We start from the raw sequence: 144,179 nt of genomic DNA, 5'->3' as shown, positions 1-144,179 counted from the left end.
TAGGCCACTAATGGGATCTCTTTTTGACCTCGCTAAAATAGAAACATTATGAACAACCCCTCATGACAAATACGAAACTAGTGAGAGGAACTGAGCTCGACACCATGATGGCTGCAAGACAGCTCGACTCCGCCGCCCACCCCACCCAAAATAACAACAAACACTATGCAAATATTATAAATATATACAACACACCAGCAAAGTAACAGGCTAAAACGTTTTATTAAATAACTATTTACATGGCAGCCTGCTGCAACATCGATCCAAACAAGCCTTTGTATTTTGGGCTCAAAATAAACCATCAATAGTAAGATTTTCATAGGTGAGTGTAGGTTCATGGTTTTCCATCCACAGACTAAAAGCCTGGAGTGGGAGTGAAAGAACAATAACTAGGTAAGAAGGAAGGCAGAGGTTGTGGGAAGGACTCTGGATATGGTATGTTGCTTGGTCCCTGAGATGCTTCGATGTCACTGCCTTGCACAAATGGCATAAGTCCTGGATGTTGGGTGCAATAGTTAAGGGTTCCGAGCAACGCTTATAACACTGTCTGAAGCTTATTTGCACCTGCTGCAGCTTCACTATTCTCAAAGTAAATGGGGGATGTTTGTGGACCTGACTGCATTAGAAAACAATGTGATGCGGTGCCTCCCTGAACCACTTGGCCACGACGTAGCCACGAGATGGTGGTGTTCTCATGTTGACGCCAGCTTCAGTCTGAAACATCCAGAAACACTGTAGACTACCAATTCGATCAGTTCCGGTGGAGCCCCAACATGACCCGGTAGATAAGAACTTGCCCTCCCCTCTTTGACTGATGGTTCTTGTTGCCTGTCCCTTCTCTTGTCATTTAACAGAACTTTTTGGACTGCTGAAAGGGGTTGTGTTCCAACCGCTGGTTGGTGGAGACATTTTGACTATATTCTGGACCTGCGTTGTCGCGTAATGCGTCATATGACGCGCCGCGTTAGCGCACCCGGAAGTGCTCCGGTGCGCGAGGCGCAGCTTCCCGGAAACTATCCAGAGCGCGGCGCGCAGCGCGTAACGTAAGCATAACAGGTCATGTGACTTGTTAATAAAACTTTTCATTGGTTCATTTTACTTTTGTTATTCTAATGATGAAAGGCTTGGTCATATGACCTAAAAATAACGCTTTTCATTGCTTTTGAATATTTTCTTTTCCTAAATGATGAAAGACCCACCTTTTTTTTTCTCGCTCTGACTTGTAAAGCAAAGGACCCAGATGCATTTACAGTTTATCACTAACAATGTTCCAGGCTAATGTATTTTCCCGGGAAATTTACAACTGTCCTGCAAGTAAAATATTCCTATTTCGAGAAAAAGGGCGTTTCTTCGTCCCATGAGGGAGTCGTTGAGCAAAAGAGGCTCGGCCTGCTGTCTTAGTCGCTGATAGGCATGAATATCGGATTCTTATCGATCACTTTATGTTGCAGGAGTGGAAAACACAACAGCCCTTGACCATTTATCTTTACTGCGTTCCTGCGTATTATACCTTTCAATCGTCATGTAATCGGGCTGCTTTATTTCACTTGCCTTTTACTCATTCGAAAACAGTGGCTATTATTCAAAACTATACCAAAAAAGGTACTACTACCATGTTTTGTTTTAAAAACCTTTATTGTGAAAATGTCAGTATACAAATACGGGCCTATAACCACGTGGGCCGGCCACGGAGCAAACTGGAATCGTATATGATGAGGGGACATTTACACTGTAGAAGAACGTAACGAGCGGGCCATTAGGTTGCAAGAACTAAGGTGTCTAACAGTTGCGGAATCGGGGAACGTACATTTTATAATTAAAGTACGACAGGGCCAGTTACAATAAAATTATCTAGATATACATTTGCGGGCAAGTACCATGAGTGATGTTAATTCGAACTTTCAATAGTACAGTAATCAATAACACATCAGAACTTAATATCAATGGAGATGTCCAAATATTCAATCAATTCTCGTCCCCGCCCGCCATGTGCTTCAAAACTGCATACGTATCTCGTGATATCAAGGTTGGGCAACCAGTACACAACAAGGAGTTACGAGTCCCATTTATACCGGCGCCATTTTGTGCGAGGCCGGGCAGGTCCAGGATATAGTCAAAATGTCTCCACCAACCAGCGGTCGGACCGAACACCTTTCGGCAGTCCAAAAAGGTTCCGTTAAATGACAACAGAAGAAATAGGCAACAAGAACAATCAGTCAAAAGAGGGGACGCTTTCGTGAATGGGGCCCATGCCCTAGCAGGCAAGCGTCCGAGTTCCAAGGTGTCCCAGGGCCATTTTAGTGGACCAGGCCCAAATCCAAAGAGCCGGCCGCCGGCGGGTGAGTCACTGTACCGCAAGAGCGGGCGGAACTCAACTGGATGGGGGGTGAGGCACTGTGCCGCAAGAGAGGGCAGAACTCAGCTGGAAGGCGAGTGAAACGCTAAGAGGCGCCCCACTGCAGATGAGGTGCCTCCACCTGGGGAGGCGGGAGAGGACCGTTTGCGCCGCCTCCCACCCCCCCGGGCACCCCACGCCGTCTTTCGGCGCAGCATTGTAGGATAGCCACACCAGTGCGGCAACTTGCTGGACACCACCTCGGTGCCATCCGGATCTCAGCGCGTTTGAGTCGCCGTACCACAAGAGTGGGAGGAAAACAGCTGGATGGCGGGTGAGTCACTGTACCGCAAGTGCGGCCGCAACTCTGCTGAACGGCGAGTGAAACGGCAAAGGGCGCCGCACTGCACATGAGGTGCCTCCACCTGGGGAGGCGGGAGAGGGCCGTTTGCGCCGCCTCCCCTCCCCCCCCGGGCACCCCACGCCGTATTTCGGCGCAGCATTGTAGGATAGCCACACCAGTGCGGCAACTTGCTGGACACCACCTCGGTGCCATCCGGATCTCGACGCGTTGTGCTGCCTTCGGCCTATTCGCACATCGGTCCGCTACTGACGCCGCCTCACAGGCCAACGGATTTTGTTGGCTTTTTATAGCCCAAAGCCGCATAACAGGTCATGTGACTTGTTTATAAAACTTTTCATTGGTTCATTTTACTTTTGGTTTCCTAATGATGAAATGCTTGATCATATGACCTAAAAATAACACTTTTCATTGGATTGAATTTTTTTTTTCCTAAACGATGAAAGCCCCACCTTTTTTTTTTCTCACTCGGCAATCCAAAAAGGTTCCGTTAGATGACAACAGAGGGGACAGGCAACAAGAACCATCAGTCAAAAGAGGGGAGGGCAAGTTCTTCCCTACCGGGTCACGTTGAGGCTCCACCGGAAGTCATCAAATTGATAGTCTACAGTGTTTCTGGATGTTTCAGACTGAAGCTGGCGCCAGCATGAGAGCACCATCCTCTTGTAGCTCCGTCGTGGCCATTCCACAAGCAATCATGGCAGCCGCTCCCCACCGGAAGCCTGCGGGAGTCGGGGGCTCCCAAGACTTTTGTAGAATCTTCAAGGCTGAGGGGACGCTTTCGTGAATGGGGCCCAAGCCCTAGCAGACAAGCATCCGAGTTCCAAGGTGTCCCAGGGCCATTTTAGTGGACCAGGCCCAAATACGAAGAGCCGGCCGCCATTTTAAGAGACATGTGGCAGCCGCCTATCGCTGCACCGCAAGAGTGGGCGCAATTCAACTAGATGGTGAGCGAGACGCTGTAGCCGCAAGAGCGGGCGGTAAACAGCTGAATGGTGGATGAGGCACAGTGCAGCAAAAGCGGGCGGAAAACTGCTGATTGGTGACTGAAACGGTAAAAGGGCGCCCCCACTACAGCAGACAAGCCTCCACCTGGGGAGGCCCGTTCACTCCGCCTCCCCCCGCGGCCCCCCACGCCGTTTTTCGGTACAGCATTGTAGGATGCCAAAACCAGTGCGGCAAGTAAAGGACATCACCTGGGTGCCGCCCAGATCTCGGCGCGTTGTGCTGCCTTCGGACTATTCGCACAACAGACCGCTACTGACGAGACACAGTGCAGCAAAAGCAGGCGAAAACCGCTGAATGGCAAGGGGGTGCCGTCCAGATCGTTGTGCTGCCTTCGGACTATTCGCACAACAGACTGCTACTGACCATTGTTGCTGTGTTTAATTTTTTAGTTTTTTAACGTGTTTACTGTTTTTGGTGCTTTGCATATATTTATAAGTTATTAAAGTGTTATAATCCTACTACTTTGTTGGAGTGCTATATATTTTTAATGTGACACATAATTGTGAAGACTTTGATGTACAAAAAGGCATCCCTGGAATCTTCCGCTTCAGGCTCGGTCCCACACACCCTCACAGTGAGAATCCCCTCCCCAATCACAATACAGGATCGTTATCAGATAGTAGGAACGCATGTGGTGTGACGGATATCATGGGGTGGGGGCCTTGATCTACTGTAACTCCTTTAAAGAGGGGTGATTCTTTACAGTTGAGGCCATAAACTACATCCGCAGGGCTAGGTGATAGCCTGGGACCGGCCTGGACAATCAGACACAAAGGAAGAGGAGTGTCAGAGGGTGCGGTAGTGAATAGGGTGGAAGGGAGGTGTCGGGCGGGCACAGGGTGTGATTCTCAGGGAAGAGCAGCGCAGATGGGGGGAGGTTTATGGCCCATGCATAAGAGAGAGAGCGGGGGTGACCAATGCATGGGGGAGATGCTTGCGAGGGTGGGGAGCCATGCTGAGGATCGGCGGCGTGCAGAGAGTGGGTCTGGTCAAGGCATCTAAAATGGCTGCCATGCACGACAAAAGTGTGGCATTGGAAAAAAGCAAGATGGCGCAGACAATGTTTATCAATACGGATTAATTTATAACAATTATTTTTAACAATATATTTACTCGCAGTGTCAAAATGGCGGTCAACACTTCCTGATTTCCTTCGAATCGAACGTTAACAGACGTCACGATCGGCGTCGTGCAGAGAGTGGGTCTGGTCAAGGCATCTAAAATGGCTGCCGTGCACGACAAAAGTGTGGCATTGGAAAAAAAGCAAGATGGCGCAGACAATGTTTATCAATACGGATTAATTTATAACAATTATTTTTAACAATATATTTACTCGCAGTGTCAAAATGGCGGTCAACACTTCCTGATTTCCTTCGAATCGAACGTTAACAGACGTCACGCAGCAACAAAAAAAAAAAAAAAACGCTCACGCGCAGCCGCTGGAAGACAAGTATCAACATATATGAGCATCCTCAGCCACCCTCAGAAAACATAGGGGGTCAGGATACGTCTCCCGTACCCCCTTATACCCATTTCTCACATTGTTTTTCCTCCATCTTGTAATTTAATTAAAACGAAACACAAAATGGCGAATTCCCGTTTCGCGTCCCGATTCGCTACCTGGTTCGCGAACCGGAAAGCGCTTCTACCGCAAAAAATCAAATTTTTTTTATTTGCCCCACGGGACCCTTTAATAACCCCAACATCATTCCTAGGGGGTCAAGAAGGGTCTACCTTGCCCCCTTTCATTAAATTCCCCCTTCGTTTTTCTCCTCTTCTTGTCTCTCGATCCTACCAAGAGACAAGATGGCGGCCGCTCCGGACTGTTTAGAATGTTGACAGACACCGGAGAGCCAATCAGCTTCGCTTCGCAAAGCTCCGTTACGCGAAAAGTTCGCGAACCGGAGCGCTACCCGGGACGCTGTCACAGATATATCTGTTTTTTAAAATGTTAATTTCTCAAAATCCACTGGAGCACATATATTGAGACCCAGCAAAGGCACATCGGGCTAACAGTCCCTACAATTTTGCCAAGTTTCGTGCAAATCCATTCAGCCGTTCGAGCTAAAAGTGAGGCCAAACGCCCTATGGAAAACTCAATGTTAAAAACGCGTTTTGGGACCCCCCTTTTTTCTCGGCCCTCCCTTGACAAAACCCCCCCAAATTTTCAGGGGCTGCTCAGAAACAAAATGTGCCATTTTCCTGAAAATTCCAGCCAATTCCGTCCACAAATGCCAAAGTTATTAGACATAGAATTTTCAAAAGTCCCATAGAGAAAAAATCTTAACTATATATACCTACTGGCGACCGCCAGTAGGTAATATATATACACATATATATACACATATATATATATATATGATCACTGAAAAAAACAAAAAAACATAGGTTTCAGGCACGTTAAAGTTAAAATTAGCATTTTAAAAACCTTAGAAATTCACTGAAAAAACCATAAGTTTTAGGGAAAGGTATAGTTAGTTGGACATTTCACTCATACAAAACCAGAGAAATTCCCCTGTTATAGTTAGTTCAGCTAACTATAACTCGTGCCCCTGCAATGCACTGCTGATGACGTCACATACTACATCACTCATGACATGGTCAGTGACATCACTGAAGACATCACTGATGACATCTCAAATGACATCACTGATGACATCATTGATGACATCATCCATGTGATAATTTGATGCATCTTTGCACACCCTAATATAACCTTTGATACACCCACTCTAAATTACATACTGACATTCTCAAAACCATAGACACTCCAACAGCAATAAAAGCATACACCCTCACTGATTCTTAAATTTACACACACATCTACTCACTCACTCGTACAGTCACTCATATCTAAGGTCACTCAGTACAGGATTTTCATATGCATTCATATACCTATATAGACACTCACACACCGCCACTCATCCATAGAGGTACTCACACACCTAGTCAGTCATGCAAATAATTAATCACACTGCCATGTACGCACCTATACTGTTATACACACACCAGCTCAATCACTCATACAAATACTAGCACATTCTTACGCTCTTATACAATCACTGATACAAGCACACACTCATCCATACAGCCACTTTCACAATCACACAGTCTCACTTATAGCCATTTATATACTCCAACACAGTTACTCACACATGTACCACTGAGATATACATTCACTCACTAACACACCCATACACACACTCACCCACCCATACAGTCCATCACAGATGCACTCTTGAAACCTTGCACCCAGTGAATCACCCACTCACACATTTTATTTATTTTTATTTTGACGGTTTGGTATAGCGCGAACAAGACCCTTGCGGGTATCAGAGCGCTTTACAGGGCAAATATAGGATGACAAATACATATAAAACATAGAATTATGCGAGTACAGTACTGATAATTATTAAAAATTAGCATAATTCTACAGGAATGTACAATTAACAGCTCAAGTGAATTTAGACATGAGTATCGATTTAACTTCTTTTTTAAAAGGCTGTGGATGGAATTAGTCTTGTTTCTGGAGGTAAAGTGTTCCAGATCCTGGGAGCCATTCCTGAGAAGGTACGATTATGTGTTTTCTTCTTGGAAAAACGTTGTGGTTTAAGTGAAAGATTATCCAAACTCTTGGTAGATCTGTTACCACCGATAGTACTAGTTTCTCCGCTAGGTACCTCAGGGTTTTTTGATGCAATGCCTTATGAGTCATGCAGGCGATTTTTAGGTGGATTCTGGCCTCAAAAGGAAGCCAATTGAGGGCCTGCAGGTCAGGTGAAATGTGGCAGTTTCTTTTTTTGCCTGTGACTAGTCTAGCAACTGTATTAACTGCAGCTCTTAGCGGAGCGGTCGTTGATTTAGGAAGGATGCAGAGAGTGACACTTCCATAATCAATTCTGGGAATTACTAGAGTTTGGACTGCCTGTATAAAGTGATTTGCGGGTATGAAGGGTTTCAGTTTTCTCAGGGTATTTATCTGAAAATGTGCTCTTTTGGTTGTAGCGCTGATATGCTTCCGCATATTTAGATTACTGTCAAGTGTTATACCTAGAGATTTGGCGGAATCGAGGATGAGAGGTTGACCATCGAGTGCAGTTAGGTGTTTCATCCAATCGCGGATGGTTGTTGTTTGGTTGGGGGAGCGATTAAGAGGAATTCTGTCTTTAGAGTGTTTAGTTTTAAGTGGTTGCCAGCTAGCTAGGTTTGTGTCTTTTGGAGCGCAGAGTTAAGGGACTTGGGGCCCGATGTAGGTAAACGCGATTTTCCGATTTCAAAATATCGAGGCGGGCCGAATCGGTATTCTGAAATCGGAAAACGAGATGTAGGGAAAAAAAAGCGAATGAATACCGAATCGGTCGGCATCGGTAATGAGAATCGGTACGTTCCGAATCGGCTCGGTCCGAATTGGAAAGTACCGAATCGGCTAACAACGAATCGGAAATTACCGATTCGGCTACCACCGAATCGGATAGTCCCGAATCGGCGAATACCGATTCGGTAAAAGCCGATTCGGTAAAATCCGATTCGGCAATCATAGATTCATAGCCATGAAAACACACCCATGGCGAAAAAGCCCGTAGGAATGCATTGAAGGAACCGATTCGGCTTTTACCGAATCGGATAATACCGAATCGGATTTTACCGAATCGGATATTACCGAATCGGTAAAAGCCGATTCGGCAAAAGCCGATTCAGCCAATCAGGTGGCTCCCCCTCCCCCACCCAAACAGGGAGTGGCAACACTGGCAGGTGCAGCTAATTAAGAAGTTTCTGGAGAGCCAGCCTGAGCTCAACACTCACAGTTAGCAGCAGTGGGAGTAGGAGGTTGCCAACTGAACTGGAGAACATGGCAGAGCAGTCAGAAAGCCAGAAGTCCTCCCAGAAGAGGAAGCCGAAGTTCACCACCACCGAACTTCAGGTGCTGGTCGAGGAGGTGGTGAGGGTGCACCGCCAGCTGTTTGGCAAGCTGTCCCTCAACGTGCCAGACAGCACCAAGAGGAGAATCTGGGCCGACATCGCCCAGAAGGTGAATGCTGCGGGTGTCACCCCCAGGTCTGTAGAAGAACTGAAAAAGAGATTCTATGACATCCGCAGCCTCACTAAGAGGAAGATGGCTGAGATACAGAGGCAGGCTGGACTCACTGGAGGAGGCACGAACCCGGCGCCACCCCTCACCGAGCTGGAGGACCTGGTCTCCAGCACCATTGAGAGGGAGAGTGTCAGTAGAATCGGGACCCTGGACAGCTCTGCGAGAGCTAAAGCTACAGGTAAGAAGCATGCGCATCATGACACACCCTACCAGACACCTCCCCATTAGACACAATGCATAGGCAAACCCCAGCACAGTACTGTCACCAACATACAAGAGACAAGCATCATGGTACATGTAGTCAGCAGAAGTTAGCTAAATATGGCAGTGCAGAATCACAAGACAGGAAACAGTGTGACACAGTGTAAGGAGATGCAAGGACATGTGGAATGCTATAATTGTACTGACTGTAATACATCGGCACTCAGTTTACAAATGCTTCTTTGTACCTAGGGGCCCCATCAGGCGGAACAACAGTCACATCAGAGGGAGCAGCACCGTCCGACACTGCAGTCGCAGGGCCGAGCACCAGCCAGGCTGGCCAGGAGGAGGAGGAGGAAGGAGACACCCCAGGGCTAGGTATGGAGGGAGTCCTGGTCATTGACTTCGATGCACTGCACTCCCCAGTAATGGCCAGCACACCCCCCTTGCAGTTCTCCCCAGAGAACTCCCCTACAAGGGACACCATTCCGCCTACACCAGCTCCTGCCACAACCGTGGCCTTGCCACCTGTTCAACCTGTCCTGGGAGCAGGGGCTCAGGGACCGGCCAGCTTCACACCCCCACCAGTGGCACCCCAGCCCACTCAGCAGGCCGGAAGCAGCAGTGCCCGGCGCCGTACCATCACCACCACTGCTGCACCAGCACGGGAGGGCAGTGTATTCCTGGGCCTGGAGGGACAGATGGTGAAAATTCAGAGGCAACAGGCAAGATCCACAATGGCCTGCCAACGCCAGCTCCTGCAGCACAACATGCAGATGGGAGAGTTGGTCAAGGGATTCCAGGCCGTCGTGGAATCGAACAAGGAGGTGGCAGCAGGGTTAGGCAGGCTAACAACTGCCATCACCCACTCATCTACCAGACAGGAGGAGCATGAGCTGGTGCGCAGGCGGGATGCCCGGGTGCTGAACCGCGCCATGGGCCGCCTTGCAGCGGCGACGGCACAACTGTGCCATCGCAGCGCCAACCAGGAATCTGTCCTTAGTCAGCATACGGCTGAGCTCACTAGGGGGATGGCCAGGATCACCACTGCTATGGAGGCCATGATAATTTCAAATACCGCCTCCAATCCGGCCCTGGACCTGGGTGATGCTGGGGACAGCAGCAGCCGCAGCAGCCCGGCCAGCGCTGCGTCTGAGCCACGGAGGAGCACCAGGCGCTCCGCTGATGCTGCTGGGCATTCAGAGGGGGCTGAGGGACACCCCAGTGGGTCTGGCAAGCGGGCAAAGAAATAGCCTGGCAAGGGCGGGTGAGGCAACCAGAACCTTGGACTTTATTTTATTTACCATACTCCATTTTTTGTTGCACATCAGTGCTGTAACTGTGGTGCAACACTATTAAAATTTGTTTTTTCCAAGCAACATTTAGCTGTCTTTGCATCTGTACTCAGTCAGAAATAGTTCTCAGTGATCTCCTCACGTCTCTATCTGCCATCACTTGGCGTACACACCCCAGCTGGCTGTGTCAGTGGCACAGCTTCGTCGTCGTCATGGTCCTCGTAGTCAGACAACTCCACCTCAGTGCCCTTCTTCACCGCAAGGTTGTGTAACATTGCACATACAGCTTTGATCTTGCAGCAGGTGATGGGGGTATACTGCCTTGCACCTCCACTCTTGTGCAGGCATCTGAATCTACTTTTCCAGATGCCAAAGGTCCGTTCGACAACATTCCTTGTGCGTATGTGGGCCCGGTTATACCTCCTTTGGCTGGGTGTGGAGGGGTTGAGGTAGGGGGTGAGTATGAATGAGCGGAGGGCATATGCACTGTCGCCTGGAAGAGAAAGGGGTCACATTAGACACATGCATACATGTATTCCACCTACCTACTATGTGTTATGGGGGTCTGATGATGTGTCTCACCAAGGAGGTATCCTTCTCCAAATTCGCCAGCCATCAGCCGTGCATATATGCCGCTCTGTTCGAAAATATAGGAGTCATGGGTACTCCCTGGAAATTTTGCTACCAGGTCTGTGATGGTGCACTTTGCATTGCAGATCACCTGCACGTTGATGGTGTGTGTAGACTTGCGATTGCGGTATATGTATTCAGTGTCCGCTGGTGGGCAAATCGGAATGTGCGTGCCATCTATGCAACCGATGATTTGGGGAAATTGTGCCATCTGGTAGAAGTCAGCTTTGGTTTGTAGCAGTTCTGCGTGGGTTGCAGGGAAAGAGATGTATTGGTCCATCCTGTGTATCATGGCGTCAAGGAATGTGTGGAAGAACCTTGACAGGCTGCTCTGGCTCACCCCTCCTGCTGCTGCTACACCACTTTGATAGCTGCCAGACGCTAGCATGTGTAGGCTGCATAGCACCTGGATGTGCGCAGGGATGGGGTGGGCCCTTGGGGTGTGGTGGCCCAAGAATGGCTTGAGATCCCTGATGAGCTCAAGTATGGTGTCAGAGTCCAGCCTGTATCTCTGTAGTATCTCTGCCTCTGTGAGCATGAACAGGGTTATCCTCTGTCTGTAGACCTGTTCATTTCTTAGCCATTCCCTCTGTCCTTCCTGCTGTAGCCGTAGCCGCCTCGCAATGACATAGAAAGCTGCCATCCTGCAAGTTGCAATGCATTTTGGGACTGTTTATATGGGTTGGAGTTGGTTACCACCTGATTGCAATCCATGGTAAATACCGAGTGAATTCTACCGATTTTGAGACGATTTCGGTGTTTCTGTGCCTCCCTACATCTCCCCAACTGTCGGAATCGGGGAATTTCCCGATCGGCGATTCATACGAATCGGCATGTTTTCCGATTCGGCTCATGCCCGAATCGGTCTTTCTACCGATTCGGTACATGGACCGATTCGGTGAATTTCCGATTCGGTGTCACTAACGAATCGGTCAATGGACCGAATCGGTGATTTTCCGAATCGGTGTCACTAACGATTCGGTACATGGACCGAATCGGTGATTTTCCGATTCGGTGTCACTAACGATTCGGTCAATGGACCGAATCGGTGATTTTCCGATTCGGTGTCACTAACGATTCGGTACATGGACCGAATCGGTCTTTGCATCCGAATCGGTGTTTTTCCGATTCGTTACATATCCGATTTTCGGTATGTACGTATCGGATTATTTCCCATTCGTTACTCATTCCGAATCGGTTTTCACTCCGATTCTTTATGTTTTTCGTTCCCTACATCTCGATGGCTGTTTACCGATCGGTAAGGGCCAAAAATCGGTATTTTCGGCCGTTACCGATCGGTAACGCCCTACCTACATCGGGCCCTTGATGTCTTCGAGAGAGTGGACCTTAATGTAGAGCTGTGTGTCGTCGGCGTACATGTGGTAATTGATATTTGCGGAGTTGAGAAGCTCAGTGAGTGGTTCCATGAATAAATTGAAGAGTGTTGGGGAGAGGGAAGATCCCTGGGGTACTCCCAAGGTGACTGGGGTGGGGTTCGATAAGGATTGGTTAATCTTGAATCTTTGTGTTCTATTTTGGAGGAAGGAGGTGAACCAATTTAACACCGGACCGGATAGTCCCATTTCTTTGCTTCAAGAGGTCCAGCAGGTTGTCGTGTTTGTCTGTATCGAAGGCTGAGGATAAGTCCAGTAAGATTAGCAAACAGGCTTTGTTTTGATACAGTATTCATCTATTATGTGGGTCATGGCTGATTCGGTACTGTGCCCGGCGCGAAAGCCTGATTGGAATTGATCAAGAAGGTTAAAATGGTCTGTGTGGTTGCTAAGCTGCATGTGCACACATTTTTTGAGCAGTTTGGCGAGGGTTGAGATGTTCGATATTAAGCGATAGTTGTTCAAGTCTGAAGGGTCTGCTGTTACTTTCTTTAGGATGGGGGAAACCTGACCGGCTTTGAGGAGGTCTGGGATGGTTCCTTGGAGAAGAGAGGTATTTATAATCGTATTCCATAGGGGCACTATCAGTAGAATTAAGGTCCTTAAGTGGGATGCTGGGAGAGGGTCAGTGAAATGATTGGAGGGATTCAAAGTAGTGAGCGTGTTTAGGATAGTTTCTTCTCTATAGTAGTTGAAGGTGGTCCAGGAGGCGTTGTTCTTGAGGTCGAGCCTTATAGAGCAGTTCAGCGGTGTCCCAGGAGTGGACAGCAAAGAGATTGAGTGTGGGTCAGTCATGGATAATAGGTCGTTCATAAGGTCAGTCTTTAATTTTTAAGTTTTTGTTGTAAAAAAGGAGGCAAAATCTTTGCAGTTGGGGAGTGTATCGGGATTGGTTTGGGGGGAGTGTGAGACATCCTTAGATTGTGCTTTGATTATTTCAAATAGTTTTTTGGTGTGTTTTTTTGCTTGGTCTAATTGTTTGCATATAACATCAGCTTTTGCGCGTCTAATCCTTCTGTAGTAGGCATTTCTGGTGCTTCTTAGTATTTTAAGGTGGGTAGCGGATGGAGCGGCTCTCCATTGCCTTTCAATAGCTCTCAGAGATATTCTGTCATCATTTAGTCTACCATCATACCAGGGATTTGAGATTTTGGTGGTGACTCTTTTTAGTTGCATGGGAACTAAGGTGTCAAGTATCCTGTTCATAGAGTTAAAGTAGTAAGTGGTTATGTCCTGTACATCCTTGGAACCATCGGGTAAGGGGGTTGAGGATGTGACTGGCAGAAGCGAGATCGGCAGGATCAATGTTTTCTAGGTTCCTCTTCCAGATTTTTGTCCTTGATGGTTGAACAGAGAGAAGTTTAACTACTTCTCTGATATGGACAGTGATTATGTAATAATTGGACCAATCGCAAGGGAAATCGATTCCAGCTGGATTGAGTCTGCTTTAGAAATTACTAGGTCAAAGATTGAGCCTTTTTTGTGTGTGGGGATATTACAGAATTGGGATAGGTTAAGGTCGGACAGGAACGTTTTGAGGCTATTGACCTCTGGGTCATCAGGGTCGTTCCAGTGGAGGTTGAAATCCCCCAGGAAGATCTGCGTATTCTGTTCTCCTGCCTATGTGGCTAGGATATCCATCATGTGTTCGATGAAGGTAAGGTTGTTACTGGGAGGATGGTAGAAAGAGTGTAGTGAGCATATTGGCTTATTATTGCTGTTGATGTGTAGGCCAAGGTATTCACAGGAGGAGTACAGTGTGGTGTTGGAGCGGTTTACAGAGAGGTTGTTCCTATGGATGCAGGCAATACCACCACCCAACCTATCTGGTCTATCCAGTCTGGTGATGTGATAGTTTGGGGGAACTAGTATTTCAAAGATGGGTGTGGATGACTCACTTAGCCAAGTTTCCGTTAAGATTATAAGGCTGGGTTCATTGGTTATAATGAGGTCCGCTTTATCAGCGGCATGACGTGCTGCTGATCTACAATTTAGAAGGATACATTTTATTTGGGTGTTGGTTGGGGTGGTGTTCTGGTCTTGGGAGATTGGAACTCTTTTGAGGTTATTTTCGACAATACCTCTGGGGGTGTGTCTTGTAATTTCGGGTGCGATAGAGTGGATGGGTTGGATTGAGGACAGTATCTGCGTATTTTCGATACACGTACATTTAGGTGGTAGGGAAGGGGGTTTCGAAGGACTAAAGTAGGGCAGTAAGGTCATTTGGTGATAGGGTTTTTTTCCCTTACTGGACGGGTTAAAGCATTGGGGTAAGGTACTGTATTCCATCTGGGGAGTAATTTAGACAGGGGGCTAGTACATGAGTGCTGAATGGGTTTCACTTGTGGTTTGGGTTGTTGTCGGATCAGGGCATGGAGAGAATGGATGCTGTCTTTGATTTGTTGTAAAGATAGTAGTTTCTCATCTAATCTTGGGTCATGTGTAGATGTTATCAAAGTAGTATCTTGGCCTGTGCTTAATTGAGATGGGGTTGTGACTTGTGTGGTGTCTCGGGGGTAGGGAGAGCTGGATTGAGAGGTGGTGGTATTTCAGTGTGGTAGTCCGTGGTGACGAGCGAGGTGGACGGGGGGCGGAAGGGGTATTTATGTGTGCTTTGGGGGTGTTTGATTTGTTATGCTGCATCGATATAGAGCGGTAGTCACTGGAAGGGGGGGTACAGAGAGGACTTGAGGAGGTATTGGTGTGAGTTGTGTAAGGGGGCACAGTGAGGGTCATGGTATAGGGAGGGGGAGAAAGTGGGCCTACCAACTTATCGGTTGTTGTTCTGTAAGGGGAGATTGGATTGATATCAGAAATTATATTAATGGGGAGGTGGGGAGGGATGAGCTGTCTGAAAAGGAGCTGAGGACTTGGTTATGGGAATGGGGAATAGGATCGGGGGTGAAGAGACGTGTGGGTGCGCAGTGATGCGAGTATGATGCGAGGTGGCTGTCGTCAAAATTGTAGACATAGTGGTGGTGCTGGGGGGGAGTAGGGATAATGGAGATGTATGTAATTTAGTGGTGTATCAGTTAGGCCTGGGGTGGGTATAGTTGAGCTATGGGATACCTCGGGAGTCTGTCTGGATGGGGAGTCAGGTAAGGAGTCAGTCAGAGGGTTAGGAGAGCAGTCTGTTAGCGTGGTGAGCGAGGCTCTTGCTACCTTTCCTTTAATGATCGGGAAAATGTGGTCCAGTATATTCAGGTTATGGTCGGATGTCTGCATGAGGATGATCCCATTATGATAATGGAAATAGTGGCAAACGCTTTGTCGAACGGAGAGGGAATAATAGATAGTGTAAGACCATGAACTGTTTTTTTAGTGGATGCAATTGCGAATAGGGAGAGGAAGGCTTTCCACCATTGTGCTCTCCTTCTAGTGTAGAAGATAATGTCATTTGATATGTGACCTGTGTTATTTGAGAAGTAAGGGTGAGAGATTGGGGTTTCTGGGTGTGATTTAAGTAATCTATGTTTGAAGCCTTTGGCTGCCTTTTTTGAGAGGCTAGTGGGGTATTTGAGCTCCATGATGTGTGTGTTGCTTGTTAGGGGAGTGGGGTGAGAAGGTCACAATTCTGGGAGAGGTAGAGTTGGAGGAGATCTAATTGGAGAGTATAACTAGTAATAGGTCGCTGCTTGTTACAGATGCTGGCGTCTTGGGGTAAGTCCAAAAAAAACTGTGGTGCCAGGGCGCTGCACTCCTGGGGTCCTCTTACTCTTATATTTGATGGTATTCCTGGTGGTAGGAGGTTCTTGTTATTCTTTAAAAACCTGTGGTGCCAGGTGTGTTACAGATGCTGGCACCTTGGGGTAGGTCCTCTTACTCTTATATTTGGTGATATTCCTGGTGGTAGGCGGTTCTTGTTATTCTTTAAAAACCTGTGGTGCCAGGGTGCTGCACTACTAGGGGTCAGATGAGATCGGGCACAGTCTGCTATTTAGTAGCCAGCATAGGAGTCATTCCAATATGGCTGCTTGATTATCAGGAGATCAGGGGGTAGTCCTATCTTGTTTTCCATGCAGTGAGCCTTATCTGGGGTGAGTTCTCTCTCCCTCTCTACGAGGAACCTTTGCAGAAGTCGGTCCTTTGTTTCTTTTAGTTCTAAGTAAGGAGAGTGTAGGGATCTGGTCCTATGTTTATTTTGGTGAATTAGCGAGGAGTGGGCCTTTAACACTTATAGCAGCCATTTTGGAGGGTAGGGCTGCTGGTGTATTCAGTGAGATCCCAAAATGTGGCTTTGCATTGCCCACCAAGACCTCGAGAGTGCCGATTGAACCGGGTGGCATAGAACATAGAAAGTATGTAGGGACCGCCTAGCACAAGGAGCATAGAAAACACTGGCATCAGAGAGACCAGGGTCTGGCTCCCCGAGAGTAGCTCAGCACTCCAGTGTTCAGTGACTTCGAGTGCTTGGGGAAGTTTACAGTTTGTTTAAATTCAAATTTGTTAATGCCTGCGCCAGCTCCCGCATCAGTCTCCGTGGTAACAAGGCACCCGGAGATGGAGCAGTCTGGGCTGAGGGCAGGATGAGTAAAATGCCCTCTTTAGTCGGGTGCTCGCGTCTAGGGGAGGAGGGTCAGGCTGTTCATTGTGTGCCGAACAGATGCAATGCCTTCTATCGTCGGTGGGTACTCGCTTCTAGGGGAGGAGGGTTAGGCTGTCCCTTGCGGCATGCTGCTCACCTCTGTATGCTGCTCTCATTGGTTGTTGCCTATGGAGCTCACTCCGGTCCACTGCATGCCACTATCCTGGGCCGTCGTCGCCGAATCTCTGGACCCGAGGCAATGTCCGTGGCGCTGTGGAGCAGAGACACAGAGCAGCCGTTCACCCTACGACTCTGCTCCTGCCTGGATCCAGTCCTGGTGCGGGATGCGATATGTGAACTGGCCAGTGAGCAGACCATCCATACGTAAGCCCCGAGTTCTGCAGCTGCGCTTCAAACGCTGTCTCGCTTGAGGGGCACGATTGCCTTGTGCTCCCTCGGTCCAGTTCCTGCAGCGGCGCTCGGGCGGATCCTGGGTCGTCGTCCTCTTCCTGGATCTCTGCAGCGGTCAGCCCCTGTGATCCGTCTCCGAAATCAAAGGTGAGTTCTCCGATGGGGATAAAATCTTCTTCCTGATGATTTCTTGGCACCCATACTGTTACTCAGACGACTAATCAATAACCCTTATAGACACTCATGGAGCTATTCGCAAACCCATGTAGCCACTTACACACCAACAGACAGATGTATACAGACATTCACACAGTTTAGTCACTAACCCATGCAATCAGTAAGATACATTTAACCACTGACTTATAGAGTCAGTCACGTACCTACTAAATCATCCATTTAGACACTTATGCACCCACTCATTCTTTAATACGCCTTTCCCTATATATATTAAACATATTTAAACTTTACAGAAACACACAGTCACTGGATGATGCCATCAGTGATGTCATTTGAGATATCATCAGTGATGTAATCATTGATGTCACTGACCATGTCATGAGTGATATAATATGTGACGCCATCAGCAGTGCATTGCGGGGGCGCGAGTTATAGTTTGCTGAACTAACTATAACAGGGGAATTTCTCTGGTTTTGTATGAGTAAAATGCCCAACTAACTATAACCCTCCCTAAAACCTATGGTATTTTCAGTGAATATCTCATGGTTTTTAAATGTTAATTTTAACTATAACTTGCCTGAAACCTATGTTTTTGTCGTTGAATTTCAAAGGTTTTTTAAATGCCAACTTCTAACTTTAACATGCCTGAAACCTATGTTTTTTTCAGTGAATTTTAAAGGTTTTTCAAATGCTAATTTCTAACTATGCCTACAGAGGTAGGACATGTAAAGAAAGAAGAAGAAATAACGCACAGAAAGAAGTGAAAGAAATGCAGAAAGAAGCAACAGAACTCTACAAAAACGAAGAAAAGGGCAGGAAAAGCAAGACATGTGCAAAAAGAACCAACAGAGGAGCAGAAAGAGGCCTTGTTGCAAAATCATCCTGTGCCCACAACTTTTTCAGATGGGTACTGGTGGTAGCTAAATCTGACTAACCAGGCCTAGAGCCAGAGCTATGCTAAAAGACACTTAGAATGTCTGGAGACCTGGTTCTCTCCCTCTACAGCAGCTCTGCTGACCTGGTTCTCTCCCTCTAAAGCAGCTCTGCTGACCTAGTTCTTAGGCTCTACAGCAGCTCTGCTGACCTGGTTCTCTCGCTCTAAAGCAGCTCTGCTGACCTGGTTCTCAGGCTCTAAAGCAGCTCTGCCGACCCTGTTCTATGGCTCTAAAGCAGTTCTGTTGACATGGATCTCTGACTCTAGAGCAGCTCTTCTGACCTGGTTCTCTCAATCTAGAGCAGTTCTGCTGACCTGGTTCTCTCCCTCTAAAGCAGCTCGACTGACCTGTTTATTTTGGCTCTACAGCAGGGCTGCTAACCTGGTTCTCTGGCTCTAGAGCAGCTCTGCTGACCTGGTTTGTAGGTTCTAGAGCAGCTCTGCTGACCTGGTTCTCTGGCTCTGAAGCAGCTCTGCAGACCTGGTTCTATGGCTTTAAAGCAGCTCTGCTGACTTGGTTCTCTGGCTCTAGAGCAGCTCTGCTGACCTGGTTCTCTGGCTTAAAGCAGCTCTGCTGACCTGGTTCCCTGGCTCTAGAGCAGCTCGACTGACCTGGTTCTATGTCTCTAAAGCAGTTCTGCTGACATGGATTTCTGACTCTAGAGCAGCTCTGCTGACCTGGTTCTCTGGTTCTAAAGCTGCTCTGCTGACCTGGTTCTCATCCTGTAAAGCAGCTCTGCTGACCTAGTTCTTAAGCTCTACAGCAGCTCTGCTGACCTGGCTCTCTGGCTTTAAAGTTGTTCTGCTGACCCAGTTCTATGGCTCTAAAGCAGTTCTGCTGACCTGGTTTTCTGGCTCTAGAGCAGCTCTGCTGACCTGGTCCATTGGCTCTAAAGCTGCTCTGATGACCTGGTTCTCTCTTTCTAAAGCAGCTCTGCTGACCTGGTTCTCTCGCTCTAAAGCAGCTTTACTGACCTGGTTTCTCTGGCTCTACAGCCGCTCTGCTGACCAGGTTCTCGGCTCTTGAGCAGCTCTGCTGACTTGGCTCTTAGGCTCTAGAGCAGCTATGCTGACCTGGTTCTTAGGCTCTAAAGCAGCTCTGCTGACATGGATCTCTGACTCTAGAGCAGCTCTGCTGACCTCGTTCTCTCACTCTAGAGCAGCTCTGCTGACCTGGTTCTCTCCCTCTAAAGCAGCTCGACTGACCTGGTTTCTCTGGCTCTACAGCAGCTCTGCTAACCTGGTTCTCTGGCTCTAGAGCAGCTCTGCTGACCTGGTTCATAGGTTCTAGAGCAGCTCTGCTGACCTGGTTCTCTGGCTCTAAAGCAGCTCTGCTGACCTAGTTCTCTGGCTCTAAAGCAGCTCTGCTGACCTAGTTCTCTGGCTCTAAACCAGCTCTGCTGACCTGGTTCTCTGGCTCTAAAGCAGCTTGACTGACCTGGTTCTATTGCTCTAAAGCAGTTCTGCTGACACGGATCTCTGACTCTAGAGCAGCTCTGCTTACCTGGCTCTCTCACTCTAGAGTAGCTCTGCTGACCTGGTGCTCTGGCTCTAAAGCAGCTCTGCTGACCTGGTTCTATGGCTCTAAAGCAGCTCTGCTGGCTTGGTTCTCTGGCTCTAGAGCATCTCTGCTGACCTGGTTCTAAAGCAGCTCTGCTGACCTGGTTCTCTGGCTCTAAAGCAGGTCTGCAGACCTGGTTCTCTCCCTCTACAGCAGCTCTGCTGACCTGGTTCTCTCCCTCTAAAGCAGCTCTGCTGACCTAGTTCTTAGGCTCTACAGGAGCTCTGCTGACCTGGTTCTCTCGCTCTAAAGCAGCTCTGCTGACTTGGTTCTCCGGCTCTTGAGCAGCTCTGCTGACCTGGTTCTAAAGCAGTTCTGCTGACCTGGTTCTCTCGCTCTAAAGCAGCTCTACTGACCTGGTTTCTCTGGCTCTACAAAAATTCTGCTGATCTGGTTCTCTGGCTCTAGAGCAGCTCTGCTGACCTGGTTCTTAGGCTCTAGAGCAGCTATGCTGACCTAGTTCTTAGGCTCTAAAGCAGCTCTGCTGACCTGGTTCTCTCCCTTTAAATCATCTCTGCTGATCTGGTTCTCTGCCTCTAGAGCAGCTCTGCTGACCAGGTTCTATGGCTCTAATGCAGCTCTGCTGGCCTGGTTCTCTGGCTCTAAAACAGCTCTGCTGACCTGGTTCTCTCCCTCTAAAGCAGCTCTGCTGACCTAGTTCTTAGGCTCTACAGCAGCTCTGCTGACCTGGTTCTCTTCCTTTACAACAGCTCTGCTGACCTGGTTCTCTGGCTCTAAAGTTGCTCTGCTGACCCAGTTCTATGGCTCTAAAGCTGTTCTGCTGACCTGGTTCTTTGGCTCTAGAGCAGCTCTGCTGACCTGGTCCCTTGGCTCTAAAGCTGCTATGCTGACCTGGTTCTCTCTCTCTAAAGAAGCTCTGCTGACCTGGTTCTCTCGCTTTAAAGCAGCTCTACTGGCCTGGTTACTCTGGCTCTACAAAAATTCTGCTGATCTGGTTCTCTGGCTCTAGAGCAGCTCTGCTGACCTGGTCCTTAGGCTCTAAGCAGCTATGGTGACCTGGTTCTTAGGCTCTAAAGCAGCTCTGCTGACCTGGTTCTCTCCCTCTAAATCATCTCTGCTGACCTGGTTCTCTGCCTCTAGAGCAGCTCTGCTGACCAGGTTCTATGGCTCTAAAGCAGCTCTGCTGACCTGGTTCACTGGCTCTAGAGCAGATTTGCTAACCTGGTTCTCTGGCTCTAAGACAGCTCTGCTGACCTGGTTCTCTCCCTCTAAAGTAGCTCTGCTAACCTGGTTTCTCTGGCTCGAGAGCAGCTCTGGTGACCTGGTTCTCTGGATCTAAAGCACCTCTGCTGACCTGGTTCTATGGCTCTAAAGCAGCTCGGCTGACCTGGTTCTCGGCCTCTAGAGCAGCTCTGCTGACCTGGGACTCTGGCTATAGAGCAGCTCTGCAGACCTGGGTCTCTGGTTCTAGAGCATCTTTGCTGACCTGCTTCTTAGGCTCTAGAGCAGCTCTACTGACCTGGTTCTCTGCCTCTACAATGGCTCTGCTGACCTGGTTCTCTGGCTCTAAAGCAGCTCTGCTGACCTGGTTTCTCTGGCTTTACAGCAGCTCTGCTGACCTGGGTCTCTGGCTCTACAACGGTTCTGCTGACCTGGTTCTCTGGCTCTAAAGCAGCTCTGCTGACCTGTTCTATGGCTCTAAAGCAGCTCTGTCCACTCCTACAGTAATCCTGACAGAAGCATGCCCTTATCTAATCACTTGTATCCTGCAGTCAACTACTAGCACTCTAGGAACCCAGTCACTGTCTATGCACTTGCAGAATGACTCGGGCATTGAGACAAGCAGTGGTAGAGTCAAATGTGCACAATATATGCTGTCCCTTTACCCCTTGCAGACTACTGAGTCAGTCCTGAAAAGTCCAGGTTATAGTCATGCTACCTGGAAACCAGTGACTCATCGTGGGGGCTGAGTGGTGTTCTCTTAAACTAAGACTGGAATTTTTGCGCCTAGATCGGACCCATTGGCAAAATTCGATATTCCCCCACGAGCACTAGAGCACTAGAGCATTTCTGCAATACTTGGTCAACTACAGTTACCCCACACGCTTGACAATTGCAGACCACTTTTTGAATTTACTTTAACATTGATGATCCTGAGTATTTTGCTTTGACTGCATTAGCCCCGCCATGTTTAAATTATCACCGGCTATGCGATTACCCTGACCAAATTTGTGCTCAACAGCCCTAAAAAAGTTGCGGAACAATCCTTCTTAATGCGACGAAACACGTGTTTGCTGGCTTGTTCACTATTCATTGAATCTGGCAAGGAATTAAAAGACTGAACTTTACACTAACATCATTTCAAGACTGTTTCGTCCATTTGGAGAATACCTTTTGTTTCTTTGTACACCAGTGTTTACATTGACCTGATTTTCTCTTATGTGTCCCTAGGTGTTTGGTTTTTGCACTTGCAGAATGGCTCAGGCATTGAGACAAGCAGTGTTACAGTCAAATGTGCATAATGTATGTGGTCCCTTAACCCCTTGCAGACTACTGAGTCAGTCCAGTAAAAGTCCAGGTAATAGTCATGCTTGTCTGAAATCACACTGTGAATCTGTGTCCACTCTTAAACTCATCCCGACAGAAGCATGTTCTTATCTAATCACTCTGCTGAAAAATAAGCGCTTATACACTTATTTTGCTGTCAACTACTAGCACTCTAGGAACCCAGTCACTGTCTATGCACTTGCAGAATGACTCAGGCATTGAGACAAGCAGTGGTACAGTGAAATATGCACAATGTACGCGCTCCCTTAACCCCTTGCAGACTACTGAGTCAGTCCTGCAAAAGTCCAGGTAATAGTCATGCTTGTCTGGAATCACACTGTGAGTCTGTGTCCACCCCTACAATCATCCTGACAGAAGCATGTCCTTATCTAATCACTCTGCTGAAACATAAGCGCTTAAAAACTTATCCTGTTGTCAACTACTAGCACTCTACGAACCCAGTCACTGTCTATGCACTTGCTCAATGGCCCTGGCATTGAGACAAGCAGTGGAAAGTCAAATGTGCACAATGTATGTGGTACCGTAACCCCTTGCAGACTACTGAGTCAGTCCTGCAAAAGTCCAGGTAATAGTCATTCACACTTGTCTAGAATCACACTAAGTCTGTTTCCACTCCTACAATCATCGTGACAGAAGTATGTCCTTATCTAATCACTCAGCTGAAACATAAGTGCTGATAAACTTATCCCGCTGTCAACTACTAGCACTCTAGGAACCCAGTCACTGTCTATGCACTTGCAGAATGACTCAGGCAGTGAGACAATATCTAAGCACTTATAAATAAACTGAGAACTCTGTTTGCAGCACTGTCATCATTCTAGTTACTAGTGATGTTCTTATAGAATGATCTCGGGACCAACACAAGTACACGTACAATATTCTGTGCACAATCCCTACAAACCTCTAAGCAGATACATACTATTGGTACACTCCACTAAATACTGAAGTAGTACTCATGCAGCCTAGGAAACCTCCTGTCAGTCTCATGCAGTTCGTCAATCAGCCATCCAGCACAATGTTCTTGTTGTATCACTCTGCCAATACCTAAGCACTTATGGGGCATATTTACAAGCTCCCAGTGTCACCAGTACGTCACTTTTTGTAAGGTAGTGTTGGCGCTGGAGACTCCTCCATATTTACAAGGAGAGGAAAAGCCACCCTGCGTGGCTTTTCCTCTCCTTGAAAATACGACCCATTCAAACGCAGCACTTTGCCTTGAAGGGGCGTTCCATGGGTTTTGCTGTGTCTGTTCCCACACAACACCCATGGAATAACACATCTCAAGACTTACAAGAAAGTCTGTAGATACATGTGAATGGTGCGCCACCCTAGAGGTGGTGTAGCGTGGCACAACAAGGAGAACTGTTTTCATTTCTTCTCGTTTTTTTCTCTTTCAATGCATGCTGCATTCCACAGCACACATTGAAGAAGGAAAATGACTTTAGTGATTGTTTTTGTGCAGGAAGTAGTCCCTTCCTGCCAAAAACAATCTCCCCACAACACAGATATCCTTGCACCATGGTGCAAGGGTGCCTGCGTCACTGCATGGCTGCAGTTTGTGTGCTAGTACCGAGGGAGCATAGAATTGTGACATGTTCATGTAAATATGTCACATCCCTGTGCTTCAGAATTGCCACAGCGCGGTACAGTTAAAGGGCTTGCAGTGTCACGCTGCAGCACTTCCTCATAGATCTGCCCCTATAAATTCACCATACAGTACTAATGCATTCTTTCAGTCAATCATGCTCTACACATACATTCAACCAAACTTTCAGACATTACCATGCAATTATAGTTCTTTTTTTAAACCAGATAAGGTAGTTCTGAACTTTTTTTTTCTTCTGTTTTTTGTTTTCTATTTTGTTTTGTAGTTTAACAATTTTGTACTTTTTTTGGTGTTTTTTAAAAATTGAACAAAAAAGGAACTAAGTAAACAGTTTGCTTTTGGAATTCAACATCATTCCAAAAACAATTTTTTTTTTAAAATGTGCATTTGTCATTCGGTTGAGCTGCACAAATAGCGTCCACTGACTGTTCACCATAACAGATGATGGTTTTGCACTTATTGCAGTGCCGCTGCAGAAAAGCAAATTCTGCGCGAATGTCTACTGGTGGTGCTGAAGTGGACGTTCCGAAGGTGCTAGCAATGCCTGGTGGTGGATTTTTTGCAGCACACCTCATTTCTTCTCGTGCCAGATTCTTCGGGTGAATTGTCCGCAGATTTTTATACATTCTCGCTGTTCCACAGGAAAACCAGAGAAATTTGCCTATTATAGTTAGTTAAGCTAACTAACTCGTGCGCCCGCAATGCACTGCTGAGGACGTCACATATTACATCACTCATGACATGGTCAGTGACATCACTCATGACACTACAGATGAAACTCAAATTACATCACTGATGACATCACTCATGACACCATCCAGCACTGTGTGAATTTATGTATAGGTGCATGAGTGGATATAATACTGATGTAATGATGAGTGACTGTATCAGTGTATGTCTGGCTCTCAATATATAGATAGGAATCAGTGTAGGAGTATCTAGTATCTGGTATTAGTGTGTCTATGGTTTCGAAAAAGGTAGTCTGGATTTTAGCGTGCATGTATCAAAGGTTATATTAGCGTGTGAGAAGGTTTGTCACACTTTCACTTGGATGATGTCATTAGTGATGTCATCAGTGATGCCATTTGAGATGTCACACATCCAGTATATAACAGAATGGATCTTACTTCTATCAGTTCTCAATTCTTGAAATAAAGTATAAAGTGCCAAACATAATCTTTTTTCCTGACTTACCATTATTTCACCATAAACATCTTCAAGATAAAATATAACGTTTAGAATAACATTACCATAGCAGTTGACACCAGAAGCATTTTCTAATTGGTATCCAACAACATCATCACTTGTATGTATTTTCTGCTTCTTTAAATTTTTTCTTTTCTCTTGATTTTCTTTCTGCTTTTCAACCATAGTTGATTCTTCAACATGTTTGTGTTTTGAACACACAACACGTAAACTTGGAGCATAAAGCCTTCTCAAACGATTATAGTCCCTTACACAATTAACATCAGCACTAACCTTGTTCTCATCAAAATAGATAAAATATAAACCAGACAACGTTCTAACACGAGATATTGCAACATATGCCATTCCCTCTTTAAACACAGTTCTTCCCACATTTACCAAAGCATTACCTACACTTAAACCTTGAGATTTATGAATAGTTATTGCATATGCTAAACAGAAGGGAAACGGTTTTCTACAAACATACAAGTCTTTTACAAGCAAAAAACGTGCAACAGAATGCAGAATCTGTCTTACCTCTGTAATCTGATCAAATTTAACTTTCAAGAATTCAATTCCATTTCTATTTTGATATTTCACAAAATCAACAACTTTCCCCATTGCTCCATTCACTAAACCTTCTACTAAATTCAGATTACGCTCCAAAATGACTCGACAGTTTTAACATACATCTACATTTTTTTCTAAGCCAGCTGTTTTTGATACATACTTTTTAAAGAATCCAATTTAGTATGTAGTTTTTCTGAAAGAACAATTGTTATTCCTTGATACTGGATTTCATCAACAGCTTCAAAGTAAACTATTTCTTGATTTTCCAATGTCATAAGCTCTCTATTAAATGTATAACACTCTTCCACTGTAGGCATTAAGCAAACTATAGACTTCTTTTCTTTCATTTTCTTGTACATTACTTCAACTGGTGTGTTTTCATTTGTAAACAAGTTCTTTAGTAGACGACTTTGAAAAGCTTGTTTACCATGTTTGCTTAGAACACCAATCCTTACATCATTTAGAATAGTTGCATAATCTTCATCTCTTGCTTGTCGCATATTCTGAGTGAGTGCTTTATATTCAAAGTGTAACCACAGATTCACATTTCCAATACTTCTCAAAGATTTCTTGGTGTCTTCATGTAGAAGAGTTTTAAACACTGGTTCTCCTTTTATAAGGGTTGGTTGTAGCAGATCTCCAAATACAATTAAATATTTTTCTCCAAAGAGAACGTCGTAATCTGTTTTTAATACTTGTTGCATTCTTAAGTGTACAAAAGCTCGCATTAAGTTTGAGACCATGCTCACCTCATCAATATTTAAAAGTTTCATTTTCTTCAGCACTCTTGACACTTCATAAGAAGCTTCTCCAGACAACTTCTCATATTCTAATTTATTATCATGCTCAACTGGTAACATCAACAATCTATGCAAAGTAACTCCTTTAACAATGTGTGCAGCTAATCCAGTTGGAGCTGTTACCACACAATATTAATGCGAACAAGTAGTTTTTTTTAAGATAAGTGGCCAAAACTTTAATTAAGAAACTTTTACCTGTCCCAGCTTGACCACTGATGTATATCAGGAGAGGTTTAAAAGATGAACACACACATTCTTTTTTTTATGCAACAAATTATGTTCTATCCGTTCTCTCACTTGCACATACATTTCTTTCTGTTCAACATTTACTTGTTCTAAGTTTTCTAAAGTAATATTCTCCTTGTGTGCTTTTTGCATTGCAATTTCGACTTCAGGCATAGCAATCGCTGCTTCATTTTCCATCATTGGTTGTCCAAGAGGATTTTGACTACATGGACCACTACTTTGAATATCTTGATAACTTTCATTAGCTATTTCAGCTGTAATATTCTTTTCCTGTTCAACTTCATCATACACAATTTTTAAATATGTAGGGAAAATTGTATATATAATGCTATCTTTACCTGCATTAAAAGAATCTTCGTAGCATTCAAAGTCACCAAGTAATTCACTTTCGCTACACCATGGTTTAAACAGTTGCAGAAGTGCTAAATAGTAAAATTCTCGCTTAGCTGGAGTTTCACAACTAAGTTTCTTGTGGTTTATAAGATTACCCTTTGCATGTTTTACTAAACAATCATGACATCTAACTACTAAACATTTTCCTTCTTTTAAATTCTGTTTAACATTTCTTTTGAAGCTGTAATGTTGAAGTACTTCATACAGACATAGCTGTTCCAGCTGTCGACTCCTTTTTGGATACTATGTGTCCATCATATTAATTTTAAGAATGTCTGTACTGTCTGGTTAATTTGCTGCTAATTGTTCAATTTCTTCCAATGAATTAAACACACTATTTAATTTGCAGTCAAGACCTAAACTTACTCAAATGATTGCTCGTGACTTTGAATATAAACTTGAAGAGCATAAGTGATCTGAACATTCATAGGATTCAATTTCTCGGTGGGAAAGCATTTTCAAAGTAAAGCTGTACAATATTCTGCTAAGGATTTTCTCTTGTGCAATTTCTTCCCACATTTGTTTCATCTCAGTTTTTTCTGATTTTGTTATGTACGATGTAACATAACGTGCAACAGCAATTGAGTTGTCTGCAACATACTTGATGTCCATGTTCAAATTCCATATTTTTAAAATAACTGGATTGTAGTCATTGATATACTTTGACACTTCTGTTCTTTTTAAGTTGTAGGTAATCTTTGGAGATTTCCGAGTTATTGTGTATCTGACAGAAGAAAAAAAAGAATTTACTCGTCCTTTTGAAATGACGGGATGGGGAAAACTAAATCCATAGAAGCGTATGTATATGAGGTGCACCTCTTACCTGATACTCCTTTCTCCAAAGAAATCATTAACTTCTCCAGGAGGTGGATTCTTTTTATTGCATATAAAAGACATCATAGCTTGAAACCTATGATTAAAATATCTGCACAAATTTACAGGATCCAATGAACACAGTTCATCAGGAGTCTTTATTTCAACATTTTTTTATATTGGAATTTGCTTCTTTCAGAAACTCAAGCAAATCTTCCCATGCATACTCTGCACAGCTAAGTGTGACAAACCATGTTGGTGTACCTAAGTTCCGTAACATACACTTGAGTTCTCCATGACGACAATACTCATTTGTTCCATGTTGACATGCCATCAAATTGATTAACTGTGCTTCAAAATTTTCATCTGTTTCTTGAACTTTCTCCACAAATTCTTTCGCAGAAAGAAGTGAATGATGAACTCCAGTTTTAAGTATTAGGTTCACTGCATACGACAGAGAAGACAGATCACTTTCAAACAAAAAGTGAAATATGTATGAAATGCACTGTTGAAATCTAGGATCTTCAGAATATATTCTTGTTGACTGATATTCTGAAGCTGGAATCCGTTTAGGTCGGTCATCATATTATCCACCTTCTCCAGTAGGAAACAGCTGTGGAAAACAACGAGCTTCCAAGCTTTTCTCCCATACACTCATTCGATTTCCCTGTGCTTTTTTCACTTGAAATAACTCAATGCTGCTTTTTATTACTTCTTTTGAATGTAATGTTCATAAATCTCTTTAGTCCATGACGTGTCCACTTTCTCTATTTGACCACTTAAAATTTCAGATTCATCTTCTAAACTTAGCACATGTTCACCCACATTTACATAGTTGTGTAATAAATATTGTTCTCTATAAGATGAGGTAGCCTTTTTCAACTTTATTAACATCCACAAATTCTTGGCATATTTTCCGACTCTTTGCTGGTACACCATTTACTAAAATAACACCTGCCTCATTTTCCTCTTTCTCTCCAGGAATAGTTTCAATATTTTTCTTAAAATCCAAAGGTAAGGACACCACTCTTCCTTTCAGCCCTCTTTGCAAGTCTGTTGGTGGTAGTTTACCTGTTTTAGGCTACATCCGAATTATAGTTTGGAAAGGATGAACAGATTGAATTAGAACCGACCTGTATGTATTCAATTTGGCCAGTTCCTCTGGAATAGCTACTAATTCTACGTTATTATGTACTGTTCTAGCAGGCATTTTGTTCTCTTCTAATTTGTTGTAACACTAGTTACATATACATTGATCACTACCTAACTCAAATTGACCTTCCACAAACAAGTAAGTTGCAAATTCTTCCCACTTACCATTGTTCTCCATTTCACTTTTCAAATACAAATCAACATTCCTACTTTGACTTTTATAATGAGTACGTCGAAGACAAACACAAGCATATTTTGGTATTTCAGAGCACACTACATTAAACTTTCCAATTTCTTCTTCGAGCTGATCAGTACTAATCACTTTCCCATCTCCTCCAACATCTGTAATTGTCAAACTTTCACTTTCAATGGACTGCTCTTCTGAACCAAAATATCGCATTTCAATATCATCACACTTTTTTTGAACATCTGATAAAGAACCACATAAAAGACATGTATTCAGTTCACTTAATCATAATGTAGGACTTTTTACATAGTACAGTTTCTATATAAACTTCCGCATTTCTGAATGGTGTACTGCTAACATCCTCAAGTGATGAAAAACACTTTCACAAACTTTTCTTGAAAGACAAGCCAGAGAATGCCCATACTTACCAGTGTATTTTTTTACATTATATGGATCTAGTCCTTGTAACAATTTAATCTTCTGTTTAATACTTTTCTGTGTATATTCTCGTAGCAAATTTCGCATTATATCGATAGATTTCTGTTGAACACTACAAATACTACTACAACCCCACTTATACACAGGAGCTTGTGGACGTTTCCCTTGCACTTCTTCAGCTATTAATTCTTCTGCACTTTTACCAACCATTTCCTCCTTTGGAAAAGGTTAACCATCCTGAACTTAGCAAAGACCTCCAGTATCAACTGCAAATGGTAAACAATTTTTCTGGAAGTAACTTTCCTCATTAAAAAAAGGCTCCTTAGTAGAAGTATGTTTCCAATGTCCACTAAAGATTTTGCAAAAGTTGGTTCTGTTCACAACTCTCGAACAGTTTGCTTCTCTTCGAAATCAGAATAAATAACTTCTGTTTTAAATTGAAAGCAGTATCCACTATACTTTCAATATGCTGCTTCTCTTTGAATTGCAACACTTTCCTTTTATATTTGCAGCATGTTTTCATTAAATTCTGAATCACTCTAGATCGAAAAAATCTCTCATGAATTTCTTGACATTGCTTTGGTCTCTGAGTAACAGAAACTGTTTCTTTATCACGTTTCCTTTTCCTGGTATTTGAAATTGAAATCTGCTTCACCTTACTTGAAAAATTCTTGTTTTTGCTTTGTGTGATTTTTTTTCATTAAATGTTGGTAATATTATTTTCAAAAATTGTCTAGTGCTTTTACTAGAACAAACTGTTTCTCTACTACTCGCATTTTTCTCTAATTGAAGATCTTTCCTTTTAGTCAAATATATATTTTTCTTCTCTTTTCTTTTTTTAAATTTTTTACTTCTTCTAGGTATTTGCAATTGGAATACAAACAAAATAATTTTCTGAAAATCAAACAATAGATTCAATTATTTTTTACATCTGTTCACTATGTTGAAAAAAATAAAATACAATTACAAAACATCTACTAACGACTTCCAGACCCAGTGCTGCAATATGATAGAGTACGACAGGGGATCAATAGGATGACAAGTAGTGCCGTAGAACATACAGCAAGTAATTATTTAATTTTTTACATACTCCTTTACAATTTATATATAACTGCACTACCTTGTACTTTTTACCTCTCTGCCGCATCCCACCACCCCACAGCACTCTCTCTGCAACCTACCGCAGACAACTTTATAGATAGTATTTTTAAAAATTGTAATCTATGTACTTAGGATGATATTATCAACCAAACGGCACACACAATAATTACCATTATTAGCCTAACAATTCTATCTACAACTTCGCAAACATAACACTGCTCCCAGGTCTTTAAGTGGGGGGGGGGTGTCTGTGGGGTCTGAGCACCAGCACTTTTTATTTTTGAGGGCCTGAAACTGGTCTTTATGGAGCTCTATTTTCGGGCCTTGCAAAGGTAGTCTGTTTTTTTTTATTGCACTGCAGTGAGACTGTGAGAGCATGCACATTGCTCATGCCAGGTGAGTAGCATTGTAGGAGAAGGGAAATCCTTTAAAGAGAGCCATTTTCTCTCAGGATTTCCCTTCTCTTTTTGCAACGCCGGAGCAACATCATCGTGGGGTGATTAGCAGACAGACCACCAGGCGCGCATGCCCATTGCCCCGGACTCTCTGATACAGCTTCCCAGGCACACACATAGAGCCACACCGAGTACTTCACAGGTCTTCAAAAGAGAATTTTTTGGTAAATGAGACTGTTCTTTTTCACCCCTTTTTACAGCCCCTACATCCCCATTGTGCCTCTTGCTGAAAGGCTCCCCAAAATGTTGCTCTGGTTGCGCCTCTGCAGACAACCACAAGCAGGCAACTCCAGCACGACCTTGCTCTGACCTTACACAGTGTCTTGTTTTAGTGCTATGAAAACACACGCTTTGCCTGGCTCCCTTAGTTCTCACACCCACTCTTTAATATGAAGATAAAAGCTTTGCAATTACTTTTATATTCCTATACTATGCTTCACATGGAAATATAGAACTGCAGGTTCTCACCACCCCAAATTAGCTCTCTGGTATACTCTCCACCCCAAATTAGTACTCTGGTATACTCTCTCAAATGTAAGAAGTACAGGTATTCAGTATCTGTGAGTCACGACCACTTTAAAGCAGTGTTCCTATATGCAACTGAACAAAACGTTAGGTTTCTAAATTATGTCTTACACTGAAAAGCTCCTTTACATTTCTTTAGCTAGATGAACCTTTGTTTAAAACACCACCAGAGAAGGGTGGTGAACTATGCTCCACAAAGAGCAACTCAAAGCTTTGTTGTTCTTTATAAGAAACATCTGCCTGTCAATGCTTATAGCAGCCTTTTCGACCCCTTAAGAGGCTGGGTGGATGAGTATAATACACTGTATTTAGGATCGGGTAGAGGGTGCACGGAAATAAGGATGGATAGTTGAATAAATGGTGAGTGGATGCATGGCCAGATGGATGAATGGATAGGTAGATGGATGGATGTATCAATGTATGGATGGAAGGGTAACTGAATGCATGGACCAGTACTTAGAATAGACGGGTGGGCTGGTAGATGCTTAGGATTGGTTCTGGGACAGATGTATCTATGAATATATAGGTGTATGGCTGCATGGATGGCACAGTGCTTACAATAGGCGAGTGGGCTGATAGATGCTTAATATAAGTGCAGGAACAGATATATGTATGTATATAAGTAGGAATGTATGCATTTATTAAAACATGGTTGGATGGCGCAGTGCTTAGGATGGATGGATGCTGGGCTTTAATTGGGCCAAGTCTGAGGACCAGCAGTTATTTTTAGGGAGCCTCCAAACTGGTCTCTATCGGGTTCTATTTTCGGCCCTCCATAAGATAGTGAAGTTTTTTATTGCACTGCCGTGACAACATGCACATTGATGTGTGCATGCTCATTTTGTTCACTACTGAGAACTGGAGACATCATGCTAGGTGAGGAAGGGAAATCCTTTAAAGAATGTTTTTCCGAATGTAGGATAATTGGAGGGGATTTTCCAAAGCACAAAATGCTACTTATCTTGATTTAGGCCACACCCCTACTTGCATAGCCCACACTCCTTTAAGAGATTTGCCCTCCTTTTAGAGCACCCCCAGTTTATTTTTTCCCACTTAAAACCCTGACTACACCATAGTAGCAAAGAAATAGTCTAAGCTTCCATTGAAATCTACAATGGCACCAAGTTTCATATATTGCCATCCCCACTAGCAGCCTTCTACCACAGTGCAAGAGTGTCTGTCAGCATGAAGATTTGTTATCCACAGGAATGTTGCATGATTTGTGTAGCTGTCTGCTGGAACACCCATCCCCAAAAGGTATTAAAACATGGGAATTGGCTAGAAAAACATATACCATTCCATAAAGTGATTCATAAATGGGCCCACTGCCACTACACCCCCCTCTACCCATCCTTCCTTACCGTTAAAAAATCAAAGAACGAGCCCCTGTAAACCTAGTAGAACCACTATAGCAATACAGGAACTTAAAAATTCAACAACTGTCTGCCGGAAAGCTCATCAGCAAAGCGTATTAAAACAGGCACATTTGAGGGTAACACATATACCATGCCATAGGGTGCTTATAATTGCTCCCCATGGTACTACATCACCTTTAGTACCTCGACATCTGCATGCTACTAAATTCTATTTAATCACCAACATACCCACCTCCCCTACACCCTCCCCCACCCTTGCTTAACTGTACAAAATCAAACAGAACCCCCCACCATTCCTAGTAGCGCCACTATACCCATACACTGGGTTAATTTTAACAGCTGTCTGCCAGAACACTTATCAGAAAAAAGTAATCACACATGCAAATTGGCGGGTAAAACATATACCATGCCATAGCATGGTTTATAAATGGGCCCAGTGGCACTACATTATCTTTACTAGCTACACATGTCCACTTTACAAATGTCCGTGATATAATCAGCCACATACCCACCTCCCCCACAAATCAAACAACGAGCCCCAGCACTCCTGTTACTGCCACTATAGCCATACATAGACTTAATGCCAACAAGTGTCTGCAGGAACATTCATCAGCAAAAGCTATTAAAACCTGCAATTTTGCAACTAAAACATATACCATACCATAAGACGGTTTATAAATAGCCGCAGTACCACTACACCACCTCCAAGTCTGCCCTTGCTTAACTTTACGCAATAAAAGAAAGAGCCCCAGCAAAAGTAGAAGCACCACTATAGCCATACAGAGACTTAATTTCAGCAGATGTCTCCTGAAGCACTCATCAGCAAAACGTATTAAAACATGCACATTTGCGGTTAAAACATATACCGTGCCATAGTGCACTTTATAAATCGACCCAGTGGCACTATATCACCTTTACTAGTTACACATGTGCACGTTACAAATGTCCGTCTTATAATCAGCAACATACCCACCTCCCCCTCCCCCACTCCTGCCCTTGCTTAACCTTACGAAATCAAACAATGAGCCCCAGCCCTCCAGTTACCGCCACTATAGCCATACATAGACTTAATGTCAACAGGTGCCTGCCGGAACGCTCATCAGCAAAAGCTATTAAAACCTGCAATTTTGCAACTAAAACATACACCATACCATAAGACAGTTTATACATACTCTCAGTACCACTACACCACCTCCACACTGCCCTTGATTAACTTTACGCAATAAAAGAAAGAGCCCCAGCAAACGTAGAACCGCCACTATAGCCATACAGAGGTTTAATTTCAACAAATGTCTCCGGAAACGCCCATCAGCAAAACGTATTAAACCATGCAAATTTGCAGATAAAACATATACCATGCCACAGGGCGCTTTATAAATGCTCCCAGTGGTACTACATCACCTTTAGCAGCTCGACATCTGCACGTTACTAAATTCTGTGTTTTAATCACCAACATAAACACCTCTCCCACACCCAACCCCGCCCTTGCTTAACCGTACAAAATCAAACAGAAACACCCACCATTCCCAATAGCGCCACTATACCCATAGACGGGGTTAATTTTAACAGGTTTCTGCTGGAACATTTATCAGCAAAAAGTATTCAAACATGCAAATTGACGGGTAAAACATAAACCATCCCATAGCATGGTTTATAAATGGGCCCAGTGGAACTACACCAGCTTTACTAGCTAGACATCAATATGTTACTAAAGTCGTTTAAACACACTGTAGAGTGTACAGCAGGGGATAGGGAGAGTAAACAAAGTTGTAATTCCCAAACTTTTGATATACCATCCCTTTACTGTATCTATATTAAAAACATTAAATGGAATGAAAAAATTGACGAGTGTCTCAAAAGGTATAGTGAAGCTGAGCACCAGTAAAACCCGGACCACTTCAACACCTATGTATATCCAGCACAGGGATACAGCCTGACAAATAGTATCACTTATAATCACATGTACTTTACAAATGTCAACAAAGTCATACGCAAAATATACTGCACATTTTTATTTCTTTTTTATCTCTCACACATTTATAAAACATCTCTTCTGAACAAGCACTCCCCAACCACTTCTATTTCATAAGAACAATCATTAATACGTTTACTACCATACATTTTAGTATTTTTACCTTTTTATTATTTACTAGTCAGAAACTACTAAAACTATTAACTTTACCCAAATGCAAATCAGAAACCATGCTCATATTATATCTCAACCTATGATCAGATGATTCAAACTATGCGTACATATAAAAGGAACATATCACTTTTACTATCTCCATCTCCTCTCCATCTAATCTCCAAATACTGTGGACGGCCTCACAGTACAACCTACCTCGACTTACATTTAAATCTACCTCCCAGTGTCAAAAACTAGACCACAACCTTCCCACATAACATTTCTGTTTTTTGTTTTATTGCTTATTTCCACAAAAAGTATAATTTGCAAACGTGGGACATTTTGTTTATCTCATCTGAATACATTAGCAAACCCAAATTAACGCTGTATCTCATTTTCAGTTGGTAGTTATAGTTAGGACCTACTTTCCATAGGAAATCTACAACATTCTATTTGGAATAACTTTGCCGCCGGTGGACAAATCTTCGTGAATTTCTCCAAGAAAATGACCTGCTCGGTTCCACTCCTTCCCTGAGAGTTTGGGGGTGATTCGTCAAGTAGGGGCCGAGAAAAAAGGGGGTCCCAAAACGTGTTTTCCCCATGCAATTTTCCATAGGGACCTTTAGCCAGTGCTACAGCCCGAATGGCTGAAGGGAATTACACCATATTTGGCAGAGAGGTAGAGTACGGTCCGCAGATTGTGCTTTTTGTTGAATGGTGTAGATCCATTCAGTAGTTTCTGAGAAAATTACAAGTAAAATCATAGCGATATCTGGAGACAGAGTTCTACACGCGGACGGAGATCCGTTCAACTACAAGCGCGAGCTGTATGCTGATTGGCTGTCAACTGTCAATACTCGAAACCAGGAAGTGTTGGCGGCCATCTTGTGCCTCGGTAGAACCGAGTCACAAGAAAACACTAAAACAAAGTTGAGAAATAAGGAAAGGGGGCAGGCTAGAAGCATTGTGATCGTATAGGCTTGCTCAGGGGGTCGTACATGGATGTTTAGGCTCTATTTTTCTTTTTTTTAAGAAAAATTGCGGGGTACGTGTACGGAAATCCGTACAATTACGAGCACAAGCTGCATGCTGATTGGCTGTCAACACTCCAGACCAGAAAGTGTTGGCAGCCATCTTGTTTGTCGTGAGTCACAAGAAAACAGTAAAACAAAGTTGAGAAATAAGGAAAGGGGGCAGGGTAGAAATATTTTGACCCTACAGGCTTTCTCAGCGGGTGGTAAATGGATCATTAGGGTCAATTTATTATTTTTTTAAATGAAAAATTGCGGGATACTCGTACGCGGTGGAAAAGGTGAAAAAAAACTAGAAGTCCGTTTTATTCATTAGGTCCTGGGGAGAAAATTACGGGGGCAATTTTTTTCCATAATGGGGGGCTTGTAAGGTGCCCGAGCACTGGGGCGCGCCACTCGTCTGGTTTTATTTTGAAGTATGCGGGGGGGGTTACGGTCCTACTCCTCGCAGTCTCGGGGAGCGGCACCCCTCGGGGCTTTTTAAAAAAAAATATGCTTTGAACTCTCCCTCCCTCTTTCCCCGTACACATCGCGGGGAACGCCACCTTTCTGGGCAGTAATATGTAAAATGACCTTCCAGCTTCGGGTACCTGCACTGTCTGGGGTTTTTTATTAATGTTGGCAGGGCGTCCTGGGGAGCACCATTTCTCAGGGCCGGCTCTTGCCCGGGACACTGCTGTTGGTATGGTAGGGCGGTACCGTCGCCGCTCCGACTTTACTATAGCAAACCGCTTTTCTATTTGAAAGAGAGAGCAAGTTAATCTTCTCTCTTTCAAGTAAGAAAGGAGATTGGTAGGACGTGGGGAGCCGTCTGGGATCATGGGGGCATTGGGGCTAAAAGAAAAAAAAAAAAGAGTTCTTTTTGAGAACTAGGGGGCATAATATCAAGGACCGGTGATAAAATTATCGCCGTTTTATCGGCATGAAACTACCGATATTACGGCGATAATGGGCTTGATAATACGTCCATGGCTATGTAATATGTGACGTCATCAGCAGTGCATTGCAGGCGCGCAATTTATAGTGAGTCCAACTAACTATGACATGGGAATTTCAATGGTTTTATGTCAGTAAAATTTACAGCTAACTATAACTGGTGTCAAACCTATGGTTTTTTCAGTGAATTTAATAGGTTTTTTAAATGCTAATTCCTAACTATAACTGGTGTGAAACCTATGGTTTTTTCAGTGAATTTCATAGGTTTTTTAAATGCTAATTCCTAACTATTGAAGGCCTGAAACCTATGTTATTTTCAGTGAATTTCAAAGGTTTTTTTAATGCTAATACCTAACTATATAAGACCTGAAAGCCCACCAGGAATCTCCAGTGTGCGCCAGGGGACTGCATTGCAGAGAGGTGTAATGAAGCCACACCCCTTTTTACACCTCTCTGCAACGCAGCCCCCATGCATGTTTGAAGAGGGGGAACTAATTCCCCTTGCATACTGGGGGCCCCTGGGGGCCAACTAGCCCACCTGGAACCTCCAGTATGCGCCAGGGGGCTGCATTGCAGAGGTGTAATGAGGCTATGCCCCTTGTTACACCTCTCTGCAACGCAGCCCCCTGCCACGTTTGCAGAGGGGGAACTAATTCCCCTTTCATACTGGGGGTCCCTGGGGGCCAACTAGCCCACCAGGAGCCTCCAGTATGCGCCAGGGGGCTGCATTGCAGAGAGGTGTAATGAGGCCACACCCTTTTTTACACCTCTCTGCAACGCAGCCCCCATGCATGTTTGAAGAGGGGGAACCATCATCATCATCATCAAATAACTTTATTTCGATTCCATATAGAAATCATAAAAGTATACATAAAATAAACATTCCAATTAATCCATCATAAAATCACAATACATGTTTTAAAACAATAATATCACAGTGCAGGGGTTTTCTTAGAGCTAATTTCCATCAAGACTCAGTATCTATTTCTAGCTTGCCTTAGGGACGGGTAGGGTCGGGGGCCGGGATAAAAATCGTACAAGTCCCAAATGCGAATGGGACCATCTCCCTCTTTGGGTTGGGAGAATTGCAAATAGGGGACAATGTTCGTAGTTTTGAATTTAATTAAAATAAGGTCGCCCAGGATGTCTTTGGGCGAGGTACCAAGCCACCCCACCATCCTGACCCTCAATATGCCCCCATCTAAGGCAGGTGGCAAGGGTCTATGGTGTTTTAGCCAGGAGATGGTTTTATTTAACAAGTCCTGATAGGATTCAAATTTGCCCTGAGTAGGTGCAGGGACCCCAGAAAGAATAGTCACAAAAGGGGCAGCTTCTGGAGGTAGATTGATCCAATTCCTGCTTTCGTGTGCAAGCCTGGGTAGTCTATGGGGTGCAGATACGGAGTTAGAATTAGAGATAATGTTCCGCCCTCTTGGATTGGGTGGAGAGATGAGGGGTTCGAGAATTTGAGCTTTCATAGGTGTTATGGATTTGAAATTTTCTTTGATGCAGGGGAGAATAGGGTGAATGGGTGCAGCAGTTGGTTCCGTTGAGATGGGGTTCCTTGATAATTTGTTTTCAATACTGGTCAGCCTGTCTCCCAGCTCATTGATTTTAATAATCAGGGGTGATAGAGCAGTTTTTAACAATTGTTCGATCTGTGCCAGTAGGGTCAATTGAAGGGGTGAAACTGGGTCGGGTGTTTTGTTCACCGCCTCAGTAGGCGATATTATTGGCGGGTTGGAGGGTTGTAGTGAGGGACTAGTGCACATTATATCGGTATTCTCAGTATCAATGTCGTTTACCTCGTCTCCATCTCTACTCACTATAGGGGGGTAGATACATTGAGGTCATAGTTCGTCCCACACAGGGCATTCAGCTCCTCCCAGATGGACATGATATTAAAACAGTGCAATGTCAGGATCGGTGTAAATAGATAAAGTACCTCCAAGTTTGTAGCAGCCAAATAGGGTGGCCCGTCCCGGCCCCCTCGTGCCTCTGAGGGCCACAGAGGGCCCGCCCTTTGCCCGGGCTTAGCCCCGGGCGCTCCCGCGCGCGCGTCCCGCGACGCGGGGTCTCTGGCTAGACTTATGAGCACCTCCGGGGGCGGGACAGGGCGTGCGCGACTTCCGGTCGCGTAGGGCGGTGGGAAATGTAGTCCGGATGCTTGTCTTCCCCCCACAAACAGCACAGGAAGGCTGCGGCGCTCAAAGGACCCTCCGGGACTCCTGGGTCAGTTCTGTGTGCCCCCCGCTCCCCCGGGGCTCTGGCAGGACTTATGAGCACCTCTGGGGGCGGGACAGGGCGTGCGCGACTTCCGGTCGCGTAGGGCGGTGGGAAATGTAGTCCGGATGCTTGTCTTCCCCCCACAAACAGCACAGGAAGGCTGCGGCGCTCAAAGGACCCTCCGGGACTCCTGGGTCAGTTCTGTGTGCCCCCCGCTCCCCCGGGGCTCTGGCTGGACTTATGAGTACCTCCGGGGGCGGGACAGGGCGTGCGCGACTTCCGGTCGCGTAGGGCGGTGGGAAATGTAGTCCGGATGCTTGTCTTCCCCCCACAAACAGCACAGGAAGGCTGCGGCGCTCAAAGGACCCTCCGGGACTCCTGGGTCAGTTCTGTGTGCCCCCCGCTCCCCCAGGGCTCTGGCTGGACTTATGAGCACCTCCGGGGGCGGGACAGGGCGTGCGCGACTTCCGGTCGCGTAGGGCGGTGGGAAATGTAGTCCGGATGCTTGTCTTCCCCCCACAAACAGCACAGGAAGGCTGCGGCACTCAAAGGACCCTCCGGGACTCCTGGGTCAGTTCTGTGTGCCCCCCGCTCCCCTGGGGCTCTGGCTGGACTTATGAGCACCTCCGGGGGCAGGACAGGGCGTGCGCGACTTCCGGTCGCGTAGGGCGGTGGGAAATGTAGTCCGGATGCTTGTCTTCCCCCCACAAACAGCACAGGAATGCTACGGCGCTCAAAGGACCCTCCGGGACTCCTGGGTCAGTTCTGTGTGCCCCCCGCTCCCCCGGGGCTCTGGCTGGACGTATGAGCACCTCCGGGGGCGGGACAGGGCGTGCGCGACTTCCGGTCGCGTAGGGCGGTAGGAAATGTAGTCCGGATGCTTGTCTTCCCCCCACAAACTGCACAGGAAGGCTGCGGCGCTCAAAGGACCCTCCGGGACTCCTGGGTCAGTTCTGTGTGCCCCCGCTCCCCCGGGGCTCTGGCTGGACTTATGAGCACCTCCGGGGGCGGGACAGGGCGTGCGCGACTTCCGGTCGCGTAGGGCGGTGGGAAATGTAGTCCGGATGCTTGTCTTCCCCCCACAAACAGCACAGGAAGGCTGCGGCGCTCAAAGGACCCTCCGGGACTCCTGGGTCAGTTCTGTGTGTGAACTAATTCCCCTTGCATACTAGGGGTCCCTGGGGGCCAACTAGCACCTGGAACCTCCAGTATGCGCCAGGGGGCTGCATTGCACAGAGGTGTAATGAGGCTATGCCCCTTTTTACACCTCTCTGCAACGCAGGCCACTGGCGCGTTTGCAGAGGGGGGACTAGTTCCCCTTGCATACTGGGGGTCCCTTGGTCATATCTGCCCAAACACCGATATTCCGAATGATTGAAAATGACTTTTCTCGAGAAACATTTGGATTTGGATTATCATGTCCTATACTTTGGAATTTTTGAAAGACTGACTTTGAGGATGCTATAAATTACTCAAGTCTGCCCGAATTGTGTGGGTAAAATTGATACCTAGTCACTTTGAATAAGAATGTACTTACGTCTCGTCTAACATTTGGAAGAAATATCTAGTTATATGACAACAGGATACCGACATAACTTGAAGGAAATAAGAACGCCCTGAAGAAGTTCTGTTGTACAGAACAAAACGTTTTGGCTGGCTGTGGTACATAAACTTAAGGAAAATAAAAGCATTTCAATATACACCAAGATTCAGCGCTTCAATAAGGACTCTAAGTGATATGATTTGATTGGACTTATTGTGCAAGTGGTGCTGTGCCAAACTTTGGAATATTCTCTACTACTCTCTACTACTTACTCTCCTACTCCACTACTCTCAAATACTGACTCTCTACTACTCATTCTCTACTACTCTCTAATACTCACTCTCTACTACTCTCTCTCTACTACTCTCTCTTTACTTCTCACTCTCTTCTACTCTCTACTACTCACTCTCTACTTCTCACTCTCTACTACTCTCTACTACTCACTCTCTACTTCTCACTCTCTACTACTCTCTACTACTCACTCTCTACTACTCTCTCTCTACTACTTACTCTCTACTACTCACTCTACTACTCACTCTCTACTACTCTCTACTACTCACTCTCTACTACTCTCGCTCTACCAGTCTCTACTACTCACTCTACTACTCACTCTCTACTACTCTCTACTATTCTCACTCTGCTACTCACTCTCTACTACTCTCTACTACTCACTCTTTACTACTCTCTACTACTCACTCTCTACTGCTCTCTACTACTCACTCTACTACTTACTCTCTACTACTCACTCTCTACTACTCTCTACTACTCACTCTACAATTCACTCTACTACTCTCTACTACTCACTCTCTGCTACTCTCTCTACTGCTCTTTACTACTCTCTACTACTCACTCTCTACTCTCTATTACTCACTCTCTACTCTCTACCTCTCTACCTCTCTCTACTAGTCTCTACCTCGCTACCGCTACTTCTCTACCTCTACCTCTCTACCTCTACACTGCTACCGCTCTACCTCTCTCTACACGCACACATACATGCATATATATGCATATGCATGTATATATATGTATATATATATATATATATATATATACATACATATATAAACATATATAATCTGTATATCTATATAAATACAAATATAAATGCATGCATACATATACATATATGCATACAGATGCATGTTATTTACATGAAAGTTTAAAAAACACTAATAAAAGCAACGCTAAAAAGCCACCTCATTACAAACAGAATGGCTTTAACTTAAACGAGGGCGAGAACTATTGCATTTTCAATGCTTGTTTACTTTGGTTCCATCAAGAAGGCATTCAGATGTGTCGCACATTTGCCATAAATTCTGAATATTAGCATTCTAATTGCTCATTAGATCACTGTAGTAAAGCTACTGCTCACCAGGGAAGTCTGCTGCTGGTATTCAAAGTGCATGTTTCAGTCTGCATGTCAGATTTTTTTTAATGAAATAGAAGAGGATTTGAGAAGTCACTCGAAATGATCCCTAATTTTTCTTTCTGAAGCACTAATCATACTTTCTATGGCAAAATGAACCCCCTCATTTTGTTACTTTTTAAATTAAATATTTTCAGACTTACCACTTCATTCCAATCAAGATGGCTTCTGGTGTGCCATACTTTTGTCATAAGTAAGACTGTTAGCGCTCTAGTTGTTCTTTAGAACACTCTGGAACATTCTGTCATTGGGCTATACTTGGGCTACATCTGGGTGATATTTTGGCTACATTTAGGCTCTTTTGTCTCTGGTGGCCATCTTGGGAGACTGTATGTCAGATTTTTTTTATGAAATTGAAGAGGATTCGAGAAGTCACTCAAAATGTGCCCTAATTTTTCTTTCTGCAGCACTAATAATACTTTCTATGGCATAATATACCCCCTCATTTTGTTCCTTTTTAAATTAAATGTTTTAAGAGTTACCACTTTATTCCCATCACGATGGCTTCAGGTGTGCTATACCTTTGTAATAAGTAGGACTGTTAGCGCTCTAGTTGTTCTTTAGAACACTCTATGAGGCTGCAGTAGAACACAAAGGAATCAACTGACAGTCTCTGTCCTTGTTGGATGTACATGTTTTACTGAGAATGTCAGACTTCATTCTCACATGACTGAGAAAGATAATGTGAATTTACAGAAAACATGCTTTCAGTTTAGCTTATAGATCCCCTTCCAAACCACTGTGGGAAAATCATGAGATATTAGTTTTCTTTCAAACATGATTCATGATATCACAGCAGAAGGCTTTCACATGGTAAAATCACCTTAGAACTTACCACAGTTCCTAAAATGAGTATGGTACCATCAACAAATGATTTATAATGTAACTAAAGCCCTAAAACCCTCTATTAACTACAATGCTTTTTAATGAGGTGCTATCATGTATATTGGTTCCAAGATGGCTGCCAACACTTCTTGGATGAAGTGCTGACAGCCAATCAGATCAGATGTGTTGCTAGGCTCCGCCCAGATATATATATATTTTTTTTAACCTAAATTACTCAAAATCCACTGGAGCACATATCTTGAGACATAGCAAAGGCACATCAGGCTACCAGTCCCTACATTTTTGACAAGTTTTGTGGAAATCCATTCAGCCGTTCGGGCTAAAAGTGAGTCCAACCACCCTATGGAAATTAACATGGGGAAAACATGTTTTGGGAACCCCTTTTATCTCGGCCCCCGCTTGACAAATCCCCCCCAAACTTTCAGGGAAGGAGCAGTGCGCAGCAAGGCAAATTTAAGGAAAATTACAGGCAGATTCCCTAACCGGCGCCAAAGTTATTCCCAATAGAATGTTGCGGATTTCCTATAGAAAACAATCCTAACTATAACTACCTACTGGCGACCGCTTGCTCATCATCAGAGGCTCGACTGTCCTTGGCGCTTAACAACTCCCACTATTTATTTAAATGCATCTAAAATTAGTTTGAACGCTGCATTGAGGGATATTTAGTAAGTGTTAATTACCTGAATGGGGCCAAGGACAGTCGAGCCTCTGATGATGAGCAAACGACTCAGAAACGTGTCAGGCTAAGAACGACTAAGAGCTGAAGTCCCCTTAAATCCTGAGTGTCCCTGGGGCAAACTAGCCCACCAGGTACTTCCAGTATGCACCAGGGAGCAGCGTTGCAGAGAGGTGTTGAGAGGCCATGCCGCTTTTTACACCTCTCTGCAACGCAGCTCTGTGGCGCTTACCGGAGATAGCTGGTGGGCTAGTTGGCCCCCAGGGACCCTCAGGACTCAAGGGGATTTAATCCCTTAATTTATTAATGCTCCAGAGAGCATGTTAGCACAGTGGTGCAGTGGTGCAAACTTTATCTTCTAGCTTCTAGCATTTGCCATCAGTAGTTGCTATCTGGTATTAGCGCCGTGATATCCCTCGGGATGAATGTTGCGCTCTATAAAAACCGCAAATAAATAAAATAAAATAAATGGGACGTGGCCTGATGTGACAAGTATGCAAACATGTGGCGCTTTTTAAGTTGGGGGATTAGGTCCCCTTGAATCCTGAGCGTCCCTGGGGGCCAACTAGCCCACCAGGTACCTCCAGTAAGCGCCAGGGAGCTGTGTTGCAGAGAGGTGTTCAGAGGCCACGCCCCTTTTTACACCTCTCTGCAACGCAGCTCTGTGGCACTTGCCTGGTGGGTTAGTTGGCTCCCAGGGACCATCAGGAGTCAAGGGGAATTAATCCCCAACTTAAAACATACCAGGGGGTGCATTTGCACAATGTTGAAGGGAGGGGGCGGGCCTGACATAGCAAGTATGCAAACACACCTCCTGGCACGTTGTAAATTGGGGGACTAAACCCCCTTCAATCCTGAGGGTCCCTGGGGATGAACTAGCCCACCAGGTACTTCCTGTATGCGCCAGGGAGCTGCGTTGGAGAGAGGTGTTGGGAGGCCACGCCCCTTTTTGCACCTCTCTGCAACACTGCTCTGTGGGGCTTACTGGAGATAGCTGGTGGGCTAGTTCACCCATAGGGACCCTCAGGACTCAGGGATATTTAATCCCCCAATTTACAATGCTCCAGGTGGCTCATTTTAAGTTGGGGGATTTACTCCCCATGAATCCTGAGGGTCTCTGGGGGCCAACTAGCCCACCAGGTACCTCCAGTAAGCGCCAGGAAGCGGAGTTGCAGAGAGGTGGTACAAGGCCATTCCCCCTTTTTACACCACTTTGCAACGTAGCTCTGTGGCGCTTACTTGAGGTAACTGGTGGGCAAGTTGGCCCCCAGGGACCCTCAGGATTCAAGGGACTTAATCCACCAATTTACAACGCACCAAGGGATGCGTTTTCACAGTGGTGCAGGGTGGGGGTGTGGTCTGTGACAAGTGTGCAAACGCGCCATGTGGCGTGTTTTAGGTTGGGGTAGTAAGACTCCTTGTGTCAGAACTCCAAGTTCCTCAGGAGTAGTACCCTCAAAAGGCCCACCTTCTGGCAGCCCCGACTCTGCATTTATATTTCCAGAGGTTCAGGATGGCCAGATGAGGGTTGGGAAAGGGAGGGTACTGCGGGGAGGGAGATCTCTAATGACACACACACACAGGATGAGGTGAGTACACAATCTGTAGTTTGACAATTGGACACTCAGATAAATCATAATTTGACAATTTCCAGAAATTACCTGTGAAATAAAAATAAACTTGTTGCTGTGAATAATAGCCTTTGGTTACTTTGTTAAGTCTGCCATGTAAATTAGTTCTGGAACATTCCTCTTTATATGTTATAATTCCACTCTTGACAAACTTGAATATATTTACATTGTGGATCCAACAAGCCTTCGGTTATGTTTCACCAGAGACTAAGCAACGTGCATCATTCAGAGAAAACCAGTGGAATAGCAATAGTTTGAGATTCCTGGCATTGAAAGTCTCTCTGAAGGTCACCAAATATCCATTCAAAGAAAGAACTGAAATCTCCACTTCGAAATAAAGCGATCTCCAAGGTTTCCTAAAATCAACAGTTAAACATCCAGGATCGCCTTTCAATAGTTCCAAAAATCACTGTCATTAATTATCAAATAAACGTCGAAAAGCGTTCTTGTAAAGTACTATTAATTTCTTGTTTTCATGCTTTGGAGCATAATTCAAAAGGTGAGGAATGCGGGCTTCCAAAGAACAAAGTCGCCCGACTTCAGTTTAAGCAATACAAAGATTCTTACCTGCACTTCCGCGAATGCAACTTCTAATGGATAGAGATCGCAGCAACACCCACTGCAGAATCGCAGACAGAGAACGGCAAAGGCACCACTCCCTGCACGAGCCCAGAATAATCCGCACCGAGCGGATGGGTGTGGTCCTTTTAAAGGCACAGGAAACTTCCTACGGGAGCCGCGGTAGCACACAATATCTGCGTGTGTTTTTACCGAGTTTATATGAAAAAGGTTACGGGACAGAACGAGGTCAGTAAACAGTATCTAGGCATGAAAGCAACATTTATAACACTGTTTATTCTACAAGAATATTACAAGAACACTGGCTTGACACAGATTTAAGCACACATGACTTTTTTTAAGGAAACAATGACTGTGCATCACCTGCATTATTGACACTGAACAATTGAATGGTGCAATGGTTCATTTGGCCTTATAAATGATTAAACATGACACAAGGCATTACAACTTGAACGGCATAACAATACATATAAGTGGGACAGCCCAAGCTTCGAATCCTGACACCTTGAATCCTGAGGGTCCCTGGGGCCCAACTAGCCCACCAGGTACCTCCAAGATGCACCAGGGAGCTGCGTTGCAGAGAAGTGTTCAGAGGCCATGCCCCTTTGTACACCTCTCTGCAACGCATCTCTGTGGTGCTTACTGGAGGTGGCTGGTGGGCTAGTTGGCCCCCAGGGACCCTCAGGACTCAAGGGGATTTAAGCCCCCAATTTACAGTGCTACAGGGGGCGCGTTTGCACAGTAGTGCAGGGAGGGGGCGTGGCCTGATGTGACAAGTGTGCAAACCCGCCCTTTGGTGCGTTTTAAATTGGGGGATTAAGTCCCCTTGAATCATGAGGGTCCATGGGGGCCAACTAGCCCACCAGGTATATCCAGTAAGCACCACAGAGTTGCGTTGCAGAGAGGTGTAAAAAGTGGCATGGCCTCGGACCACCTCTCTGCAACGCAGCTCTCTGGTGCTTACTGGAGGTACCTGGTGGGCTAGTTGGCCCCGAGGGAACCTCAGGATTCAAAGGGAATTAATCACCCAAATTAAAACCCACCAGGGGTGCTTTTGCAGATTTGTGAAGGGAGGGGGCGGGGCCTGATATGACATGTGTGTACTTATGCAATCACTCTGCCAAAACCCAAACACTTATAAACCCACCATGCACTCTCCTTGCAAAACTCTAATCATCCAGGCACTACTCATGCACTCATGCAATGACGCATGCACTAACTCATGCACTGCTACAATAACCTTAGTACTACCCATGCAGTCCAACCATCGCCCTGTCACTACCAATACAGTCCAGCCATCGCCCTGTCACTACCAATGCACTCCTCCTATCACCCAGTGAGCACCATGTACTTATCTAATCACTCCGCCAAAACCCAGGCACTTATAAATTTACCATGCACTGTCCTTGCAGTACTCTAATCATCCAATCAGTACCCATGTACTTATGCAAAGACCCAGGCACTAACACATGCACTGCTACAATCCCCTGTGCACTACCCATGCAGACCTCTAACCAACTACACAGTAGTGATTCACTCCACCAATTATCCAAGTTGTACCCATGCACTCCAGGAATCCCTCTGTCACTACCCATGCACTCCTCAAATCAGCCATCCAGCTTCATGTAATTATCCAATCACTCTGCCAAAACCCAAGCAGTTATAAAATCTCCATGCACTTCCCTTGCAGCACGTTAATCAACCAGTCACTACCCATGTACTCATGCAGTAACTCAGGCACTAACTCAAGGCAAATACAGAGGAGGTCATGCTAATCACAGGGGCGCATAGTGTTCCCTAGTGTATGTAGGTGTTTTCACTGTATTCTAAGTGTTTTTTAGCATAGCACTGGCTCCGGTCCTGGTTAGTCAGAGTCAGTTACCACCAGTACACGTCAGTAAAAAGTTGGGGGCACAGAAGGACTTTTTGCTCCTCTGTTGGTTCTTTCTGCACATCTCTTGATTCTTCCTGCACTTTCTTTCGTTCATCTTTCTGGACTTCTGTTGACTCTTTAAGCATTTGTCTTGCTACTTTCTGTTCTTTTCCTCCTCTTGCGTCACATGTCCTACTTTGTAGGCACAGTTAGAAATTAGCATTTAAAAAAAACATTTCAATTCACTGAAAAATACAATAGGTTTTAGGCATGTTATAGTTACAAATTAGCATTTAAAAAACCTTTGAAATTCACTGAAGAAACCATAGGTTTCAGGGACGTTATAGTTAGTTGGACATTTCACTCGTACAAAACCATAGAAATTTGGCTGTTATAGTTAGTTTAGCTAACTATAACTCACGCCCCCCCAATGCACTACTGATGATGTCACATATTACATCATTCATGACTTGGTCAGTGACATCACTGATGACATCTCAATAGCTCAAATGGTGTGGTTATACGATTCTGAGCATTTTGATTCCTCTCGCTTCCGCAGGTGCCGTATTGGTGTATAATTTTTTGGGAAAAGTACTTCAATGATTTGCATGAATGCATAAGAATGATATGTTACATATGTTACATATGCATCGCGCTACGCGTGTAGAGTCAATTCTACACATAAATAAGATGCCAAGCCCTGATGCTATTTCAGTCATGAGGAGGTGACATATATGTGGTCATCTTCACCAAATAACATCATTATATTTTAAAGTGATGTTATGTGCAACTAAGTTTAACCCCTTCGCTGCTCATGACGAGCTCAGCTCGTCATGCAGTACACTGATCATGTGCTTATGACGAGCTGAGCTCGTCATGAAACAATGGTATTCATATAAGCTCAGCACCCAGCGGGAATTGCCTTAGCAGTCAAGGTGTTAACACATAGGAAAAAGTTGCTAAACCTAAGAATGGTATACAATATAATTAAAATGATGCAACACATGATGAGGATAGACCTATTGGTGGCTACACATAACCCATAAAGGAAAGTTGAAATGCCTAAGAATGATATACGATATAGTTAGGCTAATATAACTCAATATGGGGATGGACCTAAGGGTGGCTACATGACATCACTGTGATCTAAAATAATACTAATTGCAACTTAGTTTGCCACTAAAAATAAGTTAGATATGTCAGAGAGTGACAACCGTCATGACCAAACTGATACAACTCATTGTAAGTATGGGTCTACATATGGCTGCTCTCATTTCTGGGTGACATTCCATACTATTTCCTCATTTAATCCCATTTTCAGTGTGCCAAGGGTAAAAATCCAGAAAGTTTCCCTTTGCTTGCGTGTGTGTTCCATTGACATTACAGCCTTGGATTTTATTTTCTCTAAAATGACCCATCTTAGGTCTTGGTCTAAGTGATTTTTTTCCAGACAATGATGTACCATGGGGGCTGCCATCTTACCCGTATGAATGGAGGATTTATATTTGCTATAATGTACACAAAATTCGGTACTGGTCTCCCCAATGTATGCCAATGGACAGGGACACAATAGCATATAGGCAATGTTTTGACTTCTGCAATTGGTTTGATCTTTCAATTTTCCTTCTTTGCTGTTATACTGCCAGCAATCAGTGGCCACAGCAGATACATATGCGTGGCAGGAGCCACTTTTGTGGTTGCCCAAAATGTCTGGTAATCCTGTGATAGTACTTTGGTCATTCTTGTTCTCAGTCTTATTCCTGGTGTGCACAAGTACATCTCTCAGGTATGGTTTCTTCTGTATGCCACCAATGGGAGTTTCATCTGTGCTTCATCCTCATGCACATTAAGAATCTTCCAGTGTTTATTCACAACATTGTTGATTTTATAATTCAATTGTGAATGATTGATTACACAGACAATTTGATCTTTAGATTCCCTGGTTGTACCCTGTAGTAACGCATCATTTAGCCCATTTTTAAAGCCAGTCTTGACAGTCTATGTGGATAGCTGCGGTCAAGGAAACATTTCTTTAAAAGCTCACCATGTTTGGTGAAATCTTTTATGTTGGTGCAATGTCTGTGGACACGCAGAAACTCCCCAAAAGGAATAGAATCTTTCTGACTAGACGGATGAAAGCTCTGATTTTGCAGGATGGTATTATTAGCCATAGGTTTTCTAAAGAAGCTAACCTCTAGAGTGCTTGAGCATCCAGATATAAGAATATTTAGAAATTCTTCTCTGCGCTGCAAAATGTTGCAGTGAGCTTCCAATTGGTGTCACTAGAGTTAAGCCAAGCAACATATTCTTGGAGTGTAATGATGTCACCACTCCAGATGAAAAAAACGCTTCCACGTTTTGACATTCTCAAAAAAGGGCACTGCCTCATTAAATATATGCTTCAGCTCCCACTCGCCCATATAGATATTCGCTATGCTGGGCACACAAGAAGCCCCCATGCTCGTGCCTTTCATCTGCTGGTATATGAGGCCATTGAAGTAAAAAAAGTTGTTGTGGAGAACTAATTGTAGACACTCCAGAATAAAGGTACCAGATCTTTCACCCGGGGTTCTTGCCAACAGAGCAGTGACTGATTTTAACGCTTGACATTGAGGAATGTTGGTATATTACAAATCAATGTCAAGCATTACTAGTATCTCTTGATCCAGGTTGAAGGGCATGCTCTCAATCTTGTCAATAATGTTGCCCATGTGTCTAATATAGGATTCATAGCGCTTTGTAAGAGGTCACAAATACGTGTCCACATATTTAGACAACGGCTCAGTGCTGGCTCCTATTGTGGGAATAATAGGGCATAATGGGGGATTCCCAGCGGTTTTGGGGGTTTTGGGGACCCCATATAGGGCTGGTACTACCAAGCATGATTTGTTCAAGAAAGTATATTCTTGTTGGCAGATCTGTCAACCAATCAGAGCATTCCTGCTGGTGCGTACATTCTCAAGTAATCACAAAACCACCATGAAATATCCACGCCTGAGATATCGCTATAATGTTTTGCTTAAATGTTATGAAAAATATTGAACAGATACACCAAATAGGCAAAAGGCACTTCCTTGAACCAACATCTACCTCCCAGCCAAATTTGGTGTGAGTCCATTCAGCTGTAGGTGTGGCTAAAGGTCCCTATGGAAATTACCATTCCAAACACACCCTTATTTTGTGCCCCAAATTCTCGTAACCCACTGCACAGATCACCCCCAAATTTTTCAAGACCACCAGAATCTACCTTAATACTTTTTGGGGAAAATTTAATGAAGATTGGTCATACTACGCCGAAGTTATAGGTAAGTCAAAAAATGATTTTCTGAAGGAAACATGGTCCTAACTATAACTACCTACTAGCAACCGCCAGTAGGTAATACTTTATAATGTTGATCATTTTGGTTTATGACTTAAATATTATTACTTGCTATGATCTTTTTGTATTAACATATTGATGATTTGATTTCATTTAATGTACAATTGCCACAATCCTTACCTTTTGCAGTGGCTCTCCCATATCATGCATTAGAATTATTATTGGTATATTACCAATTCTGAATTTCTTTCAATACAGTTATCTGGTTGAAGGTGAAGGCCATGTGACTTAGCAACTTCTTTCCTTTCTGGGATGTTATATATTTAGCTCTTGCTGTCATTGTACCTTTTTTGGGGGAGGGGAGTTTTATATAGCACAAACTTGACCTGAAGGTATCAGAGCACTTTACATGGGCACCAGTTGCGTTACAGATGAACACATTCATTTTGTTAAGCACAAGGAGATTATGGGCCTGATTTCGATGTTGGTCGGAGTTGCCTCCGACCGATACCGTTTCAGTGCGTGAATCGCCCAACCGTAGGTCGGCACTTCCACACACCTCATTACAATGCGATTGCAGCAAACTCTCATTTCTCGATGGGAGCTTGTGTGGCAGGTAGAGGTTGCCCGCAGCACAAGCTCCCACTGAGAAAAAGGAGTTTGTGAAAATCCCTGCACCTTGCGGGATTTTCAGGGGGACCCCATAGGTGCCCCCAAGGGCTACATACAGAGGGCCAGGGCGGAAGAGGGCCCTGTTAGGGCCCTTAAAGTAACTTTCTGACAGCCTTTCATGTCAGAAAAACTGTCGGAAACCGACATCATAATCCGGATGACGGATATGCCCTCTTTAAGGGTTAATGAGGCCATTCCGACTGACCCCGAAGTGAGTCGGATTCCCCGGCCAGTTTAAACTTCGACCGCCGTCATTGTAATATGGCGGTTGGAGTTTAAACCTACAATGTCGGTCAGAGACTTTCCGACTGACATTGTAACCAGGCCCCAGGTGATTTGCCCAGAATCCCAGGATGTTGAGCGTCCCTGTCAAGACTCGAGCCCAGTTCACCAGCTTCGAGGTTGACCGCTCTAGCCGGTAGGCCACATCCTCTGAAAGTAAAGTAAAAGTATTCAGGAATAATGTTTTTAAGTTTATATGTTTGTTATTTATTATTAAAATGATGCAACTACTTCTATTTTTTATGCTTATTTATATGTTCTCTGTAGATGTTTCACACAGTTTTGCAGCTTTTCCATTGGGGATGTTGTACTGTGGAGCAGGGGCTTTCTTTCATTTGGAATAACAAAAGTATCAGTTTAATTTTTAATGTTTATTTGTTAGTAGATTTTTAAAAGTTTTTAGGTTTACGTTTACTCACTATTGTGGTGGGTTTATATATTTTTAAATAATTTATGCATACTTACTTTTGTAAAATTTTTGCTGGTTTGTGATAGGTGTTTTTTTCTGGCAGGTTATCACTTTTTGAAGTCTAGTGTTTTCTTTTAGGAAATACATGTAAAGAGATAGAAGTTGGAGATTGTTTTGTTAATTATTTGCTATTTTACATTTAAATTTTATTTACTGGCTTGTTTTAAATTAAATATAAGTTTTACTTACTTGGTTAGGTAATTGTCGAGATGTATATGTTTCTTCTTTAAGGGTTTGGTCGGAGAATCTGGCAAAGTTTCCTCATCTTGCAGCGCTTTTCGTTTTGGACATATTTATTTGATAAAATTACTGTACCTTTTATAGTGTTGATTTAATTGTTTGTCAGATTTTATTGGTTAAGTTTGTTTATAGTTAGATTTTTTTGGTTAGTTTAGTTCGACTTTAAATATTGTTTTATTAGTTGCACCCTTTTATGGTAGCCACTAATTTAGGTTTTACTTATAATGTTCGAGATATAGTTTGAATATATATTTTTTAATATTTATATTTATTAATATTGAGGGCCTTATTATGACTTTGAAGGACTTGGAGCGGGGTCTGCCGCAATGCAGCCCATCACCAAGTCAGTCAAATCCATAAGAAACCTCCTGCCAGGTTATGACTTTTTTTGTGCCTAGTGGGCAGTTCTTTGGAGTTTTCACTGCAGTGACAATGAGAAAAGGAACCGCAATCGGAGAATGAAAGGCAGTTCCTGCAGGGCATGGACTGTCAAGCCCATGCCCTGCAGGAACTTATGGTGCATGCATACAGTGGGCGAACCATGTGCCCCCCCCTGCATGCATACCCTAGCGCAGAGGCAACAGGAAGCCCTGTAGGGCTCCCTTTGTTTCCTCACCTCAACACTTTTCATGGCATTCTCACCGCCATGAAAACTGTGGCATGAGAAAACTCCTGCTATGCTTGGCGGTGCCACAGCTGCACCACCAGCATATTAGGGGCCTCAGACTACTGCAAGACCTCCAGGGATTGTGGTTCTCTGGTGGCAGCAGCGACCCCATGGTGGTCCTTACTTGTAATAGAGAGGCTTCACCACCGGTTTGGCAGTAGCTGCACCACTACCGTGGGTTTGGCGGTCCAAAAAAGGCCCTTAACTTGTATAAATGTTTGTAGGTAATGCAAATAGTATTTTGGTTATAGTGTTCTGAATGTAGTTATATATTTTATTGGGGTAAATAAAAAAACTAATTGTGATGTACTGTATTTATTTTACTTCAATCATGTGTATACAATGTTTTATGCTTATTTTAAATAACTTTTTGATGTAAAAGGTGTTTTTTTATATTTATTAATGATAATTTAGTTAGTTTGGTGATATTATGGTAGTCGATATTGTGAGAATCAATATTTTTGGCATAATATATGTCTCTTTAAAGGTGGCAAAATTTTGGTTGGTATGAGTAAAAAATTTTGCTAACATTATTTGTGTTTTCGACATTTGTGGTTTAATTAGTTAAATATAGGAAGGCAATATTTTTGTTAACAATATTTATTTACTGATATTGTTGTGTTTCGATATTGTATGCATTGATTATGTGTCAGTAATCTCATTGAAGATATCATGTGACTAGCCAATTGTGCACATTATTTCACAGTCTTTTTATGTTTGAGGGAGATTCTTGTGTTACCTGAAGGATTTTTCGTTTTCTATCATGCATATGCTTGTGGACACTGAGCTTACGATGATGGTTTGGTAAGGCCAAGCATATAAGGTGGCATTTAAGTTTCACAAGAGTGCTTCTATCAATGGCCAGAATCCAAAAAACAATCTACACTCTCCTAGGTTTTTCTTTAGACAAAGTGGCTTTAGAGAGTAATAGCATACATTGTGGGAAAAAAGGTTTTTCCTTTTGAGTCTTTTTCTTGATTATGTTGGTAGAAATGATACAAGGTGATCTGTAATTCAGTTGACGTAGACAGTGCCCCCACAATTCCTCACAACCCTCTGGTTACCAGGTTATGCTACTGTCTAGGCAATTTTCGCTCCCTAAATTAGCACCATTGTTCACTCAGGGAAGAACACAAGCTTACAGACACGGGTGCTGAACATGATGGAGAGTGCGTCTTCTATCTTGCAATTCCACAGGATCCAATACCCATGCTACCAGTTTCTCTTTGAACAATCCCACTACAAGTCTCCGGACAAATGAAACATCTTATTGTATCTTACGCGGATATCTCTAGCATTGCTAGATACTTAAAAATTTGCAAACATTCGTGACAAGAATTTTCAATTCTATTAAGGACACGGAGGCGAGGATTATGCTTTCTCGATTTCTTTACTACAAACAGCAGCCAATAGGAACACAGTAAAGAAAAAGTAGACTGCAAATCCCATGAGCACTTAGGCAACCATAGAGACTACATCCCTATATAAACAACCATAGAGGGCAATACTTCCTCTTTCTTTGTCCAGTAAAATGAAACAGTCAAAAGTCAATCGAAGTGGTACCGAAGAACAGCCTGGAGGAAATATCCGAAGGCAACAGCAAAACGACCAACAGGAGACATTCCAACCATCCAAGGGCGAGGAGACCGTAGAAGGAAAACACTGCAGAGCCAAAATCCAAAATGCTGGAAACGAGGCAGGAGAGCAGCGATGAAGACTCACTTCTGGTCTGAGCCTGAAAGAAAATCAGAGCCGTAATACACAATCCCAATACCATGGAAGGTAAAAGTACAAAGGGTAGGGAAAAAACAATGCAAGAAACAGTTTAGAGCCATAGCAAAGCAATGATACAATACATAAGCAATGCAGTAGAATACATTTGGGTGGGATAATCCTCGCCTCCGTGTCCTTAATAGAATTGAAAATTCTTGCCACGAATGTTTGCACATTTTTAATTCTATGGCAGGACAGGAGGCTCAGATTATGCTTGTTCAAAGCTGATCCACCACAACAGAAGCAATATCAACAATGGGTTTGAAATAAAAGGTTTTAAACACAGAGTCGGAAGACCAATCTGCGGCCTTCATGATATCATTCAGACTCACTCCAACAGTAAAGGCCTTGGAAGCCATGGCTCCTCGAGCAGAATGGGCCCCAAATATGGAAACATCAATTCCTGCCTCAGACATGAGCCAACGCACCCAGCGTGCCAGAGTGGCCGGCGCCACAGGTTTGAAAGGCTTCTGCAAAGCAATTAGTAATTGACCAGACAAACTTTGTCGAAAAGGAGAAGTACTTACCTCATAATCCTTTAAACATTGTACCACACATAATTGTGGATATTGCGGAAAAGAAGGATACGTCACAGAAGACATATGACTTTTGGTGCACCGGGAAATTGTAAAAGTCACCCCATCCGGCGAGAAGGAATGCCCTGCGAGGTCCAACGCCTGCACATCTGAAATGAGTTTGCAAGACACCAAACAAAGTAACATCGTCAACTTTGCTGAAAGTTGTTTCCGAGACAGAGAGGAATTGGGAGGCCAAGCCTCCAGGAAACGTAAGACGATGGAGACATCCCAAAGAGCCACATATTTGGGACAAGGCGGTTTAACCAGTCGAATGCCCCGAAGCAACTTGGAAACCAAAGGATGTTCCCCAACAGGTTTACCGTCAACAAAATCGTGGCCAGCAGATACTGCGGAGCGAAAGGAATTGACTGTTCTGTAAGCAGAACCAGAAGAGGCGATGGAAGCCAGAAAATTAACCACTAAAGCAACATCTGCTGAAGCAGGATCCTAATTCCGTTCAGAACTCCAACCACACCATCTCCGCCAAGCTGATGCATAACGCTTGTGCGTGTTGGGGGCCCAAGCCTCATCAATAAATCTTGTAGCGTCTCCAGATAAGCCTGGGACTTTCCAGCGTTCCCCAAAATTCGCCACTGGACCAACCGAAGTTGACCGGACAGAATCAGAGGGTGTGGATTGAGCAGAGGGTCCAGCAACAGATTCCGCTTCTGGGGAAGAAGGAATGGAGTCGAGCAACTGAGCTCCAGGAGATCCGGAAACCAAGCTTGAGCCCTCCAAAGAGGAGTTATCAGAATGATCTCCGACTGGAACTTCTTTGTCCGAGCCAAAACCTGCGGAATCATCGCGAACGGGGGAAACGCATAGCAGAGATGAGGAGGCCAAAGCTGAAGAAACGCATCCGTGGCCAGAGCCTCCGGATCCAGACGCCAGCTGTAAAACCAGGGTAGTTGGACATTGAGGCGAGAGGCGAACAGGTCCATCCAAGGCGGACCCCACATGCGAGAGAGATTCTGAAACACTTTGGGGTGAAGCCTCCAATCGCTGAAGTCTAGCAGGTGGTAAGAGTTCCAATCTGCCACCTGATTCTGGCGACCCGGAAGATACTCTGCAATAAGAGTGATCTTCCTCTGGAGTCAAAAGTGCCAGAAGTCCTTTGCAATTTCGGCCAAGAGTTTCAACCTCGTTCCCCCTAGTTTGTTCACATACCGAACCGCAGAGACGTTGTCCATGCGGAGGAGTATGCAACACCTGGTAGCCTGAGGAGCGAGACTGCGGATCGCAAACGAGCCCGCCAGGAGCTCCAGACAATTGATGTGAAGATTCAGTTTTTCCCATGACCAACCACTGCCCGTCGTCACGGACCCGCACCGGGCTCCCTAGCCCCACAGACTGGCATCCAATTCCAGTACCACATCCGGAGTAGAGCCGAACAGGGCTTTCCGGTTCCAAGCCTCCATGTGGTTGAGCCACCACATCATCTCCGACCGGGCATCTGGTAACAGAGGAAGAAGGTCGGAATACTGAAGACCCTTCTGCAAATGTCTGATTTTCAGACGTTGAAGGGCTCGATAATGCAAGGGCCCCGGAAAGATCGCCTGAATGGAGGAAGCCAAAAGACCGACAACCTGAGCGATTGACCTCAAAGACACAGTCTGTTTGGATAGCAGTAATGTCAACTCCCGTTTGATAGACCTGATCTTCTGGGAAGGTAGTAGAAGTTGGCAAGAGACCGAGTCGACTAGAAAGCCCAAGAACTCCATCGACTGAGAGGGACGCAAAAGAGATTTTTGAGGATTCCCTAGAAATCCTAGAGATTGTAATAGCTCGATCGTCCAGGACAAATGGGTCATCAACCGGGCAGGACACTGAGCCAACAAGAGCATGTCGTCGAGATACACTATTAGACAGACCCCGCGCGCTCTCAGCGACTCCACCACTGGTCACAGAAGCTTCGTGAAACACCACGGAGCGGATGAGAGGCGGAACAGGAGAACCGTGTACTCGAACCACGTTCCCAACCATTGGACCTGAAGGAAACAGCGATGGGGTTTGAAAATTGGAATCGACAAATAAGCGTCCTTCAAATCCAGGCGAACCATCCAGTCGCCCTCTCGAAGGAGATCCCTGAGAAGATGGATGCCTTCCATCTTGAAGTGGCGATAAACCACTCCATTGTTGAATTCCTTGAGGTTGAGCACAAGGCGAGAGCCTCCTCCCTTCTTCACCACCAGAAAGACATTGCTGACGAACCCCTGAGGATGCAGGGAAGTCCGCACAATGGCCCCTTTGAGCAGAAGAGACTGGATTTCTCTGGATATCACGACTCGATCTAGTTGGGAAAAAACAAGGGGAGAAGGGACGTGACTTTGAAGGGGAGGGTGGTAAAACTCGATGCGATACCCTTGAACTGTCTGTAATACACATGCATCGTTTGAGATCGTGCGCCAGTTTTGAAGAAAAAATTGCACCCTGCCCCCCCAAAACAACACTGTCATAGGGAATCAAGCTCACCTGTAGAGGAGAAATCCTGGCGACCTCCTTGGTTTCCACCATAGCCTCCTTTGTTGGCTTGTCCACGACCCTTGCGGGAGGGGTAGAAATTAGACTTGGAACCGGAATAGGATGACTGTTGATGTCCTCCTCCCTGCTGGGACTGTTGGCCACGCTGCTGGCCAGAACCACGGCCGAACGAGCGTCCCCTGGAACGTCTGGCCCTGCCAAAAAATGGGCGGAACGCCCTGCGTAAGGAAGATTGCGCCTTGTCCAGGCCGCTAAAGGTGGCCACAAATTTGGTTAACTCTTTTAGGAAAGGCTGACCAAACAGGAGACCCTGAGCTAGGGGCCCCGATTCTGACGTTGCGAGTTCAGTCAGCCTGGGGTCCATCTTCAACAAGATGGAACGCCGACGCTCAGTGGACAGATCACAGTTTGCGTTCCCCAGTTGACAAATAGCCCGCTGGGCCCAACCAATAAGTTCATTGGGTCGATGCCAGACGCAGACCCCTGAGCCTGGTAACCTAAGCCCAAAATTTTGGTAAGCAGGCCAAGAACATCCAGTAATTTATCCTGACACAAGCGCCAAGATCGGTCAATGCCCTTTTTGGGGTCCTTAGTGAATTTCTTTAGGTAGGTCAGAATAGTGGGATCCACCTCCGGGGTGTCTGCCAATTTATCCGCCAACTCCGGGCGAGGACACTCGGAGCGGAGACGAGATCGCACTTCTTGATCAAATGGCTCACGGATGTGTGCTTGGATATATTCCGCAACTTCAGGAGCAGGGAGCCAAGACTTCGAATTTGGGTGAACTATATCAGTTGGCTCAAAGGTTAGGACTGGCGGATGGGAAGAGGCGTCAACAAAATGTTATTTTCTAGATTTTTTAGCAGGGGGAGGACCAGAGGGACCTGAGGAAGAGGAGGAGGAGGTATCATCAGTGTCCGGAGGAGGTGGACGAGATTGTTTGGAAACAGTGGAGGCAGACAAGGATTTGGCCAATTTAACAAAGTCAGATTTATGAGGGTTTTTAGGCGACTTAGAGGAGTGGTTGCCAGAGGAGGACGGTATCCAACCTTGCTGCTGAGCATAGTCGGTCAAATGACGTTTCAATGGTCAAATAGCGCGGACCAGCGCAGTATTGACCGAATGCTGGACCCCTTGGTCAAGGGCGTCGACCAAATCATACTCAAAAGATTCCTCAGGCTCTTCATCATAGTAATACGACTCAGAATCCTCATAACCAGCCATGGCTGAATGAATTACAGCACAATATGGGGAAAACTATGCCCACAGAACAATAAAGCAATGGTCAAATTGCAAGTATAAATGACCCTGTCAGGGGGAGTGACGACCCCAAGCAAGCCAGACAGGCATAGTAACAACTCAACCCAAATAACAGTTAATTTAAAGTGTGGAGGAACAGGCTTGCAATAGTCAGCCACTCTAGGCAACGCCTCTATCAATTATACAGCCCAAAACTCTATTTTGAAGTAAAGGGCGTCACTAGGGACTCTCCGGCAGGCAGTGGGCTGAGGCTGTGGTGAAACGCCGCCTCTCAGCGTGTCAGGGCTCAGTGAGGAACACGGAGCATCAATAAAGCCAACGCGCATGCGCGGTGGCTCGTCTGCAATACCCGGAAGAGGAGCGACGCGCGGCTGCAGCGCACGAGCCCCCGAGTCCCGGTCCCACTCCACAAAGCAAACGCGTGCACAAAGCGCCCGAATTGAAAAGAGAGGCGACCCGCGCTCTCCTACAGACAAAAGACAACCGCAAACCGGGACAAACAAAAGCAGAAAAACCGCCGAAAGCAATATGGCAAAGCAATATGACAAAGCGTCGGAAGACGGCAGATAAGCGGCAGATAAGCGGCACAACAATGCAAGTAAGCAAAAGACACAATAACATTCAATTAGCACATGAAGCATAGAAATGGACTTAACTGGCTGCGAAGCAGCAGAGAAAGAGGAAGTATTGCCCTCTATGGTTGTTTATATAGGGATGTAGTCCCTATGGTTGCCTAAGTGCTCATGGGATTTGTAGTCTACTTTTTCTTTACTGTGTTCCTATTGGCTGCTGTTTGTAGTAAAGAAATCGAGAAAGCATAATCTGAGCCTCCTGTCCTGCCATAGAATCATAAGTCACATCCGTCTGGTGCACCGTGTCATAATCCCGCTCGCTGTTGGTCTCTACGATATCAGCCCATTTATCCATTGGCTGCACCAGCAAAGACCAGGCACATGCACTGCATCTGGATGATCTGCCATATTCCTCAGCAGTGCAGAGTCTCCTCCACCTCCCCCACAGGAGGATAGACCTATAGTTTGAAGCAATAACTGTAAAGGGAGGCCGCATGACAGCCCCTATAATGTGATGGTAACCAATAGATGAGGTGGGGGATCAGGTGGCTGCTGACAGGCATGCTATGGTGGATCCAGCAGTACTGGAAAATTTCCAGGCAAACATCGGGAGGAACAGTGCAGGTAGGAGCGGTGGGGCTGGGTTAGGTGGATTCAACAGATGACCACAAGGAAATATTTAATAAATAAATAATTTTCCCTCCTCATCGCCTGTCGAAATCCACCTCCCCAACCCGGCCCCACCACCCCACTGCTCTCACTTGCACGGTCTGCTGCTGGTAAAGATGTGGGCTGTAGTACAGAGGAGGAGCCGAGGGGCGACAGCAACAGCCATAAATGATTGTGATCAAACCTTGAGAGTGGTTTGAGAGCCTGGCAATACTACATGAAATCAAGCACTCATGATTCAAAGACTTTCGGATGAAAAAAGAGGGTGGTATAAAATAAGAACATATCATTAACTTTGAAATCTGAAAAACTGTGGCAGACATTGTATTGTGGTAGAAACAGAATCCATGCATTGACCCCTTAACAAACGACAACAGTGCGAGGTGGTGTGGGCACGGTCCGTGAATGCCAGTACCTTCTCCAGGGCCAGAGAGCCAATCTCCAGTCTCTACCTTCACTGCCACAGAATTACAAAATACTGAGGCAAGTACCAACAAGGCGAGAAGCCTCAAGCGCACGAGGACAACTTGTGTAAGTGATCGCACATGCAACGCACTAGTGGTTAATTTCAATTACACAGAAACATCTTTTTCAGTTATCGTTGCTTCAGAAGCAGCCCAGGAAGGAAATGTGCACAGGTGGACATGTGAATGTGGGTGGTGATTTATGTTGTTAATGTGAAAATGAGGCTGAACGTGAAAAACAATCAGCGCCTAATCAATCACTATGTAACCTCCTACGGGTGTTTGAGCCAGTCAGTCACACACAAACAATTATCCAACATTTAATGAAAAATGTAGTGAAAGATGTACTTTTTTATTTCAAAGTAGAACAATGTTTTAAATAAAATAATCTCTCACAATGCAAATTGAAAAACAATCGCCTAGAAATTTCAGAAAGTTAGTCCAATAAAGCTGACTTCCTCTGCTGATCAGGCTTCCCTTAAAAACCTAAAGATTTAATCTAATGCAAACTAAAGTCAGAAAATCTTTTATTAACTACTGCCCTTCATATTTATTTATATTTTATTTAGAATTTTATAGAGCGCACGGCTACCTCCAGAGGGGGTGTCCCGGCGCTAAGACTACTTGATTATCACAGAGGGGGATACTGAGTTCATGAAAAATCTAGAGGTGTGCAGAAGCTTTGTAGGCTAGTGCTTAGAAAACAGCCATGTTTTCAGTTTACGGCGGAAGACTTGTTCTGATTCGGAAAACCTGAGATCCAAGGGAAGACTGTTCCAAAGCTTAGCGGACACAACGGTAAAGGTTCTGCCACCAGTTCATGAATCAGTGTGCGTCAAAAACATTTCAAGTGTTAGTAAGAATAAAATAAAACAGTTATTACATGCTACAGTATAAAACGTTATTGAACAATAACCTCAACTGAAATATTTAGGACTCAGGCGAGAGCTGACTACCAATGACCAGAAGGAAAGGTGGAAGAATTTTGAGTACCAAAAGGCAATATGATCATTTGGCGGTTGAGCGCTCCCATCTCCTAGTAAAAGGGAATTTTCAAGCTATGCGATGCAATTTGGTGCCATCTTGTTGCAGTGTCGTAAATCAGCTGCCTACGGTGACTTTAATGTAGCACCTGCCCAAAAAGTCAGTATTGATAGTTACCCTGCAGATAAAGTTATCACACGTGCGGGGAATGAGATTTTGATACCCTTTTTGATCACTTAGATACTAATCTCATTCATCAATTTGGATCGGTTGTTTTCTGTCATTGAGTAAAAGACAACCCCCGCATAGGTTAGATAAACCCCATAAACTGACGCAACTCTGAAGAACCACTTACAACTGATGAAGTTTTAAGAGTTTTATATAAAATCAGAGTTAAGTGAATACACAATCTTCTCCGGATAAGTTCCAATAAGTATACGAAAGAATACAATTAAAGTCAATTCCAAATCTCCTTCAAATCTGTTCCAATTCTGCAGATTAATGCATAGATACAACGTGGTCCCGTTGCGTCATCTATAAAAGAATAGACAAGTTAATTCTGTCCCTACTCTGTACTATGTGACATCCCTACTTCGCAAGTTCCTTACCTAAAAAGGTGTCAGCAGTTTGACTTCCAAAGAAGTTCAAACTCTCTTAACTCCTAATGGTAAGTTCTATCGAGAAGCAGTACCCTCTCTGCCTACCCATCCGCTCTCTAAGGGTCCTCGGCCTACTGCTCTCTTGCGCTCTGCTCTTTCTCTCTGACTTCTCAAGACATCTGCTCAAGTCATCTGCGCTATCTTCTTCCCGGGGTACTGTCCCTAAAATACACAATCACAGTATGGGTGGAACGCCCCTTCGACGCCCACCACGTACTTTCTTAATGATGTAATTCTTCGCTCTTTCCATGGCTTCATCTCTTTGCGTCGTTCATTAAGTTGACCCTTCTCCTTAGGCGCCATCTTCGTCTTCTTGCTGGTGACTTCATTGACATATCAGTTGTCCTTTTGGAGCAAAAGTCTATCACCTCAGCAGAACTTTACTCTTTACAACTATGTGCATAACCTTTCTTGGTCCTGTGAATGGTCATTTCAAAACAAGACTCAAATTCCAAGCGTCTCTTATCACGTTTAGGCCATAAACTCCGTCCGGCATTGTCACCTTAAATCTAACAAAGACTAGACCCCTTGGCTCGCACGTTCACATCAAGGCTATTCACGACTCCTGTGAGCCCACTAAATTACAAACAGCGGACTACACTCCTGCGAACCCTTGGTCAGCTAGGTTAAAATCACACATGACCTAAACCCTTCTAACATTCTTACAAGAAGCTTTCTACACAGTATAACCTTTAACACACATTTATATATAATCACATTTAGTAAATCGCTTGCTTAAGTGAATACATTCTACATAGAATATAAATTACATAAGATACAAATTACATAGAATATAACTTTATATTCCCATTCGTTACATCGTTATGTATGTTCTCTGCACATCTCTCCGTGTTACATTTCTCGTCGTTTCTCCATTTAAAGTTACACACGTACATGAATTCTACTTTGCACGTTCTTCAGTTCATAAGCATTTCTACACATTCCTACATTAGCCCACTATGTATACGGACCTTCTAATTCTAATACACTTTATAGAATATATACATTTCCTATTACTTTGATTACATCGGCTAACTTTATACTACAAGTGTTAACTTCACGTTGCAGTGTACATTTCATTCCTACGTTATACGATATGCTTGTGAATATGGCTCGGATATACGTTTTATTCAAATTGCGCTCTCTCAGTTCCCCCCTTTGATGACTTCTAGGAGTCATCACTAAATGCAATTTGAATAACACTCTACACAGAACTAGTTACAATTTTCCCTCTTTTTATCGTTTCGAGAGCTCTTAAACTTTTGTACTGTTGATCCTGCAAAGCAGCTAATCTCCTTTCTTGCTCTCTCATGGACCTTTGTAACCGGTTTGACCTATACCATTTGTATAATTTAACTAACCCTAATAATGTGATTATGCAAATCAATACTATCAATACAGGTTTTAATATATACCACACAATGCTTTTACCAAGGTTGGCAAACCAACTTCCAACCTTTCCTACTCCATGTCCTACTTTTTCCCAAACATTTATTTTTGTTAAATCTTCGATTTCTTTATGTATCTGTGTAATGTTCTGTATGACTTTCTCAAGTGGTTTTGACTTGTCTGGAATGTAAGTACAACATTCTTGGACCTTCAAAGCCTTGCAAACTCCGCCCTCTTTTGCTAGCAGTACATCTAAAGCAAGTCGATTCTGAAGAACCATTGCTCTAATCGACTGCATCTCTCCCTCTACTAGCATTAATGACCTTGCAGTACTTGCAGATAATCTATTTACAACTGTAGCTAGTCTCCTGATCTTAACATCGTTAAGTATCAAACCTAACATAGGAAACATTGCTCCAAATATGTCTCCAACTACTTCTGCATCTCCTACTTCCCTTTTCGCTCTTGTCGAAGCCTTTCCTTCTATGATCGCTAAATCCTTTGCATGATATATTTTGGGGAAGACAATTGCCAAGTAACACGAACCATACCAATTGTCAGGCAGTTTTACATAGGCATTTCTTCCACATACAAAATATACATTAGGAATCGCTTGCATCCCTTTCATAAAATCCTTCGTATAATACTCTAATCGAAAAGCATGTTCGCAATTCACTTCACCTACAAATACACTCTCATAATACGTTTTGCTTCGAGTTAAACATAACTTTCCTTTCTGTGTTCTATCCAAAGCTATTGGACCATTGCTACCTTTCTTCTTGTGTGCTTTTTCTTCTTCGGTCCAATCTGTTTTCCACTGTCTTGACATTTTCAGAATCTTCTGCCTTCTGTATCTGTCGTCTACTTGTCCTATGAACTTTTTCTCTACCTCTGACACTTTGCAAGTCAGATTATTTCTGCGTGCATATGAAGTATCTAATGTATCCCAAGGAAGAAAGAACTTGGCTAATCTATCTTCCTTCTTGTAATAGTCCCACTTATTCATTTGCTTATAATTCAGGACTTCAGGCAGTACCGAATCATAATTTGAAAAGTAGTACTCAAATCCTTCTCTACCATAAAATATACTGAGCAATAAACTACATGTGATCCCATAAGTCAGTGGGAGATGATGATATCGGATGCCTTCATCTACAGAAGCCGGCAATTGCATACATACATAGCATTCTTTGGCCTCCATGGCATCGATATACTCATACAATAGCTTGGCATATGCATTTGACCTAAAATTTCCCTGTGACTCGTCTACATGTAACCTACGAGCTTCATTCGCCAGTAACGCCTTTTCACGAATGACATTGCTCTCCTCCTTCTTCCCAACAAGAGCAGGTTTCAAAGTCGTTACAGGCTTTACATCTTCTGTTTCTTTATCACTTGCATGTCCTACCATGTACGATGTGGTAACTACTGTAATAATAAGAAAAATTACTACTGCTATTAGTGTACCTATTATGCATTTGGCTTTTCGGTTTGGGTTGCCGTTCTCCATGTTATCAAAACAGCGCAACTCCTTCCTTTGCGAGGAAAGTTTTTCTTTTCAGTCTTTGAAAGTGCTATTTACCAACAAAAGTCTCTTTTTCGCAACAATGTCTTTTTCTCTTTAGCAACAGACAACCCTAACCCTTCTCCGTCCTCTAAATGTAATCCCTAATTTTATTCTTCTTTCCACTCGGCGCTAGGTTATCTTCTTCTTTATAGCTTAAACACAAAAGTCTTTATGCATCTACAATTATTCTCGTACCTGCAGCTTTAATAACATGTTCCAATAATTCAAAACAAATGACTTTTTCTTCTTGTTCTGGTATTTGATGACCAAAAGTCGGAAACTGTAATCGATTTAGCACTAGATCTTTGATCCGACTTAGGTATGGGGGTATGGGAAGTGTGAAAGTCAGTAACCCCTCAGTCTCGAGTCCAGGCGTCAACATCCATATCTCCACTGCCACAAATGGATCGAGATCGATTACCTTCACTTCTTTCACTCTCCCAGATTTCTGTCCCCAAGACATCTGCTAGATAAGTCCACTCTGGGGTGGCGTACCTTCTGCAGGGCACACGTACCCTTCTCGATCTTCTTGGACTCTCAGTGCCTGAGTCTGTAGTTTCTTCTTCTTGGTCCGACTCTTCGGAAATCGGGACAAGGGTTCTTTCTTGGTTTGCTTTTAAACTTGGCCTTCTCCTTCTCTCCGGCCAACTGGCTTCGTCACTCCTTGTCCTCCTGCTCCTTGTTCTTGGACTTGTCTCTTGGTCACTCACAGCTTGTTCAGTATCTGATTCGAACTCCCAGGTACTCTCTTCTTCTGAGACGACTTCGGTCCCACTGGTGTCCTGACCATCGTCGGCCTGCTCCGACACCGGCTCAGCCTCTTCGATCACCTCTACAGCTTGGCTTTCCCCCTCTGTGGCTTCTCCGCTTTCCGCTGGATTCTCATCCGAGAGAGGAGCTGTTTCTTCTAGAGGTGTTGGCACTCTTCGGGTGTGTGAAGCGTGTATCCAGTTGGGCAAACCTCCACACTTTACTGCAGTGTTCGTAACTAGTATGGCTTGGAACGGTCCTCGCCAACGCACGTCTAGACAGTTCTTTCTAACGTGCTTCTTCACCAGGACCCAGTCCCCTGGACACAAGTCATGGCACAAGTCTTGTGCTGATGGAACCTTTGCAGCCTGGACCTGGAGGGACACAGAATTAATGGCATCAGATAGTCCCTTGCAGTAGTCCAAGATCAAATCGTCTGTGATGTTCAACAACGCTGCAGTCGGAACCGATGGCAATCTCATAGCTCTCCCCATTAGCACCTCATGTGGAGAGAGACCTGTTTTCCTATCTGGTGTGCTACGTATGCTCATAAGAACCAATGGAAGTGCATCAGGCCAATTCAGAGATGTCGATGAACAGACTTTGGCAAGTCTGGACTTGATTGTACTGTTGATTTGTTCTACGATCCCTGAAGCTTCTGGTCGATAACTGCAATGGAGCTTCTGATCGATACCCAAAGCTGAGCACAACATCTTCACTATTTCGCTGTTAAAATGAGTTCCTCTGTCCGATTCCAAAGAGGATGGCACCCCAAACCTCGGTATCAACTCTCTAAGTAACAATTTCGCTACTGTGAGTGTATCGCATCTACGTGTCGGGTAAGCTTCAACCCATCTGGAAAATATACAGACAATCACTAAAACGTATCTGAGTCGATTGCACTTGGGCATTTCAATAAAGTCCAACTGCATTCTATTGAAAGGCCCCCCAGACCTCCCAATGTGACTCAATGTGACTGGCGTTCTCTTTCCTACGTTTAGCTGCTGACAGATCGCACATCGCTGACATACTGCTTCTGCCGCTACTCTAAACTTCGGGTTAAACCACGTTTGTCTGAATACTCTCACCATAGCATCTCTACCTATGTGTGTTGATCCATGCAATTTCCTTGCCATTGGATTAACAAGCTCATTTGGTAAAACTGCTCTCCCATCTGCAGAGATCCAAAAATTCATCTCACTTCTAGTACATCCAGCTGTCTCCCAGCCCTTTTTCTCCTCCTCTGGTGCATTTTCCTGAACACTCTTTAGCTCATCCCACGTGTCTACAGTGTCTAACAACATTGTCAATTCAGTTCTTTCCTGTATTCCCCCCACTTCTACATTGGTGTGAGAATAACCTTGTTTTGCGCAATAACGCGCTACCTCGTCAGCATAACGGTTGCCTTGCGACACAAAGTCTACGTTCTTCGTGTGCGCGGCACATTTGACAACTGCTATGGCTGACGGACCTTGCAATGCCTCTAACAATAATCTCACGAATTCTCCATTCCTAATTGGAGAACCCGAGGAGGTCATATAACCTCTTTGAGACCATAACTGCCCATAGTCGTGAACTACCCCGAAACCATACTGGCTATCGGTGTATATGGTGACTCGAATTTTGTTACCTGCTAAACAGGCACGGGTCAAAGCAATAATTTCAGCTACCTGAGCGGAATGTACTCCTTCCAGGCAAGCGGCTTCCACAACTCTGGTAATAGTACAAACTGCATAAGCTGCTCTCAGCTGACCAATATCGTCTCTTACGCATGAACCATCAACGAAGAATATTTCATCGGGGTCAGTCAATGGCTCATCCACGATATCTGGTCTCGGTTTGGTGCATAGTTCAGTCACATCAAGGCAGTCATGATCTGTACAAATTTCATCATCAATATCATTTGGAAGTGGCATCAACGTAGCAGGATTCAAGACAGAGCATCTCTTTAGGGTCACATTCTCGGCAGCCAGTATGACTTGCTCGTAGCGTGTGAGCCTGCTATTCGTCAGATGCTGAGTCTTAGTCCTGGTCATTAACAATTCTACAGAATGCGGTACGTACACCACTAACTGATGTCCCATTACCACACTTTCACACCTTTCAATGCTGACACCCGTTGCAGCTACGGATTTGAGACATCCGGGCAACGCTGCGGCTACTGGATCTAATGTAGCCGAAAAATAAGCAACTGGCCTACGCGCATCTCCGTGTATCTGGGCCAAAACTGCTAAAGCGCATCCCTCTCTTTCGCAGCAGTAAAGCAAGAATGGCTTTGTGTAATCAGGCATTCGTAAAGCCGGGGCACGACATAAATCCTCCCTCAGCTGCAAAAATGCCATCAAACAATCTTTGTCCCATGGTACCGGATCACTTACTCCTTTGTGCGTCAGTTGTAGTAACGATTTTGCCTTCAGTGAGAAGTTGGCTATCCACTGCCGACAATAACCGACCATGCCTAGAAACATCCTGACTTCTCTTTGTGTTGTAGGCGCATTCATTTTCATGATCGCCTCTATTCTGTCTGGAGACACCTTCCGCTTTCCCTTTTCAATCCTATGGCCCAAGTATTGCACTTCAGTCTTACAATACTGCAATTTACTTGGAGACACCTTGTGTCCGTTCTCGGCCAAGTGATTTAGTAAGGTAATGGTGTCTACTTTGCAAGCTTCCTCAGTTTCTGACGCAACTAGGAGGTCGTCTATGTACTGGACTAGAACCGAGTTCTTGGGCAGTACTAGACTTTCAAGATTCTTCTTCAGTAGCTGGTTAAAAATCGATGGGCTTTCTGTATACCCCTGAGGGATACGACACCATGTTAAAACGCGATCTTCCAGCTTAAAAGCGAAAAGATACTGGCTCTCTTCATCTAAAGGAATCGAAAAGAAAGCCTGGCACAAATCTATTACGGTGAACCATTCAGCTTGGAACGGTATCTGGAATAATATCACTGATGGATTCGGTACCACTGGACAACATGAAACAACAATATTATTAATCTTTCGAAGATCCTGCACAATTCTGTATTTTCCGCTAGGCTTCTGTAAACCCATAATCGGAGAGTTACATGGACTTCCCACGATCTCTTTCAGTATTCCCTGTTTAATCATGGATTCGATCACAGGCTTTATTCCTGCAATCGTCTCCGGTGTCAACTTATATTGTGGTATTCTCGGATACTCGGCGTTGGGTCTTACCATGATCTTTACTGGTTCTACCCCTTTGATCAATCCTATTTCTTCTCCAGTAAAATCCCACACCTCAGCTGACACTTTCTCCCTCAAATCCTGTGGAAGCTCCTCCACCGTTAGGGTAGGATATAGTTCCACACATTCCTGTGAGTTTACGACTTTAAAATCGGCATCCTCATCATTGGTCTGCACTTCTACTCCTTCAGGTGTGCAATGTATTGTGCAATTCAATTTACACAACAGATCTCTTCCTAACAGACACACAGGGCTAGAATCACAGATTACAAACTGATGTTCATCACTGTAATTCCCTATCTTCACTGACACTGGTTCTGTTAGAGGATTTGTCATTCTCCTGTTTGCGACTCCTACCACCTGAATCGTCTCTCCCGACATTGGCAAACCTGGGACTACCGCTGATCTCAACGTGGATCGAGTTGCCCCCGTGTCTACCAAAAAGGTCGTAGGACATCCAGCTACTTCAGCTTCTACGTAGGGTCCTCTCTGATCTACTTCCAGGGCTGCACCTAGAGTACAGTCTTCCTCTCTATCCACTCGTTGCCCTGTAAGAGGATCAACGTAGTAGCATTCTTCTCCTCCTACAAACAATGGCATTTGTCTATAGGTTTTTCCTCCATTGGTAATGCGAGGCGGTTGAGGGAATGGCGCTCGAGGAGTCTGATTCCCCCCTTTGATAAACCTTCCCTTCGGGACTGCTGTTCCCTTTACCATGCTGGGTTGAACCTCATCCTCCTCCTGTTCTAACTCCCCGTCTCGACATTATAGGGACACTCGCGTCTCCAATGTCCCACCTCGTTACACTGATGGCACCTCGTTGTCTTTTTCAGTGTCGCGATATCTACTCTCGGTCTCGGTCTTTCTTCCTCATCTCTGCTCTGATTATTCTGCTTCTTTACTGGTGTTCCTGTTCCCTGTTGCCGCTGTCCACCCTTTCCAGCTGATTGCATCTGCACCAACATCAGCTTTTCTTTAAGTTTCTTTGCTTTTGAGTCTATTTCGTCGCTACAGTACCTTGCATATCTTAGAATCTCATCTAACGGTTTGTTCTGCCAACAAATCAAATGCTGTTGTATCATTAGGCTTATGTCTGGTCTCAATCCTAGAACAAACTTCGACACAAACTGTCCTATGTCTTTAGGATCCATGACATCCAACCCACTGTACTGTTTGAATGCTTTCAGCAACCTCTCGTAGAACTCGTGAACTGTCTCTTTAGGCTCCTGAGTTGTTCGATCTATCTTAACCCAGTCTATGTCTTGCACTGGCACTTTCTCTTTTAACCATGCTATTACTCTCTCGTACTTTTCCATGACTCTATCTGATGGACCATTCGTCCTGGCATCTCTCGGAGGCTCACAAGCGGGCCATTCGACACTAAGCTTGCATGCCGTCCACAAATCTCCGGGTACTACGATATCGAACAAGGTGTTCAAATCGATCCACAGCACCTTTGAGATCTTCACGAACCTCTCTACTTGCTTGTACCACTCTACGGGGTTCTCTCTTAACTTGGGGAAAGAATTAGTGAATGCCGCTAAATCCCCCCTACTCCAGGGTACATGCACGTAGCTTCCGTTCGCGATTTCTCGCAAAGGGAAAGCTTCCATTCGCATTAGCTCTCCATCTTGGGACCTCGCAAGTGTGCTCCTTCTGACGGACCCCCTCTTGGACCATCTTTCCTCCCATCTATCTAGATCCCTCAATATTCTGATACACATGATTAGTTCCCTTATGTGTACTCTTAGCCCAATCGTCCTACGCTCATCTAGATCTCGATCTGTGCAGTTCAGCCTATGGTTGGCCTGTAAGGCTTTAGTCCGTGACATGTCTATCATATACCTGTCTGCCAATTCAGATAATTTTTCATGAGCTGCCCTTGCCTTTCGAGTAACATCTTTAGATAAAAACAGTATTTCATCTGGTTCGTACAGCTCTAACCTTTCTATTGCCACTGTGCCGTCTATTATCTCATCCAAGTCTGATTTTAAACTCATCACATCAATCCGTCTTGCTTTGATTTCAGCTCTCAGTACATCAGTCCTAGGTTGTTCTCTTACATCCCTCTCACCTCCACTATGCGCCCTATGCCTAAGCACAGGTGAGTTATGAGGAGTTTTTCTTGCTTCTTTTTGTTCCCACCTCTCTAAATCCCAAGCTTTTCCATCTTCCCTTGGGGTATGGTGGAACATTGCTCCATTCCCCATCACTACATTCCGTCTTTCTGGCTCGGTGTCTCCAGATACGATATAGGATCCACCGTGCTGTTCTAAACCATTGTAACTCGCTTGCTGTCTGGTGTCGCTCAACAACCGATAAGATCCTTCATGGCCCTCCATGTTCCCGCGATCTCGTTCGTGATCACCGGATGCATGGCGAGACGTTTCGCGACTCCCCATATTCTCATGACTTCGTTCGCGTTCACCGGATGCATGGCGAGACCCTTCGTGGCTCTCCATGTTTCCGTGATTTCGTTTGTGATCACCGGAGGCATGTTGAGACGTTTCACGACTCTCCATGTTCCCGTGATTACAATGTCGCGCATTTTCATCTGGGGCATGGTGAGTGCATCTGAAACTATTTCGATACTCCTGCGTCCTTCGTTCTCCCTCACTAAAAGTGACGCGAGGCACCTCCCCACACCCTGTACTTCTGTCGTTACACATTTGCCTATTGCCGCTGGTAATATGGCAAGTATCTCCTCTGCTTCCTTGACTCCCTCTCTCCCACTCTGGGCTGCTTTCGCCAGCTCCACAATGAGAGAGGATCCTGTTATCCTGATCACTCCATTCTGCTCCTGTTTCTAATTTCTTATTCTCAGTTTCTTCGGCAGTATCCCATTCTCTCAAATATTCCCTTAATTCCTTATAGGATTTCGGTTTCGGTCCCCTCAAATCCATCTGTCCTCTTTGGCCCCCTTGTTCTATCCAGGGACCCGTTGCGGAATCTAGTGGGGTACTCCGACTCATTGGTCCTAACAACTGCCTCTGGGAATTGATCGTATTATTCCTTCCCTCTATCTCTGCCCTTTCTCTGTCCCATCGTGCCTGTTCATCCTGCTGGACCCCCTCTGGGTTGTAGATTGATACTATAGGGCCTATGGTAACAGGTACTTGTAGAGCGTCGGGCATTTGATACAACCTTGCATGCTGTGTTTCTGGCACCTTCTGGACCACGAATCTTCCCACTACTCTCTGTTCGGAACTAGATTGAGTTACTTCCTCACCCTTCTTGGCATCCCACTCTGTTACTGGAAGCGATTTATATTCCCCCCATCTAGCTCCGTCCCCTTGCTGTAATGCAGGACTTTCGGCTTCTCTGTTGTACGGAGGTGGTCTATCTGTTAATAGTCTTTCTATCAGATCCTCATCTGGCTCGCTATCCTCATCTTCTTCTAGAGGTTTCTTTTCTCCCGTAGCTTCTAGCATTGTGAACAGTTTGTCTGCCTCTATCTTTTGCACCCTCCACTTTTTAGCTTCATCGTCCCATTTAGCATCCTGCACTGCCTTTAACGATCGCCTCACTCTTTCCTGGCGTCTCTTTAAGCTCTTTTCGTGTGCTGCTCTAAACCATGCACTAAGGGCTTCGAACTGTGTTGGCCTTGGTAGAGGTCTCGTTGCAAGCATTACCGCTTTCAGTTGGTTCAATACTTCCAATTTAAACGTTCCGTATCTCGGAAACGTCAGTTCCTTATTCCCCTCCGTTAGCTTATTCCACTCGGAGATCCATAGTATCGAGTGTAAGCCTACATTCACTGCCATATGATAAGCTGGTGTGCCTTCTGGTGGAGCTTCTTCTCCGGCATACAAGTTTCTTCTATCTCTCTTAAAGATCGCCCTTAAACGTTTAAAACACTTCATTTTCGATAATCTACGAATTTCCTCTACTCTCTTCCTTGTTTACGTCCCGATGACAAACCAACCAATCCCTACGCGGCTCTAACTGACCAGCCTATCCCAGCGCGACTCTACGCTGACCGACCAATCTCAGCGCGGCTCTACGCTGACGTCACTCGTCCCCTCTGCAGCAGTTCCCCTCCTTTCTCAACTCATCTCACGATCTTGCATGCGTTTTCATTCATACGCTGAAAAATGACTACTTCCGTCCAAGCGATCACTTTTCTCTGACTGTACGGCCACAGTCTAACTGTAATTGTCACCTCAACTGACGAGACGTCTTTCCTCTCACGGTCAGACGCTCGCCTTAACTGATAGGTTACTTACACACAGTAAACGTCCGACCAGCGTCCGTTACTCATACACTCACTCTTACGCTCCCCCTATCATCGGTCCTTCGGGCGATCAATGGTACCTCATGACCCCCTTTCAATGGTGAACAAATTACTCTGGGTGTTCGATACACCCGAACCACTTAAGCTCTCCTTGAACTTAAGATTTTATCCGGTTGTGCGCGCTCACAACCTTCCCTCAATCACACTACAGGCATTCAACTCCGCTTGACATTACAACACAGGTACAACATAAAATACCGCAATCTTACAACGCATGACCCTTATACTCACTCTCGACCGACTCTGCCGCTTTTCTCTCGACGCACCGTCAGCACCGTCTTCGGCAGGGATTCTTCTTCTGGTCGTCGATGACTAGGGACCTTGGGGTAATCTAGACCTGACCTAGGTTGTCTTCCTCAAGAAGAAAACCATCTTTCTCTGCTACCAACTGCGGGGAATGAGATTTTGATACCCTTTTTGATCACTTAGATACTAATCTCATTCATCAATTTGGATCGGTTGTTTTCTGTCATTGAGTAAAAGACAACCCCCGCATAGGTTAGATAAACCCCATAAACTGACGCAACTCTGAAGAACCACTTACAACTGATGAAGTTTTAAGAGTTTTATATAAAATCAGAGTTAAGTGTATACACAATCTTCTCCGGATAAGTTCCAATAAGTATACAAAAGAATACAATTAAAGTCAATTCCAAATCTCCTTCAAATCTGTTCCAATTCTGCAGATTAATGCATAAATACAACGTGGTCCCGTTGCGTCATCTATAAAAGAATAGACAAGTTAATTCTGTCCCTACTCTGTACTATGTGACATCCCTACTTCGCAAGTTCCTTACCTAAAAAGGTGTCAGCAGTTTGACTTCCAAAGAAGTTCAAACTCTCTTAACTCCTAATGGTAAGTTCTATCGAGAAGCAGTACCCTCTCTGCCTACCCATCCGCTCTCTAAGGGTCCTCGGCCTACTGCTCTCTTGCGCTCTGCTCTTTCTCTCTGACTTCTCAAGACATCTGCTCAAGTCATCTGCGCTATCTTCTTCCGGGGTACTGTCCCTAAAATACACAATCACAGTATGGGTGGAACGCCCATTCGACGCCCACCACGTACTTTCTTAATGATGTCATTCTTCGCTCTTTCCATGGCTTCATCTCTTTGCGTCGTTCATTAAGTTGACCCTTCTCCTTAGGCGCCATCTTCGTCTTCTTGCTGGTGACTTCATTGACATATCAGTTGTCCTTTCGGAGCAAAAGTCTATCACCTCAGCAGAACTTTACTCTTTACAACTATGTGCATAACCTTTCTTGGTCCTGTGAATGGTCATTTCAAAACAAGACTCAAATTCCAAGCGTCTCTTATCACGTTTAGGCCATAAACTCCGTCCGGCATTGTCACCTTAAATCTAACAAAGACTAGACCCCTTGGCTCGCACGTTCACATCAAGGCTATTCACGACTCCTGTGAGCCCACTAAATTACAAACAGCGGACTACACTCCTGCGAACCCTTGGTCAGCTAGGTTAAAATCACACATGACCTAAACCCTTCTAACATTCTTACAAGAAGCTTTCTACACAGTATAACCTTTAACACACATTTATATATAATCACATTTAGTAAATCGCTTGCTTAAGTGAATACATTCTACATAGAATATAAATTACATAAGATACAAATTACATAGAATATAACTTTATATTCCCATTCGTTACATCGTTATGTATGTTCTCTGCACATCTCTCCGTGTTACATTTCTCGTCGTTTCTCCATTTAAAGTTACACACGTACATGAATTCTACTTTGCACGTTCTTCAGTTCATAAGCATTTCTACACATTCCTACATTAGCCCACTATGTATACGGGCCTTCTAATTCTAATACACTTTATAGAATATATACATTTCCTATTACTTTGATTACATCGGCTAACTTTATACTACAAGTGTTAACTTCACGTTGCAGTGTACATTTCATTCCTACGTTATACGATATGCTTGTGAATATGGCTCGGATATACGTTTTATTCAAATTGCGCTCTCTCACACGGGTAATCTAATATAATTCTAATTTGTTAAATAACACCGGAGCACTTTTCAATCTAGGCCTTTAGAACAAAAGTTATTGGCTGTTACAGTGAAAAGCAGATGTGACAAAAATCGCAACACAGGATTTGTCCAGCGCTTCCATAACGTGCATATCATTGGTAAACAATTGTAACATGTGAGTATCGTGTAATGCTTTATAATTCGAGCACTAAAAGAGAACAAAGGGACTATGACTTACTTTGGGAACCAATTTCAACATTTGTGTATGGGTTCAATTAGATATTTGTAAGACACAAAACGACCACAGGATTTTTTCTTCGTAAGCAACTTTATTGTCATTTCGAAGAAAGCATGAGATTGGCAAACACCTTAAAGGAGTTGCAAAGGGCAGAATTTCATTGTGGCTCATGGAAGTGAGAACCAGTTAATTTCCTTCATATGCCACATGTAGACAAGTAACTCCTGACCAGCACGATACAAGCCAGCACATACATAGGCCTCATTGACAAATCCGGACCTTTCTTGGGTAGAAATACCAAAATGGTCTCATCAGATGTTTCTAAGTTATGGGGAAAGCCCTTGCTTGCTATATGGCTGTCTCGACCACAGAACATCTACCCATGCCAAGTCTCCAACCTGAAGAGAGCAGCATAAACAATTTGGGGCAGATTTACAAGCCCCATGTGCCACTTTTGCGCCGCCGTTGTGTCACTTCTGTGACGCAGCGGTGGCGTAAAGCTAGCGCCATGCAGCGACGGATTTACAACGTGACGCATCTAGGGAGATGAGTCATGTTGTAAAGCCCTGCGCCACATGAAACCTGCGTCAGGTTTCATGTGGGCTTTCCAGCGCAGGGGGGGCGTTCCGGCACAGGAATGCCTCGGAAAAGGGCCTGAGTGAAATCTACAAGATTTCACTGTCATTTTTCCGATGCCGCTGCGTCAAAACTTTGCGCCTCCTTGAAGCAGGCGTAAGGCTTGACACACCACATTGTGTATGGGCATGCCACGAGCATTGCTGGAGTTGCGTCGCGTTTGCGACACGACTCCAGCAATGCGCCATCCCTCTGATGGGAGATGCGTCACGCATCTGTTTATCCGTGCGCCATAATGCGCCGCATTGTAAATGCGGCGCAACTGTGGTGACGCAAGGGTAAACTTGCATGACACATCTTAGCTGGCGCATTCCTGCTGATTTGCAGGGATGCGCCAGTCGTCATAAATCTGCCCCCTGTTTGGGTCAACCTGACGCATAAGTATATGGGAAATCTCTCCTCAGTGCTTCTTAACTACCTGGCAGCCCCACAGAGTGGGAAAGTAGTCCACAAGCAAGAGAGTGGCGTAAGCAATTCCGTGAATCACCCGGGTGCACAAGCCATAAAGCATTTTGGGATGAAGGAACCCTGGTGCAAGAATTTAAAATGAATAAGGTGGAGCTGGGCCAATGCAGCTACCATGTGGGGCTCTCTGTCCATTTTCCTCTGTGAAGGCTTCCATATTCTCTTACCATTTTGTTTCACCGCAGTAAAGAGGTCAGGCCCACTTGCGATCAGGTGGGTATATTCACAAGAACGTGTAATACCTACCGCAAGAGTAGCGTAACGCAACTTTCAACATCGTAGCCTATCGCAGAAAAATAACCCTGTGTCAACGTGGAATTCACAACGCGGCGATAGCATGCGATAGACACGAGATAATGCGGCAAATGCCTGCATGAAATCAACGCCACGCCACAAAAATGCGATACGTGAACAAAGAAAAACATGCGATGACGCCAACCGCAGTACAAAAAGTAGCAAAAACCAGCCACAGGCCTGCAAATCCCGGGCATCTGGCGGGACAATGCACCATAAAAATCACTGATAAAATACACCAGAAACAAGCCAAAGCATGTAGCAACATGGATGCACCCTGACCCAACGCAGAGGCCACTCGAACCCCACAACCCCCACAGACTACCAGCAAGGAACGGGGTCGGGGAAGGCCAAGGAGAAGAGGGAGAGAAAGATGGGGTGCAGACCGCAAGAGAACAAGGCCAGCGTCACAGAGGTAACAGAACACTACTAGCAAATGACCCACTAGCAGACCACCTGGATTGCAGTCGGAGTGCTGAGGAGGCCAATCCAGGTGGCCAATAGGCACCCACATGATGTGACTACCTAAACCAGGCACCACCCCCCTGCCAACATGAAGGCAGCAACGGCGACAGGAGGTGGCAGTCCAGTGCCACCGGAGGAACTGGAGGAAACCCAGGCCACAGTCATCAGTTTGGAGACGGTGCAAGGAGTAGGGAGTACGGACACAGCTCGAGAGGAACTGACACAACCTCAACAGGGAGTGCAACGAGCAGGGACTGGGGTGATGGGGGGAGATGGGCACAATGGCATACATGCACAACCATCATGTGCCAGATCCCCTTGGCACACTGCAGCACACACACATAGCATGAACAGCACACCCCCATTGACGACAATGTGGAACAACGTGCATAGCCAACACTGCAGAACAGAGGACACAACTGGCTCCGCACATGCACAAAAACATGCCTACTACATTTGACAGAGCCACAAACTGTGAAATGGAAATGTACGCATACAACCTCACATCCGTCATGTAGTCCAAATGTACACTGTCCCGCAGAAGAATCCAGCACCCCCAAACAGTCACAATGTACATTCCATGCAGTCTGCATGCAAAGCAGCACACTGCGCCAACATTCATGTTAACACAAAGTCAACATCCCCCCCTTTCACATCACAGAGGGGTACACAACAACTTCAGTAGAGCACAGAATACAACACGTCTGTGCTGCGGGAGAGGACCAACAAACCGTCGACATCGACGCCCTACAACAGCCCATGGATATCTCACGAAATCCAACCACCAGGACCTGGCGAGTCAAGCTACTCAGGGGGGAACACTGAGCCATGCAACAGACCACACAGCAGGAAGCACCCGCAAGCACAGCTGGCTCACGACACTTCACCCACCCACCCACACATGGCACCCCAATGTCATGTGTCAGCACCCCAAAAGGAGGTGGCCTAACAGGTGTGGGTGGGGCCGAACCCATGGAATGCAAACCAGGACACATACGTAGGTGTCTATCACCCTTCAGGGCCCACTCAAACCCCACTAAGGAGACCCACACTGCCATAGAGACACATGCACATGCAGATGCACATTCACAGTACAGAAGCACGCCCAGGGGTGCTAAAAAATCAGTCACACACCCATGTTGGCTATGCGTGTGACAGCCCTGGCTACTCCCCTTACAAATTGAGTGGGCGACGACAAAGCTACATGTCCAAGCTCCAACCGGCTGCCTGCGGTGATATGTCTGCATCTGATGTACACAACACAATGTAATGTTGTAGAACCCAAGGCCCTCATGCATACAACAAGACCAGAGGAACACACGCAGATATCATGTTGAACTGGCTATGGGCACATGCGCCCGGCGCCCTTTATTGGCAGGGCCACATGTACAGTGACGCCTGTGCTGGATGTGTGTGGGTTGAGTGTAAGTCGTTCCACATGGAATGTCCAGTCCTGGCAAACACTTGAACATTGGACACCAGTGCAATGGAAACAGAAAACACATGCATAACAGAGTCAACTGCTGAGAAACATGGAGTGAGCCAGAGAAAGTCCAGAGGACAGTCAATAAGCAAACAGAAGTGCCCGTGAGTTGCAGTGCACTGGGGTTGGGATACTAGAGTTGAGAGCGCTAATGTGAAAAAAAAGTCTCGGATTGTGTACCTTCGATATGTTCCTAATGCAGATGCAGTGGGGTGTGTTAGACCTGCATCATCTTCCCCATCAACGTCTCAGGGCCCTCACACTTTTTGAGGTGACATAGTTGCGCAACCGCTCTACAGCACAAAACACAATCAGCAACGGACAATACCCTGCAGAGCACTGAGTCACTGGCACCTGGAGTGCTGAGCAGGGTATCAGGCTGATGATGCCATCCACAACAGGTCTGAGCTACTCCATAAGTCTGTCAGGATCACTGTTTCAACTCTGGCAGATGGCGGTTGGAGGTGGTCCTTGCGGTGGTGGTGTGTGCATCCTGCGGTGATGCGATGTTCGGGCCGTTCTGGACTCGCTTTGGTGTGTGAGCCCTGGTGGGACGCATTTGGGGCGAGAGGGTGCATACAGCGCAAGGCCACAGAGAAATGGCGTTGATGACCGCAAGGCCTACGCTTCAGGGGCCATCCAATGTCTCTGGAGAAGGGGTCCCGGACCTGACCAGCACAGAGTTTGTGGCCCCGGATGCACTGCGGCCGGCACAGGCACCCAGCCATGGGACAGTGACTTGCGGTGCAGTCAGATGGGCCATGCGACCTGAGCGGGTCACGATCAATGTCCGAGGTGTATGTTGCGGAGGGTTGCGGGGGACAGTGGAAGGTGTCCTCCAGGCCATGACACCGAAAGGTTTTATTTTATCCGGAAGCAGCAAATGGAGGAGTTGAATGCGACAGCCTGGTTGCCACCACCAATTTGGTATCAGCTACATGAGGATGAAAACTACCCCCTAGTCCTTAGACTGAGATGCCACCAAAGTTTGACCAGAGAGTGTCCATGAATGTCGGGGAACAGACTTAGTGGAACTGGGGCTGAGAGGGGATGCAGTCTGCGATGATACAGGTACACTGATATGAACGCCCCCATTGCTAAATCATGACTCTGTGATCTACTGGACCACAGTGTGGGCCGGAGGCAGCGGTCAGCAGTGGCCCACAGCCACATGTCATTGGCTCACGATGCACAGCCCTAGTGACACCAGGGCAGTTGTCAGTAGTGTACGAACACCTCCATAACAATGATCCTTTTCTCTCCGCCAAGATGCAAGGCGTCATCCTCTTACGCCTCTCCTTGAGTGCAATGATATGTAATCTGCCTCTGCATACTTGATGTTCAGTTCCAAATCTGTGACCTACTCGAGCGCAGCCTAGGCCAGGAGCAGTGTAGGTTGGAGGCAGCGGTCTACACGGGCCATTCACCGAGTGTCGCCGTCATAGGTTGATGTCCCCACTGGTCTGCGTAGCTCAGGTTCAGTGGCACCACCTGTTCGGTCACCTCGGTGACTGTGACCCGGCTTTCGTCTGGATTGAGCCGCATCTTCCTCTTATTCCTCTCTGTGCGACCACTGGTGTGGGCTCTGCCATTTGTGATTCGCGACTAGGTGCTGGATGTGAGACCTACTGGTCCGCAGGGTAGTCGTGGTCCCTCATACACGTGTCGCCGGCTGGCGTTGAACAGGGTTTGTGGCAGCATGTGTCGCCGGCTGGCGTTGAACAGGGTTTGTGGCATCATGTGTTACCAGCTGGCATTAAACAGGGTTTGTGGCAGCACGTAGTGCCGGGTGGCATTGAACAGGATTAGTGGCACCACGTGTCGCAAGATGCCCATATGGAACTATGCCTCACTGATCGGGGGTCTGGTGCTGTCCCAGATTTGTAGTCATTGCCATTCAGGAGCCAGGACACAGTTTCATATATGGGACCTACACGGCCGCAGAGGACATCTGTGGAATATGTAAATGAGGAAGGAGTAATGTGAGCCAGCGTCGGGGGGCCAGCGATCCCCTGAGAGGCTGGCAGGGCCGCGAGCCTCGGGCTTGTAGCTTACAAAGGCACTTGGTGGGCCCTCCTTGACCCACACCAGTATCGGCTGATGATCAGTGTGGCCTGGCTGCGCAGTGGCGGGCCTGATGGGTTTGTGGTCCAGCAGGCCGGAGTACGGCAGGCGCACAAGATCGCAGGCAACTCCACTAACGAGGACGGCATCGGCTTAAGTGGTGGGCTGAGAAGTGCCACCTTGGCAGAGACGTTGGGCTTTCTGGAAGAGGACCACACCCAGGGCTACGTGCTTTATATTCACACCCCTTCGCTGGCCTAGCGTACGCAAGGCCATCCAACTCTGCTCACACTTACAGGGGGGGCATAACAGGCAGCATTTCCGCGAGGACCTCCAGTGGCTGGGGTGACATGGTTGCTTCCACTACACTCCATACACCAGAGGTGTATGTCGTCGTGGATATCGGCGTGGTCTGCATACTGCGGCCTGTCCAGCACATCGCTGCCAGTCTTGGCATTGTGTGCTTTTCCAATCATGGTTCTACTGCATCGTTCACACAAGCCTTGTTGCCACCTCTTCCCACATTCGGCTATTGTGTGGCTGAGGTGCCATGCCGTTGAATGGTCATGTTCACTGCTTGCCCAGGTTACCATTGTAAATTGTTCTATCGTGTCTGGTGGGTGGGCATGTTGTTGTGCATGTTGATTGTGATTTTGTGACGTATGCATTGCCAGAGTTGTGGATTGCATGGTTGTGGAGTTGAGGTGAGTGGGGTGTTAATTTGGCACTTGCCAAGGGGCTGTGCATTTCCCTTGGTGCCATCCTGGGAAAGCTGGTTGCTGATGGACTGTCGGATGGTGAAGGGATCATGCACACTTGCTGTGCCTTTGGAGGCGACATTGATGAAGGTCCCACGGTGTTCTGAATCTGGTGTTGCCTGCACATTGCTGTGTGACATGTGCTTCCTGTTGCGCTGATTGTTTGCTGAGTCACCAGGGAGCACAGGTGGGCTATGTGTGCAGTGGATTGCCCCCAACATGTGCGTGCATCCAGCTATGGCATATGGTCCTTGCTTGGTCTCCAGCGGTTCCTGCACATTGTGTTGGACAAATGGGGACTGGGGTGTCAGGGTGATGGTGATGGTGATGTCCTGGACAGGTGTGGGGGAATTGGATGTGGCTGGCTGTAAGACTCCGCAGACTCTAGCAAGTGTTGGTTGGGGTGTGCCAGGGGCCAACAGGTGCAGCACAGCCAGCAGCTTGGTGTGGGGTGGGATGTTGGTTGTCCGATGTATTTGTGCCGTAGGCCTCCTAGGCGATGATGGCCAGGATGCGTTGGATGGTTGTCCCTTTCAGCCTGTAGTGGACAAGGACATTGTCAGATGCTGGGCCTGTGAGGCAGGTGCGTTTCCTGGGGGGCTGCTGCCTCTGTAGTGGTCCAGGGAGGGTGTGCTGGGTGGGTGTTGCGACCCTCTTGGGTGTCCGGGTGGCATGATGAGTGACTCCATGGCATCTGTTGCCCTTCCAATGATGCCCTGGGCTGGGCTCCCTTTTGTGGTGCAGCCTGCCATCCGACTTTACACCAGGTAAGAGCAGGTGTTAATTTCCTGCTGCTAACGCGCCTTATCGTGTGTTTTGTGTTCTTATCGCAGATGTGGCTGGTCATTGAGAATGTTGAGGTGTCGTGTTTTCGCGGCTTTTTCCACAGGAACGCCTACTCTGCATCTCATTAGCGATGGTTGTTGCGGTCCTCTGTGGCGATATTTTTGGCGGCTGCTATAGTGGGCAAACTGGTGCTGTGGGCTGTTAGCACCAGCTTGTGAATGGGGTGGTAAATTATCACAACTTTGACTGCGATAAAGTGCCGGTAATTCGGCGATAGCTCCTTGTGAATATGCCCAGAGTTTTGTATATCCATAATTCACACCAGTAGCGTAGGATGGGGGGTGGCTGCATGTGAGAGGCGCTATTTATTGTTTTATTTTCCCTCTTTGTTGTCTGTCGACACCCTCTCCACCCCACTCTTAACTGCACCCACCATCACTGGCTGGGAGGCAAACTCAGGGACCGCCACGGGTGGAAAAAGTTCTAGCAAAGCCACTGATACCCCTCTTCTGTTCTGGGTGTTCACAACTTCACCTCAACTGGGGTGAATTCAATGACAACCTGCAAGTCAGAGAGAGGTGAATCCATAGTTTGTCACAATACAGATATTTATAGATTTGAGATTCCCGCAGGTCACAATTAGCTGAGAATTTTGAGAAGGATTTAATATGGTAAACATCCCAAATTTCACTTTATTTAGTTATAATATCCAGTCCAAGGAGTGAAAGTCAGATAGGGTGCTAAAGACTCAACCACAGGGCAGTTTTGCTGGTTATTGTGCCTGTCCATCTGATTGCCTGAAGCACCTTTTGCCTAACAGGGGAACACTGCCCCTGTAACTAGAGAAAGCATTGTGGGCCATTGATTACCATGTAAGGTACCCAAAATTTGGAGGTCGCTGAAGATGGGGACACTTGGGTTTGCAAGCAGAGTTGTCTCAACTGTCACCTAGCAGTATGAACCTAGGCCTCCCACGAAACATTGACTGACAGCATTTATCCCGAGTCCCATTTACTCAGAGATAAGAGCGTACTTTTTCCGTCATGGCATGAATGGTCCATACTCCAACCGCAAATGAATAAATCGGTGACTTTTGTATAGTATTTGGGGTAGGTCCAACATTTTGAAGAGCAGCAGCGGCCCGTGCAGGTAAGAGCGGTCGGGCTGGGTGCGGGTGGGATTTTGACAGACGAGGAGGGAAAATTATTTATTCATTGAATTTCTCCCATGGTCTCTGTCGGATCCCCCCCAACACGGCCCCACCGCTCTAAAAGGTACCAGTTCTGTATATCCACCTGGCATATCTTAAGCAGTGGGACTGTGTGGGACTGTGTTTGAATTCCATCCCATAGCTGGGTCATGTGTGAGCAGGTCCCTAGGTATTTGAAACTGGAGGGCTTACAGAGTGAGTCATTCTGCCAGGTAGTCACCAGCTCACCTGCCTGTACCAGAAAAAATATTAATTCCAGTTGGATCTCAAGCCTGCAAATCAGACAAATACGTTTTTATCAATCTCTGCAGCAGCGGTCCGTGCAGGTAAGTGCGGTGGGGCTGTGGAGCAGGGTGAGGCAAAGCGGGGGATGTCAACAGATGACAGAATAGGAATTATTTATTTATTTAATTTTCCCTATTCGGTCATCTGTCCACCTCCCCCCCTCCTGCCCCACGCCCACCGCACCGCCTCACCACCCCAATGCGCTTCCCTGCATGGACCGCCGCTGAATCTCTGGCCTGACCATCTCAGATAGTGCAAAAAGATAAGGTGTTCCTCTGTATAGAGAAATACGTTACTGTCTTGAAAGTCATCCCAATCAAAGCCCCATACCAAAACATTCCAGCAGATCCATTTGGTCAATGGCTCAAAGAGTGCCATTCACTCGAACCTTGTTTTGGATTAACATAGTGGGTCTACACCACACTGAAAAACCATAGTCCCTAATCCAATTTCAACAGGGTCTGCAAGAGATATTCTCAACCTACTATTTAAAAGACCTACTATAAAATCACAAAAAGAAGGGCTATAGAACCAGGAGTGTACTGAGGGGTCTATAAGCAAGAAATCACAATATTTTTCGCTAAAATCGCTTAGCGACTTTTTTTTATCGCTGCCTATCGCTCGATATTTTAGCGGAGAAAACATGCTATTAGCAACATTTTTCTCCATTGTGCTAAAATATCCAGTGATAGCGGCGAAATGCAAGAATATCGCTGGAAATCCAGCAATATTCTCGCATTAATGCCAACGGGGGCTTAATCTGATAATCCAACCCCCATTGACTATACAGGTAAATCAACTTTTTAGCAGGCGTTAGATTATAGCGATAATCATGCTTAGCTCGATTTTTTTTATCGCTTCGCCTGCCTTGCTAATAGGCGATAGCTGTGTTAGCGACTGTTTTCAGTCGCTAACAGTTTGGGTACACCCACTTTGCATGTCATTACCGATAAATATTGCTGACATGCAAAGCAGTCCCCAAACCTGTAGCTATCACCTAAAAGCTGTTGCTAACAGCTGTTTGCAAGAGCTTGCTAATAGGCGATAAAAATACTGCTGCTTTAGCGGGAAAAAGTCCAGCTAAAGCGGCGATATTGCCCTTGGTAACATGCCGCTGTGTGTTTTCCTAATGATGCGTCTAGAACGAGGCCTAGCATACATCTGTTCTGATCTGGGTGAAACGAAGACTTACCCTATTAAGTAGCCCATTTTCCTTAGCGAGCACCTCATAGTTACTACATAGCAGCTGAGCAGAGGTTGAATTAAGTAGCCAAGCGCCCAGCCTTGCATAAAGAAAGACATAAGTATATCTGGTCACCTAGTCAGATCTTCGTCAGAGCAATGATTTTCATGTACAAAGAAACTCCCAGAAACAGCATAGACAGAGAAAAACCTTGAAGCGGCTTACAATCAAGCAACCTATTTATTTACCAACCTGCAATTCAACAAATCAGATAAAATGTTCTGAGTCTATTGACATTTTACTAATCAATTTGCACATCTACACTACACTTAAGGACAAGACAGAGCTGTTGTTTTATGGCAACTTCCCGGCCAACTTCAAGGATCTTATCTGGCCGCCTGATTTTGCCTGTCCCAGCTCTCTCAGAGGCCTGGCCAAAAACTTGGGGGTCTGGTTTGGACAGGATCTCAGGTTTGAAGTGCATCTAAAAAAACTTACGGCGACCTGTTTCCTGACCCTTAAGTCACTAAAAAGGTTCCTCCCACTGCTTCATAGGGAAGCAAAAGAGACGGTTCTGCGTGCTCTGATCTTATCAAGGCTAGATTACGCCAACGCCCTCTTTAGCGGTCTCCCCAAATATCTTATCAATCGAATGCAGATCATTCAGAATGCTGCGGTTCGACTTTTATTTCACCTCCCGAGAAGAACTAGCGCATCTGCCCATCTTCGAAAGCTCCACTGGCTTCCTGTGGCCCATCGTATTGTGTTTAAATCACTGGTCCTGGCCTTTCGTGCCTTGCACCAACAAGGACCACAATACTTGCACAAGAGGTTTACTTTCTATATTCCTCGCCGTGCACTCCGATCAGCTAATCTCCTTCTGATGTCTACGCCTAAAGTCAGATATGTGAGATTGGGTGGCCAGTCTATCTCTGTCCAAGCAGCTCGGTCGTGGAATGCCCTGCCGCTCTCTTTGCGAGCTTCAGCCACACTGACAGAATTTAAGAAGGGGTTAAAAACCCACCTTTTTAAACTCAGTATCTAGTTGCTTTTTTTTTCTTTCTCCTTCTGGTTTGGCCCTGTTTAAGCTCACATATCGCGCCAGGATACTCTGTAGTAGCAGAGCGCGTAATAAAATATTTTATACATACATACATACACTTAATGCAATCTGTTACAATTATTTAAAGTAAAAATTGATTCTATCCTAATGTAAGAATGAAGCAGAACTACCATAACATATAAAATCGTTTTTAGGGCTAATTTCATAATGGTGGGGAATTAAGGTGAATGAAGTGAATATCCATTAATACTTTTAGCCCTTCCACCATTTAATCAAATGGTACATTACACATAATGAAGAACTATCCAATAATGTTTCGTTTTCACAACTGCGAGCGGCTTTAAATAGGCATTCCTATACATAACATATACAAATATTGAGTTTGCCGGATGAAGAATATGAAATACAATTTCAATAAACACAGTGCAAAAATATAACAAAGAACCATGGCACAAGCTATATTACCAACCTGCTTTTAATCTCGTGAAATATTAAAAATCAACAGTCAATTGTAACTGTTGAACAAAAAAATAGGTTGAATATGAACTAAACATACAATGAAATAATCAAAGGTTTTGAGTGCATGCATAATGTCAATGCTCAGATAAAACAATAGATGAGATAGAAGTTTTACATTTTTTAAATAAAACTGGTTGACTTGTGTTGAATTTTAAGCAGCAAATCTTTCATTAACTCTCCTGAATGAATTTCTACTGTTGTATTTGCTCATGCACATAGGCCCAATTATAACTGTGCTGTAAACATTCTGATTCCCTGCGTAAACTCCTTTTTACTGCATGAATATCAAGTGTACAATATTGTTCTTTCAAAGTAATGTGACCAGAATCTCAAATCTCTGAATATTGAGAATGTAAGTATATGTAGGTAAATATAGATGTACGTGACTTAGCTCCATAGCCATGTACCTTGACCCGTGTGTGCCATTTGACCTATTTTGCTGTTCATAGATTTAAAATGCTTAACTCCACATCTCTATACCTTGAGAACATACATATTTTGTGTTTACCCGTATGTGTACTACACTTCATGATAGTTCGGTAGTCAATATTTGGGCTAGCATATTTGGTAGCACGATATTTTTGTGCTCGGTGTTCTCACTAGCAACCTCTTCAGGAGGGATGTGAAATCAGAGTAATAAAGGGGCATATTACCAAGGGCATTATCGCCGCTTTAGCAGGAATTTTTCCCGCTAAAGTGGCGATAATTGTATCGCCCTATTACCTAGCTGCCGCTAACACCAGTTAGCGACAGCTGGTAGGCGATAGTGGGCATTTAGGTGCCTACTTTGCATGTCAGCGATAATTATTGCTAATGACATGCAAAGTGGGCGTGCCAAGATGTTAGCGACTGGAAACAGTCGCTAACATCTTTATCTCCTATTACCAACTTTTGGAAATAATCGCGCTAAGCGCGATTATCTCCAAAAGCTAATGCCTGGCCTGAGCTGTTCTTAGCCATGTTATCCAATGATAGGTGGATAACATGGCTAAGAGCATTTGCTCGGTAATGCATGAATATCGCTGACTTTACAGCAATATTCATGCATTTTGGCCGATTTTTATCGCTTAGGAGATAAACCTTGATAATAGCAAGGCTCCTAAGCGATAAAAATAGGCGAAGCTCGGCGATATTATTTTGCCCGCTAACCAAGCTTAGCGATAATTATCGCTATAGCTTGGTAATATGCCCCACAGAGTTTATCGCATTCTGTATTTATTTGGTGAAATAGACTCCGCACCTCCCAGTTTTCCCCAGTTTTATTTTGGCAGGTCAAACCTGCTAGTGTTTCTTTTGTAGGAAAAAGGCAGATGGCACTGTGTTTCATGTCATGCTACATGTGCGAGTTTGAATTCAGAATAGGAGGTCTTTGTCAGATCCGCGGTGTCGTACAGAAACTTTGGGGGATATTATCAAGGACGGACGATAACTATCGCCAACGCCAGTTAGCTGTAGTTTTGTTATCGCCGCCTAACCCTGAAAACTATTGCCATGTTAGCTGCGAATTAACAAGCCATCGATGCAGGGCGATAGTAACAGACAATGGCTGTGAAAATTCCAGCTAACATCATCGCCATGGCGATATTAAATCCGGCGTTAGCGAGCAATACCTGGCGATTAGCCTATTAGCAGCAGAAAAGTCCTTGATAATATGCCCCTAGGACTCCTGGATTTACTGCTCTCTCCCAACCTCTAAGGACGCTGAAGGTTCAAGCAAAGGCGCTTACAGTCCTGCACTAAACCAGCGTCTCTGGGGTCCACGGGCCCCCTCAAAAACTGAGTGTGCACATACATGTTCTGTCTGCGTGACGAGGACCCCTGCTGCAGTGGCCATGTTTGTGTGGCATGCAACGCTTCCAAGTGCTAATACGAGAGCATCTATTCAGTGCTTGGAGATTTCATGCTACCCCTTTTTTGGCACCAGTATGCGCCTCCTGTATCGCGAACAACTCTAGGCACTGTTCGCTCATGCGGTGCACGGGGACTCGAGCTTCCGGACACAAATAAATCGGGCTACATGACTAGCACCAGCTACTATAGCAGCAAAAACCAAGACATGGCATCAGCAGATCTTGCTACACAACGGCCTCCCTCCCATCACCTGTTACAAACAACCTGTCCGTCCGGAGAAGTGTGGCTCACTGGTTAGAGGAGGCAGACCTGGAAGCAGAGGTCAGCCCGGGACCAGGGTTCAATTCCTGCCTCGGTGGGGTCTTGAGTCCTAAAAATGTCCATGGACTCGACAATTCTCGCTCCGGTGCCTACTCGATTCACGAGTTCACACTCTGCGACTCTGGGCAATAGCTTGCTTAATCTCCACAACGGCCCCTCGTGGCGGGATGTCTGGCTTTCACCTTGCGGATACCCTGCCGGGGTTATCTTACAGGAGAATACCAGGACGGGTTCCCTAAGCAAGCGCTTAGAAACCGCTTGGTGATTTGCGCTATATAAATTCTAGTACATTTACATCCTAAAAAAATCACTGCTAAATCTAATCTATTGACATTCCAATAATCTTCCTTCAGCTGGGTCACACTTTGTCATTTATTTTAACAGTAGTTCCACATCTGGAATTCGGAGTAAGGCACTTTTATGGTTTGTGAGGGGTAATGTATAGGGAGGTGTAGTTGGATTGGCAGTGGATTGCTTCCCACAGCAACCCGGATGTACTAATTATTGGGAGTAGCCAAGGTCATACTATAATTTATATATGCACAGTTTGCGATTGAACACCTGTATGAAAGCCAAATGCTGAATAACAGACCTTACAGTACGTTCAGTATTTAAAACCACAAAGCTCTCCGCTTGACTCTTTTTATTAATCCTCTTCGTTTCCGGGAGTAAGTAAATAGGTAAAGTAAGTAACGCAATGTGAGATGGTGCTGTATCAACCTACCTCTGCCTGCAGCAAGTTCCTACCACATTCTTCTGTCTGCAGGAGATTTCTACGTACCTAGTACAATTTCTTGTCCCCATGAGGAAACCTTGGGGTTCACCTTGTTGCTGTTTGTGACGTATCACTTGCTATAAATACATACTGAAGATCTCTATTGTGAAACTGTGAATGCAAGGAAGCAGTCCAATCAATTTAACATTCATGTCTTTGAGACCGTGTATATATTAGTCAATGGTTGTTAAATTGCATTGAGGGCAAACTTTCCTTGCCTGACAAAGGTACATTCGAAGTATTACTTGCTATTAATGATTTAATTGTATTCTATGAAGTGAAAACGTGGTTGATTGACCACAAATATGTTTTAACTCATATTCCCCGCTTTTGCCTTGATTCAGGGGTGATATCTGAAGGCAGAGGGCTGCAGGTGGGGTCTAGACGGACTGTCGCTTGTCACGGGTACATAGTTGATGCTACCAAATCACTAGCTTTTATGAGAAACTAAGCACCTCCATCCTTTTGCCTCTGCCCATAAGAGATTAGCACCCCATCCGATCTATTCAGCATTAACACACATTATTATAAATGTGGTATATATTAGGTCAAAACAATTTAATTATCATTACCTTGGATGGGATACATCAGATTGTCCACTTCTGGAAGCACCCCTGAGATGACACCGTCCAGCCCCTCGATCACTACTGTCTGTATTTTGCAGGAATTGAGTTTATAGCCCGAGCTCCATCCAGATTTGATTGCAAGGTTTCTACTGCTGGTAGGGCTGTGACAGGATTAGTGGTGTCTGTGGTGGTGTCATCTGCCTACACAGTCACCTAACGACTAACATTACGGATTACAACTCGTGGGGTGTGTGCTAGAAGGCTGTGAGGGCTTTCTGGTGACGGGCAAGGGGGAAACAGACGCCTGTGCTGCACTCCAAAGGTAATTGAAAAATAACTGGATGAAGTGATTTGCCCGAAATGTTTAAACCTCCTGCCAGACTTGAACCAGGTTCCCTAGTTTTTAAGTGGGACACTCAAGCCGTTTGGACATTCACCGTGTGGTACTAATGCTAAGCCTTGGATATCCGGATGTTGATGCTGTTCTAAATGTGAGCAAGTGTGCTTAGTATGATCACTGTCTAATGGCTGTTGCTGTGATTATTCACTATGGTATTGGGCTGAGACTGAACTCCAAACGTGTTATATTGTACATGCTCACCATCAAGACTGTGCTGATGTGTTTAGCTATTGAGAGCCCACTCAAATACCCAATGACATTTTTCTGGGCCCACTGAGGTCGCCCAAAGTTCCCTGTTCACAATGCAGACTGCATTACAGCCTGCATGGAGAACATGCCCACCCCTCCAGCCTCTGGCTCAGTGGCGCAGCTGGGGGGCGGTGAGGGCGGGCCGCCCCAGGCGGCCTTATTTTTGGGGCGGCGGCCTGTGGCGGTAGCCTTTATAATTTATTTGAGGATTCTGGCTGTCCATGCGTCAGTTCTGCCAGCGTGCGCCCATCCGTCTCTCTAGGTTTAAGGAGCCCCTCTTCACCCCAACCCAGGTCGGGCTGCGCAGTTCTTTGTGTATCCAGTACATATGGGTTTCACCAGCCCCTGCTTAGAGCTGGCTGTCGGACTACCCGTGTACACTCACGCGCTGTCAATAGTAAGGGAGGAGCGCTCGAAAGGTGGTGCTGTAGAGTCCTGGCCCTACTACTCCCATGACAGGGTACAACAACATTTTATAAAATATAACAACCTAGGCAACAACAACATACCATCTGGCCGCATTTTGAGGCTCGCGCTGTCAAATTTGCCGCAAACGGCGACTGCACCCAATTTTAAAAAATAGGTTTCGCGCGAATTGCGCTATCATCCGTGGGTATTAGTACGCGCAGTTCCCTCCACGTGCTTACCTGGAGGAATGTGCTTGGGTTAAACTTTCAAGATATGGGAATACCAGCTCTAATGTATCAACGCATTTCCCGTTATAGTTTGTTATCACTCAATGTGCTGTAATACCATCGCAAAAAGCGTTTCTACACATTGATCTCTATTTCTACTGGGGAAATGAAATTGGTGCAAAAACTAGCTGCGGAAAGATCAATCCTGTGGGGGAGTGACAGTTTCCATGCAGTTTTGTGCCATTTCACAGTGCACGTGTACTGAGGCCACACGTCACTCCACACACAGTATTATCAGCTGTACTGTCTGAAGGGGGCGTCTAGAGTCCACAACCCACATACTTATAAAGCATGGTCCTTGTAAATCACAACGCACCTGAGGGACGAGCTATCTAATAAAACTACCAATCTGACATGCTTTCACTAACGGCCCCAGGGTAACTCACCCATAATGGGCATTCTTTTCCAGCAGTGTCAAATTTGCATACTAGAACAAAATAAGACCCCATTTGTGTAGTGCCACATAATCAAGTGAGATCACATCTCCCCCAGATTAACAGAGATCTATCCCGACCTCCCTCCAGGCTTCAGACTCAGGCAGATAGGAGCTAGGCAGTACCAGCGGATAGTGCTATAGCGAGTTTTCACTGCTCCGGGCACCTCCACACCAAGGACTACAAGGGTGAGTCAAGATCCCCGCTCTTCCAGTGACTGGAGTGGTAGCTGTGGTCGAGCAGGCAAGAATTAGTCCATGAGTTGGTTAGGGTGTTTGACTTGAATACAATGAAACCTAATAGGTAGCCAACCTAACACAGATGAATGGATAGCCAGTATTCTTTATAAGAAATGTCTTTATTGCCACAGTACAAAGTAGGGTTATGAAAACGTGAATCCCCTTAGTGCCCAGCAGATACCCTTAAGTGAGGACTCAAAGGTGTTTGATGCTCATTTATGCAGCCCTACTGAACTCAGAAGTAATCAGAATCACTACTGTATGGTTTACGAACGCTGGTGAATGGAAGCCACAGGTAGCCCAGTAGCCACAGGTACTAGCAAGTTAGATTGTTCACTCTTTACATAAATGAGTTCTGCGTACTTCGACTCCCTCCCCGTACTAAAAATACGGGGGGGAGTCAAAGTACGCAGCCCTCTACAACTGCAAGTTCAGATAGTTAACACTTACTTGCACTAGTTAATGGACCAATGAAAAACTAGCATTCCAATGATACACGTGAGAAATATTTGGACCCGAAATTTGACAGTGAGGTGAGAGTCAAAATTTGAGTCCGAGACTTAAGCTGTGGATGCCATGGGCGGCAATCTGAGGGATTGCCCCGGGCGCCACAAGCTCTAGCTACACCTCTGCCATGGCTGCATGCCTTGTCCCATTGCCAATTACCAAACCTGCCGTCGCATCGCAGCGTTGTGATGACTCAGGGGGGGGAGCCTGGCTGCCGAATTCCTGTTCTTGGAAGCAGACGCAGAGGAGCAGAAGCTATGAAGACATGAGGCCCGGCTTCGATGTAAGACTTCCCTCATCCAAATATTTACGACACCCGCTCACACACACATCCTCGTGTCCAGGCACCATCCAACATTCTTTCCAGCTTTTACCACCTCACAGCTGTCCAGCCCCCCCAACACTTCTCAATGGCGGCCGCTGTGCGCACATGCACAGCAGGACTGACACTTGTGTGCCAAAGGCACATACGTGGTTACGACACATGACATGATAATGCATTCCATTCCAATGCATACTAATACTAGGCACATTGCAACAGTAGGGTAGGTGTTGCATAGCGGAGACATAAACATCACTATTCCCACTCCAGTGAGTGCAACCCTAAACCAACCTTTGCACCCTAATCCCAACGTGAACACAGGAATTCCTTTATGAGCCCCCATTACACACCCAAAACTTAAAATTGACCCAAATGCACACCCCAATTTTCATATTTTACCCCAAATGCACACCCTAATTTTCATATTTTACCCCAAATACACACCCCAATTTTCAGATCCAATATCAAAACCCATACCCTCACAAAAAAACTTAAAATTACTACATAACTGACCTCTCAATGCATTGTCTTCAAATGCGATGTAAAGGCACCTGCGTTGTCGGAGTTGCGTAGTTAATGATGTACTACCTGCATTGTACTGGACGCCTTCCATGCCAAAGGCAACCCATAGGCTAGCCCATTTGCGTCCATCTGCCCATGGACAGCGCTCAGCACCAAGGAGCCTACCTCTTGGACACTCCACCACTATGACAACAGCACCATCCTCGCCATCAACCCTGGGCGCCACCTTGCCTGCCAGGAACAACCTCTGCTCCGGAACGACATTGCCATCGCCATAATTGACGGATGAAGTATCACCCTCAAGGAGCACCCTGACCGGCAAGCAGGAGGCATTGCCATCAACTACCGGAGCCCACTCTGACTGACCATGCACTCTAATGACCCAAGGGTGACCATGGAACACCTCAAAATCCAGATCCGGACCAACCCCAAAACCATCCTCTGCAGCACACTCATCTGCAGGCCCCATGGCCCATGGACCCCCATTCTCCGATACCATTGTAGACCTCATTGCACACCAGGCTCTCCCATCAACCGATGACATCCTACTCGGCGAACTCAAGTTCCACCTGGACAACCCCAGTGACCAGAACAACACTTCCTCCTGGGGAAGCTCAACAACATCAGAGTCAAGCAGCTAGTCTCCGCAGCAAGCAACATAGCAGGACACACGGTCGAGCAAGTCTCCTCAGCCAGCTGGACATTCAACTACAGCCACACCACATGACTTTCCTGGACCAACCACCATTGTATACATCACGTCTTCATCACCATGACCACCGTACACCATCACCATCATCGCACACATCGCAAATGGATCAAGGCCACTGAAGTATGTCTCATAAACTCTCTCAGCACCGCCACTACGCCTCCCCTTACAGACAATGACACTGGAGTGCCCAAACGCAAATGATGGATATCCAACTGTGCCAACACCCGGGCACCCCTCATGGACGGCACTGCATCAGTACTTTACACCTGCCTAATGGCAGGCGTAAGGGTGACGCAGTACCCCATGGATAGGCTGGCACCATGCATTGCTGGAGTTGCGTCATGGTTGTGGCACGGTTGCAGCAATGTGTGACTTTAGCACAGACAGATACATCTGGATTCCAGACGTATCTGTCATTACTTGGGTCATGGAGCTCTGTCCAGTGAAGACAGCGCATCTGTGGTGTCGCAAGAAGGGGGTAGTGAAAAAACACTTTTCATGATTGAGGCCAGGAATGCGCACTATCTTATTGATGGTACGCAGTCCTGCCCTGTAATTTGTAGCAGGGCAGCACAGCAACATTGCTTTGCAACAAAACCTGCTGAAATGAGGCTCCAATTGTTATCTGCATTTTAAGACCAGATATATTCTGCTCTTAAAACACTACCTCTGGTTACAGTTAGAGCCATTTGTTTTGGTCCTCTGGACTTAAGGAATCCCCCTGTGAATATGAAGATGTTGGGTTAACAGCAGATTTTGCATGGGAACGCCTCCCTTGCATGTCATTAGCGATAACTATCGCTAACAGAAGTCTTGATCTTTTAAGTGGACGTTTTCACCAAAAAGCTGTCGCTAACGGCTGTTAACGACCGCTTACTAATTCGGCGGTACAAATATCGCCGCTTTAATGGCAGAAAAGTGCCACTAACGCGGCGATGAGTCCTTGAAAATATGCCCCTTTGACTTTTAATTAGTCTGCACATACATCCACTCCAAAATAGTGATTTTCTCTATCTCCAGAAAGTAAGTAGACGTTGAGTTCAAATAGACAATCTATACAGTCCAGTATATACTTACCTGGTTGATATAGTACGGGCTGATATGTATGTTATGTTATCGATGTTTTAATAGTGCACTAATCATCCATGAGGATATCCAGGTTCTCTGTCAGTGGCAGCTGGAGCAGGTAAGCGCGTTGGAGCAGGTGCGGTGGGAGACGTGGGGAGTCGACATATGATGGACTAGGTAAAATTAAGTAAAGAAATAAAACCTATTCTGTTGTCTGCGACTTCACCCCACCCGCCCTGCTCCACTTCCCCACTTCCCCACCGCACTTACCTGCACCGGCTGCGACTGTTCTATGTAGCAGGTGTGTGAGGACAGCCCGGTGGGTTTACTCGATTAGCCAAATCTTCAGCTTCCTGCAAAAATCAAGAAGGCAGGAGGAGGCTCTGATGTGTTGTAGGACAACGTTCCAGGCTATAGGGGTTAAGTACGAGAAGCAGGGACGGCCTTAGGCATGTCCAAGCTGTGCACCTGCACAGGGCCACCAAACCCCAGGGGCCACCACACCAATATATATCCTTGATATAATAATCCTCTGAGGATGGATACATATTTGCGTGGTGTCCCCTGGCAGGGATTTGGCGGCCTCTGGCTCTGTTCCACTTCCAAACACACTGACCCCCCCTCTTCAATGGCCTCCGCGCTTTGCCCACCCTGACCCCCTCTTCCGGAGCCCCCTACCTACGCTCCCTGCCCAGGGCCACCATGAGCCTAGAGCCGCCCCTGCGAGAAGGGGCAGCCGCCTGCTCTGCTTTTGTGTATGCGTGGGAAGTGACAGACAGTCAGAACGGAGGCATCTGGAAGGTTACTGGAATTGAATGCAGGTGTTAATGTAGGCAATGCCTGTGTTGTGGAGATCTTTGCAGGAGTTTCCTAAGCTGTGGAGTAATGTGGGCTCGGCGTGGGAGGTTGAGGACTAGGTCTATATGCATGTCACAATGTATCTGAACAATATTATGGCATGTGATCCCCTATAGTGTCGTCATATACCAGGCCTGGTAAATTCGTGTTGCTCGCAAGACCCAGGAGTTTCTGCAATCACCTGCACAGGCAAAAGTAAAATACAATCTATTTTTAGTACATGCTTGAGAGGTGATGTTAATTAATTAGAGTTGTCTAACATACTTGGCAAGCTTCCCAATCTTTTTCAGAGAAGAATCCCTCTCACACACAAATCCCAGTTGCAGGCGTCGTCATCCAGGAGACCTGTTTGCATCACTCAGCATTCACAGAGGCCCCAAAAGTATGAATCACAGCCTGCAGCAATATTTCCCTCAGCAGTCACAGTGGGACATGTACGATGGATGCATGTATCCAGTTAGAAGCGGTTTGAAATGTGAAGAGCATTTTTCAACCAAGATAAAATTCAAAACTAAAAGTTTACAAATTATTTATTTATTTATTTATTTATTATAACACTTGTAGAGCGCGAACAAAGGCCCTTAGGCATCTCGGCGCTAGATAACTGAAATGTTTTTCCCATAAAGACACCAAAAAAACTGCAGGGTTCATCAGATGTTAAAAAGCCAGGTTTTAACGCTTTTTCGGAAAGACCAGAGGGAGGAACTGGTCCTTATCGATTGAGGGAGTGTGTTCCACAATCTTGGTGCCGCCACCAGAAATCGTCTGTCACCCCAGTTGACTGTTTTGGTGCGGGGGACCACCAGATCAAGGGAGCTAGAGGATCGCAGTGTTCTAGACGGGCAGTAGAGGATTAAGTTCTGGGTGAAGAACGCTGGTCCGGCATTATGTAAGGCCTTGTATATCAAGCACAATGCCTTAAACTTTATCCTCTTTTTCACCGGAAGCCAATGAAGTTGTCTTATGGTTGGTGAGACCGGTTGAAATTTCGGAATACGCCCTAGTAGCCTTGCCGCTGCATTTTGAATAGCCTGCATTTTGGCAAGCACTCTCTCCTGAGCACCCAGAAACAAGGCGTTACAGTAATCTAGGGTGGAGAGGACCAGAGCGCTCACCAGGGTTTTAGCAAGATGTTCAGGCAGAAAGGGCATAATTTTCTTGATGAGCCGAAGTTTGTAGAAGGCAGAGGAGGAGATCTGGTTGGCATGAGGTAGGAAATTCAAACGGTTGTCAAACATGACACCCAGATTCCTGACTTTGTCAACTGGGTCCGGAGGCTGGCCCATGGACGGGGGCCACCATGAAGAGGACCACTCTGGGGAGAGAATGCCGAAAACTACCACTTCAGATTTCTCGGAATTTAATTTCAGGCAGTTGTGGGCCATCCAACTGCTAATTGCCTGCATGCCCTGAGTAAGCATGTTGGCTCTTTGTGGCCCATCGTTCTTGACCGCTAGGACCAATTGGGTATCATCAGCGTAGGACGTCAGGCTCATCCCGTGTGCCCTGATGACTTTGGCAAGGTCCGACACATAAATATTAAAGAGTGTCGGACTGAGGGATGAGCCCTGAGGAACTCCACAAGGTAATGACAGGGGAGAGGATTCAAAAGGTCCCACGGTGACAATCTGGGTCCTATTAGCCAAGAAAGAGGCAATGAGATTTTTGGCATTGCCTCGGATGCCCATTTTCTCGACACGGTCGACCAGGATAACATGGTCGACCGTGTCGAAGGCTGCCGATAGGTCCAGTAGAATCAGGATGGCCGAGCCTCCTGCATCCCGGATAGATCTAATATCATCCGCCGCCTTGACCAGGGCGGTCTCAGTACCATGACATCGGCGAAAGCCGAACTGCGAATCATCCAGCTTTTTATTCTCCTCTATAAAGAAGGAGAGTTGGGTATTCATGGTTTTTTCCGCTATTTTCGCCAAGAGAGGCAAGCTGGCAATAGGCCGATAACTTTTAGGTTCTTCTTTATCTAGATTGGATTTCTTAAGGAGCGGTTTTATAATTGTTCTCTTGAGGATATCTGGAAAGATACCCGTGGAGAACATGGAATTACAAATCTCTGTTATGGATGTAAAGACTACATCCATGATGGGCCGCATAACCTTCAACGGGCACGGGTCCAGAGCCGATCCTGATTTAATGGAAGATATAGTGTCTAGAACCTGTGGGCCTGTAACGTCACTGAACTGATGAAGAACAGGTCCATCTAGCTGAACCAAGGCATCGTGAGAGCTAATGGTAGTATTAGCGAAGATTCGATAAATGTCGTCAACCTTGCTAAAGAAAAACTTAGACAAAGCATCACAGATCATTTGAGACGGTGGGGGAGTAAGATCAACAGAGGAGCCGGCAAGCTGTTTGGTGGTTTCATACAGACATTTGTTGGAATTTTGTGCAGATTCAATTTTGTGACAGTAGTACATTTTCTTGGCTTCTATAATGAGATATTTGTATGAGGCCACTGACTCTTTGTACAAAACTTTTGACTCCTGAGAGTAGTCTTTCCTCCAGTGTCTCTCTCTGTTGCGGCACAGTTGTTTTTGTTTGCGTAGATCATCCGTATACCATGGGGCCGAAGGGGTGGATCTGTTCCGTGAGCGTAGCTTAACGGGAACCAGATCCTTAGCTGCTAAACTTACCCAGTTGTTGAATTGGGAAGTAGCAGTGTTAGGGTCAGTAGATAGCAAGGGAGTGGTAGCTGTAAGGAGATTTTTAAACCTACATTCATCCATATTCTCCCAAGCCAGATATGATTGACGGGGGGTAGAATTCGATTTATTGGGTGGAGGGTCACGTATTTGTATCGCTGTCAGAATGAGATGATGGTCGGACCAGGTTAACGGAAGTATTTGTGTAGCTTGAAAACCTGTAGCATTGGTGAAGATACCGTCTAACATGTGACCTCCATCATGCGTGGGGGCATGAACCAGGGGGGCAAGGCCAAATGTAGCTAGATCAGCTAATAATGTTGCTGAGTCAGGATTATCAAGGTCGTCAAAATGGAAATTAAAATCACCCAAAATGGTGAAAGAGTTGTCTAATGCAGATACTTCCAGCGTCGACCTAAATGCATCGATAAAATTAGTTCTTGGCCCTGGAGGGCGATAGAGGAGAATCCCTCTAAAAGTGTAGGAAGGAGACATTTTAATTGCAAACTCAATAGCTTCACAAAAAATCTGTGGGATAATAGTGAACCTTACCGTGTAAGTGTCACGGGCAATAATGGCGATACCACCTCCCTTTTTCTTGATTTGCCTATCTAGCCTATGGGTAGTGTATCCCACCGGAACAGCTATGACTAAGTCTGGATCGGAAGCTTGGCCCATCCAGGTTTCGGTCATAAATAAAAGGTCAATCTTATAATCTTGGATTAAATCATGAATGTCCTGGCTGTGTTTGCCCAGTGAGCGGACGTTCGTGAGGGCTATAACATGGGGTTTCAAGATATGGGGCTTGCTTTCCGAAGGTTTAGAGGGGATCATATTATGACAGCTAGGACAGTATATGACTGTGCTGGTTGACAGGGTGGTAGGATGAAATATCGAGCAGGTTCGATTGCACAACGGGCGAAGATGCTGGAGCTGAGCGGAGGAGTAAATAATGCGGTGAGGAGAGTCAAGTGAACCAGGGGGGGTGGCCCTGGCCCGGCGCGGACGGGCGCAGACGGGCTTGCCTTAGGCGCGCCTTCGGCGCGCCGTCGGCGCGCCCGCTGCGCGGTCGGGTGGGTCCCTTGTTTACAAATGCAAACAAGTTTTCCAATGCGTGTACAGAAAATACGATATGAAGAGTGCAGATAATCTGAATGTCTGAATTGTAAAATAGGAAATGCTCTAAATAAAATATTACTCTGTCTGTTCTGAATCTTCTGAATGCTCCTTTTCTTGTCCTGACACATTTTCTACTTTGTTCCCCGCATTAGGCAGTGAGAATGTTCTTATAACGTATTTTAGCAAAACTGGCATTGTTCTTTCCATTGAGTAAGTGCTGAATTTGAGTTGCCACAAACGAATAAAAAATTAATGTTCACTAACCAGTTATGTAAGTCACTGCAACTAGGATACAACCACTGCTTACAATGGTCATGATCTTTAAAGGGTGATTTTTGCAAAGAATATTTTCATTGGCTTTCCAAAGTGAACATGATGATCTTCACTGGTAGTTAGACCCTTCTCCCTGGACTAAAACTCATGTGATTGGTAATTCTACTCCTGGGAACTGAAATGCATTTGAATACCTGCATGAAGCTAACAGCCCTGACATACCTAGATCCAAAGATAATAATTACTTTAGTTCTCAACATGCCTAGGCTACCTATTTCTTTTGTATTCAAAGGTCATAAATTGGAAATGTTATGTCTGTTTGTTATAATGCTCTCTTGTAGTTTTATGCCATCTAAATTAATGTCAGGTTTCCTAATTCTATGGAGTTTAAAACACGACATGTATCGGAATACATTAGCTTCTCACTGTGATTCTATGTAATGTTTAGTAACTTGCCCGTTACAGTGTAGAGAATTGTCATTATAGCTTAGGTAACCTTTTCTCTCCATTCAAATGTGCTCCTTGTACGAAGAGGGACCATGTTTGAAAACCAGATTCAGTATTTTCTGCTCTCTCTCCAGTGGCGTGGCTAGGTCTTATGCCACCCGTGGTGGCCCATATGTTTGCCGCAGGCGGTGGCCTTCATTTGCTGCCCGCGGCGAAAGACGCAGGTAAGAGCAGGGGGGCAGGGGGGGGGGGGGGCACCCCCCAAAACTCATGTCCACCCCCCACCACTTCCCCCAAAACTTGTGCTCACCTTGCTGCGCCACAGTCTCTTTCTGGTTCAGACGAATTCAGATGTGTATGTTGGGTTAACTATCTACAGTTATGCTGTTTCATGCCCAGGCTCAAGTTGAATCTGCTTCTTCTGAAATTTCTTTCTTGGTCACGTCACACATTTTCCATCAGTTATGAAACCATGTGATTTAACATGAATCCCAAAGTTGGGAATGTATCTCCAATTTCCCCTTTATTTCAAACGTGTAGAAAAAATACTGTACGAGCTTTTAATATATAGGTTAACTTTTCCTTAGTGTATCAGAATGAATTCATTATGTCACTGTCTGCCTTATGCTTGTTTAATGTGATTTATCGTTAAACATGTTTTATTCTTCAACACTGTTACACACGGGAAACACAAATGTCATGCATTACAGACAGGCAGCTTACAGGCCCTAGGATTACCTTTGCTGTCCCCATCCCCCAAACATGTGCTCCTTTGCAACAAGAATTACATTTTGCAAATGAACAGCGTAACATTTTGTATTTTTGTTTTTGAATTCTATGTTCAGGTAAATGCTCTGCAAATGAATAAAGTCATCCAATAGGACTGAGCAACTAGGTTTGACATAGAGAACCCAGGGAAGAAGGAAATAGCTCAACAAAACATACATTTTAATGACTTTTCTGGGCAGACTGTGTTTGTTGCTAACAGATGCACAGATGTGTTAACAGATGCACAGATGAAGAGAATTCTAAAACATGGATGCACACATGGCGGAAGCACGCCACCCTCCCTAAAGCTTCACTCCACAATGGTTTAAAAAAAAAAAGAATTTATATTATTGGAGGAGTACAGACCATCATTTCAAATTTCATTAAGCATTACATCATCGAAAATACATGTTTCACATTCAACAAAGATGTGATAAATTGCAACAAATGGAAACCCCAAATACTGCCCATTGTCCCAATATTCACAGTGACTTATTCTGATGTTGCACTTTTCCTGGATTTTACTAAAAAGGATATCTTCAACCCAGCCTATTCCAGACCTCCCCTCCTCCATAAACTCTGAAATGTCTTACATGTGTCAGACCTTCATGCATAGAGATGCTTTAGCCCATTAAATTTTTAACATTTTGGACATCCATTGTCAGTCAGTCAGTCAAAATTACTTTATTCGGTTTATGTGCAAACCATAAAAGCATACTAAAAAACTTACAATGTCAAAAGAGTTTAAAAAAAACCATGGATTACATATAAATAGACTTAAAAAATTTGCAAATATTTACATACATAAAACAGTCAAAAAGGTAGTTTGGAAGAATTACATCAGGACGCAACAATTCACCAGTGTATACACAATTTAAGCTTTGCTTGTTTTCCTTAAAATTCTTATAGCCGCAGAGAGAAAGTTGGCAATGTTAAAAATTTCCCATACATTTGACAGTAGCTGCAGATAGAGTAATGCTGGCTGCACAAAGCCCTTATTTGCTAAAATTGGAAGGATAAAACGCTTCCGAATACTAGTAAGGTGCTCACAAAAAATCACAAAGTGCATGATGTCCTGCCTGGAAAAATTATCACAAGTGCAAACCCCAAGATCATCAACCCTCTTCCACCCTGGCGTGTCACCGAGGAGAAAATGAAATTGATCTAATCTAAATCTAATCAATAAGAATCGATGATTGGGGTTTGTAACAATATCCAGATATGGTTCCAAGGACAGGGTAGTCTTTCGCAGTTGATGAGCCCTTACGGTTGGCTTTACCAGTTAACTCTCTTCTCTAGCCATAGTGGCAATTCGCAGATATGTTTCTTTGGTCCATTTTACGTCTCCCCTCAACAACCTTTCTGGTGCGTTATATATTTCAGGTCTACCCAGTTTCACAGATAGATTATAGACGTATTTAAGCCAGGGAATACAACGCCCATGATCAAGTGCCATACAATCTTTCATGATTTAGCACTAATTCAGGGTTCAGCCAGGTCGCTATCCATTTTAACAGGGGTGCCACAGCAATATGATGTTCTACAAAGCCTATTCCACATTCCTGGTGGACAATGTAACTGGCTGTTGATTGCGGGACAGATAGGATTTTTCTAAGGAGCTTGTCTTCGACCATCTGAATGGGCTTCACATTCCTAATGCCCCACAAGTTGGCCCTGCACATTGCAAGAGATAGGCATTGAGCTCTGTATATCTGAAAAAGGGCCTTCATAGGTCTGGCTCCTAGTTTGCGCGCAAAACCTAGAACAGCCGCTGTGGCTCGGTATACAACTGTTACAACGCATCTTTTACCACGCAATACCATTACCACGCATTTTTTACCACGCAAAGACTTTTACCACGAATACTTTTAGAACGCATACTATTACAACGCAAGTACCTTTATAACGCATGTACATTTACAACGCATTTTATGTATAAAGTTATATTAGACTAGTAGTATGTCTATGCTTAATTAATAATACTAGATTTTTTTTTAAAGTATTACTATTGTAATTTGTAAAAAAAATATAAGGAATTTAATAATTTAAAATTGGTAATGTGAGAACAATTTAAAGGCATTTAATACACTTTAGCTTTTGTTGAAAAATTAATACTACAGTATTATTTGAAATATTTTTATCATTAGCATAAATATTAATACTATAGTATTTTTATTAGTATTATTATTTTACATTTATGAACTATTAAAAAATAATTAAGTTGTTTTAAAAAAAAATATTTGTTAAGCAAAATTATAAATATATTTAATTGTTGAATTTTTGTATAACTAGTATAATTTATGAAAAATAATAATTTTATTTTTTATTTTTTATAAAAATATTTTTTTTATTTATAATAAACTTTATTATTTAAAAAAGGCAATGTGCAAAAAATTTAACGTGTTTTTTAAAACAGTTCTTTAAGACAATATTTTTAATATTTAAAATTATTATTTAAAATTAATGTTAATAAAGTTATAAATATTGTACCAAAATTATTATTATTTTTTTTTAATTATATAAATGGTTCGATTTAAAATTTCCATTTTTATATTTATGTATGTGAATGGATCATATAAGTTTAAAAAAATATACTAACATTTAAAAAAAAAAATATTGTTATAGATTAAATTAATGAAAGATTTGGTTCCCACGTTTTAACCTTGAATCCAATGGCTAACATTGTCCTTCTTTTATTTTCATGTTAGTTGCTATGAGTCTCGCGGAACAGAAAAAGAATGTTGGAAAGAAGAAGATAGAAGATATAAAGATGGGAAAAGGAAACAGAAAACAGGTAAGGAGACAAATATATAATTTTTAAAAAATATAATAAGAAAAATAAATAATGCATGATAAATTGAATACAATAAAAAAATGATAACAAAGTTTCATAATATTTTTATTTTTTATTAAACATATAGAAATTTTGTTTGTATTTTGTACGATTTTATTACATATTTTTACTTATTTTTCTTATAATGGAAACATTATGAAAATAAATAAAATCAATTTAATAAATATTAATAAATAAAGTAGTCCCTTTTTTATCGTTGTAACATTCAATTACATAACGAGGTAAACGTCAGCGTAAGCGGCCATTTTGAAGAGTATCCAAAGTGGAAGCAGCTGGAAGCTGATCTGCGTCCAGGTAGGAAACATTTTAAACTTCATTTTAAGTAATAAAATAAAAAAGGTAAACATTTATTGTAAGGGAAGGATAAGGAGTGGTTGCTATATACGTAAATGATGTAATGTACGTTAAAAAGCATGTCGCTAATCGTATAGCTAGAGTATGCCTATGTCGGGTCTGGGGGAAAAAAGTTAGAAATTTTTATCCTGTATTGAAAAAGTTGTCTTTATTTAAAAAAATAAGCGAAGATGTTTATGTATTACAATTTTTTTTATCGGTACTGAAGAAATGTAAAAAATGCATTTTTGATTTTGTCGATTGTTTTGTTTCTATTAAGAAAGAGAATAAAGAGGTTAGATAATTGTTGAAAAAAGCTTCTTACAAAGTAAACAGTTTTATTATAAAGGTTTTGGGTAAGGATACGTTTTTATTGGGATTGTTGTGTTGTTTAATAATGTTCAGAGAGATCACGTGGTTTGAAAGGGTCTTGTCAGTTTCTTCGACTTAAGGTTTACCAAAAAAAAATTTACAAGTTTTTTGTTGGAAATATTTTAGAGAGTTAGCATATTTGTCTATTGATGACCATTGTTTAAAAGTATAAGCAGATTTCAGAGTGGAATGTTAATAATTTGACGTAATGTACAGAGTAGGATTATAAAGAAGGTTTCATTTATAGCACTGTTATAATGTTGTATTTTGAAAAATAATATCTTGCAGATACAAGTTCATTTATGTTTACACATGGAGTGCTTTTTGTAAAATTAAAAATTTACAAGTGGAAAATCCAAATGGTATGTGAATTTTTTGGAATTATTTTAACCAAATATATATACTTCTTAGCATTTTAGTAAGATATTTGTAAAAAAAAAGTTATGTCGTGGAGTGAACTAAGATGCATAATGTATTGTGTTTTAATTAAAATATTGCTTCCAAACAGAGATGGATTTTTGTACACTTTTTGGAGACAATTGGATGTTTTAGAAAAAAGTTGCATGCAAATGTATATGGAATGTGATTTATTGGTAAAACTCCAGTCAAGAAAAAAAGGATCACTCTATTTATGAATACATTTTTGTGGTTTTAAAATTATGTTGTGGCTTTCTAGAATATGCTAATGGAGATGGGTGATTTTGAAAAATATCCAATCTGAAAAATTATGGATTACTTTTTTACTTTTCAATTTCAATTATTTTTTGAAAAACTTACTTTTAGTTATGAAAATGTTTTGGACAGTAATGCTTACTCATTTGAAGAAGCTTTTGGAGACAATTGGATGTTTTAGAACAAAATTGCATGAACATGCAAATGGAATGTGATTTATTGGTAAAAGTCAAGTCAAGAAAAAAAGAATCTCTCTTTTTGGACAACATTTTGTGGATTTAAAATTATGTTGTGGCTTTTTACAATATGCTAAAGGAGATGCGTGAATTAGAAAAAATCCAATCTGAAAAATGATGGATCACTTTTTAGCTTTTCAAATTAAATTATTTTTTGAAAAACATATTTTCTGTTCTGAATTTTTTTTAGGAAAGTCATGTTTACTCATTTCAAGAAGCTTTTTTGACAATTTTTGTGAAAAGTAAAAAACAGAAGATTTTAGTATTTTCAACAAATGCATTTTTAAATAATTCAAAAATCTCAAATATTTAAAGAAGAAGAGTGGATTTTTTTTTAAAAAAAGGGAAAGATGCAATAAATTGGATTATTTGGATTTTTTGGATTGATTTGCAACTATGGATTTTGTAAAGTTGCAAAAAAAAGAAAAAAGAAAAAAGAAGACAACTAAAGGTAAGGAGACCCAACTTAATAATTTTTAATTTAATAATTTTGGAAAAAGTTATTGCCAATTAAATTTAGGAAGGATATAAATTTAGAGCAAAGCAGGAAAGTAATGTGTGACAGATAATTAAAAACTAAGAATGTTAGCTAGATTTTCCAGGTAGTCTGGAGCCACACACAACGTAAACTGTTGTAATAGTGCCAATAGTCTCTCAGACATTTCCTTTGTTTTTAGAGTTATTCGTGAGTTTAGACTACCTGAAAGAGTTTGGGAAATTCTCATTTCCTGAAAACTTTGCTCCTTCTTCAAAGTTTCCAAAAAAGAGTAGAAATTAGGGTGGGGTTTACCAATTAGATGGTTGAAGGAGTTATGCCATCCCTCAATGGCATTATTTGTTTTAGCCTCTCCCTGTAAGCAACTCGAATAACAGTTCCACCACTCCACATGGAAACGTGGCTTCCTCCTTCGACCCGATCTGCTTAGGTGTCCAATCCATGTGTCTCCCATATAATTTAGAATGGGTGCCAATTTTTCCTTATTTGTAATGTAATAATCAGATTCTGTAATGGCAGTGTAGTACTCGTCTACACTTTCGGGAGGGACAAAACAAAGAGCAGTAAGTTTTTTTAATTCTACCTGTAGTTTGCTGTCTGAGGAGTATTCTGCAACTAGGGGTGTTTTTTGTAATTTACGCCAGAATGCCTGCGAAAAATGGAAAAAACACCCCTGAATTTGGGTATCCGTGTACGTTTTGGTGATCACATTGATCATGCTCAATTCAAAATCTATAATAATTTTCCTAGGGCTTTTGTTTGTTTTTGATTTTATTACTGATAAAAGTTCAGTGTAGGTTGCAGAAGTCTTATCAGGCAGCAAACTATATACTAGGGGGATCACACTATTGTTAATTTTAGCATGTATAGTATAAATTTGGGTGAATGGATGGGGCGTACTTTTAAACGTCCCATCCATCATCCAAATTTCACTAGCTTCAAGTTTTAGAAGGTTGCGGGTGTACTAAAAATTAATATACGTTTGTGAGGGTTTTCATTATCATGCAGAAGGAAAGGTTCATCAGCAAAAGAAATAGTGAGTTCGTGAGGAATAATTATGTCAGAAAAAGTATGAGGTGTATTTGTTTGTGTATTACTTGCCTGCTTTTGACGTTGAATAATTCTTCTCAAATTATGGATGGTAGGCCTATTACTAGCTACATGACTAGGGACATGCTGAGCAACCTCTCGTAAAATGGATCCTGTAGAATCATTGGAGGTGCTTGCAAGTACTTTCATTTCGTTTACGGTTTCTCTGACATCAACCTTCATTGCAGAGGCAGAGTGGTTATGGTCAGTTGTTTTTACAATGATATCATCAACCGTAACCGCTCTGCCGCTGCAACGGGTTGAAAAGTATTGCACGCACCTCCAATGATTTCTAGGGAAACTTATCCTTTCCTTACAATATATGTAACCTGCATGATTTAAAAGTCTGTTTCCTTTCCTGGACTTGGTGTATTTAGCAGTTAGTTGAGTAGACATTATCTGCAAGGAACAAAAAGTATTTAATTAAGTCTGTGCATATGTGTACTTTAAGTTTATAAACATAAAATTACACTTTCCCTACTGCTGCAGTTTCCTGGAGTTACATTAGTATTTGATACCCCCACACTATCTAGCACTTTTCCTACTGCAGCACCTTCCAAGAGTTAGAATAGTAATTGATATCTTTACAATATCCAGCACTTTCCCTACTGCAGCACTTTTCTACAGTTAGAATAGTAATTGATACCTGTACACTATTTTGCACTTTCCTGGAGTTAGAATAGAGATTGATACCCCCACACTATCCTGCACTTGCCCTACTGCAGCACTTTCCTGGAGTTAGAATACTAATTGATACCCTCACACTATCCAGCAGTTTCCCTACTGCAGCATTTACCTGGTGTTAGAATAGTAATTGATACCCCCACACTATCCTGCACTTTCCCTACTGCAGCACTTTATTTGAGTTAAAAAAGTAATTGATACCCCCACACTATCCTGCACTTTCCTTACTGCAGCACTTACCTGTAGTTAGAATAGTAATTGATACCCCCACACTATCCAGCACTTTCTCTACTGCAGCAATTACCTGGAGTTAGAATAGTAATTGATACCCCTACACTATCCAGCATTTTCCCTATTGCAGCAATTTATCTTGCACTTTAGAGAATGTGTTTTTCGTGTAATGTTCTTAATTTACCTTTACGATTGCTGTTTTTATTTGTGGTCTTCTTTTTATTGCTGGCGTTTGCTTGGTTTTCTTCAAAGATTAGTTAGAGTTTCTAAAACAAGGACATTAGAAATGTAAATGTTTAATTTGCTTTCTTTTGAATGTAGCAGGATTGTGATTAGAAAATTATACATTTTATTTCTTCATGACTTTTCTTACAGCTGCACATTACTGGAGTGGGAATAGATCATTATAACCTTATACTATTTATCACTTTCCTTACTGCAACACTTTCCTGGAGTTACAATAGTAATTGTTACCCCCACACTATCCTGCAATTTCCCTACTGCAGCATTTACCTGGAGTTACAATAGTAATTGATATCTTCACACTATCCAGCACTTCCCCTACTACAGCACTTTCCTGGAGTTAGAATATTAATTGATACCCTCACACTATCCAGCAGTTTCCCTACTGCAGCACTTACCTGGAGTTAGAATAGTAATTGATACCCCCACACTATCCTGCACTTTCCCTACTGCAGCACTTAACCTGGAGTTAGAATAGTAATTGATACCCCCACACTATCCTGCACTTTCCCTACTGCAGCACTTACCTGGAGTTAGAATAGTAATTGATACCCCCACACTATCCTGCACTTTCCCTACTGTAGCACTTTACTTGAGTTACAATAGTAATTGATACCCCAACACTATCCTGCACTTTCCCTACTGCAGCACTTACCTGGAGTTAGAATAGTAATTGATACCTCCACACTATGCAGCACTTTCCCTACTGCAGCACTTTTCTGGAGTTAGAATAGTAATTGATACCTCCACACTATCCAGCACTTTCCCTGCTGCAGCACTTTCCTGGAGTTAGAATAGTAATTGATACCCCCACACTATCCAGCACTTTCCCTACTGCAGCACTTACCTGGAGTTAGAATAGTAATTGATACCCCCACACTATCCTGCACTTTCCCTACTGCAGCACTTTACTTGAGTTACAATAGTAATTGATACCCCAACACTATCCTGCACTTTCCCTACTGCAGCACTTACCTGGAGTTAGAATAGTAATTGATACCTCCACACTATCCAGCACTTTCCCTACTGCAGCATTTTCCTGGGGTTAGAATAGTAATGGATACCCCCACACTATCCTGCACTTGCCCTACTGCAGCACTTTCCTGGAGTTAGAATACTAATTGATACCCTCACACTATCCAGCAGTTTCCCTACGGCAGCATTTACCTGGAGTTAGAATAGTATTTGATACCGCCATACTATCCTGCACTCTCCCTACTGCAGCACTTTTGTTGAGTTACAAAAGTCATTGATACCCCCACACTATCCTACACTTTCCCTACTGCAGCACTTACCTGGAGTTAGAATAGTAATTGATACCTCCACACTATCCAGCACTTTCCCTACTTCAGCACTTTCCTGGAGTTAGAATAGTAATTGATACCCCCACACTATCCAGCACTTTCCCTACTGCAGCACTTACCTGGAGTTAGAATAGTAATGGATACCCCCACACTATCCTGCACTTTCCCTACTGCAGCACTTTACTTGAGTTACAATAGTAATTGATACCCCCACACTATCCAGCACTTTCTCTACTGCAGCACTTACCTGGCGTTAGAATAGTAATTGATACCCCTACACTATCCAGCATTTTCCCTATTGCAGCAATTTATCTTGCACTTTAGAAAATGTGTTTTTCGTGTAATGTTCTTAATTTACCTTTAAGATTGCTGTTTTTATTTGTGGTCTTCTTTTTATTGCTGGTGTTTGCTTGGTTTTCTTCAAAGATTGGTTAGAGTTTCTAAAACAAGGACATTAGAAATGTAAATGTTTAATTTGCTTTCTTTTTTTTTTTTAAATGTATTTATTAAACAGCATCACATATAAATTCACAGTCATGAAAATATTATAACGTAATCATCCATATAAGCGTTTCAATATTTATAAAGAACAGAAAGCATAAAGGAATAAAATAATAAGAAAGATAGATAAAGAAAAGAAAAGAAACTCTTCAGAAGGCTGTTAATACACATCTTCTATGTTTGACAATTTTTCTTATGTGTTCAACTTGGTTAGGTAAAAAAAAAGTTTTCCTTAAACTATTTAACTAACGATTAAGTAATTACCCCTTAGACCCATGCATCCATCTTTCAACCGGTTCCTAAATTTTCTGACCCCGCATTCGAGACCGCAATCCTTTAGCTGCATATATTGCTGTTTCTTGATTATAAATAGCCAAAAATCTTGCCAGCCACATTTGGTAGGTTGGGGGATTTGCATCCTTCCAACTGGCTGCTAATAAAATTTTATATACAGTTACCCCAATACATAAACATGATTCTTGAACTTTATTCAATCCCAATGTATTATCGGAGCCCAACATGAATAGCATAGCTGACACCAGGAGCTGTTGTCCAAATAATTCTTCCCAAAATTTAATCAAATCATTTTTTAGTGGAATTAACACCCGGCAGCCATAAAACATATGAATTAAGTCCGCGGGGCCCTGCGCGCATCTTGGACAGAGATCATCAGATCTTTTACCCCATTTAAACAATTTTGCTGGAGTAAAATATAAATTAAAAATCGTTTTATAAGTCTGAGCTTGTAAGTTTGAAAACATAATTATTTTAGATGTTAATAGTAAACTATAGTCAATATCAACATTTGGATCGTTTAGTCTGGATGCCCATGATGATTCCGTATGTTCTATATCATCTTTTATTTTTTCTAAGAGTAAATCATATATTATCCCTATTCTTACTGTTTTAATAGTCAATATATTCAAAATAGGTATTGTATCAAATGATATCTTCGGAATTTTTGCTTTCAAGATCGCTATAATCCGATAAAATTTAAATTGGTGATTATTGGGAATATTATATTTCTCCTGAATATAAGAGAAATGAAGGTCTGTAGAATTCTCGCATAAATCCAATATTGTCGTTATACCAGCTCTGCTCCATGGAACAGAGCTGGTATAATTTGCTTTCTTTTGAATGTAGCAGGATTGTGATTAGAAAATTATACATTATATTTCTTCATGACTTTTCTTACAGCTGCACATTACTGGAGTGGGAATAGATAATTATAACCTTATACTATTTATCACTTTCCTTACTGCAACACTTTCCTGGAGTTACAATAGTAATTGTTACCCCCACACTATCCTGCAATTTCCCTACTGCAGCATTTACCTGGAGTTACAATAATAATTGATACCTTCACACTATCCAGCACTTTCCCTACTACAGCACTTACCTGGAGTTAGAATAGTAATTGATACCCCCCACTATCCTACACTTTCCCTACTGTAGCACTTTCCTGGAGTTAGAATAGTAATTGATACCCCCACACTATCCTGCACTTGCCCTACTACAGCACTTTCCTGGAGTTAGAATACTAATTGATACCCTCACACTATCCAGCAGTTTCCCTACTGCAGCATTCACCTGGAGTTAGAATAGTATTTGATACCCCCACACTATCCTGCACTTTCCCTACTGCAGCACTTTATTTGAGTTACAAAAGTAATTGATACCCCACACTATCCTGCACTTTCCCTACTGCAGCACTTACCTGCCGTTAGAATAGTAATTGATACCCCCACACTATCCAGCACTTTCCCTACTGCAGCACTTACCTGGAGTTAGAATAGTAATTGATACCTCTACACTATCCAGCATTTTCCCTATTGCAGCAATCTATCTTGCACTTTAGAAAATCTTTGTTTTTCGTGTAATGTTCTTTATTTACCTTTTAGATTGCTGTTTTTATTTGTGGTCTTCTTTTTATTGCTGGTGTTTGCTTGGTTTTCTTCAAAGATTGCTTTGAGTTTCTAAAACAAGGAAATTAGAAATGTTAATGTTTAATTTGCTTTATTTTGAATGTAGCTGGATTGTGATTAGAAAATTATACATTATATTTCTGCATCAATTTTCTTACAGCTGCACATTACTGGAGTGGGATTAGTTATTGATACCACTACACTATCCAGTATTTTCCCTACTGCAGCACTTACCTGGAGTTAAAATAGTAATTGATACCCCCACACTATCCTGCACTTTCCCTACTGCAGCAGTTTACATGAGTTAGAAAAGTAACTGATACCCCCCACACTATCCAGCACTTTCCCTACTGCAGCACCTTACTGGAGTTAGATTAGTAATTGATACCCCCACACTATCCAGCACTTTCCCTACTGCAGCACTTACCAGGAGTTAGAATAGTAATTAATACCCCCACACTATCCAGCACTTTCCCTACTGCAGCACTTACCTGGAGTTAGAATAGTAATTGATACCCCCACACTATCCAGCACTTTTCCTACTGCTGCACTTACCTGGAGTTAGAATAGTAATTGATACCTCCACACTATTCAGTTCTTTCCCTACTGCAGCAATTTATCAAGCACTTTTGAAAATGTGTTTTTAGTGCAATGTTCTTTATTTACCTTTAAGATTGATGTTTTTATTTGTGGTCTTCTTTTTATTGCTGGTGTTTGTTTGGTTTTCTTCAAAGATTGCTTTGAGTTTCTAAAACAAGGAAATAAGAAATGTAAATGTTTAATTTGTTTTCTTTTGAATTTAGTTGGATTGTGATTAGAAAATTATACATTATATTTCTTCATCACTTTTCTTACAGCTGCACATTACTGGAGTGGGAATAGATAATTATTACCTTATACTATTTATCACTTTCCTTACTGCCACACTTTCCTGGAGTTACAATAGTAATTGTTACCCCCACACTATCCTGCACTTTCCCTACTGCAGCACTTACCTGGAGTTAGATTATTATTTGATACCTCCACACTATCCAGCACTTTCCCTACTGCAGCACCTTACTGGAGTTAGATTAGTAATTGATACCCCCACACTATCCAGCACTTTCCCTACTGCAGCACTTACCTGGAGTTAGAATAGTAATCGATACCCCCACACTATCCAGCACTTTCCCTACTGCAGCACTTACCTGGAGTTAGAATAGTAATTGATACCCCCAGACTATCCAGCACTTTCCCTACTGCAGCACTTACCTGGAGTTAGAGTATTAATTGATACCCCCACACTATCCAGCACTTTCCCTACTGCAGCACTTACCTGGAGTTAGAATATTAATTGATACCCCCACACTATTCAGTTCTTTCCCTACTGCAGCAATTCATCAAGCACTTTTGAAAATGTGTTTTTCATGCAATGTTCTCTATTTACCTTTAAGATTGATGTTTTTATTTGTGGTCTTCTTTTTATTGCTGGTGTTTGTTTGGTTTTCTTCAAAGATTGCTTTGTGTTTCTAAAACAAGGAAATAAGAAGTGTGAATTAATGTAAATCTGATTTGATGGTGTGTTGGTTGGTAGGATTTTGGGTTGTCGCTCACTTTGAAAAATAATCCTTGTTTAATGATCCGGAGATTATTGAGATTTTTTAAAAAATGGAAAAAGGAAATGGCAATGTTATTTTAATGCGAAATGTTTCTGCTGTAGTAAATAATGTTAGCAAATCTGTTTTTATTAGCCTTTACATATGTTACAATTTCTATTTTGCTGTATATACAGTTGTTTTGATTTTAAATTGATACCTTTACACTATTCCACACTTTCTCTTTAGCAGCACTTATTTTGAGTACCAATATCTGGATTATGGATTGAAAATAATACTTTTTTACCATCCTACAATTTCCTTTCTGCTGCACTTAACTGGAGTAGATTTTAAATAGGTACTTCTACACTATCCTCCATTTTACATACTCCAGTATTTTCCTGGAGTAAGAATAGAAAATAATACCCTTTTAACATCCTACACTTAATACATTGCTGCCACATTAGGAAATTTGATTAGAAATTGTGAACACTACATTATTCAGCACTTTTCTTACTGCAATATTGTAAATAATAACATAATTACCTTTTTAATTAGTTGACGTTTCAATTTTCTAAGTAGAAAAAATGTAATAATTTTCTCCAAAATGATTTTCTCTGTAAAAAATAGAATAAATATATGTGTATTAATAAATTTATTTGCTTTTCGTGTGTTTTTAATTGTCGATTAAAATATACCAAAGTACCTTCAAATTATTGTTGAAGAGCAGTGTTGGCTGTGTAACAAAATACAATTTTTTTGATACTGGTCTTTAGCGGCGTTGTTTTTAGTAGTTCGACTAATAAAATAAAACATTTTGACATGTTAGAAAAATATTTTATGTTTATTTATTTGATTTCATTTTAAAATATTAAACTAAATTTATTATATGTATTTCTCAGCTTTTAAAATGTTGTGTTTTGTATATGTGTATATATGTATAAATAATTGTAGTAGTATGTGTGTGGTATAATATTGTCTTTAAATAGCAAACATCAACATATTAGGTGGAGCGTTATAAATGTTTTAGAATATTGTTCTGAAAAGATTTTCAGTAACTCACTTGTATTCCGAAAAATAATTCTCCTGAGATGCGATACGGATTTCGTTTAGGTGAAGAGGTCAGAGGGTCAGGTTTGGCATCTGGTCACTCTGGTAGTTGAGAATCAACTGTTTTAAAAATGGTGTCTGACTCGTATTTATAAGTTTTGGTTAGTGTCACTGTTTTTTTTTGTAAACACAGTGTTGGTATGATTGTATTATATATGTTTTATTTTTGTGTAAAGATATAATTTAAAAGTTTGTTAAAAGATATGTTACTTGCGTTTTTCGCGCCGTTTTGGCATCCATTTTGATAGTAGTGTTGTGGTATTATTTCATGGAAATAGTAGTAGGACTAACGTTTGAACTACATATTGAAAATGGTGACTATGTGTGGCTATGGGTATGTATGAATTTGTTGGTTATAAATAATTAATTTCAGTCATTCCTATATATGTTTACCTTAGTTGTTTGTTAAATCGTTGCGTGTGTAAAAATTACTACCATTTAGAATTCATGAGTATACATTTTTAATACTCGAGTATTAATTTTAATACTTGAGTATTAATTTTTTTACAATGGTAGCATTTATATCTCTTACGTTTTAGTTTATCTTATCATTTTTAATACACTTCCCCACCCAAAACCCCTAGTTTCCCTGCATTCCGTTCCAGGTTTTACAGTACACCAAAAAAATAAATATATTATATTTGCGTTGTAATGGTATGCGTATTAAATGTTTTTGTTGTAATAGCACTTTACTATTATTATCACTATATTGCGTTGTAATAGTATTCGTTGTAAAATCATGTGTTGTGATAGTATTTGCGTTGTAAAAAATGCATTGTAAAAGTATGCGTTGTAAAAGTATGCGTGGTAACGTCATATATCCCTGTGGCTCTATTCAGTACAGTTTTTTTTTGCTAAAATTCGGGTATCCCAAGAACACTGATCATCAAATAGGACTCCTAAATAAGGGAAGGCTGTTACCCTTGTTAGTGTGTTCCCCTCGCAATGAAGAGTTTTAACCCTGGTTGTTTTCTGTCCAATCGCCATTACATGAGATTTGGAGAAATTTACACTAAGATCCAGTGATCTCATGAAAGCCGCGAAGGAGTTTAGATGTAATTGAAGTCCTACCGTGGTTCTGGCTAGAAGAGCGGCATCATCCGCGTAGTGGAGTGCCGGAATCATTCGTTTGCCAGCACAGGGAATGTCTTTACATGAGGTACTTAAGGCCACATGCATCATTGTAAGGTTTTGCGATTCCTTATTTGCGATTTTTATGGAATCGCAAATAAGGAATCGCAAAATGGGATGCATGATTTTATTCGTATAATATTTGCGATTCAGTAAAAATCACAATTTTTACAGAATCGAAAATATTATGCGAATTCCTAATTGCGATTTCGCAAATCCCATTGATTCCTATGGGCCAAAAGGCCCATAGGAGTCAATGGGAAGGCATTTACAAATTGCGAATTTGAAAATGCGATTCGCAATTTGTTAATGCATTCCAAGGGTGCAGAGGGGGGTCCAAAGGACCCCCCCTGCACCCCTGAAATGAATTTTAAAGTGCATGTTTCACACACACATGTCCTAAGGACATGTGTGTCTGTAACATGAAAGTTTAAAAAATGCATTTTTGAGCATTTTCATAACTTTTCGCAAATTACCACGAGATTCAACCTCGTGGTAATTTGCACCTCCTAATTTCTAATTCGCAATTTGAAAAACAATCATGCATTGCTTTTAAGGAATCGCAAATTTGCAATTCCTTAAAAGCAATAGCATTTTTGGAAATTGCAAAAAATTGTGATTTTCACAAAAATATATGATGCATCCCAAAAACGTATTTAGGAATTGCAAACGGACGAATTTACCGATTCGCACCGTTTGCACTTCCTAAATAGGTTGATGCATGTGGCCTTCAGAGTAGAATCCAAATTGTTAATATACAGTGTGAAAAGCAAAGGCGCCAGAATACACCCCTGCTGACGCCATTTACAACACGAATTCCATCTGTACAATTACCTATCTGATCGTACCTCACAGTGGCAGATAGATCCCTGTGCAAATCTGCTAGCAAGTGGACAATGTTTTTAACGACTCCTGATGCCAGGAGATTGGTCCACAGTTTGGACCTGTTCACTCGGTCAAAGGCCGATGACAGGTCCATGAAAGCTAGGAAAAGTGCTCCCTCCTTAGCAATAGTGTATTTCCCAATCCATAATTGCAGGTTTAAACATTGGTCTATTGTGCCCAAGCCAGGGCTGAGAGTGTTCCCGTCTCCTTCAACCAGCCAATTAGTTGGCTTAACACCACCCTTCCTAGTACCTTAACTGAGTAGTCGATAAGGGATATCGGACGGTAGCAACTAGGATCCCCTCTATTACCTTTTTTAAAGATGGGAACTATGACGGATTTTGACCATGAGTTAAGCAGACCCAGGTGGCAGGCATTGACAAAGACATTAGACAGTATCTTTGACCGTGTCTTAATGTCAGACTTGAAAAGGTCTGCCAGCACTCCGTCCGGTCCAGGGGCCTTGTTGCTCGTCATTAACATTATTGCCTTAGCAACCTCTGCCTCGTGAAGGATAGGGTATATATTCTTCAGTGTTGAGGGCCGGGTTAGCACATTGAACTTCCCCATCATAGACTTGTTTAAAATGATTGTACCGCACCTGTTCCTGAATACCGCAGTCAAGCTCACTATTTTGTGGGTCCTGAAAAACAGGCCTATTGACCACCGCCCAAAATCTAGCACTATTTTTGATGACGTCAATAGATAAAAGCTCATTCCAGGCCTCCTCCCTTATTTCCTTCTTCCGGTTCTTTAAGGCCACTTTGTATATTTTCCTTAGACTGGCTATAACCCATTTATCCGGGGCGGGGTGGTTTTCAATGCTATCAACAGCTTCCGAGGGCTACGGAGCAGTTGTGGTCGAACCATCTCTCACCAACCCCTTCACGACCTTTTCGTGACAGTTTGAGATCCATGTCAATTTGGGTGCAGATTTTAGAATAAGCCACCAGGACCTCCTCGTCCAGCTTTCCCTCTGTCAGACAGATAGACATTTCACGACCAACATTGGCTACTAAGTTGTCATGAAACTCATGAGCGACCACCCGACACCATTTTAGTCGACGAGCTTGGTCTGTGGGCCGTATATCTAAATTGCCCACTGTCCTGTTGGGTTTCTCCTTTTCTTTAGATCGTCTACCACGGTTAGGGTGATTGGGTTATGGTCACTAAAGGTGGACCAGGAGACACTAAACCCGCTTACCCTGTCGCTCATTGCTGTACTCACAAAGATATAATCCATAGTTCACCCGAGGCCTTTGCCCTTAAAGGTGGGAATATCCTCTTCGGTATACTTTGGGTATGTCAGATCGTTTTCTGCCACCAATTCCTCCAGATAAGTTCCCTGCGGTGAGTGCTCAAAATGTAAATTCTCTTGGTCAGTTGGCCCCAGACTGTCCCAAACATAACAGTTTCCTTTACAACAGTGGATGTTAAAATCACCCAACACAAAAACCGAATAGGAATTTACGTTTTTTTTACTATATATTTCCAAGAAATCATATAGACTAACTAAATCTTCATTATGAAAAGCTTTGTCAAAAGAGTTATAAAAATTAACAATACGCCACGCGCCAGCATCCTTGGTTAAAACTTGAACAGCCAAACAATAAGGTGTGCCAGTCTCCACGTTAGTGTAGGAGCCCTCAATTTTGAGAGAGATGTAATGTAATGTAATGTAATGCAAATATACTTTTATAGAGTGCAACTTTCACTCAGGGAGCATCTTGGCGCTGTAGGCCGTAACCTAGATGGAAAGGCTGGAAAAAGTTACTCATACATCAGTCTCATCTACGCTAATCTCCCTGTGTCTATACCAGAGTCATGCATACTGTATCTGGGAGGTTAAATACCCAAGTTTTCAAGGCCTTTCTGAAACTGCTCTCAGAAGGGATGAGACACAGATTGGGTGGAAGCTTGTTCCAGGCTCTAGCACCAAGTGCTCCAAGGGATTTTCCTCCCTCAAGGTCAACAACCCTCCCTTGGCCCTCCCCATTGAGGAGGCAACTGCTGGTGACCAAAATGCTGGGTAACCGTCCAGACAAAAATTATTTTTAGTGTCCCAGGTCTCCTGTAGCCCAATTATGTCAAACTCTGTGAGGCAGTCCGTCCATTTGATGTTATTGATCTTGTTACTTAGCCTGGCAATATTACAGCTAAGTAACCTTGTTCCTGTAGGAGAGTAGGGTCTGCTATCCTATGGTCACCCCAAATTTTTGCTTTTTGCTTCACTGGTTTATGCCTTAATGTGGCTGTGGGCCTGCTAATCAGACCCACAGCCTGCTGTTCTCTCTCTAAATTACTGCCAATGCACTCTAGGTGCATTACGAATTGGAACTGGTTCACCTTATTGGCCCCTGTAACAGTGTACCATAGGTACCCAGGGCATAGGTGTTTCCAAGGCCTACCAGGGGCTGCAGCATGTATTGTGCCACCCCTGGCCTGGCCTCCATATTTGACACAACTGGCTGATCACTCAGCTGGGGTAAGTTGGTGTAATCACCTCTTACTTAGATATAGTATCCCTATATCTAACCTTAAACTGGACACATATGTTCCTATCAGCCACTCCTATGGAAGGCCTCATCAATCCTGGAGGCAGAGTGCTTGGAAATATGTGAGATGGTGCTCTAGCATGAGCTGAGCCTGTCTGCAGCTGTCCGGAACCACTCCCTTAGCTGTTCCGGGATATTGCCATACCATATACACTTAAGTGCATTATAATCCTCGCGGTTATATGCTAACTTTGGTTTGGCTTTATCAAAACATGTCGAGTAAGGTGTCATACAATTTGGAATACTTTCCCCTCGACAGTTCTGTCGACGGGAATAGCATTCCACCCTTCTAGAGGGACACGACATGTGTGTAACCTTAACCCTGGTTAAAGTTAACTAGAGCCTCAGCATCACAAAATGGATGCTGCCACCACTGACACAAGTCTGGCCTCCTGCTGCTGGGAGTCCTTCCAGCGAGGGAGGCTTGGACAAAGGGTTTCCTGCCTTGGGAGGTGCGAGCACCACCCCAGACAGGATTTTGTGTATTGGGTAGGACAGGGCTGAATAGATTGAGACATGCCCGGGGCACACAAGGTGTCCCCGTGCATAAGCCAGTCCAAACCGGTCCTGGGACTTTCCAGACCCAGGCCTGGTGAGGAGCTGGACAAAGGAAAGGGGGTGTAACCGCCCCCCTTCCTGGTCCCACCCAGAGGAGGGACCTAGCAGGTGATCCACCCCTCAGATTGGGAATAAGAGTGGGAGCAGTGCCAGAGCACCTCAGATCATCCTGAATCAATTTGAAACTAAGAAGACGACTGGACTTTGACATTCTGCTGCACAGAAGACTGAAGAGCATCTCCCTTGTGGCCTAGGAGTGGCCACCCTGTGAACACAGGCACCAACCAACCAGGCGCCGGAGCCCGAGCCCAGAGCCTGACAAGACCCAGACTCCCAGACTTCTCACCGCCCGATTCACAGTTCCTGCAAAGAAGGGACCCGTGGAGGCACCACGAGACGTGGGACCGGACCTCTTGGAAGATTCCCGAAAAGCTGACTGCGCAGCATCAGAGGCATCCTCGACGTTGTGCTTTGGGGACTGAGAACCCCCACCACCAAGCAGCCCTTGCACCGAAGATCAGCCCCCCAGCATCTCCATGATCTGCGTGGTGCCCTTTTGCATTGTGCCACTTGACGCGCCATCCCGGCCACTAGCCACGTGGTCAGTGTCCATCTTGGCAACGAAACCGACAAACTACACTGCGGGTCTGGTTGCTCCAGACTTGCCCTCACTCCTGTAAAAGGGAGCACCCGCTCTGACCTTGCTGGTCCGAGTGATAAGCCTTTTTTGATTCCTGTGTGGCTTGTATTAGCCAAGGCCTGTTTGCTTCAATCAAGTTGCCGACATAGCCAACAGCAAGACGCCTGCGTGGGACAGCTCGTGACCGACTCCAGGACGTCATCGACCCCCGGTGTCCACGTGGCTGCAGAGAGAAGCTACACCTCAATGCCGGTTTGCACCCGACATCGCCTGGTTCCAATCTGGTTCCACGGTAGTCACTGGCTAGTGACTTTGAACATTGTCCCCTCTTCTTTCAGGTCTTCACATCTTCAGATCCACCCTTGGATCCACCGGAACTCTTCACATCGAGCCGCCTGCAGCATCTTCAGCTCCAAGCAACATCACCCAGCATGACGAAACCCGACACTACTTCGACCCTATGCACCCGCTTCCTGTGGGTGAGGTAAATCAGCAACGCCGGTGTTCCCACAATGGTACACACCTTTAGGGCCTGTGTCTTAAGTTTCAGCTTTCTAGGTCACTCAGAAGGTTCCTAAATAACTAACTTTCTAACTTTTACGCACCATAGACTTAGTATTGGTGAGTGCGTGCACTTTAAACACTGCACCGAGTCCCGTGGGCCTTTCCCGACTTAGTCACTGCAAGTCCCGATCAGCTCCAGCGATTCCCAAGGCCCTAGGCCTGTTTCCCTTTCGATTGGTATCTCTTATACCACTTTCTTAGTATATGGTTTAGGTGGCCCCTAGGGCTCATCCATATTGTGCAACTTTTGTGTATTTTAAACTGTGTTTTGTTTAACGCTTGTGCTTCTGTGCTCATAAAGAGTTTAGGGGATATTTGTAGTTAATAAATATATATATATTTTCAATATATATCTTTGTGGTGTCCTTTCATTTGGTATTCAAGGGGGTTGTGTATGGTAATACAGCTGGCTTCACATGCCTTTCAGAGTTTAGCCTAAGACTGCTTTGTCCACGTTACCACTAGGATAACTGGTCTATAAGGTTGACTTACAACCGATCATCATAAGGGTTGTTTGGACTGATACAAGGTGGTTCCAGAATTCGAAACATCATATATCAGGCCAACTTCTCACATTGGTGAGCAGCGGTTTGGGATCTGAGCTTGCTGTTATTTTACCATTACAATCTTTGAGATTATCATTTGAAAGATCATACAGGTACCTGCTAGGTACATATAAAACAAGACTAGTATACTTAAGTTCTACTGAACTTAGTTGTTGTAGAGGATAGGGAGTAGCACACCCTGACTACAACTACTAGATAGGTTTAGTAGGTAAACACCAGTGTAGGTAGATTGCACCATATCCACCCACACTGGAGCAATGTCTGGAGCAGAGGGGTCCAGTGGACTTACTCCTGTTGAGAGTGACCCTCCAAGGGCACCATCCAAATTTGCTATCTTTTCCTTTAAGGAACTAAGGCAGCTTTGTGCCTTAAGGGGTCTGAAGACAGGGCCATCTCCTACTACAGACCACCTTAGAGAGATCTTAGACAAGTCTGAGACTCTAAAGACCTCTAAAGCAGACCCCACAGGGAATGCTGAAGGAGGCTCTACTTCTGAAGATGACAATGCAGATGCCCCTGTCCCTGTAGTCCAATTAGATGAGGATGACCAAGTCACTGGAGGTACTCAGCCTGATGAGGAGGAGGAAGAGGAGACAGAAGGGGGAGCAGTGATTCTGATGATGGCAGAAATAGGCAGGTGTTAGTCAGCAGGCTTAACCAGGCTAACTTAAGTGTATTTGGGACTGAAGCAAGGATGACCTTGCCCAGGCACCCAGGTGGACTTAACCAGGGGCATAGGAGGAGGAGGAGTCAATCAGGTGACTCCAATACCTCCTAGGCTTCTAGAGGTTCTCATGGTCACTCCAGAAGGGAGATGACTAGCCCTCAGAGAAGGGAACATGAGGCCAAAATGAGAGAGGCTGAACTTAGGATCCAGAGACAAGAATTAGAAGTTGCCCTGGCCCAAGAGAAACTTGCTAGAGCAAGACAGCCTAGAGAGAGTGGGGTAATAGAACCCACTGGTGGCAGCAATTTCCACAAGGATAAAGACAGGTCTTTTGATAACAGAAACCTGAGTAAGATTGTGCCCCCCCTACAAAGCTGGGGATGATATCCACAAATGGATGACTGCACTTGAGAGAGCCTGCAAAGTACAGCAGATCCCTCAGGAGCAGTGGGCAGCAATTGTGTGGCTCTCCTTTGAAGGTAGAGGCCTAGACAGACTTCTCACAGTTAGTGATGGGGATTCTAGAAACTACCTGGTCCTGAAGAGTGCTCTGATTGATGGGTTAGGCTTAACCACTGAACAGTACAGGTTAATGTTCAGAGATACCCAGAAGACACAGACTCAGGACTGGTCTGAATTTGTTGAGTGTGCCACTAAGGCTCTGGAGGGATGGTTGCTGGGAAGCAAGGTTACAGACTATGAAGGATTGTACAATTTGCTGATGAGAGAACAACTTTTAAATAATTGTCAGAACCAGCAGTTGCATCAACATTTGGTTGACTCAGATTTGACCTCTCCACAAGAATAGGGAAAGAGGGCAGATAAATGGGTTAGAACCAGAGTTAAGCAAAAGAACCAGAACCAGGGTGGTGACCAGAAGAAAACAGACCAGAATGGTGGGGAGCAGAAAGCTAAAGACCAGAAGTCTTCAACAGGGCCCCAAACTAATACAGAGGGTGGGTCCCAAACTTCCAAGAAGAAGAAGAAAGAAGGTCAAAGAAAACCCTTGTGTAGTACTTGTAAAAACACCTCTCACTGGACAAGTGAGTGTAAAAAGGGTGGATTCCCCAACACTTCAGTCCCTAAGGCACTTGCACCCACTAGTACAGCTGGCAGTGTTGGTCCACAAACCAAGGGGGTAGTGGGTATCACCTTGGGAACTGAAGGAGATTCTGACCTAGTCAGAACCCTTACACAGGCTGTTCTGATTTGTGAGGGGGACATAGATTTGACCCCTGACATAAGTCCCAGTAACCTGGGCAAATAGAGACAGACACCTTTGATTAATAACAAAGTGGCTCAAGCATACAGGGACACATGTGCCAGTGTCACTATGGTGACACCTAACTTTGTGGACCCTGGACTATACAGGCCAGGTGATAATTACCTGGTGACCAATGCCAGCAATGTCACCACTACCCATAGTGTGGCAATTGTTAACTTTTCCTGGGGAGGGGTAACTGGCCTAAAAAGAGTTGTGGTTAGTGCTGATCTCCCAGTTGAATGTTTGTTGGGCAATGACCTGGAGAGCTCTCTATGGTCAGAAGTTGAGTACAGGACTCATGCAGAGATGTTAGGGATATCATCACATGTCCTTGCTGTGACCAGGTCACGGGCCAAAAAGTGCCTCTCTGAACCTCAGGTCTTGGATCCTGGAACAATGGACCAAGCACCTTCCAAGAAGAAGAACAGGAGGGTAAAGGCTGTGCCTTCCCAACTGCCTACAAGTGAGGATCAGCCTTCACATGAAGCTGGTCTTGAGACCCCTGAAGGAACTGTCTCTGAAGAGCTTGAACCTGACCAGGTTGAGTTTCTGGGGACAGGGGGACCTTCTAGGGCAGACTTGGGGCAGGCTCAGTTAACCTGTCCTTCTCTTGAACCCCTCAGACAGCAGGCTGCTGCTGCTGAGGCTGCTGGGAATGCACAAGGTGCCCATAAAGTTTATTGGGATGATGGACTCCTTTATACAGAGGGTAGAGACCCCAAGCCTGGTGCAACCAGGAGGTTGGTTATACCTCTGCAATTTAGGGGTTTCCTTCTCACCTTGGCCCATGATATTCCTTTAGCAGGACACCTAGGCCAGAATAAGACTTGGGACAAGCTTGTCCCTCACTTTCACTGGCCTCACATGTCTGAAGACACCAAGGAGTTTTGTCGCTCCTGTGAAACCTGCCAAGCCAGTGGTAAGGCAGGTAGCACCACAAAGGCCCCCCTGATACCACTACCTGTGGTGGGGGTTCCCTTTGAAAGAGTGGGGATTGATATTGTAGGTCCAATGGATCCCCCTACAGCATCTGGGCACAGATTCATACTGGTGGTGGTGGACCATGCCACCAGGTACCCAGAGGCAATTCCACTTAGGACCACAACAGCTCCTGTTGTGGCCAGGGCCTTACTTGGAGTTTTCTCCAGAGTGGGGTCCTAAGGAGGTAATATCTGACAGAGGTGCCAACTTCATGTCAGGATATTTGACAGCTATGTGGAAGGAATGTGGTGTCAACTACAAGTTCACCCACTCCTTACCATCCACAGTGTAATGGGCTTGTTGAAAGGTTTAACAAGACCCTAAAGGGTATGATCAAAGGATTACCTGAAAAGCTCAGGCAAAGATGGGACATCCTTCTACCCTGGCTTTTGTTTGCTTACAGAGAGGTCCCTCAAAAGGGGGTTGGCTTCAGCCCCTTTGAATTGTTGTTTGGGCACCCTGTAAGAGGACCCCTATGTCTAGTGAAGGAAGGATGGGAGTTACCTCTCAAAAAGCCTAAACAGGACATAGTGGACTATGTACTTGGTCTCCGCTGCAGGATGGCTGAGTACATGGAAAAGGCATCCAAAAACCTTGAGGCTAGCCAAGAATTACAGAAAGCTTGGCATGACCAAAAGGCTGTCTTGGTTGAGTTTCAGCCAGGACAGAAGGTATGGGTGTTGGAGACAGTGGCCCCAGCAGCACTCCAAGACAAATGGTCTGGACCCCATACAATTCTGGAGAAGAAGGGAGAGGTTACCTACTTGGTGGACCTAGGTACTCCCAGGAGCCCCACAGGGTGCTCCATGTCAACAGACTAAAGGCATATGTCAACAGGGAAGACATGGGCTTGCTCATGGCTACTGATGAGGGACAGGAGGAAGAGAGTGACCCTCTCCCAGACCTGCTCACTCAGAACCCTGAGGATGGCTCAGTTGATGGTGTGGCCTTATATGGCAGCCTCACTGAACATCAGCAAAATGACTGTAGACAAGTTCTGCAGGCATACAGGCATATGTTCTCATTGACACCCAGTCAGACTAACTGGTGTACCCATGTGGTGGACACTGGTGACAGTCTTCCTGTTAAAAGCAAGATTTACAGGCAACCTGACCATGCCAGGGACTGTATAAAGACTGAGGTGCAAAGATGCTGGAATTAGGTGTCATTGAGCCTTCAGAGAGCCCCTGGGCTAGCCCAGTGGTTCTGGTCCCCAAACCTCACACCAAAGATGGCAAGAGAGCGATGAGGTTCTGTGTGGATTACAGAGGACTCAATGCTGTCACCAGGGCAGATGCACACCCTATTCCAAGGGCAGATGAGCTTATTGACAGGTTGGCTTCTGCCAAATATTTGAGCACATTTGACTTGACAGCTGGCTACTGGCAAATCAGGTTAGCTGGGGAGTCTAAAGCCAAGACTGCATTTTCTACCCCTAGTGGGCATTATCAATTTGTGGTGATGCCCTTTGGTCTGAAAAATGCACCTGCCACCTTCCAAAGGTTGGTGAATCAAGTCCTTACTGGGCTGGATGACTTTTGCGCAGCTTATCTGGATGATATTGCTGTCTTTAGCTCCACCTGGGGGGATCACCTGGTCCACCTAAAGGAAGTGCTTGAGGCTCTGCAAAAGGCAGGCCTCACTATCAAGGCAACAAAGTGCCAGATAGGGCAGAGTAAGGTTGTGTACCTGGGCCACCTTGTAGGTGGAGGCCAAGTTCAACCACTGGAGAGTAAGATACAGACCATCAAGGACTGGTCCCCTCCAACTACCCAGACTCAGGCCGGAGCTTTCTTGGGCCTGACTGGGTACTACAGGAAGTTTGTTAAGAACTATGGGTCCATTGTGACTCCTCTTAATGATCTGACATCCAAGAAGATGCCCAAAAAGGTTCAGTGGACAGTAAACTGTCAAAAGGCATTTGATTACCTGAAGAAGGCCATGTGCTCTGCACCTATCCTGAAGAGTCCTGACTACTCAAGAGAGTTCATTGTCCCAAAAGATGCTTCTGAGTTGGGAGTGGGAGCAGTGCTTTCACAGCTTAATGTAGATGGCCAGGACCAGCCCATTGCTTTTATTAGCAGAAGGCTGACCCCCAGAGAAAAACGTTGGTCAGCTATTGAGAGGGAGGCCTTTGCTGTGGTGTGGGCCCTGAAGAAGTTGAGACCATACTTGTTTGGCACTCACTTCAAGATTCAGACCGACCATAAGCCCCTCTAATGGCTTAATCAGATGAAGGGTGAAAACCCCAAACTACTCAGGTGGTTCATTTCCCTACAGTGGATGCACTTTACAGTGGAGCACCGCCCAGGGACTGACCATGGCAACGCAGATGGTCTCTCCAGGATCTTCCACTTAGAACATGAAGACACAACTGGTCAAGGTTAGTCTAATGTCCCTGCGTTTGGGGGGGGGGGGGTTGTGTAGGAGAGTAGGGTCTGCTATCCTATGGTCACCCCAAATTTTTGCTTTTTGCTTCACTGGTTTATGACTTAATGTGGCTGTGGGCCTGCTAATCAGACCCACAGTCTGCTGTTCTCTCTCTAAATTACTGCCAATGCACTCTAGGTGCATTACGTATTGGAACTGGTTCACCTTATTGGCCCCTGTAACAGTGTACCATAGGTACCCAGGGCATAGGTGTTTCCAAGGCCTGCCAGGGGCTGCAGCATGTATTGTGCCACCCCTGTCCTGGCCTCCATATTTGACACAACTGGCTGATCACTCAGCTGGGGTAAGTTGGTGTAATCACCTCTTACTTAGATATAGTATCCCTATTTCTAACCTTAAACTGGACACATATGTTCCTATCAGCCACTCCTATGGAAGGCCTCATCAATCCTGGAGGCAGAGTGCTTGGAAATATGTGAGATGGTGCTCTAGCATGAGCTGAGCCTGTCTGCAGCTGTCGGGAACCACTCCCTTAGCTGTTCCGGGATATTGCCATACCATATACTCTTAAGTGCATTATAATCCTCGCGGTTATTTGCTAACTTTGGTTTGGCTTTATCAAAACATGTCGAGTAAGGTGTCATACGATTTGGAATACTATCCCCTCGACAGTTCTGTCGACGGGGATAGCATTCCACCCTTCTAGAGGGACACGACATGTGTGTAACCTTAACCCCGGTTAAAGTTAACAAGAGCCTCAGCATCATAAAATGGATGCTGCCACCACAGACACAAGTCTGACCTCCTGCTGCTGGGAGTCCTTCCAGTGAGGGAGGCTTGGACAAAGGGTTTCCTGCCTTGGGAGGTGCGAGCACCACCCCAGACAGGATTTTGTGTATTAGGTAGGACAGGGCTGAATAGATAGAGACATGCCCGGGGCACACAAGGTATCCCCGTGCATAAGCCAGTCCAAACCGTTGCTGGGACTTTCCAGACCCAGGCCTGGCGAGGAGCTGGACAAAGGAAAGGGGGTGTAACCGCCCCCCTTCCTGGTCCCACCCAGAGGAGGGACCTAGCAGGTGATCCACCCCTCAGATTGGGAATAAGAGTGGGAGCAGTGCCAGAGCACCTCAGATCATCCTGAATCAACTTGAAACTAAGAAGACGACTGGACTTCGACATTCTGCTGCACAGAAGACTGAAGAGCATCTCCCTTGTGGCCTAGGAGTGGCCACCCTGTGAACACAGGCACCAACCAGCAACTCAACGTCTGCTTTGCCGCCGCCTCTGGCCGGAGCCGGAGCCCAGAGCCTGACAAGACCCAGACTCCCAGACTTCTCACCGCCCGATCCACAGTCCCTGCAAAGAAGGGACCCGTGGAGGCACCGAGAGACGTGGGACCGGACCTCTTGGAAGGCACCCGAAAAGCTGACTGGGCAGCATCAGAGGCATCCTCGACGTTGTGCTTTGGGGACTAAGAACCCCCACCACCAAGCAGCCCTTGCACCGAAGATCAGCCCCCCAGCATCTCCACGATCTGCGTGGGGCCCTTTTGCATTGTGCCATTTGATGCGCCATCCCGGCCACTAGCCACGTGGTCAGTGGCCATCTTGGCGATGAAACCGACAAACTACACTGCGGGTCTGGTTGCTCCAGACTTGCCCTCGCTTCTGTAAAAGGGAGCACCCGCTCTGACCTTGCTGGTCCGAGTGATAAGCCTTTTTTGATTCCTGCGTGGCTTGTATTAGCCAAGTCTCCAAAAAATAGAGAGTTTCCCAAAGACCAGAAAGGACTGGGTATCGAGTGTTTATCAAAAGGGAATCCTTTCTGTGTATTAATCTTTCCTTTGGTGACCAAAAGGCCTACACATACAAATCATTACCAATTTTATAATTATGGTATTGACAGAAATATTTCAATAGATAGTCGTACTCCACACTAGAAAATCATTTTTTTACTCTCAAAAGTTTATTATGCAGAAACATTTGTGTTAAAAACCATTGTATTAAAATTGCAGACAATTAGTGTTATAATTTGGGTGCTCTGGTACAATCTTCAATACTATCTAACAATTCCGTGTTACGGTATCTACCTCAGAGTCACTCCTCATTAAAAAGATCATGCATTTTTATGCTCACAAAATAAATACGAAATACATATACAACATATACATTTAAGAGTCCCACTGTCGACGCGTTTCGGTGCGTAGGTTATAATTATGGCACCTTCCTCAGGACGGACGAGTTTAAAACCACAAGATAATTTTACTTCTTTCTAAAAAAGAAAATACATATAATTAATATACTGTTCCTACAGAGAGTTAATTCTAGTTGTGGATAAGTCTAATGAAGTTTACTTTTTGTGTGTTAGCTACGTTTACTTGAAGTATAGGGATTAAGGTCCTTCTATTGATTTCCAGGACAACTGTATCTCCTTGTATAGTTGCGGATAGGTTCTTTCACTACGAGGTCTTTTTGAATCATTGACTTCTATAATGAAAGAGCAAGGAATTATATGCCATACTGCAGAAACTTATGGCCTATTTTTTACATTTATCAAGGGCCACTTACTCATAGGGTTCTTATTGACATATGGTTAAATGATGTCTATCGAGCAGGTGCATGGTTACTGATGTGCACCGTCTGGATTAGGTTGTTGTGCCGTGCCTGTAAAGTACACGTATGTCAATATATACTCTAAATGATAGATAACTCATTGGCGGGTATTGGGGTAGAGTAATACATACCAATAACTTTTACGTCAAATGCGGACACTCAGGCTGTTCTTTATTTCACCCTTTTCACAGGTATCTTTATACCTATGCCAAATTACATGACGTTCTGATTAGTACGTGGAAATATAGAAATTGCAGGTTGTCTATTTCTATCTACTGGCTCATTGTATGAATGATGGTACATACCAGTTACGGGCTATATTGTCCCTTTTCGCCTGATGTGCAGCTTACTCTCCTTTTCATTGAGCGCTGTAAATGTGCGCTGAAGATGGGGGGCTATTTTCCGTACAGTCCTCTCCCAACCTGAATAGTAAATAGGTAGTATTTGAATTACTGTCATTGCCTATGCCTAGACACAGATTTATTATTATTAGCGTTTATAGTCTTAATTCACCTAGTAGCCAAACTTACTGTCTGCAAAGATGCTTAGTACTAGTGCTGATGTCAGTAAAATCTGATTCTCTTAACTATGCTGTTTAGACTGAGTGTCTATCCATGCACTGAAAATGCATTACCCCGTTTGTTCATTAAACATGTGCTTTTTCATTGTTTCTCGAGCACTTTAAATAATGTCCCACATTATGCCCTTAAAGTAGTGGCTTAGCGTCTATTTCAATGGGTTATCGGGTTCTATTTACTGCTCTTTTCTTTGACGGTGATTCCAGCCCCCTTCGTAAAGTAACTGTCAGCAGCCTAGTTCTCACCTTAAAAAACGGACACTCGGCGAACCTGTTCCTGACGGCTTCCTGCTTTCTCCGCGAATGGTTTAGAACAGTGAAACACACGGGCTTTAAATACCCTATCAATTTACTCATTAACTGCCAATTAGCTGCTTAATTGGTATTTGTGCAATTGTCGGCAAACTTAATATTTGGGCGCCATTTTTGTAGTTCCAAATGTCGCTAACTACGAACTACAAAATTGCGACTTCAAGGATTTGGGTCGATTATTTTCATTTGGGAATTACAAATAGAGGCTCCCAATCCTCACATTTTACTATCATTTTAAAGCCGAAGTTCATATATTCTTTGGCGTTTCATTAGGAGCAGAGATATTAAACCCGACCTTGGAGCCATTTTAGTAGTCCCAAGCGTAACTTTCAAGGAAACTACAGAAACGCGTGTTCGAGACTTAGGTTAAGTTATTTTAAAAAAAAAATTTTTGAATTGTGGTCCCGCCCTCTTTATTTTTTAATGTGATTTCTTGGTTGCCCAAGGTCACACATTCTATAGACTCGCGTCTAAGGGTGGCGGTGCTAAGTGCCAGTTACACTATTCTTTCGTAGACACCCCGATATGGAAGCCATTTTCGTAGTTCTGGATGTAAACCATCCAATGACTACCGGGACACGGGTTCGATCCCCGAACTGTCTGTCTTATAACTCTCTGATCGTTGCACAGTAATCTCTATAGTGATTCTTTCTTGTGCATTTCTATTATCATTTGTTATCACTCCCTTGCATATCTTTACATTTCATCATTGTTTGCATGCAGTGCCATAGAGATGTGGGCAGCACGTTTTTTAGCATCATCTGGCATCATCTACCGTGTTTTTAGTAAAGAGGCATTTTACTTTCGAGTCAAGTCCTCACTTTCTATTGTGATGATTTTGGAAATTATCATTCCTTAACCTAGGTTAAATACGGGGAATCCAGACTTACCAAAGTAAACTACTTGTTGTACATTATGTTTGTTTTCTTGAATGACACTATTTCTTTCTTCTCAATTTACAGGGATATATCTTTTTATAATCATTGATGGCTATCTCTCATTTCATCTTGTACCTGTACATTGTAAACAGTGACCTCTATTTGGAGCGACAATGAACTAAAAATTTTAATAAAAATTTTAATAAAAAAGCAACAAAATCAATTCCACATTTCTTATTATCATATTTTGATTAACATATACACTATAATCAATAAACATATGCTCAAAATGTGATTATGGTAATTTTCATGAGGAGCAGTTCTCAAACATTTGATCCCTGATGATTTGTTTTCAACAGTGCATATACATAAGGCAACCAAGCATTAGTTTCAGATGATATACATAGGCAGAGATCTATAATGTTATCTGATCATTCTATCCCATTCTTCACGGCCATTTAATCCTTTATAGTATGATTTAAATTTGGACATGTAGAACTGTTCTCTTTGTTTTCGTTTTTTATTTAAGTCACCTCCTCTTACTGAAATTTTAATCTTTTCCAGAATGAACCACTTAATGTCATCAATGTTGTGGTTTTCAGCTATCCAATGCTCCACCAACGGAGCATTTTTTCTTTTGTTTCTTATTGCAGAACGATGTTCTGTGAGGCGTAGACGCATTTCGCGTCCCGTCTCTCCAATGTAACATTTGTTACATGGGCACAGCAAGAGGTATACTACATTGGTAGTACGACAGTTGACGTGGTCGTTCATCCAATGGGTTATACCATTGACTTCCAGTTTATCGCTCTTTATAATGTTCCTGCAATGTGAACAAGAACCACAAGGCAGGTTTCCCCTAATAGGACTGTTATTCACTACATTTCTTTGTCCTCCACTTTTTGGTTCTTTAAAAGTATGTACTAGGTGATTCCTTATGGTCTTGTTTCTTCTATATGCATATGTTGGTTTGGCCATCGGTGTTGTCCCTGCTTTGTTTAGTATACCCCAATTTCTATTTATCAGATTTTTTACTTTGTTACTATAACCGTTATAGTCCGATACCATGATGATACCATCATTACGGTCATTTGTTTTAGAGTGTCCCTCAAACAAACTGTCACGGTTGTAGTACTTTGCGCGCTTATATGCTTGTTTTATAAGGCGCTTCGGGTATCCTCTCTGAGTCAACTTGGTTTTTAGGACGGCTGCATGTTTCTCATAACTGGCTCTGTCACTGCAGTTACGCCTGATTCTTAAAAATTGGCTAAAAGGTATCCCATCTTTCTGACATTTGGGGTGGTAGCTCGTATGGTGAAGAAGAGTGTTACGGTCTGTGGGTTTTACAAACAAGTCTACATTGAGGGCTCCTTCTTTTTCATGGATTCTAATATCTAGAAAATCTACTGATACTTGGCTTTTATTTGAGGTGAACTTAAGGTTTGGATCCCCATAGTTGATCCATTCTAAAAAGGTATCTAATTCTCTTTCATGTCCATCCCAGATAAAGAAAATGTCATCTATAAAACGAGACCAGCACTTCACATTCTCGAAAAAAGGACACATTTCGTTGTGAATGTGCTGAGTCTCGAATCTCCCCACATATAGACATGCCAGGCTGGGAGCACATGTGGCTCCCATACTGGTGCCCTTGATCTGACGATAATACTTGTTTTTAAATAGGAAGATGTTGTTTTTTAAAATTATCTCAATACATTCTATGATGAAGCTATTTTGTGAGGTCAAATCCCCATTTTCATTACCCAAAATATCCTTCATCATTTTTACGGTATCTTCTTGCGGGATATTCGTATATAATGCCTCGATATCGAGGCACACCAACCATTGGGTGTCTTTGTTGAATGCTATCCCTTCAATTTTGGAAATCATGTGGGTGGTATCTTTGATATATGAGGGTAGTTGTGTAACCAGAGGCTGAATAAAATGATCCACATATTTACTGAGGGGCTCAGTAAGGGATTCAATTCCAGACCCTATAGGGCGCATTGGGGGGTCTTCCAAATTTTTATGCACCTTAGGCAACCCATATAGTGCTGGGACTTTGGGGTTCTCATTAAGTAAGAATCTATACTCTTCTTCACATATGATGTTATCCTCTTTGGCAAAATTTACAACATCACTGACCTTCTTCAGATTGTTCCATTCTCTCATATTACTAAGTTTATAGTGTGACTCATTACTCAAGAGTTCTAACATTCTTTTTTCATAATCATCTGTTGTCAGAACCACTATACTACCCCCCTTGTCTCCAGGTTTTATGGTGATTTCATCACTGGATGACAAGGACTTTAGTGCTTACCTTTCTTGCTTGGATAGGTTATTTTCAGTCCATACCTGTGTGTCCAGTAGTTTCTCTAAACCAATGGTCACAGCTTTTTCAAAAGTATCTACCTCTGATCCCACCATTGTTATATTGGGTGTCCATACGGACGGTGGTTTAAGGCCTGATTTATTAGTGGTTTCTCTGTTCTCTTTTCCTTCAAAAAAAATTTTAATTCTAATTTTTCTGAACAGGTCCCTCACATCCCTTTCAATATTAAATCTACACCCTATCGTACTAGGAGCAAAACCCAAGCCCTTTTCTAAAACACTGGTTTCGTGTTTAGTGAGCGTTTTTTTAGAAAGATTTATTATGGGGGCTTTTTGAACCACTTTCTCTGATCCCAATCCTTGTTTTGGGGGTATCAATGGCTCTCCCATTATTCCCAGTCTTTGTGGCTGCGGGTCCGCATATAGGGTCTCCTTATCGTCCCCCCTGTTTGTTGGTTGCCTTGACGACCCCTCCCCCGGGTCCTGAAGCCCCTTTGTTGGTGCCTCTGTTGTTGCCCTAAAAAAACTGGTTGATACTCTCTGTTGTTTGTCTGACCTCCTTCTCTGAAATCAGTCTTGTTTCTTGGTTCCTGATGACTATCTCCTTCTGAATCGGAGCTATTATAGGAGGTATCAGAGAATGTGACATTCTTTTTGTGGTACCTGTTTCTATTGTAGGTAAAGTGTTTACCATTATATTCAGTCGGTGCTGGTTGCTCATAATAGTCTTTTTGGATATATGGATACACAGATTCGATTTTATAATTTGCTATGTCCTTGCGTAGCTTATTTGTTTTTTTGTTTATCATGTATTCCTGGTATCCACTAATATCCTCTTTTATATCATCTAGAAATGCACAAGAAAGAATCACTATAGAGATTACTGTGCAACGATCAGAGAGTTATAAGACAGACAGTTCGGGGATCGAACCCGTGTCCCGGTAGTCATTGGATGGTTTACATCCAGAACTACGAAAATGGCTTCCATATCGGGGTGTCTACGAAAGAATAGTGTAACTGGCACTTAGCACCGCCACCCTTAGACGCGAGTCTATAGAATGTGTGACCTTGGGCAACCAAGAAATCACATTAAAAAATAAAGAGGGCGGGACCACAATTCAAAAAAAATTTAAAAAAAATAACTTAACCTAAGTCTCGAACACGCGTTTCTGTAGTTTCCTTGAAAGTTACGCTTGGGACTACTAAAATGGCTCCAAGGTCGGGTTTAATATCTCTGCTCCTAATGAAACGCCAAAGAATATATGAACTTCGGCTTTAAAATGATAGTAAAATGTGAGGATTGGGAGCCTCTATTTGTAATTCCCAAATGAAAATAATCGACCCAAATCCTTGAAGTCGCAATTTTGTAGTTCGTAGTTAGCGACATTTCGAACTACAAAAATGGCGCCCAAATATTAAGTTTGCCAACAATTGCACAAATACCAATTAAGCAGCTAATTGGCAGTTAATGAGTAAATTGATAGGGTATTTAAAGCCTGTGTGTTTCACTGTTCTAAACCATTCGCGGAGAAAGCAGGAAGCCGTCAGGAACAGGTTCGCCGAGTGTCCGTTTTTTAAGGTGAGAACTAGGCTGCTGACAGTTACTTTACGAAGGGGGCTGGAATCACCGTCAAAGAAAAGAGCAGTAAATAGAACCCGATAACCCATTGAAATAGACGCTAAGCCACTACTTTAAGGGCATAATGTGGGACGTTATTTAAAGTGCTCGAGAAACAATGAAAAAGCACATGTTTAATGAACAAACGGGGTAATGCATTTTCAGTGCATGGATAGACACTCAGTCTAAACAGCATAGTTAAGAGAATCAGATTTTACTGACATCAGCACTAGTACTAAGCATCTTTGCAGACAGTAAGTTTGGCTACTAGGTGAATTAAGATTATAAACGCTAATAATAATAAATCTGTGTCTAGGCATAGGCAATGACAGTAATTCAAATACTACCTATTTACTATTCAGGTTGGGAGAGGACTGTACGGAAAATAGCCCCCCATGTTCAGCGCACATTTACAGCGCTCAATGAAAAGGAGAGTAAGCTGCACATCAGGCGAAAAGGGACAATATAGCCCGTAACTGGTATGTACCATCATTCATACAATGAGCCAGTAGATAGAATTAGACAACATGCAATTTCTATATTTCCACGTACTAATCAGAACGTCATGTAATTTGGCATAGGTATAAAGATACCTGTGAAAAGGGTGAAATAAAGAACAGCCTGAGTGTCCGCATTTGACGTAAAAGTTATTGGTATGTATTACTCTACCCCAATACCCGCCAGTGAGTTATCTATCATTTAGAGTATATATTGACATACGTGTACTTTACAGGCACGGCACAACAACCTAATCCAGACGGTGCACATCAGTAACCATGCACCTGCTCGATAGACATCATTTAACCATATGTCAATAAGAACCCTATGAGTAAGTGGCCCTTGATAAATGTAAAAAATAGGCCATAAGTTTCTGCAGTATGGCATATAATTCCTTGCTCTTTCATTATAGAAGTCAATGATTCAAAAAGACCTTGTAGTGAAAGAACCTATCCGCAACTATACAAGGAGATACAGTTGTCCTGGAAATCAATAGAAGGACCTTAATCCCTATACTTCAAGTAAGGGTAGCTAACACACAAAAAGTAAACTTCATTAGACTTATCCACAACTAGAATTAACTCTCTGTAGGAACAGTATATTAATTATATGTATTTTCTTTTTTAGAAAGAAGTAAAATTATCTTGTGGTTTTAAACTCGTCCGTCCTGAGGAAGGTGCCATAATTATAATCTACGCACCGAAACGCGTCGACAGTGGGACTCTTAAATGTATATGTTGTATATGTATTTCGTATTTATTTTGTGAGCATAAAAATGCATGATCTTTTTAATGAGGAGTGACTCTGAGGTAGATACCGTAACACGGAATTGTTAGATAGTATTGAAGATTGTACCAGAGCACCCAAATTATAACACTAATTGTCTGCAATTTTAATACAATGGTTTTTAACACAAATGTTTCTGCATAATAAACTTTTGAGAGTAAAAAAATGATTTTCTAGTGTGGAGTACGACTATCTATTGAAATATTTCTGTCAATACCATAATTATAAAATTGGTAATGATTTGTATGTGTAGGCCTTTTGGTCACCAAAGGAAAGATTAATACACAGAAAGGATTCCCTTGTATTAGCCAAGTCCTGTTTGCTTTAATCAAGTTGCCGACACAGCCAACAGCGAGAAGCCTCCGTGGGACAGCTCGTGACCGACTCCTGGACATCCTCGACCCCCGGTGTCCACGTGGCTGCAGAGAGAAGCTACACCCCAACGCCTGTTTGCAGCCGACATTGCCTGGTTCCAATCTGGTTCCACGGTAGTCACTGGCTAGTGACTTTGAACATTGTCCCCTCTGCTTTCAGGTCTTCACATCTTCATATCCACCCTTGGATCCACCGGAACTCTTCACATCGAGCTGCCTGCAGCATCTTCAGCTCCAAGCACCATCGACCAGCGTGACGAAACCCGACACTACTTCGACCCTATGCACCCGCTTCCTGTGGGTGAGGTAACTCAGCAACGCCGGTGTTCCCACACTGGTACACCCCTTTAGGGCCTGTGTATTAAGTTTCAGCTTTCTAGGTCACTCGGAAGGTTCCTAAATAACTAATTTTCTAACTTTTACGCACCATGGACTTTGTATTGGTGAGTGCGTGCACTTTAAACACTGCACCCGAGTCCCGCGGGCCTTTCCCGACTTAGTCACTGCTAGTCCCGATCAGCTCCAGCGATTCCCAAGGCCCTAGGCCTGTTTCCCTTTCGATTGGTATCTCTTATACCACTTTCTTAGTATATGGTTTAGGTGGCCCCTAGGGCTCATCCATATTGTGCAACTTTTGTGTATTTTAAACTGTGTTTTGTTTAACGCTTGTGCTTCTGTGTTCATAAAGAGTTCAGGGGATATTTGTAGTTAATAAATATATATATATTTTCAATATATATCTGTGTGGTGTCCTTTCATTTGGTATTCAAGGGGGTTGTGTATGGTAATACAGCTGGCTTCACATGCCTTTCAGAGTTTAGCCTAAGACTGCTTTGTCCACGTTACCACTAGGATAACTGGTCTATAAGGTTGACTTACAACCGATCATCATAAGGGTTGTTTGGACTGATACAAGGTGGTTCCAGAATTGGAAACATCATATATCAGGCCAAATTCTCACAGTTCCTACATAGGTAGTTACTATAGGTATGCTAAATACAGGAAGCTCATTATTTACAACTACCCAACTCGGCGTGTTGATATCTGCTGGTACTGGGGGACCCAGTCAATCTATCTCCTAGAGGTTGGTAAGTGACTGAAATCTATTTTGCGTTGGCACAATAAACTCATTTGGTCCCTGTGTTTGTGCCCTGCCGGGCAGATCTGTCTCCCTTCTTGCTATTTGAGTGATGTTGGGATAAAAGAACCCTAAGGGTAGAACATTGATACCTACACCCCGTAGGTTCCTAGTCTCTGCCTTCTCAAAAATCAGCTTGACAAGTTGCGGGGAGCCAAAATTAAGTACGACACAATCCCCACCACACAGTTTCGCAGAATCCCCAATCCAGGGAATTCTGCGGGTCATTTTAAAGTCTCTGAAGAGACAGCTGCCCAGTCCAGTTAGGTTGTCGAGGTAATGAAGGGCCTTGTATCTAAGGGAGGACCAGTGTTCCTCCATGCCTTTCTGCAGAGGGGGGACATTTGATAGAATAACAGTGAGAGGAGTGGCCTCGGGAGGTAAAGTAATTCTTTGTATCGGGCCATGACATGCACCCTTATTTGGTTCTTGCCTGCGACTCATGTTTACATGAGCAGGATCGGTAATGCATCTCTCAGCAATAGGGCCTTGAATATTACCTTGAATATTAACACTTTGCCCTGCGGGGGGCCCCATACTCAATGTGTTCTGTCCCCGGACTGCCTCCCTATTCATATCAATTAGCCCATTTACCCCTTCTCCCACCGGAGTGCTCACTGATTGATTTTCGATCTTGCACAATCTACAGTCTACGTCCTCTAGTTTTATGAGGATAGGTTTAAGTATAGACTGTAGTTTCTCTTCTAGTTTTGCTATAACGCGATCTTCCATGTCAAACTGGGCCTGCATTGGGGGGTACTGTGGGCTAGCACTAGATGGCATGTTTTAACTTGGGTTGACAGTATTTTGTGACCGGCCCTTCCTCCCCTGGGTGCCTCTAGTTTTGGGTACTTTTCTTGCCTGGTGTGTGGTAACTGGGGTACTACCTGGCTTCCTTTTCTTTGATGATGTACTAGTACCAAACACAACCCCGTCAGTCCCTGCATGAGCTAAACGTTGCTGGCGGGTAAGGATTTTTGTGGGGCTGGGCTGAATAACGGGAACATTTTCCTCAGTAGGGGTTGGATCCTCCAGGGCTACTAGCGAGGGTGCTTGGGCTGGGCAGTGTATCTGAGCCTCGTGTGTAATTTGAGCCCCTCTTATTTCAGTTGTATTTGCTGCATTTCCCTGCCCCTGCTGCAAAGGTTCCACAGGAGCCTGGTTGAAATCTAAAGACTGCCTTTTTTGGGTTTTCTCGATCTCGTGTAGTAATTCCGATTCAGCCCTAATGAAGAAAGCATCAAGAGTCCCCACGAGACCTAGCCCCCCTTTAATTTGACCCTTGTTCATTTTTGGCTGACAGGCCCAGACAAAAGTAAAAAAAAAAAGTAAGTAAAAACTAAGACAACAACCCTTGACAAAGTCTCACCAGGAAAAAGTCTTACTTGATGTCCCCAAGTTCTTGTAAAGTTCCTTGTTGCACAAGTTCCAGATAAAAGAGGGGCGGCCCCACCCAGCCTCTTCCAGTTGCTGATGGGCGAGGACGGGCCTGCCCTTGGCCCGGGTTTCGCCCGCGCGTGTCCCGCGCTGCGGGAGGGGCCAGTTGAATTTGAGAGCCTTCGGGCGCTTGCAGTGACAAGGATGGTGTGCGTCATGCTAGGGAACCTGGGAAACGTAGTTCTGCGGTGCTATCGATGGCGAGGTAAGGAGCCACCGTCACTGAGCCTTCCCCTCGCTCCAAGGACTGGCAACAATCCCCCGCAAAAGTCACGAGCCACACAGGAGCAGGTTAATCCAGGAAAGTCCATTGTTGGAAGATGGGAATCACTTTCGACCGCCAGTTTTGGAGAATTGTGGACCTTGCTATTAAATAGTTGTTTCTTCTGTAGTAATTCTATATTGGTGTTGGGAGAATAGCCCATAACAGCTGTATGTATATCAATGAATCAATCAATCTCTAATGTGTGTAGACAATATTCCTGTATCTCAGCCCAATAATAGTCCATATAATATGTGTCCAATTGCCTCTGCTCTCCATTGAGCACCTAAAACAGCTATCTGATATCTGGGGATTGAAAAGCTGGTGTTCTATAAATGAGCCATTTCATATACAATTGCATACAGTGGAAATTTGCCCCCTTCAGTATTGAAAAGTAAAACCAAGTTATCCTATTCCAAGTATCTACTGACATCTGAAGGCACTCATTTGACTGCCATTTCTCCAGAGCTTTCAGAGCCTCTATTCCCTTATTCTGTCAGAAAATGGTTACCCAGCAGCGGCATGTCCCAATCTCTATCAGATCATGGACTAAGTCTGTGATTTAATTTATTCAAAAAGTTCTTACACAAATGAACGACTATTGCATCATCATCTTGGAGTGCTTAATAGTAGGCTCTACTTCAGTCCAGTCCTTTAAGGAGTTTTTGATACCCCTTACCTTCTCATCTGGAAGTGGTTTTGTAATCTCTAAGAGGGAAATGAACAGCATAAAATGTCCACTTAGCGGGTTGCCCTACTAATTGCTGGTATATCATAATGTTTAAACAGTTGTTCCTTACGCTTTATAAACCATTGCAAAATCGTGTATCTAACCAATTGGTAGAACTTGTAAGGCATAGGAAATCATCTATCTCGTATTCATGAAAAATTAAATCTACGAAAAAAGTATCCATCCAGTTTGAGGCTCCTGGGGACTTAAAAAATCTACAGGAACAATGTGCGAAATTCGCAAAAATACTGTTCTTTTAAATCGGGCAGTCCAAGGCCTCCGTCTCTAACTGTTCTAGTGAATAAATTGGCCCAACTTGTAAAAAGCATCTTTATTTTACTAATCAGAGGGGAGTAGTTCAATGCATACAATTCATTACTATTCTCTATCTTGTATGTAACTAAATAGCACTTAGGCCTAGAATTAACAAGAGAGTGAAATTCAAAAAAATAGGGTGTCCAATGTTCAATTACATATGAAAATCTCAGTTTTTAAGGTATTGATCATATAACCACCCAGTGGTTGATACTCTTAAAAAATATCAAAAACTCTCATCTGATTCTCTAGATCCGGTTTTAAAAACATATATCGTCAGTATATAGTTTAATCTTAGTCATCCCACTTATTGGCGACTCTATACTCTTGTCTATCCTTGCGGCTATGGCTAATGCTTCTATAAAAATGGTGAAAGTAGAGGTAACAAGGGACAACCTTTTCTCATTTCACTGTCAACTTCACAAGAGCCAATATCGATGAAATTAATAATCAATCAAGCTTGTGCACCTTTGTACAATCGAGATATAATCTGTATAAAACTTGTGGGGAAACAAAATTCTTAATAATAAAAAGGCTCTCCCAACAGACCAGGTCAAATTACTTTTCGCCGTCTAATAGCAATACCTGGGCAGGAACTTGTTTTTGCTGAAAATTATCTAGAGCCTTGGTTGAAAAATGTATGTTAGAGAACAACTGTCGGCCAGATACAAAAACCACATTAGTCGGGATGAACAACTATTCCAATAATTCTACTCATACGATTGGCCAGAGGTTTTGCCACAATCTTATAATAAAAAATTAGGAGGCTGACTGGCCAATAGGAATTCACATTTTCCCTACATTTTTCCTTTTTCAGGAAGCTGACCACAGTTGCTATTTGGAATGATGCTGGGATTTCACCTCCTCCTATAATATGATTACCAAGTTTTAATATAATGGGATTTCAGAACTGGTGCAAATTTCTTATATAGCTTGGCTGGTAGGCCATCTTCTCGGCAAGCCTTTCCATTAGCTAGGAATTTGATAATGATATATGAACCCTGATTGACATCGAGAGTCCCACTGTTTCCACACAATGCCTGCTAACTCTGCTGACTCCGGGTTTCCCGCCCTGGGGCACTGCGAGTGAGTACCACCTGCTTGTGCTCCAGGGCTATGGACCTGAGCAGTAACAGTATTCAGCACCATCAGGAGAGTAAGTAACTCGTGGGGCTGGGAATCAGCAGTGAGGGGGCAGGAGCGATAAGCACAAGGTGTACTGGTAATGATCTCACTCTTTTGTTCCCTTTCCTCTGCCTTTGTTGTTAGATAAAACTCCACTAACACGCTGTCTTTACATAGAATCTATTGGTCACTGGTGAAGCTGACCAGGAAAAGAGGAGTTGGGGAGGCCAAATGTAAAAGGTGCGGAGCACGAGAGGCGGGTGACATTCACATGCTTGCCAGCTGCCTGGCCCTGGAAAATTCAAGAGGAAAGGGTGTAAGACTATGTCGGACATCCTGGTTGTGGAAGTAAAGGTAAGACCCACTCTAATCATGTTTGGTATTATACAGCCAGGATCTGCGGGCTGCTTGAAGTTTCAAAAGGAATTATTATTTTATTTGGTCCGTTTAGCAAGAAGGGAGATATGAAAGAGGTGGTGTCAGGGCTTACCTCCTACCTGGAGGGAGTGATGGAACTCTGTGAGATCCTTCAGGGATCTAGACTAAAATGTTTATTCAATTAAAAGGATGACTGAACTTGGGTTAATGTGTATTTAATTGGGCCCTAGTGGAAGATCATGAAGTCCAATGATTA

The sequence above is a fragment of the Lissotriton vulgaris genome, chromosome 2_1 (genome assembly GCF_964263255.1).
Source record: "Lissotriton vulgaris chromosome 2_1, aLisVul1.2, whole genome shotgun sequence".
In the NCBI taxonomy this organism is placed as follows: Eukaryota; Metazoa; Chordata; class Amphibia; order Caudata; family Salamandridae; genus Lissotriton; species Lissotriton vulgaris.
The sequence above is the reverse complement of the archived record's forward strand: the minus strand, read 5'-3'. Positions refer to the sequence as shown.